At 49.5% G+C, this 144,179-nt stretch overlaps 2 protein-coding genes across 6 annotated transcripts; one reads left to right on the forward strand and one right to left on the reverse strand.

Moving 5' to 3' along the window:
* Positions 1–6,221: 6,221 nt before the first annotated feature.
* Positions 6,222–60,168, forward strand: pfkfb3 (6-phosphofructo-2-kinase/fructose-2,6-biphosphatase 3). 5 transcript variants are annotated; one of them, XM_078419480.1, is made up of 16 exons: positions 23,090–23,298; positions 33,730–33,855; positions 35,636–35,732; positions 37,236–37,302; positions 38,651–38,725; positions 40,881–40,937; positions 42,012–42,136; positions 43,674–43,881; positions 45,522–45,668; positions 46,701–46,805; positions 49,326–49,455; positions 50,035–50,097; positions 50,388–50,452; positions 53,413–53,595; positions 54,502–54,524; positions 57,854–60,168. In XM_078419480.1, the coding sequence occupies exons 1-16, from the start codon at positions 23,217–23,219 to the stop codon at positions 57,858–57,860; spliced, it is 1,560 nt and encodes a 519-aa protein (XP_078275606.1). In that variant the 5' UTR covers positions 23,090–23,216; the 3' UTR covers positions 57,861–60,168. The 5 variants fall into 5 exon arrangements, with proteins under 5 accessions (XP_078275607.1, XP_078275606.1, XP_078275605.1 ...); XM_078419481.1 differs by lacking the exons at positions 23,090–23,298; positions 54,502–54,524 and adding an exon at positions 6,222–6,341; XM_078419479.1 differs by lacking the exon at positions 54,502–54,524.
* A 36,179-nt stretch (positions 60,169–96,347) lies between these two features.
* On the reverse strand, positions 96,348–134,758 carry prkcq (protein kinase C, theta). The gene is made up of 18 exons (XM_078420103.1): positions 134,705–134,758; positions 126,580–126,717; positions 124,216–124,415; positions 121,445–121,505; positions 118,762–118,927; positions 116,658–116,689; positions 116,469–116,554; positions 114,435–114,564; positions 113,564–113,673; positions 112,334–112,433; positions 108,952–109,109; positions 107,156–107,329; positions 103,821–103,912; positions 101,862–101,924; positions 100,346–100,484; positions 98,507–98,695; positions 97,655–97,783; positions 96,348–96,891 (listed from the first exon to the last, which is right to left on the reverse strand). The coding sequence occupies exons 2-18, from the start codon at positions 126,692–126,694 to the stop codon at positions 96,739–96,741; spliced, it is 2,097 nt and encodes a 698-aa protein (XP_078276229.1). The 5' UTR covers positions 126,695–126,717; positions 134,705–134,758; the 3' UTR covers positions 96,348–96,738.
* Positions 134,759–144,179: the final 9,421 nt, after the last annotated feature.

Consider the following 144,179-nt stretch of genomic DNA (forward strand, 5'->3'; position numbering starts at 1 on the left):
AGAAAAATGCTGGAGTAACTCAGCGGGACAGGCCGCATCTCTGGAGAGAAGGAATGGGTGACGTTTCGGGTCGAGACCCTTCTTCCTAATTTTGAGTGCAGGATGGAAGACCTGAAGAAAGGTCTCGACCCGAAGCGTCACCCATCCCTCCTCTCCAGAGATGCTGCCTGTCCCGCTGAGCTACTCCAGCGTGTCGTGTCTGTCTGCGGTGGAATGTCGGCTGTGTGTGTCCGCAGGCCCAGGGGTTGTTCATTACAGCATTCCAGCCCTCAGCTGCAGTTTTCTGAGTCGTGGCTGATTGAGATAAGATCGATGATCCGATCCTCAACCCCCCTGCCCAATCTGACACGACCTCTTGGCCATTACACTTATTTGTGGCATCTTATAGACAATAGGTGCAGGAGGAGGCCATTCGGCCCTTCGAGCCAGCACCGCCATTCAATGTGAACATGGCTGATCATTCTCAATCAGTACCCCGTTCCTGTCTTCTCCCCATACCCCCTGACTTCGCTATCCTTAAGAGCTCTATCCAGCTCTCTCGTGAATGCATTCAGAGAATTGGCCTCCACTGCCTTCTGAGGCAGAGAATTCCACAGATTCACAACTCTGACTGAAAATGTTTTTCCTCATCTCAGTTCTAAATGGCCTACCCCTTATTCTTAAACTGTGGCCCCTTGTTCTGGAATCCCCCAACATTGGGAACATGTTTCCTGCCTCTAACGTGTCCAACCCCTTAATAATCTTATACGTTTCGATAAGATCTCCTCTCATCCTTCTAAATTCCAGTGTGTACAAGCCTAGTCGCTCCAGTCTTTCAACATACGACAGTCCCGCCATTCCGGGAATTAACCTAGTAAACCTTTGCTGCACGCCCTCAATAGCAAGAATATCCTTCCTCAAATCTTCTGTCTCAAGCTCTGAGTTCCAGTGAACTCAATGACATGCAGTAGCTGGAACCGTGAGCAAATGACTGAACAGTGCAAGTCCTGGATACAGTGAACGTGGAAAGGTTGTTGAATTGAATACGTTTATTGGCCAAGAATGTACACATACATACAAGGCATGTAGGAAAATAACTGCAGATGCTGGTACAAATCGAAGGTATCACAAAATGCTGGAGTAACTCAGCGGGTCAGGCAACATCTCTGGAGAGAAGGAATGGGTGACGTTTCGGGTCGAGACCCTTCTTCAGGGTCTGAAGGAGGGTCTTGACCCAAAATGTCACCCATTCCTTCCCTCCAGAGATGCTGCCTGACCCGCTGAGTTACTCCAGCATTTTGTGATACCTACGCATACAAGGAATGTGCCTTGGTGCTCCGCACGCACGTAACAACACGAACATACAGTCAACAATTAAGAATAAAGCATAAAACATTAAAACATTAAGAGCAAAATATTATAGTTTAAACATGTGAATGAAATAAACCAGAGCAAAGGAGGCTACAGACTTTTGGTTATTGAGTAGAGCTACTACACACAGAAAAAAAGCTGCTTTTATTTCTGGCTGTTGTTTCCACTAATGGGAGAGTTATTAACTAAACATTGACTTAAACTAAACGTTATTCCCTTATCATGAATCCGCACTGAAAATGGCTCGATTGAAATCATGTAATGTCCTTCCGCTGACTGGTTAGCGCGCAACAAAAGCTTTTCACTGTACCTCGGTACACGTGACAATAAAGTGACCTGGAACTGAGTCTAGCACTAGAATCCTGGATCAAGGATATGTCTTAAAATTCCACAGCTGGCTGTAATAATGAATCCCACTGATTCTCCACCCTCTGATTATGGAGATTCCTCCTCATTTCCTTTCTAAAGGAACGTTCTTTAATTCTGAGGCTGTGGCCTCTGGTCCTAGACTCTCCCACTAGTGGAAACAGCCTCTATCCAGGCCACTCACTATTATACCGAACCAATTAACCTACAAACCCGTACGTCTTTGGAGTGTGAGAGGAAACCGAAGATCTCGGAGAAAACCCACACAGGTCACGGGGACAACGTACAAACACCTTACAGACAAGCTCTCGTAGTCAGCATCAAACCTGCGGTCTCTGGCGCTGTGAGGCAGCAACTCTACCGCTGCGCCACCGCGCCGCACCCTAACGGATCTTGGCTATGCGGCACCGTCTGGGGTAAATGACCCAGAGGTCAGGCAGCATCTGTAAAGAAACACAGTTGATAATTCATGTCAATGACTGAACCCTGGGTGTCAGGAGCTGTGTGGTTCCTGAGGGCACTTGCCATTTTGGTGTTGCATGTGAGATTAATAATGCATGTTTACATAATTTTTTCCTTTGATGTAGAATTCTAGCCTCGGGGGAAGGGAAACAATTGTGAAAAAGTCTATTGATGTGTGTTTGTATGTTCTCCCCGTGACCTGCGTGGGTTTTCTCCGAGATCTTTGGTTTCCTCCCACCCAAGACATACAAGTTTGTAGGTTAATTGGCTCGGTATAAGAATAGTGAAAGGCCTGGATAGCGTGGATGTGGAGAGGATGTTTCCACTAGTGGGAGAGTCTAGGACCAGAGGGCACAGCCTCAGAATTAAAGGACGTTCCTTTAGAAAGGAGATGAGGAGGAACTTCCATAAACAGAGATTCTACCTTGCCTTTGGCCAGTGTAAGCCACTATGAGCGACAAAGCTGGAGTTAACTCCATTTTAAGGTTGCCTTTCCTCCAGTGCATTGAGTCAAAGAGCCGTAGAGCTGATCAGCATGGCCTTGCGGCCCACCAAGTCCCTGCTAACCTAGTTTGGTTAGACATACAGCATGGAAACAGGCCCTTCGGCCCACCTCACCCGTGCTAACCAAGTTTAGTTTAATTTAGTTTAGAGATACCGAACGGAAACAGGCCTCTCGGCCTACCTAGACCACACTAACCAATTTTAGTTTAGTTTAGAGATACAGCATGGAAACAGGCCCTTCAACCCACAGAGTCCACGCTAACCATTTATAACCCGTTCACACTAGTTCTGTGTTCTTCCTCTCCCTCATCCACTCCCACTAGTTCTGTGTTCTTCCTCTCCCTCATCCACTCCCTGCACACTGGGGGGGCAATTTACAGAGGGGCCGATTAACCCACAAACCCGCATGTCTTTGGGATGTGGGAGGAAACCCATGTGGTCACGGGGAGAACGTGCAAACTCCACAAGGGCAGCACCTTTAGTCGGGATGGAACCCGGCTCTCTGGCGCCGTGAGGCGGCAGCTCGACCACCGCGCCACCGTGTTTTTTTGTAAACCAGCATCTACAGTTTCTTTGGAAAAAAGGAATGGCTGACGTTTCGAGGAAGGGTCTCAAACCCGAATCATCATCTATTCCTTCTCTCCACAGATGCTGCCCGTCCCGCTGAGTTACTCCAGCACTTTGTGTCTACTACCTTCGGTTTACAGCAGAACGTATCTGCAGTTCCTTCCTACACACATTGGCTACAGTTTGTGTAAGAAAATAACTGCAGATGCTGGTACAAATCGAAGGTATTTATTCACAAAATGCTGGAGTAACTCAGCAGGTCAGGCAGTTTCGTGCTTTATTGGGACTGCCTGCCTGTTGCTGTGTTTATAGTTTACAATAATTCAGCTCGGAGGGTTCTAAGGTAGTTGTGATATCCGAACTGTTTGTAAATGAAGGGATTGGTCCCACGATCGCCTCTCAGGTATAATAACATAGACCAGACCGCTACAATATCCAAGTACCAACGCAGCGGGTAGAGCTGCTGCCTCACGGCGCCAGAGATCCGGGTTCCATCCCGACTGCGGGCGCTGTCTGTACGGAGTTTGTACGCTCTCCCCGTGACCTGCGTGGATTTTCTCCGGGTGTCCTACGCTCCAAAGATGTACAAGTTAATTAGGTGAATTAGCTTCAGTAAAATTGTTAAATTGTCCCCTATTGTGTAGGATAGCGCTGGTCAGCGCGGACTCGGTGGGACGAAGGGCCTGTTTCTATAGACAATAGACAATAGGTGCAGGAGTACGCCATTCGGCCCTTCGAGCCAGCACCACCATTCAATGGGATCATGACTGATCATTCTCAATCAGTACCCCGTTCCTGCCTTCTCCCCATACCCCCTGACTCCGCTATCCTTAAGAGCTCTATTTAGCTCCATCTTGAATGCATTCAGAGACTTGGCCTCCACTGCCTTCTGAGGCAGAGAATTCCACAGATTTACAAAAAGTTTTTTCCTCATCTCCGTTCTAAATGGCCTACCCCTTATTCTTAAACTGTGGCCCCTTGTTCTGGACTCCCCCAACATTGGGAACATGTTTCCTGCCTCTAACGTGTCCAACCCCTTTATAATCGTATACGTTTCGATAAGATCTCATCCTTCTAAATTCCAGTGTAAACAAGCCTAGTTGCTCCAGTCTTTCAACATATGACAGTTCCGCCTTTCCAGGAATTAACTTCGTTAACATACTCTGCACGCCCTCAATAGCAAGAATATCCTTCCTCAAATTTGGAGACCAAAACTGCACACAGTACTCCAGGTGCGGTCTCACCAGGGCCCTGTACAACTGCTCCTATACTCAACTCCTCTTGTTATGAAGGCCAACATTCCATTCTGCGCTGTATCTCCAAGCCCTGGGGCTGAGGTGGGTGATTTAGCGGTGAACGCACATACACGCCTTTCACACGGGTGTCACGTCATGTTTCCATGGTGGAATAACTGGAAACAACAAATATCGTTTTGACGTGTAGGAAAAAAAAACCCTTGCAGATGCTGGTTAAAATCGAAGGTAGACACAAAATGTTGGAGTAACTCAGCGGGTCAGGCAGCATCTCTGGAGAGAAGGAATGGGTGTCTGAAGAAGGGTCTTGACCAGAAACGTCACCCATTCCTTCTCTCCTGAGATGCTGCCTGACCCGCGGAGTTACACCAGCATTTTGTGTCCCTTCGAAATGAACGTATCGTGTACTTTTTCACACCTCTAGTTTCCCTCTCCCCTGATTCTCAGTCTGAAGAAGGGTCTCGACCCAAAACGTCACCCATTCCTTCTTCACAGATGCTGCCTGACCCGCTGAGTTACTCCAGCACTATGTGAAACGTCACCTATCCATGTTCTCCACAGATGCTGCCTGACCCGCTGAGTTACTCCAGCACTCTGTGAAACGTCACCTATCCATGTTCTCCACAGATGCTGCCTGACCCACTGAGTTACTCCAGCACCCTGTGTCTGTACACTCTGGATACACACACTGAACTTTCCTTTTCTCTCTCGTTTATCATATTGTTTACAGTGTTCTATGTTTGCACATTGTGTTGTGCTGCTGCAAGTAAGAATCTCATTGTTCTGTCTGGGACACACGACAATAAAACACTCGTGACTCTCTTAAGAGTTTTTGTGTTAGTTCTTCTTTTAATGACCAAAACAAAATCCCTCCCAAAGATGTGTAAGAAAGAAAACTGCAGGTGCTGGTTTAAATCGAAGGGTAGACACAAAGTGCTGGAGTAACTCAGCGGGTCAGGCAGCATCTGTGGAGAACATGGATAGGTGACGTTTCACAGAGTGCTGGAGTAACTCAGCGGGTCAGGCAGCATCTGTGGAGAACATGGATGGGTGACGTTTCGGGTCGAGACCCTTCTTCAGAGATAGATAGATTCAGATGGGTTTCGACCCGAAACGTCACCCATTCCTTCTCCAGAGACGCTGCCTGACCCGCTGAGTTACTCCAGCACTCTGTGTCTATGATAGGTCAGCCGTGATTGAATGGCGGAGAGGACCTGATGGGCCGAATGGCCTGCTTCTGCTCTAGAACTTATGAATTTACAGCTAATTCCCTCTAATCCAGGGAGCATCCTTTTCAACGTTACCAGGATTTATCCTGCCCCCATATCCCTTCCAGCTTTCCCTCTATGCTTCCGACCCAAAACGTCACCTATCCATGTTCTCCACAGATGCTGCCTGACCCGCTGAGTTACTCCAGCACTCTGTGAAACGTCACCTATCCATGTTCTCCACAGATGCTGCCTGACCCGCTGAGTTACTCCAGCACTCTGTGAAACGTCACCTATCCATGTTCTCCACAGATGCTGCCTGACCCGCTGAGTTACTCCAGCACTCTTGTGTTTTCGCTCCAGATTTCCAGCACCTGCAGTTCGTTCCTTGTGTCTCCCATCACCCTGTGCTGCTCTGCTGTGAGTGTGCCGGGCTGGTAGGGGTTAAACCTCAGCAGGCTGCGACTTCCTCAGTGGCAGAGCGAGTGATATCGACAGAGCCAGGCTTACAACCCCCGCAAGAGAAACCGATCCAAGTGTGTCCGACCCCCCTCTCTGTTGCAGGAAGGAGCTTTGAATAAGGGACCCTTGTGCCGAGCGAGCGTGGACTGGAGGATGCCCCTGGGACACGGTCAGTTTGTAAATGGTTTATTTATGCTTTTGGTGACAATTCCATTCCGGGGCGAGGTTTTGTTTGAGAGATCAGGAGAAAGAAATGTTGTGAAGTTGTAGAGAAGCGTTTGCTGGTGGGGTTGTGGTGGCCGCCGGGGGTGGGGAGTTACAGGCCGGTTAGTGTCAGTGGGGAGAGGCAACCCAATGCCTTTGCTGTAACAAAATCAAGTCAAGTCAAGTTTATTTGTCACATACACATACAAGATGTGGAGTGAAATGAAAGTGGCAATGCCTGCGGATTGTGCTAAAACTACAAAACAGAATAGATTTTCTTTAACACAAAAAAATCAATGAATACAGTAAATACAGTAAATTAAATTAAATGAGTCCCTGGTGATATGAGAGTTAACAGTCCTGATGGCCTGTGGGAAGAAACTCGGTCTCATCCTCTCTGTTTTCACAGCGTGACAGCGGAGGCGTTTGCCTGACCGTAGCAGCTGGAACAGTCCGTTGCTGGGGTGGTAGGGGTCCCCCATAATGTTGCTGGCTCTGGATCTGCACCTCCTGATGTATAGGTCCTGCAGGGGGGCGAGTGTAGTTCCCATGGTGCGTTCAGCCGAACGCACTACTCTCCGCAGGGCCTTCCTGTCCTGGGCAGAGCTGTTCCCAAACCAGATTGTGATGTTGCCGGACAGGATGCTCTCTACAGCCCCAGAGTAGAAGCACTGAAGGATCCGCAGAGAGACTCTGAATTTCCTCAGCTGTCTGAGGTGGTAAAGGCGCTGCTTTGCCTTACTCACCAGTGCGGCAATGTGTGTTGTCCATGTCAGGTCCTCTGTGATGTGGACTCCCAGGTATTTAAAGCTGCTCACCCTATCCACAGTAGACCCATTTATCTCCAGTGGCGTGTACGTCCTTGGATGTTGAGCCCTTCTAAAAAAATGCAGCAAATATTGGGAAGAGACTTGCATTTGGTGTTAAATTAAACCCGGAGTGCATCTCAGTAGCGCCCGGGACTACTAAAGTACATGTGTGCAGGGACATGTGGGTTTCAGAGGTCCCGTTCCATCCATCGACCTGTCCAAATCTTTCTTAAACGATTCAAATGGAAACACATTTGACCAGAATCGTACATTAAGTAGTCACACAGCGTGAAAACGGGCCCCTTCAGCCCAACTCGCCCACACCGGCCAACATGTCCCAGCTACACTAGTCCCACCTGTCTGTGTTTGGCCCATATCCCTCCAAACCTGTCCTATCCATGGACCTGTCCAAATCTTTCTTAAACAAATCAAATGGAAACACATTTGAACAGAATTGTACATTAATTCTAATTCTCATATAAGATTATTAAGGGGTTGGACACGTTAGAGGCAGGAAACATGTTCCCAATGTTGGGGGAGTTCAGCCACAGAACGAACAGTTACTGAGTCCTGGGGCCACAGTTTAAGGATAAGGGATAGGCCATTTAGAAAGGCGATGAGGAAAAACCTTTTCAGTCAGAGAGTTGTAAATCTGTGGAATTCACTGCCTCAGAAGGCAGTGGAGGCCAATTCTCTGAATGCATTCAAGAGAGAACTAGATAGAGTTCTTAAAGATAGCGAAGTCAAGGGGTATGGGGAGAAGGCAGGAACGGGGTACTGATTGAGAATGATCAGCCATGATCACATTGAATAGTGGTGCTGGCTCGAAGGGCCGAATGGCCTACTCCTGCACCTATTGTCTATTGTCTATTAAGTAGTCATAGAATCATACTGCGTAGAAACAGGCCCTTCGGCCCAATATGTCCCACCTACACTGGTCCCACCTGCCCACGTTTGGCCCATATCCTCCAAACCTGTCCTATCCATCGACCTGTCTAAATGTTTCTTAAACATTGCGATTGTCCCTGCCCCAACTACCTCCTCCGGCAGCTCGTTCCATACACCCACCACCCTCTGTGTGAAATCTTTTCTATTCTATCTTTTCTATCTATTAAATCTTTTCCCCCTCACCTTAAACCTGTGTCCTCTGGTCCTCGATTCGCCTACTCTGGGCAAGAGATTCTGTGCGTCTACCCGATCTATTCATCTCATGATTTAGTACACCTCTCTAAGATCGCCCAGGTGTTTATTAAAAGCTGGTATGGATGTGTAGAGTATGGATCAGTGATAGAGGGTGAGGCCTTGTCACAGGGGGCAGATTCATCACCAGGGCTGGAATCAGCTGCCAGAGGTGTTGGTGGAGGCAGCAATAATAGTATTTAGAGTCATACAGTGTGGAAACAGGCCCTTCGGCCCACCTTGCCCACACCATGTCCCATCTACACTCGTCCCACCTGCCTGCGTTTTGGCCCGTATCCCCCTCAGTCACAGGAGCAGAATGAGGCCATTCGGCCCATGGACGGCATGGTGGCGCAGCGGTAGAGTTGCTGCCTTACAACACCAGAGGCAGGGGTTCGATCCTCACTAGGGGTGCTGTCTGTACGGAGTTTGCACGTTCTCCAGTTTCCCCCCACACTCCAAAGACGTACAGGTTTGTAAGTTAGATCGGTAAAATTGTAAATTGTCCCTAGTGTGTGTAGGATCACGTTAGTGTACGGGGCGATCACTGGTCAGCATGGACTCTGTGGGCCAAAGGGCCTTTTTTCAACGCTGTGTCTTTAAAGTCTAAAAAGGCTATATCTCCACTTTCAGTAACTGTTCATTCTATCAGCCTTATCTGCTTTTGATCCCATTCATTGCCACAACGTGGAAGTGGGGCTACACAGAGTGATTTTTGTGTATTGCACAACAGAATTGATTTATGGCATCTGCAAACTGAATATGTTCGTTACCCAGGCAACAGCCTGTAAAGAGCTCCCTCAGTACAAATATGTACACTATTAAATGTTTGGAATCTGTCTCACTAAGAATATTAAACAATGTGCTGCAGTTGATTGCAGATGTCAAAGATATAAGGAAATACATAAACATCCTTTCCACCAATGGCGGCCGCCCGGGCCGGGAGGCGGGTTGCTACGCAACCTCCGTTAGGCGAATGCACTCGGCTCCGCTCCCCGAACACACCCCGTTAGCCTACACCTTCCGGGCCTACAGCGGCCCCCGGGCCTACACTGTCTGGGCCTACACTGTCTGGGCCTACAGCGGCCCCCGGGCCTACACTGTCTGGGCCTACAGCGGCCCCCGGGCCTACACTGTCCGGGCCTACACTGTCCGGGCCTACAGCGGCCCCCGGGCCTGCAGTGTCCGGGCCTACAGCGCCCCCTGGGCCTAACACGGGGCAAGGGCGGTCCCGTACGGGACAAACAAATTTAGCCCAAATATGGGATGTCCCGGCTAATACGGGACAGTTGGCAACCCTAGTAGTGTGTGTTAATTTGCGGGGATCGCTGGCCGGTGCGGTCTTGGTGGGCCGATGGGGCCTGTTTCCTGGCTGTATCTCTAAAGTCCACACAATATGTTTGTGTCTTATTTTCTAAACCAGCATCTGCAGTTCCTTGTTTCTGCACCAAACCTGGGAGCTCTGGTTCTTGGTTTACACTTCCCCATCTAAAAATATAAAGTTGCCCCTCAGGTTCCTGTTAACTCTTCCCCCTCTCATCTTAAACCCATGTCCTCCAGTTCTTGATGCCCCTACTCTGGGTAAAGGACATTGTACATCCACCCTGTCTTTTCCCCTCGTGATTTTATACTCACACCTCCACATGGTTTTCCCGGGACCCTGTTACAAATTAGCATTTAAAGATCTGTGGATTAAGTCATTAAAAGATAAGAAAGAAGTAAATAAGAGCCAGCTTCTCATATTTCACTCGGGCAGCTGACAGCCCAGTGGTGTGAATATTGATTTTTCTCACCAGGTAGCCCCTGCATTCCCTCTCTCTCTATCCCTCCCCCACCCAACTCACACTAGCTCCTCGTTTTCACCCTATAAACAGCTAACAATGGCCTGTTTCCTTCACAAAATGCTGGAGTAACTCAGCAGGTCAGGCAGCATCTCGGGAGAGAAGGAATGGGTGACGTTTTGGGTCGAGACCCTTCTTCAGACTGATGTCAGGGGGGCCGGGACAAAGGAAGGATATAGGTGGAGACAGGAAGATAGAGGGAGAACTGGGAAATTATGGCCTGTTTCCTTTTTCATTGTTACTTTTTTGCAAATCTTTCATTCCTTGTTCTTTATCTCTCCACATCACTGTCTATATCTCTCGTTTCCCTTATCCCTAACCAGCCTGAAGAAGGGTCTCGGCCCGAAACGTCACCCATTCCTTCTCTCCAGAGATGCTGCCTGTCCCGCTGAGTTACTCCAGCTTTTTGTGTCTACCTATCCATGTTAGTTTAGTTTATTGTCACATGTACCGAATTACAGTGAAAAGCTTTCTGTTCTCCACAGATGCTGCCTGACCCGCTGAGTTACTCCAGCACTCTGTGAAACGTCACCTATCCATGTTCTCCACAGATGCTGCCTGACCCGCTGAGTTACTCCAGCACTCTGTGAAACGTCACCTATCCATGTCCTCCTGAGATGCTGCCTGACCCGCTGAGTTACTCCAGCACTCTGTGTCCATTTGCGTGTTAACCAGCATCTGCAGTTCCTCGTTTCTGTGGTAGAGTCGCTGCCTCACAGCGCCAGAGACCCAGGTTTAATCCCAACCAGGAGCGCTGTCCGTACAGTCTTTCTACGTTCTCCCTGTGACCTGCGTGGGTTTTCTCCGGGTGCTCCGGTTTCCTCCCACATTCCAAAGACGTGCCGGTTTGCGGGTTAATTGGTTTTGGTAAAATTATAAATTGTCCCTAGTGTGTGTAGGATAGTGTTAGTGTGCGGGGATCGCTGGTCGGCGTGGACTCGGTGGGCCGAAGGGCCTGTTTCCGCGCTGTATCTCTAAACTAAACTAAACTAAAATCACTTCCCAACCAGAACATAGAAACATAGAAAACATGTGCAGGAGTAGGCCATTCGGCCCTTCGAGCCAGCACCGCCATTCAATATGATCATGGCTGATCATCTAAAATCAGTACCCCGTTCCTGCTTTCTCCCCATATCCCTTGATTCCATTAGCCCGAAGAGCTAAATCTAACTCTCTCTTGAAAACATGCAGTGAATCGGCCTCCACTGCCCTCTGTGGCAGAGAATTCCACAGATTCACAACTCTGGGTGAAAAGGTTTTTCCTCATCTCAGTCCTATAATAATATAATATAATCCTATAGTCATGTAACAGTATAATTATCTGGCATCCATTCAAGGAATGCGATGGCCTAAGTCACTGTATATGTAGGATTGTGGATCAGATGCCAATTGGCTTTATTCCTGGGTAACTTTCACTGATGATTAACCTACTGCTGAGCTATAAAGGGCTCAGGAGAGAGTAATCTTCTTTAGTACTATTCTTAGACAGTTGATTATTTGCAATGCCCACAGGTAACGACTGCACGAAAATAGCACGGTAAACCGATGCAGTGTATTAGCCAGCTCATTAAAAATAGTGCGCGGGATAAAATCCGGACTAATCACCCTTGAGGCACCTTCTAACTTCTCAGCAACCAAAGCCTGCTCCTTGGAATATATATATATTTAGAACTGAGATGAGGAAAAACTTTTTCAGTCAGAGAGTTGTGAATCTGTGGAATTCTCTGCCTCAGAAGGGAGTGGAGGCCAATTCTCTGAATGCATTCAAGAGAGAACTAGATAGAGCTCTTAATGATAGCGGAGTCAGGGGGTATGGGGAGAAGGCAGGAACGGGGTACTGATTGAGAATGATCAGCCATGATCACATTGAATGGTGGTGCTGGCTCGAAGGGCCGAATGGCCTCCTCCTGCACCTATTGTCTATTGTCTAACAGTGCAGCACAGGAACGGCCCTTCGGCCCACAATGTCCATGCCAGTTGCTGCCTCACAGCACCAGAGACCCGGGTTCGATCCCGACTACGGGTGCTGTCCGTACGGAGTTTGTACGTTCCCCTCGTGGGTTTTCTCCGGGTGCTCCGGTTTCCTCCCACACTCCAACAACGTGCCAGTTTGTAGGTTAATTGGCTTTGGTTAAATTGTCCCTAGTGCGTGTGCGGGATAGTATTAGTGTGTGTGCGGGGATCGCTGGTCGGCGCAGAGCTCGGTGGGTCGAAGAGCCTGTTTCCGTGCTGTATCTCTAAACTACACTAAACCAAACTAAACTGTATCACGGTAGAACATGCTATGATGGCCGTCAGGTCATTGAGGATCAGCACTAGCAGATGTGGACACTGACACACAGTCGGTGTGGAATGAATCCCCCTCATTCTGTAATGCCACAGCTCACACTGATGATCTGAATCACCACTTTAACCTTCCTCCTGAGACTAGATTTGATGCCATTCATAATCTGCAACATCATTAGCTCGCTGCGTAGGGGAAAAATAACCAGTAGGGAAAAAAGCTGCAGATGTTGGTAAAATCGAAGGTAGACACAAAAAGCTGGAGTAACTCAGCGGGTCAGGCAGCATCTCGGGAGAGAAGGAATGGGTGACGTTTCGGGTCGAGACCCTTCTTCAGACTCTGAGGTTTCGGGTCAAGACCTTTCTTCAGACTTAGACTCATTCTGAAGAAGGGTCTCGACCCGAAACATCAGCCATTCCTTCTCTCCCGAAATGCTGCCTGACCCGCTGAGTTACTCCAGCATTTTATGTCTATCGTTAGCTCGCTGCCTGTTTCTGTGCCAGAGGTGTTCGCCATTTGTGGGTTTATTTTAGTTTAGTTTAAATCTACAGTGTGGAGACAGGCCCTTCGGCCCACCGGCTCCATGCCGACCAGCGACCGTACACTAACACTGTCCTACACACACACACACTAGGGACAATTTTACATTTATACCAAGCCAATTAACCTACAAACCTGTACGTCTTTGGAGTGTGGGAGGAAACCGAAGATCTCGGGAAAAACCCACACAGGTCACGGGGAGAACGTACAAACTCCGTACAGACGGCGCCTGTAATCAGGATCGAACCTGGGCCTCCGGCGCTGTGAGGCAGCAGCTCTACCCGCTGCGCCACTGTCTGCCCAGATGTTGTTGATCCACAAGGTTGAATGAGAAAGCACTAACGCCTGAGGTGTAGATGGAGTCAGTGGAGGGGAGGCTGGTTTGTGAAGTACTGCATGTCTAGGTGCTGTGGTCTGATGCTGCAGTTAAGGCCTCTCCCCATCAGAGGGCAGCTTTGTCCCACTCTCACGCACGCACCTGGTGTGCCTCAGTGTCTCAAGCGAAACAGTGCTGGAGTAACTCAGCGGGTCAGGCAGCATCTGTGGAGAACATGGATAGTTGACCTTTGTCCCGCCCGCTCCCCTGACATTAGTCTGAAGAAGGGTCTCGACCCGAAACGTCACCCATTCGTTCTCTCCCGAGATGCTGCCTGACCCGCTGAGTTACTCCAGCACTCTGTGAAACGTCACCTATCCATGTTCTCCACAGATGCTGCCTGACCCGCTGAGTTACTCCAGCACTCTGTGTCTACCTCTGTCGTGTCGTGTCGTGTCGTGTCGTACTGTGCCGTGGGAAGGGAGATGGGTGTTTTGTTGACTTGGGCGTGTGTGTGTTTTTCACTGTGGTTTAGTTGTTGTTGGTTTACTTCAGTGATAAACACTCTCCTGGGGCCACTCTGGCAGGACCCAGGGGCCGAGTGGGGCAGGTGTGGGCGAGCTTGGTTTAGTTTTAGTTTAGTTTAGAGACACAGCACGGAAACAGGCCCTTCAGCCCACCGAGTCCGTGCCGACCAGCGATCCCTGCTCACACTAGTTCCATGTTATCCCACTTTCTCATCCACTCCCTGCACACTAGGAGGAAATTTACAGAGAGGCCGATTAACCCACAAACCCGCACGTCTTTGGGATGTGGGAGGAAACCCACGCGGTCACAGGGAGGACGTGCAGACTCCACACAGACAGCACCCGTGATCAGGATTGAACCCGGGTCTCTGGTGCTGCTACTGTGCTGCTTGTGCTTCTTACGTTATAACAGGGCGGCACGGTGGCGCAGCGGGTAGAGCTGCCGCCTCACAGCGCCGGAGACCCGGGTTCGATCCCGCCTACGGGTGCTGCCTGTGCGGAGTTTGCACGTTCTCCCCGTGACCTGCGTGGGTTTTCTCCGGGTGCTCCGGTTTCCTCCCACACTCCAAAGACGTGCAGGTTTGTAGGTAAATTGGCTTGATGTGATATAACAGTTGTCCCTGGTGTGTGTACAGGATAGTGTTAGTGTGCGGGGGTTGGCCGGGACTCGGTGGGCCGGAGGGCCTGTTTCTGCGCTGAATCTCTAAACTCAACAAACAGTCTGCATTGTTCTCTGTCACCAAGCAACAGCCTGAATCATCTCCTTGCAATGTGGTTGCATCAGTGTGTGTGTGAGTGTGTGTCTCTCTATTTTAAACTCTTTTGACACACAGGGAGTTCTGACTTGCATGTGTGTCGTGGTGCTCTCCAGTCCCAGTGACTCATGTGAGGTGTGGAGCGGTGACCTCACCACACATTCTGCGGAAGATCCTGCACATTGATCATAAACTGCGCCTCCTTTAACACCACATTCTTCCCCTGCCAAATTTTATCTTCCACATAATAAGACCAGAGCACTAAGCCAGCCTGGCAGTGTTTCAGTTCAGTTTGAGAAAGGTTTAGTTTGAGTTTTTGAGTTTAAAATGTAGGAACAACAAACTGCAGATGCTGGTTTATTCCAAAGGTAGTTGTAAAGTGCTGGAGTAACTCAGCGGGTCAGGCAGCATCTGTGGAGAACATGGATAGGTGACGTTTCACAGAGTGCTGGGGTTACTCAGCGGGTCAGGCAGCATCTGTGGAGAACATGGATAGGTGACGTTTCACAGAGTGCTGGAGTAACTCAACGGGTCAGGCAGCATCTCTGGAGAACATGGATAGGTGACGTTTCACAGAGTGCTGGGGTTACTCAGCGGGTCAGGCAGCATCTGTGGAGAGAAGGGATGGGTGAGTTTTTGGGGCGGGTATGAAGAAGGACCCCGACCAGAAACGTCACCTATCCATGTTCTCCACAGATGATGCCTGACCCGCTGAGTTACTCCAGCACTCTGTGAAACGTAACCTATCCATGTTCTCCACAGATGCTGCCTGACCCGCTGAGTTACTCCAGCACTCTGCATCGATCTTGAGTTTATTTTAGTTTACTTAGAAAGATATAGCATGGAAATAGGCCCTTCGGCCCGCCGAGTCCATGCCGACCAGCGATCGCCCATTCATACTAGTTCTGTGTTATCCCACTTTCTCATCCACTCCCTGCACACTAGGGGGCAATTTACAGGGGGACAATTAACCCACAAACCCGCACGTCTTTGGGATGTGGGAGGAAACCGGAGCACCCGGAGGAAACCCACGCGGTCAAGGGCAGAAACATAGAAAACATAGTAAATAGGTGCGGGAGGAGGCCATTCGGCCCTTTGAGCCAGCACCGCCATTCAATACGATCATGGCTGATCATCCAGAATCAGTACCCCGTTCCTGTTTTCTCCCCATATCCCTTGATTCCAGTAGCCCTAAGAGCTAAATCTAACTTTTTGAAAACATCCAGTGAATCGGCCTCCACTGCGTTCTGTGGCAGAACTCCACAGATTCACAACTCTGGGTGAAGAAGTTTTTCCTAGTGCAAACTCCGTACAGACAGCACCCGAGGTCAGGATCTAACCCGGGTCCCTGGCGCTGTGAGGCAGCAGCTCTACCCGCTGCACCACCGTGCCGAGGGTAGTTTCAGTTGCGGAATAATTCCTTTAATTATCTTCCCCAGTTTTAGTTGGATGTGTTCCTGAGTCGGTGGTCCAGGCTACATCAGTTATTTAGCCACTCGCGTCAAACCTTTGCCAGTGTTTCCCCTCTTGCTTTTAAGTCTGGTTCCCTGACTCCCAGCCAACGAGAGTGGAGCTAATGCAATCCAGATGCTGCCCTGTAGTTTAATGCCTGGATCAATATACCCTTTCAGGCAAGCAAAACGTGCAGGTACACACGCGCACACACGCACACACACACGCACACACACACGCACACACACACACGCACACACGCACACACACACGCACACACACACGCACACACACACGCACACACACACGCACATACCTTGACACACAAATACACATACCTTCACACACGCACACACACACGCACACACACACGCACACACACACGCACACACACACGCACACACACACGCACACACACACGCACACACACACGCACACACACATGCACACACACGCACACACACACGCACACACACACGCACACACACACACACACGCACATACCTTGACACACAAATACACATACCTTCACACACACACACACACACACACACACACACACACACACACACACACACACACACACACACACACACACACACACCTTAACACACATGCACACGCACACACACACGCACATACCTTGACACACAAATACACATACCTTCACACACACACACACACACACACACACACACCTTAACACACATGCACACGCACATACCTTGACACACACATACACATACCTTCACACACACACACATCTTAACACACACATACACATACTCACCTTAACACACACGCACACACACACACACACACACACACACACACACACACACACACACCCTTGTAGCTTCAGGATATTAAGAAAGTCAGTCGGGTAACTGCATTCTCATCTCCACCTCTGTACGTACGAACTGTATTATATCTGTGTAGGAAAGAACTCAGATGCTGGTTTACACCAAAGATAGACACAAAATTCTGGAGTAACTCAGCGGTTCAGACCTACAAACCTGGACGTCTTTGGAGTGTGGGAGGAAACGGAAGATCCCGGAGAAAACCCACGCAGGTCACGGGGAGAAGGTAGTGTAGATGGTGTGTAGACTAGTGGGACTAGTGCAGGTGGGACGTTGGTCGGTGTGGGCAAGTTGGGCCGAAGGGTCTCTATCACTCTATGACTTTAAGGAGGGAAGTTTGTTGGGATAATTAATGAGCAGGTGGAAATATCTTTTTAATCATCAGCACAGATTGAAGGAAGATTTTGGATGAATGTCTTTTGAAAAGAAATTACTTTAAAAAGGTAGACTGTTTTTGGCACCTTATAATGTTTAAACATTGCAGATATAGTGTGGCAACAGACCCTTCGGCCCACCGAGTCCGTGCTGACCAGCGACTAGCCCGTACACGAGCTCTGTCCTACACACACTAGGGACAATTTACATTTTTTACTGAAGCCAAACCTGTACGTCTTTGGAGTGCGGGAGGAAACCAGAGCACCCGGAGACAACCCACGTGGTCACGGGGAGAACGTGCAAACTCCGTACAGACAGCACCTGTAGTCAGGATGGAACCCGGGTCTCTGGCGCTGTGAGGCAGCAACTCTACCGCTGCGCCACCGTGCCACTTTATGGATAGTCTTGTTCGGCACAGATGCTGTGGGCCGAAGGGCCTGTTCCTGTGCTGTACTGTTCTATGTTCTGGATAGGGGAGGGGAGGAGAGGGTAGGGGAGAGGGTAGGGGAGGGGGGAGGGAGAAGGGAGGGAAGAGGAAGGAACCAGAGGGGTAATTGGCCATTCTCTGCTGATGGAGCTGGGTTAACGATGTGTGGTTCCAGGTCCCTGTAAAATGTGGAATGCAGTAAATCAGCAACCTCCACACAAATGCAGTTCCTGTGAAAATGCAGCTCAATAAAATCAACTGAAGGTTTGGTTTAGCCACAAACCTGCAGCCAGCGATCTTTTAGATTTATGGCAGGAAGGAACTGCAGATGCTGGTTTAAACCGAAGATAGACACAAAATGCTGGAGTATCTCTGGAGAGGCAGAATCTCTGGGGAGAAGGAATGGGTGACGTTTCATGTCGAGACCCTTCTTCAATCCCAGTCTGAGCTGTACTGATCCGTGTTTCATGTTCTATGTCAGAGCAGCTCAGATCAGATAGAGTCATAGAGTGATACAGTGTGGATTAGCACAGGTATCAGAGGTTACGGGGAGAAGGCAGGACAATTGGGGTTAGGAGGGAGAGATAGATCAGCCATGATTGAATGGCAGAGTAGACCACCTGATGGACTGAATGGCCTAATTCGACTATCACTTATCACCTTGTGAAACAACTTGCCCACATTAACCAACATGTCCCATCTACACTGGTCCACCTGCCTGTATTTGGGCCATATAATATCCATGTACCTATCTAAAGTTTCTTAAAATGTTGGGATATTCCCAGCCTCAACTACCTCCTCTGGCAGCTCGTTCCATACACCCACCACCCTTTGTGTGAAAAAGTTACCCCTCAGATTCCTATTAAATCTTTTCCCCTTCACCTTAAACCTATGTCCTCTGGTCCTCAATTCACCTGCTCAGGGCAAGAGACTCTGTGTGTCTCTATACACCTCTATAAGATCTCCCATCATCCTCCTGTGCTCCAAGGAATAGAGTCCCAGCCTGCTCAACCTCTCCCTGTAGCTCACACCCTCTAGTCCTGGCAACATCCTCGTGAATCCTCTCTATACCCTTTCCAATGACATCTCTCCTATATCATGGTGCCCAGAACTGAACACAATACTCTAAATGTGGCCTCACCAATGTCTTATACAACTGCAACATGACCTCCCAACTTCTACACCCAATGCCTATAGTCTATTGTCTATTGTCAAAACTCTGGCCGAGTATTCCTTCTCTCCAGAGATGCTGCTGGCCTTGCCGAGGCAGCGTGAGATGTATAGGAAGGAACTTCAGATGCTGGTTTACACCGATCAGGTCAGTTCAGTTTTAGTTTCTCGTCATGTGTACCGAGGTACAGTGAAAAAGCTTAAAACGCTGGTGTAACTCAGCGGGACAGGCAGCATCTCTGGAGAGAAGGAATGGGTGGCGTTTCGGGTCGAGAACCTTCCTCAGACCCAGATGGAATGACCCTAATTTCCTTCTGGCGACGGGGAAGAGCGAAGGGCAATATCTTTCGACAAACTACTGCTTGTGTACTGCAAGAGAGATCAGATAATTGCAATGGAGATTGGGAGCAAGGTGCCACCCTCTCTATCTCACTCCGGTTGTTTAATGAATTGCCACTCAGTATTTCCAATTGAGAGATGGGAATGTGTGATAGGGGAGACCTGCTGCTGGTGAGTGCAGTGCAGAGACCACAAAGGATTTGCAAGTGGACAATAAACAGCGGTTGGAGCCGGTAGCCAGAGTGGATTAAAATCCCCATCGCTCTCGCTAGCAGTGGTCACTGGACACAACGCGACAGATAAGAGACACGTGTAACACGAGGGGAGGGGAGGGACAATAAAAACGCAGCTAATATTTAACGGGTCAAAATCACGTCTGAGGCAGGTGTGACCGGGATGCTATCTGAAGTTGTGGGAAGATTAGCCCTGTAGACTTTGGAGCAGCGACATTTATTGCAAACCAAAAGAGTAGATACATACACTGATTAGAATGGTGACATTTCAGCATTTAATACTTTCAGGTGCTTTAAGACTGTAACATTTCACCATTTAATACTTCCAAGTGCTTTAAGACTGTAACATTTCAGCATTTAATACTTCCAAGCACTTTAAGACAGTAACATTTCACTATTTAATACTTCCAAATGCTTTAAGACAGTAATATTTCACTATTTAATACTTCCATGTGCTTTAAGGCAGTAACATTTCACTATTTAATACTTCCAAATGCTTTAAGACAGTAATATTTCACTATTTAATACTTCCATGTGCTTTAAGACAGTAACATTTCACCATTTAATACTTCCAAGTGCTTTAAGACTGTAACATTTCAGCATTTAATACTTCCAAGCGCTTTAAGACAGTAACATTTCACCATTTAATACTTCCAAGCGCTTTAATACAGTAATATTTCACTATTTAATACTTCCAAGCGCTTTAATACAGTAACATTTCACTATTTAATACTTCCAAGCGCATTAATACAGTAACATTTCACTATTTAATACTTCCAAGCGCATTAATACAGTAATATTTCACCATTTAATACTTCCAAGCACTTTAATTCCGCCTGAACTCAGCATTCTGTTGACCTGCCGCGGCTATCGAGGGAAATGTTAACTTGATTTAAGTCACAATTTAAGTGGTTTGAAGCGAGTCCCGGCGGGAGATTGCAGTTTTGGGAAGTATTTCTTTATTTTTGTTTGCTCTTGAGAGGATGCCACTGGTATGAATGAGTCAGGGGAGGAGGGAGAGGGGAAATTCGAGAGAAAGAGAGAGAGAGAGAGAGAGACTTCTCGGAAAGGCTTTGTATGATTCCCTGTACGTGCGAGACGTGATCAGAAGGCATACCCCTCCCCATTGCAATCGCGGGTCTCCCCCTCCCACATAATAGTCTAGACCTTTCAATTAGTATTTCATGCTAGAATAGAACACAAAGAAACAACGTGCTTTAACCAAAAATCACCCTGAATTCTGTGTTTTAAAAACGCACCATTTAATATTTAATATTAAAAATAAAAAGACAGACACAAAATGCTGGAGTAACTCAGTGAGACAGACAGCATCTCTGGAGAAAATGCATGTAAGTCGTTTAAAAAGAAGAGCCATCTATTAAATTTGATATAAATTGGATGAATATAATTGTGGTGCTTTTTCACATTTACCTGCAAGATCAATTAAAATACTAAGACGTTTTTAAAACGTAAAACGAAACCGTTCAACGTATTGGCATTACTTAGCATGGAGAAATCAAATTACACACAAAAAAAAATCACCCCAGAGCCCCAGTTACTAATTGAATTAAAGCTATATTTTACAAAAGCAAGGATTAATCTTCTGTAAATTCCCAAACAATATTATTTGGGGGGGGGGGGGGGGGGGTTGGTGGTTAAGAAGCAAATGGGATTTAAAAAAAAAAACTTTAACAACCTCAGTAATCAACTGTCAGTATAAATCCTGCTCATTTATTGCTTTAAGGATTTCTAAGATGTTCATTAAAATATAACTAAACCTGCCTCTCTGTCTATTTATGAATGCACTTTGCAAGATGCAGTAATTAATAAGGCACTTTAAAAATATCTACTTGCACTTCTAGTTCAGAATTCAAAATTAGGTTTCTTTTAAAGAATATTATTTTAATTTTTTAAAATGTAATACAAAGGAAATGCAGATGTTGGTTTATACTCTAAAAAATGGCTCTACATTGTGTGTTAGGGTGTGTGTGTATGTCAGTATGTGTGTGTTAGTGTGTGTGTATGTCAGTGTGTGTGTGTATGCCAATGTGTGTGTATGTCAGTGTCTGTGTGTGTGTGTGTGTGTCAGTGTGTGTGTCAGTGTGTATGTGTGTCAGTGTGTGTGTGTGTCAGTGTGTGTGTGTGTCAGTGTGTGTGTGTCAGTGTGTGTGTGTGTGTCAGTGTGTGTGTCAGTGTGTGTGTGTCAGTGTGTCTGTGTGTGTCAGTGTGTGTGTGTCAGTGTGTGTGTGTGTCAGTGTGTGTGTGTGTCAGTGTGTGTGTCAGTGTGTATGTGTGTCAGTGTGTGTGTGTGTCAGTGTGTGTGTGTCAGTGTGTATGTGTCAGTGTGTGTGTGTGTGTGTCAGTGTGTGTGTGTGTGTGTCAGTGTGTGTGTGTGTAGCCCCAGGGCGCGACCCCACAATGTGTCGGGGGGGGGGGGGGGGAAGAGGGTCGTCCCCTCATTTGCATGGCGGGGGGGGGGGGGGGTCGGTCCGTCCCCTAATTCGCATGGCGGGGGGGGGGGGGAGAGGGGGTCGTCCCCTCATTTGCATGGCGGGCCGCCATTGGCCGGGCGGAGGCGGTGACGCAGTCACGCAGTGACGCCATGACGCGGTGACGCGTTGAGTATATAAGGCGGCGCCGGCCGGCAATACGTCACTCTCGGCCCCGGCGACACCGGTAACAACAACAACAGCGGCACAGACACAGACCAGTATTGGGAACAGCACCAGCTGCACCAGCAGCACCAGCAGCAACCCGGACCAACAGCACCAGCTGCACCAGCAGCAACCCGGACCAGCAGCACCAGCAGCAACCCGGACCAGCAGCACCAGCAGCAACCCGGACCAGCAGCACCAGCAGCAACCCGGACCAACAGCACCAGCAGCAACCCGGACCAACAGCACTAACAGCACCAGCAGCCTGGACCAGTAGTGGGAACAGCAACCCGGACCAGCAGCACCAGCAGCACCAGCAGCACCAGCAGCGGCCCAGACCAGACCAGTGGTGGGAACAGCAACAGTAGCTGCGGCGGCACCGGTAACAACAGCAGCGGCCCGGACCAGTGGTGGTCGTAGCCCGGACAAGTGGTGGTCGTAGCCCGGATACAGTGGTGGTCGTAGCCCGGACCAGTGGTGGTCGTAGCCCGTACACAGTGGTGGTCGTAGCCCGGACCAGTGGTGGTCGTAGCCCGTACACAGCGGTGGTCGTAGCCCGGATACAGCGGTGGTCGTAGCCCGGATCAGTGGTGGTCGTAGCCCGGACCAGTGGTGGTCGTAGCCCGGATACAGCGGTGGTCGTAGCCCGGACACAGTGGTGGTCGTAGCCCGGACACAGTGGTGGTCGTAGCCCGGACACAGTGGTGGTCGTAGCCCGGACACAGTGGTGGTCGTAGCCTGGACCAGTGGTGGTCGTAGCCCGGACACAGTGGTGGTCGTAGCCTGGACCAGTGGTGGTCGTAGCCCGGATCAGTGGTGGTCGTAGCCCGGACACAGTGGTGGTCGTAGCCCGGACACAGTGGTGGTCACTGCAACCAAGCAGCAGCTCAACAACTAACTACACTACACCAATCCTGCGGCATTGCGGACACGCCCGCCCCCCCCCTGTGGGCACCCACCACCGTCTGGCCACCACTACCACCCCCCTCCTGCATCAAACCCACCTCCAGCTGGGAGAACACACCGGCCCGCAGTGTAACCCGCAAACCCGGCAACTAAAGGCAGCCGCAGATACAGCAATGCCCCGGGAGTTAACGAGGAACCCATTGCACAAAACATGGATCCCCTACAAAGAGGAGCGGCCCGTTGCTGCGCCCCAATGTGAGTGTGTGAGAGTGTGTGTGAGAGAGTGTGTGTGAGAGAGTGTGGGTGAGAGTGTGTGTGTGAGAGTGTGTGTGAGAGTGTGTTTGAGAGGGAGAGTGTGAGAGAGAGTGAGAGAGAGTGTGTGTGTGTGTGAGTGTGTGTGTGTGAGTGTGTGTGTGAGAGAGAGTGTGTGTGAGAGAGTGTGTGAGAGAGTGTGTGTGTGTGTGTGTGTGTGAGAGAGAGTGTGTGTGAGTGTGTGTGTGTGAGAGAGAGAGTGTGTGTGTGTGAGCCTGTCTGCCTTCGGGCGGGCAGCACATTGTATTCAGGCTGCAGTTTCGTTTCGGAGCCACGTTTTCCGCTGTGAGATTTACAGATGCAACTCTTGTTCCCATCCCCCGACCGCACAGTTTAACGTTAGCGCCAGTTCTTCATGTTTCTGTTTTGGGGGTGGAGGGGGAAATACAACGTGTGGCGACTGAGGAGCCATTCAGGCCGGTCCCTGCCCGTCACCCATTCCTTCTCTCCACAGACGCTGCCTGGCCCGCTGAATTTTGTGTGTATCTTGGGTTTTAAACCAGCATCTGCAGTTCCTCTGGACACTGCTGTGACCTTGTTGGTCTCTCCTCTGGTTAAAACCGGGGAGGGGGGGGGGGGGGGGGACTGTCTCTCTCTTTCTCTCTTTTTTCTTTCTCTCTTTTCTCTCTCTTTCTCCTCTTTTTTTCTCTATCTCTCTCTCTCTCTCTCTTTTTCCTCTTTCTTTTCTCTCTCATTTTCCCTCTTTCTCTCTCTCTCTCTCTTTCTTCTTTCTCTCTCTCTCTCTCTCTCTCTCTCTCTCTCTCTCTCTCTCTCTCTCTCTCTCTCTCTCTCTCTCTCTCTCTCTCTCTCTCTCTCTCTCTCTCTCTCTCTCTCTCTCTCTCTCTCTCTTTCTTCTTTCTCTCTCTCTCCCTCTCTCGCTCTCTTTCTTCTCTCTCTCTCGCTCTCTCTTTCTTTTTCTCTCTCCCTCTCCATTGGCAGCCTTACTCGTCTGATGGGTCGTCTGAATCATTCGAGCCTGCGATCACCCTCCCTCCCTCCCACACGTTGATGAATTGGCAGAGAGGGCTGCATGGAAATGCATGTGATAACCGGCAGGGTTATGTAAGGACACAGCGTGCTATGAATGAATGAATGGGCGTGTGTGTCTGTCCTTCCTCCCCCCTGAAGCTTTGCTCTAAAACTGCCTGTTTTTGCTGTAAAACCCCCCTCCAGTCCACGATTCCTGACTCGCATCGTCATTACATGGAAAGGGGGAATTCCTTGCCCCCCCCCCCCAATCACGACATTTTGTAACCCTTTGTACTCTGATCAATAAGATATCTTGCTGTATTATATTTTAAACGAGTACATGTTAAGTTTGCATGACTATATTTTAAATGGGTGCATGTTAGGCTTGTGTTAGACTATTTTAAATGTAAGAAAATAACTGCAGATGCTGGTACAAATGGAAGGTATTTATTCACAAAATGCTGGAGTAACTCAGCAGGTCAGGCAGCATCTCAGGAGAGAAGGAATGGGTGACGTTTCTTCAGTCTGAAGAAGGGTCTCGACCCGAAACGTCACCCATTCCTTCTCTCCTGAGATGCTGCCTGACCTGCTGAGTTACTCCAGCATTTTGCGAGACTATTTTAAATGGTGCATTTTCAGTTTGCATTTTGTGACTATTTTAAATTTGCGATTGACTGTTTTAAAGGCGTGCGTGATAAATTTGCGTTTGCAAATCGCGTTTCCATTATAACATTTTAATGGGTGCAAGTTTGCAATCGTGTGTTTTAAATGAGTCCATGTCAAGTTAGCATTGGAATATTTTAAAGGGGCCGATTGTTAGGTTTGTATGAGATAATTTTGAAATGAAAGGAAGCATGCAGGTACAGCAGGCAGTGAAGAAAGCCAATGGAATGTTGGCCTTCGTAACAAGAGGAGTTGAGTATAGGAGCAAAGAGGTCCTTCTACAGTTGTACCGGGCCCTGGTGAGACCGCACCTGGAGTACTGTGTGCAGTTTTGGTCTCCAAATTTGAGGAAGGATATTCTTGCTATGGAGGGCGTGCAGCGTAGGTTCACTAGGTTAATTCCCGGAATGGCGGGACTGTCGTATGTTGAAAGGCTGGAGCGATTGGGCTTGTATACACTGGAATTTAGAAGGATGAGGGGGGATCTTATTGAAACATATAAGATAATTAGGGGATTGGACACATTAGAGGCAGATAACATGTTCCCAATGTTGGGGGAGTCCAGAACAAGGGGCCACAGTTTGAGAATAAGGGGTAGGCCATTTAGAACGGAGATGAGGAAGAACTTTTTCAGTCAGAGGGTGGTGAAGGTGTGGAATTCTCTGCCTCAGAAGGCAGTGGAGGCCAGTTCGTTGGATGCTTTCAAGAGAGAGCTGGATAGAGCTCTTGAGGATAGCGGAGTGAGGGGGTATGGGGAGAAGGCAGGAACGGGGTACTGATTGAGTGATCAGCCATGATCGCATTGAATGGCGGTGCTGGCTCGAAGGGCTGAATGGCCTACTCCTGCACCTATTGTCTATTGTCTATTGTCTATTTTCTGGTGCAAAGCAGGGCTGGAAGAACTCAGCGGGTCGGGCAGCATCTGTGGAAGGAGGGGGGGAGGGGAGTCCTGCCTGACCCTGACAGATGCTGCCTGACCCTCTAAGTTCCTCCAGCACTCTGTGCCTTGCTCAAGATTCCAGCAGCCTTGTGTGTCTAAATATTCAGAGGTAGTCTTGCCGCTCCTCCATTGCTTTTGCTATCTCTCTCCTCACCCCAACATTGGCTCCTCTAACTGTCAGGAGCTGCGAGTTGTGGGTTTTGGTTCCGATGCCAGGAATGAGTGGGTTAACATATGGTGGACGTTTGACAGCACTGGCGCCTGTGCTCGCTGGAGTTCAGAAGAATGAGGAGGGGGACCTCATTGAAACGTACAGAATAATGAAAGGCCTGGATCGAATGGATGTGGAGAGGATGTTTCCACTGGTGGGAGAGTCTATGACTAGAGGGCACACATAGCCTCAGAATTAAAGGCCTCTCTTTTAGAAAAGTGGTGAGGAGGAACTTACTAGATAGATAGAGCTCTAAAGGACAGCGGAGTCAGGGGGTATGGGGAGAAGGCAGGAATGGGGTACTGATTGAGAATGATCAGCCATGATCACTTTGAATGGCGGTGCTGGCTCGAAGGGCCGAATGGCCTCCTCCTGCACCTATTGTCTATTGAGCTTCTTTAAGTCAGAGGGTAGTTAATCTGTGAAACTCATTGCCACAGAGGGCTGTGGAGGCCAAGTCATTGGATATTTTCAAGGCAGGGGTAGACAAATTCTTGATTAGAAGGGGTGTCATGTGTTGTGGGGGGTGGTGGCACAGTGCACTCGATGGGCCGAATGGACTATTTCTACCCCTTGGACTTGTGAACTGCGAGGAGATGCGTGTTGTGGTTTTAGGTTCTGGCGTCTGCAGTCCTACACGATGCAAGGAGTTTCCCCCAAGTGCTCCCTAGCCCAGTGATTCCAGCATGCAATGCTATTGCATCAGAGTCCATGAGCTCGGACAGTCTCCATGGTTACCCCCCACGCCTTGCATTGCAAGTGTACACTTGCGCTGAAAGTGAAATGAATCCTTTGCCTCCAGCCTCCTACATTCATCTATCTGAAGTATGCTCACTTTCCTATTCATGTTCCGGAACATTCCGGTTCTCGGTTTACTCGGGTTACTTCAGGACAGTAAGGATTAAAAGACACTTCAGTCTGGAGAAGGGTCCCGGACAGAAATACAGTCCCTCCCAACACATTCTTTCTGCTTTAATTTAGAGATACAGTGTGGAAACAGGCCCTTCGGCCCACTGAGTCCATGCCGACCACCTGTCCACACGAGTTCTACGTTATCCCACTTTCTCATCCACTCCCAACACACCAGGGGGCAATTTACAGTTAACCTACAAACCCGCACGTTTTTGGAGTGTGGGAGGAAACCGGAGCACCCGGCGGAAACCCACGTGGTCACAGGGAGAACATGCAAACTCCACACAATCGAGCACCCGGAGAAAACCCACGGGGAGAACGTACAATCTCCGTACAGACAGCACCCATAGTCAGGATCGAACCCCGGGACCTCTGGCGCTGTGAGGCAGCAGCTCTACCCGCTGCGCCACCGTGTCGATATCCGAGGGAAACCCTTTGTGAAAGGTGAGCCTGTTGTCACGTCCCTTTCAAATTCAAATGCAGGCGTTGGATTGAATTGCAAATTGGTTCTTTTTCCAAAGGCGATCTCCAGCTCGTGGGTGTGACAGCTCTCTGGCCAAAACATTCGTGAGGCGGAACAATACAGGCGTGCCCCACCTACGATGCTTCGACTTGCGATATCACGACTTGGCCATGGTGCGAAGGGCGGCGCGCCAGTGCTCGCTCCCGGCCACGTGATCACGTGTATTCAATGCGTTTCAACGTACGATATTTTCGTTTTCCGATGGGTTTCTCGGATCGTCACCCTGTCGTAAGCTGGGGAACACCTGTAGCAGAAAACGCAGCATTCTGGTGAAGCTCTTTCTTGACTCAAAGTTAACTCTGTTGCCCTTCCCACAGACGCTGCCCGACCTGCTGAGTACTTGCCACACTTTCCAATTTTATTTTTGTTGGATTTCCAGCGCCTGCAGTTTTTATTTTCAGACTAGCATCCAGAGTTAGTTGGTTGACTTCATTGTCACATGTACTGGGGTACAGTGGAAAGCTTTTGCTGCGTGCTAACCAGTCAGTGGTAAGATTGCTGTTGTCGCCTCTCAATCAGGGTGTGGGTTTTGGCCGATGGCGATGGACGAACCTCTTCATACCTCCTCCCACCTGGATTACCAGCCTCCCCCCTGGAGTCTAAAGAGACACTACCGTAACATCACCTATCCATGTTCTCCAGAGATGCTGCCTGACTACGGGTGCTGTCTGTACGGAGTTTGTACGTTCTCCCCGTGACCTGCGTGGGTTTTTCCACGGATGCTACGGGTTTCCCCCTACGTTCCAAAGACGTTCAGGTTTGCAGGTTAATTTGGCTTTGGTAAAAATGATAAATTGTCCCTAGTGTGTGTAGGATAGTGTTAATGTGCGGGGATCGCTGGTTGGTGTGGACTCGGTGGGCTGATGGGCCAGTTTCCACGCTGTATCTCTAAACTAAGGGTGATTGTTGGTCGGCACGGACTGGGTGGGCCGAAGGGCCTGTTTCCACGCTGTGTCTCTAAACAAAACACAGCAGATTTGACTTCCTCTTATGATGCCCGCAAGGGCCTGATTACCAATGAGGTGCTTTTAATTTGTCACCATTGAGTGATGTTTTGCAATCATTATTATCTGCAGTCAGTGAAATGATGCTGGTCTTGTGATTGATCCCTGAGGGCACAGGTCTCGTGTGAGAGAGAGAGAGGGAGCGCTGGGCTACCTGTTTGGTCACGGGGCCTTGTCCCATAACACTGGCCTCCCACTCCCACTTCACCAGACGTCATCTTCACACGGTTGCAAGTGATAGGAGCAGAATTAGGCCATTCGGCCCATCAAGTCTACTCCGCCATTCAATCACGGCTGATCCATCTCTCCCTCCTAACCCCATTCTCCTGCCTTCTCCCCATAACCCCCGACACCGTACTAATCAAGAATCTATCTGGTTTAAAAATATCCATTGATTTGGCTTAAACTGCCTTCTGTGGCAATGAATTCCACAGATGCACCACTTCTACTCAAGAAATCCCTCCTCATCTCCTTCCTTAAAGTACATCCTTTTTCTCTGAGGCTGTGCCCTCTGATTCTCTCTATTAAAGGTGCACCTACACACTAAAGATTGAGCAACATCTGTCAACATCTGTGCAAGTTTGTAGGAACTGAACATGCTGGGAGCACATTCACATCCTAACTGTGCTGACTGTTCTTGTGTGGATGGTGACGCTTTAACATTATGGGTGGCGCAGCGGGTAGAGTCCCGGGTTCCATCCTGACCACGGGCGCTGTCTGTACGGAGTTTGTATGTTCTCCCCGTGACCTGCGTGGGTTTTCTCCGGGTGCTCCGGTTTCCTCCCATACCCCAAAGACGTGCGGGTTTGCAGGGTAATCGGCCCCTCTGTAAATTGTCCCTTACGTAGGATAGAACCAGTTATTGGTGATCGCTGGTGGATGCCGACTTGATGGGCCGAATGGCCTGTTTCCGGACGATCTCTACGCTAAACTTGAGGATTTGGAGGTTGACTGGCCTCTTGGGACACAGCATGGAAAGGGGCCCTTCGGCCCATCGAGTCCATGCTGACCATCAATCACCCGTTCACACTGGTTCTAACATATATCGTACACACTAGGAACAATTTACAGTCGCCAAATTAACATACAAACCTGCTTGTCTGTCCTTCTAAACCTTTCCTATCCATGTACCTGTCCAAATGTCTTTTAAATGTTGAAATGATACCACCTCTGGCAGCTTGTTCCATACATGTGCCACCCTCTGAGAGAAAAAGTTGTCCCCTTGGGACCCTATTAAATCTTTCCCCTCTCACCTTCAACCCAAGACCCTCTTGTTCTTGATTCCCCTACTCTAGGTAAAAGACTCTGTACATTCATCGTATCTATGATTCTATACACCTCTATAAGATCACCCCTCATCCTCCTGAGCTCCAAGGAACAGAGTCCTGGCCTGCCCAACCTCTACCTGCAGCTCACTCCCTCGAGGATCTTATAGAAACTTACAAAATTCTTAAGGGGTTGGACAGGCTAGATGCAGGAAGATTGTTCCCGATGTTGGGGAAGTCCAGAACAAGGGGTCACAGTTTAAGGATAAGGGGGAAGTCTTTTAGGACCGAGATGAGAAAACATTTCTTCACACAGAGAGTGGTGAGTCTGTGGAATTCTCTGCCACAGAAGGTAGTTGAGGCCAGGTCATTGGCTATATTTAAGAGGGAGTTAGATGTGGCCCTTGTGGCTAAAGGGATCAGGGGGTATGGAGAGAAGGCAGGTACGGGATACTGAGTTGGATGATCAGCCATGATCATATTGAATGGCCAAATGGCCTACTCCTGCACCTATTTTCTATGTTTCTATGAGTCCTGGCAACGTCCTCTGTCAAATGTCCCTTGCAGGGGATAGAACCAGTTTGTTAACTGGTGGTTCTAGTTAATAAACCAGTTTATTAACCAGGGCCAACTAACGTCCCTGTTACTTTGCGCGCTAAGGCGGTTATTGATACGTAAGCAGCCAGTGTTGGCTGATATCTTGTGACCACATCCTGATGGTATTCATAGTCCTTTCGAATATCGTTGACCATCACCTGACTTCCAGGCAGTCACGGGCTGGTATGGTGTGTCAGTGGAATCGTGCTGTTAAATGAAACACTTCCTCTGCTTGCATTCCACACAGTAAATGTTCAACGCAAAAAGGCTTTGATCAATGATTTGTTAGTTGCAGTGGGGCTTGTGGGAGTCAATCACTTGGCCTTGTGCAGTCCCGTGCCCTTGAATAAGATCAGGGTTGATTTAGAGGGCCGAGAGAGTTTAACTGCTGTTAGACTACAGAGATCACAGCGTGGAAACAGGCCCTTCGGCCCACTGAGTCCGTGCTGACAAGTGATCGCCCTGTGCACGAACACTACCCTGCACACAACGGGGGACAATATACAATTTTGCCAAAGCCAATCAACCTACTAACCTGCACATTATTGGGGTGTGGGAGGAATCCGGAGAAAACCCACGTGGTCAGAGGGCACAGCCTCTGAATTAAAGGACGTTCCTTTAGGAAGGAGATGAGGAGGAATTTCTTTAGTCAGTAGGTAGTGAATCTGTGGAGGCCAAGTCAATGTGGCTGTGGAGGCCAAGTCAATGGATATTTTTAAGGCAGAGATTCTTGATCAGTACGGGTGTCGGGGGTTATGGGGAGAGGGCGGGAGAATGGGGTTAGGAAGGAGAGATAGACCAGCCATGATTGAATGGAGGAATAGACTTGATGGGCCGAATGGCCTGATTCTGCTCCTCTGACTTACGACCTTATGGTTCACCTTGCCAACTTTTCTCCATTGATTAATTTTTCTTGGTGCTAAAGTCTTATCAGTCACACTGTGTCCTTGCAGTGCAGTGAGTGTTGAATGCCAAAGATCACAATCTGAGTCCCAGATAACGTCTTAGCCCAACCTCTCTATAGCTCACACTTTGACTGAACAAATTCTTTCTCACTTCCTTCCTAAAAGTACGTCCTCTTATTCTGAGGCTGTGACCTCTGGTCCTAGTCTCTCCCACTAGTGGAAACATCCTCTCCACCTTCAGTCTACCCAGGCCTTTCGCTATTCGGTGAGTTTCAATGAAGTCCCCCCCCCCCCATCATCCTTCTAAACTCCAGCGAGTACAGGCTCAGTGCTCATCGTGTGTTAACCCACTCATTGCTGGGATAGTTCTCGTAAACCTCCTCTGGACCCTCTCCAGTGCCAGCACATCCACCTGAAGCTGCTCACAATATTGCAAATGGCGGTAAGCGGTGTGGGTGGGTGGGTTAAAGCGTTGCACGGTGGCGCAGCGGTAGAGTTGCTGCCTCACAGCGCTAGAGACCCGGGTTCCATCTCGACTACGGGCGCCGTCTGTACGGAGTTTGCACGTTCTCCCCGTGACCTGCGTGGGTTTTCTCCGAGATCTTCAGTTTCGTCCCACACTCCAAAGAAGTACAGGTTTGTAGGTTAACTGGCTTGGTGTATGTGTAAATTGTCCCTAGTGGGCGTAGGATAGTGTTAATGTGCGGTCAACGCTGGTCGGAGCGGACGTGGTGGGCCGAAGGGCCTGTTTCTGCGCTGTATCTCTAAACTAAACAACATTTAAGACATTTGGACAGGAACGTGGACAGGACAGGTTTAGAGGGACATGGGACAAACGTGGGCAGGTGGGATTAGTGTAGATGGGGCGTCTTGTTCGGCATGGGCAAGTTGGGCTGTGTGGTCTGTATGGGTTTCCGTGCTGTACAACTCTAAAAGGACAGAGTGCTGGAGTAACTCAGTGGGTCAGCCACCATCTCCAGACAACATCTCAACTCGAAAGGGTTTGTAGATTAGTTGGCTTGGTATAAAATGTCAAATGCAATTTTACATTTTTACCAAGCCAAGAAGAAGGGTCTCGACCCGAAACGTCACCCATTCCTTCTCTCCTGAGATGCTGCCTGACCTGCTGAGTTACTCCAGCATTTTGTGAATATCAGCCAATTAATCTAATGTGTGTGGGATAGTGTTAATGTGAGGGGGTCGGTGAGCTGAAGGGCCTGTTTCTGTGCGTGTGTACGTATCAATTGTGGTTCGTAAGAAGTAGGAATGGTTTAAGGAGAGGGGGTACGTTTACAGATGTGTGGGGGAGGTTTTTTTAGAGGATGGGCATGGTGGGGAGCAGGTGTGATCGTGGCTTTTAAGAGGCTTTTGGATAGTTCAGTTTAGTTTATTGTCACGTGCACTGAGGTACAGTGAAAAGCTTTAGTTGGACCCGTGTGGGTTTTCTCCAAGATCTTCGGTTTCCTCCCACACTCCAAAGACGTGCGGGTTTGTGGGTTAATTGGCTTGGTGTAAATGTAAAAATTGTCCCTAGTGTGTGTACGATAGTGTTAATGTGCGAGGATCGCTGGGCGGTGTGGATTCGATGGGCCGAAGGGCCTGTTTACGCGCTGTATCTCTAAACTAAACAATCGAAGGTAGACACAAAATGCTGGAGTAACTCAGCGGGTCAGGCAGCATCTCAGGAGAGAAGGAATGGGTGACGTTTCGGGTCTTTCCCTGACATCAGTCTGAAGAAGGGTCTTGACCTGAAATGTCACCCATTCCTTCTCTCCAGAGATGCTGCCTGTCCTGCTGAGTTACTCCAGCATTTTGTGTCTACCTTCGATTTAAACCAGCATCTGCTGTTGTTTTTCCAACACATGATCTATACCAATCTATACCATCTGTAGTGTGTAGATGCATGATAAGGGACAGGTGTGTGGGTCTGGAGGGGTTGGATCAGGTGCAGGCCAGAGGCATTAGTTTAATACAATGTGAAAACTAGGCTGAAGGGCTCGTTCTGTTCCTGTGTGGTTCTGTTGTTTTTTGCTGCCCGGGGACTGCTTTTAATTTCCTGATTACATCAGGCTATTGCATCAGATTCCACCAGGCCTGCAGCGTCTTAAGTAGGAAGTCAAAAGTCCTGTGTTGTGCAAATTTTCTTTGTCATCTGATTTTGTAATTTGCAAGGTTTGTTTGGTTCGAAGATCTGAAGAAGGGTCTCGACACGAAACATCACCCATTCCTTCTCTCCCGAGATGCTGCCTGACCCGCTGAGTTACTCCAGCATTTTGTGTACCTTCATGCTCCACGTGTTGTATCTGGGCATGTTTTGGGCAAAGTCTTGGTTTTGGGCACAGTGAGAGTGAGTTAACGGGCTGTTTTATGTTTTGTGTTGACCAGCGTGCATCCCGCCTCTCACCAACTCCCCCACCGTCATTGTGATGGTCGGCCTTCCGGCCCGGGGCAAGACCTACATCGCCAAGAAGCTGACCCGCTACCTCAACTGGATTGGAGCCCCAACCAAAGGCAAGTGTGCCGACTGAGTGGACACCACTAGTTCAGTTTGGAGACACAGTGCGGAAACAGGCCCTTTAGCCCATCGAGTCCGCACCGACCAGCGATCCCCGCACACTAATCTAACACACACACACACACACACACACACACACACACACACACACACACACACACACACACACACACACACCAATTTACATTTGCACCAAGCCAATTAACCTACAAACTTGTATGTCTTTGCAGTGTGGGGGGAAACCGAAGATGTGGGCAGCACGGTGGCGCAGTGGTAGATTTGCTGCCTTACCGCGAATGCAGCGACGGAGACCCGGGTTCCATCCCGACCACGGGTGCCGTCTGTACGGAGTTTGTACGTTCTCCCCGTGACCTGCGTGGGTTTTCTCCGAGATCTTTGATTTCCTCCCACACTCCAAAGACATACAGGCATGTAGGTTAATTGGCTTGGTAAATGTCACTGGTGTGTGTAGGATAGTGTTAATGTGCGGGGATTGCTAGTGGGCGCAGACCCGGTGGGCCCTGTTTCTGTGCTGTAGCTCTAAACTAAACTGAACTGAAATCGCGAAGAAAACCCATGTGGGTCACGGGGAGAGCGTGCAAACTCCGTACAGACAGCACCCGTAGTCGGGATTGAACCCGGGTCTCTGGCGCTCTGAGGCAGCAACTCTACCGCTGCGCCACCGTGCCACTAGGTTCAGGTTTATTATTGTTGCGTGTAGCGGGGTGCAGTGAAAGGTTTAGTTTTGCATTCTATCCAAACAGATCGGATAATGTATATTAAAAGATATCTGGCTGTGTGTACACAGATAAGAAAGGCTTGGAGGAAATCTAAGCAGAGGACAGGGGCTTAAGGGGGCAATTTAAAAGGAAACTGAGGGGCGACTTGTACACAAAGGGTGGTAGGCGTATGGAACGAGTTGCCACAGGATGAGTGAGGCAGGTGCTATCACAATATTTAGAAAAACACTTGGACAGGTACATGGATAGGAAATGTTTCAAGGGATATGGGCTAAACGCAGGCAGGTGGGACTAGTATAGATCGGGCATGTTACTCAGTGTGGGCAAGATGGGCAGAAGGGCCTGTTTCTGTGCTCTATGACTCTAATTACAATCCAGCCAAACTTGTGTACAACAGGTAGAGCAAAGGGGAAGATACAGAACATAGTTCTCAGCATTGTAGCGCATCGGTTCCAGAGACAAAGTCCAATGTCTGCAATGCGGTAGAGGTGAATCGGACAGTACCCCAGCTTATGGAATCCTGATAACAGGGGAAGATGCGATATAACCGTTATGTTGATGGAGAAAGCATCTTTTAAATGCTCATGTTTTAGAAACATAAAAAATAGGTGCAGGAGTAGGCCATTCAGCCCTTCGAGCCAGCACCTCCATTCAATATGATCATGGCAGATCATCCAAAATCAGTTCCCTGTTCCTGCTTTCTCCCCATATCCCCTGATACCTGATTCCTAAATCTAATTCTCTTTTGAAAACATCCAGCGAATTGGCCTCCACTGCCTTCTGTGGCAGTGAATCCCACAGATTGACAACCCTCTGGGTGAAGAGGTTTTTCCTCACCTCAGACCCCTGGTTCTGGATTCTCCCCAACATGGGGAACATTTTTTCCTGCATCGAGCCTGTTCAATCCTTTGAAGAATTTTATCTGTTTCTGTAAGATCCAACCTCTCTCTCTCCCTTCTAATTTCCAGTGACTACAAGACCAGTCTACCATTCTTTCATCGTGTGTTTTGTACTAATCGCTCTCCCCTTCCTCCAGTTTTCAACGTTGGCGAGTACCGTCGGGAGGCCGTCAAATGGTATCGATCGTATGACTTCTTTCGCCACGACAATGAAGACGCTATGAAGATTCGGAAGTAAGTGGGTTTCAGTTTCTGTTGAGTTTGGTTTCGGGGGATCTGTCACCGGAGATGCTGCCTGACCCGCCAAGTTACACAAGTTCACAAGTTATAGTAGAATTGGGCTATTCGGCCCATCGAGTCCACTCCGCCATTCAATCATGGCTGATCTCTGCCTCCTTACCCCATTTTCTGCCTCTTCCCCATAAACTCTTCAGTCTGAAGAAGGGTCTCGACCCGAAACGTCACCCATTCCTTCTCTCCCAAGATGCTGCCTGACCCGCTGAGTTACTCCAGCATTTTGTGAATAAAACTCTTGACACCGTTCTAATCAAGAATTTGTCTATCTCTGCCTTAAAGATATCCACTGACTTGGCCTCCACAGCCCTCTGTGGCAAAGAGTTCCACAGATTCACCACCCTCTGACTTAAAGTTGCTCCTCCCCTCCTTTCTAATAGAGCAGCCTTTAATTCTGAGGCTGTTCCCTCTGGTCCTAGACTCTCCCACCAGTGGAAACATCCTCTCCACATCCACTCTATCCAGGCCTTTCACTGTTCTGCAATTTTCAATAAGGTCCCCCCCTCGACCGTCTAAACTCCAGCGAGTACTAGCCCAGTACTAGCCCAGTACTAGCCCAAACGCTCATCCTAGGCTATCCCACTCATTCCTGGGATCGTTCTTGTAAATCTCCTCTGGACCCTCTCTAGAGTCTCCAGCTTTTTGTGTCTATCTTCGGTTTCACCCAGCGCCTGCAGTTCCTTCCTACACTGGGCATCCAGGTTCCTTCCTACACTCCAGAGAAGTGTGGGCTGATTCAGTGGACTCTCCTGTCCAGGGCCTGGTGTGGTGTCAAGGAAGGAATTTTTTTTTTTTAATCCTTTGGCAGGATTACGTTGTGTTAATTGTTTCCAAGCACAATAGCCCCAAGTGTATTTGCAGCCGCCTTCTACTGATGAGTCATGGTTTGTGTTCTGTGTAGGAAGGAACTGCAGATGCTGATTTAAACCGAAGATAGACACAGAAAGCTGGAGTAACTCAGCGGGACACGCAGCTTCTACGGAGAGAAGGAATGGAGCAGTGTCTCTGCCAGAAACGTCACCCATTCCTTCTCTCCAGATGCTGTCTGTCCCGCTGAGTTACTCCAGCTTTTTGTGTCTATATTCGGTTCGTGTTGTGTCTTGGGTTGCCAACTTCCTCACTCCCAAATACGGGACAGAGGGCGATGTCGCCGCCCCGCGCCCCACGTGACTTCACCCAGCCAGCGGCCACGCGCACCCGCTCCACCAATGGCGGCCGCCCGGGCCTGGAGCACGTGGCCGCTGGCTGGGTGAGGGCTCGTGGGGCGCGGGGCGGTGACGTCACCCTTTGTCCCTTATTTGGGAGTGAGGAAGTTGGCAACCCTACTAATACAGGACAAGGACGGTCCCGTACGGGACAAACTAACTTATCCCACATTACGGCTGATACGGGACAGTTGGCAATACTCGTTGTGTCTGACCTGTGGTCATCGTCTTCCCACAGACAGTGTGCCTTAGCTGCCTTGAGGGATGTCAAGACCTACCTCTCCGAGGAGGGCGGCCAAATAGCGGTAAGTCCCTCGCCACGCCTGGTCGCGTGTGTTGCTGCGTCGAACGTACAACAGTACAGCACAGGAACAGGCCCTTCGGCCCACAATGTCCGTGCTGCAACTCATTGCCACGGACGGCTGTGGGGCCAGGTCATTGGCTGTTTTTAAAGGGGACACAAGTTTTTCACACTAAGGGTGGTGGGTGTATGGAACGAGCTGCCAGAGGAGGTAGTTGAGGCAGGGACTATCCCAACGTTTAAGAAACAGTTAGACAGGTACATGGATAGGACAAGTTTGGAGGACCAAACGCAGGCAGGTGGGACTAGAGTAGATGGGACATGTTGGCCGGTGTGGGCAAGTTGGGCCGAAGGGCCTGTTTCCACACTGTATCACTCCATGACTAAGTTCACAAAGTTATAGGAGTAGAATAAGGCCCATCAAGTCTACTCCACCACTCAATCATGGCTGATCTCTGCCTCTTAATCCCATTTCCTGCCGACTCCTGATAACCCTTGACACCCGTTCTAATCAAGAATTGTCTAACTCTACATTAAAATATATCCACTGACTTGGCCTCCACAGCCTTCTGTGGCAATGAGTCCCCACAGATTCACCACCCTCCGACATTGATATGTTCTTGATTAGTACGGGTATCAAAGGCTTACGGGGAGAAGGCAAAGGAATGGGGTTGTGGGGGAGAGTAGATTTAGTTTAGAGATTCAGCGTGGCAATGGGCTCTTCGATGGCCCACCGAGTCACCCCTGCACTCGTTCTATCCTGTGTACTAGGGGTTATTTACAGAAGCCAATTATCATACGGCAGCTGTACGCCTTTGGAATGTGGGAGGAAACCCGCGCGGTCACTAGGGGAACGCGCAAACTCTGCAGAAACCAGCGCTCACTACGGCCCACCCAGTCCGTGCCGACCAGTGATCACACCGTACACCAGCACTATCCTACACACACTAGGGACAAGTTACAATTTACAGAGGGCCGATTAACCTACAAACCCGTGCGTCTCTGGAGTGTGGGAGGAAACCGGAGCACCCGGAGAAAACCCACGCAGGTCGCGGGGAGAACGTACAAACTCCGTGCAGACAGCGCCCGTAGTCGGGATCGAACCCGGGTCTCTGGCGCTGTGAGGCAGCAGCTCTATTGCTGTGCCACCGTGTGCCCTCTTTATCACAAGCCCAAGGAAAAGTGGCAGAGCAGAGGGGCCATCTTGGTCGGTGTGGGTATGGGGATCCGCTTCTGTGCTGTACGTCTCGGTGATTATAACTGGTCATTGATGGGCCTGTTAATCGTCAGTCTATTGAGAGAAATTAAAACTCGGAACACATGGTGACTGGACTCTCCTTCTCGATCGCCAGGTTTTTGATGCCACCAACACCACCAGGGATAGGAGAGAAATGATTGTGAACTTTGCTGAGGAGAATGGGTGGAAGGTGAGTGTGGAATTTAGATGCTGCCTTCATCTTTGAAGTTGACACTGAACTAAATCATGAGGGGAATAGATCGGGTAGACGCACAGAGTCTCTTGCCCAGAGCAGGGGAATCGGGAACCAGAGGACATAGGTTTAAGGTGAAGGGGGAAAGGATTTAATAGGAACCTGAGGGGTAACTTCATCACACAAAGGGCGGTGGGAACGAGCTGCCGGAAGAGGTTGTTGAGGCCGGGACTATCGCAACGTTCAAGGATCATTTGGATAGGGAGATGGATAGGACAGGTTTGGAGGAATGTGGGCCAGATGCAGGCAGATGGAACTAGTGTAGATGGGGCATGCTGGTTGGTGTGGGCAAGTTGGGCTGAAGGGCCTGTTTCCATGTGGTATCACTATGAATCTTGGACTGGGCAAGGGTTATATCTTGTGACATCCAAAATTGGTGCCCTTGGTTTTGAAGTTAAGGGGTGTGAGCAGTTTTAAAGTTTTGTCTGTGCCATATGTGATGCCAAGACCAACTCTCACCTGCCTGCACATGATCCATATCCCAACATTCCCTGCCCATCCAAAAGTCTCTTAAACGCCACTGTCGTATCTGCCTCCACCCCCACCCCTGGCAGCGCGTTCCAGGCCCCCACCACCCTCTTTAAACAAACAAATTGCCCCATGCATCTCCTTTAAAGGTTACCGTCTTTACCGTCTAGTATTTGGTTTTTTCATCTTTGTGCCTACACTATCTGTGCCTCTCAGATCTCCCCCTCTGCCCCCTGTGCTTTGCTGGGAGAACAATTCAAGTCTGTGGTTTTAATGAACGTTGGTCACAGGGACGGCACTCGCTGCACCAGGGACCCGGGTTCCATCCCGACCGCGGGCGCCGTCTGTACGGAGTTTGCACCTTCTCCCCGTGACCTGCGTGGGTTTTCTCCGGGATCTTCCGTTTCCTCCCACACTCCAAAGACGTGCAGGTTTGTAGGTTAATTGGCTTGGTATAAATGTAAGTCGTCCCTAGTGTGTGTAGGATAGTGTTAGTGTGCGGGGATCGCTGGTCGGCACGGACCCGGTGGGCCGAAGGGCCTGTTTCCACGCTGTATCTCTAAACTGAAATGTTGACCTGCGAGCTTGACATCAGTGGTGGGTAAAGACACCCCAAATATCACCAGAGAATATTGCAACATCAGGGGGAAGTATAGTACGATAGTAATGTTGATACAAGGATTTATAGGTCACTAGACCTAGTGGACCCGTTGGGCCCAAACCTCTCCTGCATTGGTGCAGCACCCTCTCCTCCCCTCCCCTCACCCCCCTCCCCCTCTCCTCCCCTCCCCTCACCCCCCTCCCCCTCTTACCCCCCTCCCTCCCTAGGAGGTAGATTTAAACTTTAAAATGTGAATAACTTAAAAAACATAACACCGATTTCAATGAGACTTCTTCCATTAGCACCAAAGGGACGACGGTGAGTAAGGTGGGCCTAACATTGTCGCGCTATCGTGTACCGTTTTGGCTGTAGTTCAGGAACAAACAAACAAACAAACAAGAGTTTTAGCATATAGATATATATATATATATGGCTTCTACTAATCAAGATGTGTTCCTTAAGGGTCAGGAGTTACTTGACATGAAGCCACAACATGTAAAATATTTATAATACTTAAAACAAGGCCTCTAATAGTTCCTTTTAGTTTATCGCCACTTGTACCAAGGTATGGTGAAAAGAGTTTGTTGCGTGCTAACCAGTCAGCGGAAAGACAATACCTGATTACAATCAAGCCATTTACAGCGTACAGATACATGATAAGGGAACAACGTTTAGTGCAAGGTAAAGCCAGTAAAATCCGATCAAGGATAGTCCGAGGGTCACCAATGAGGTAGATAGTAGTTCAGCACTGCTCTCTGGTTGTGGTAGGATGGTTCAGTTGCCTGATAACAATAGAGTATATTATTGTGTGTCAATCAGGGTGTTGTGCTAAATAATTCACTGCTTCGAGAGGATAAAAAGTTAAACTTGATTACAGGGCCCTGGTGAGACCGCACCTGGAGTATTGTGTGCAGTTTTGGTCGTCTAATTTGAGGAAGGACATTCTTGCTATTGAGGGAGTGCAGCGTAGACTAAATGTGAATTAGCAAGGGATGAGGAAATGAACTTTTCTTTCTTTTGTAGGTGTTTTTTGTCGAGTCTGTCTGTGATGATCCGAGTATAGTCGCTGCTAATATAATGGTAAGTGGTGGTGAGTTTAACAATGACTTGTTTTAACTCTTCTCTTCCACTACGTTCCTTCTCTGGGTTCACGATTCGCACTTCTATTCTTGCACCTTTTTGTCTTTTCATTTTTCAAATTGATAAGTTCTAGGAGCAGAATTAGGCCATTCGGCCCATCGAGTCTACTCTGCCATTCAATCATGGCTGATCGATCTCTCCCTCTCAACCCCATTCTCCTGCCTTCTCCCCATAGAAGGCATTGGAGGCCAATTCACTGGAGTTAGATTTAGCTCTTAGGGCTAACAGAATCAAGGGATATGGGGAGAAGGCAGGAACGGGGTACTGATTTTGGATGATCAGCCATGATCGCATTGAATGGCGGTGCTGGCTCGAGGGGCTGAATGGCCTCCACCTGCACCTATTTTCCATGTTTCTATAAACCACTGACACCCATACTAATCGTGAATCTTTGTCCAATCATTTCACTATCAATTTCTAAAAAAATATTGTGTCTGATTATCAAATATAAAATTAATATCAAATATTAATATTTGATATTAAATCCAAATAGTGACAATGAAGAAGGGTTCCGACCCAGGACGTCACCTATCCACATTCTCCACAGATGCTGCCTGACCCGCTGAGTTACTCCAGCACTCTGTGTCTGACTCTTAACTGCCTGCACATACTCCATGTCCCTCCATTCCCTGTATATCCATTTGCCTATCTGAAAGCTTCTTAAATGCCTCAACTATCTCCGTCTTTATTGTGTAGGAAAAGAACTGCAGATGCTGGTTAACATCGAAGTTAGACACAAAATGCTGGAGTAACTCGGCGGTGACAGGCAGCATCTCGGGAGAGAAGGAATGGGTGACGTTTCGGGTCGAGACCCTTCTTCAGACCCGAATCGTCACCCATTCCTTCTCTCCCGAGATGCTGCAAGTCCCGCTGAGTTACTCCAGCATTTTGTGTCTGTCTTCGGTCTTTATCTTGTCTGTTGTTTGTAAGCCAGCATCTGCACTACCGTGTGTCCACATTGTGTGATGTATTGTGGTGGAGGCTGTGTTTGAATGGATGTTTTGATCTTGCCAGGATGTGAAGGTGTCTAGTCCAGATTACCTGGACTGCAACCGGGCCGATGCAATGGAAGATTTCCTCAAGAGAATCGAATGTTACAAAGCAACATATCAACCTTTAGACCCAGATTATTATGACAAGTGAGTACCATTGTGCAACCTGGTCCTTTTATAGTGATACAGCTTGGAAATAGGCCCTTCGGCCCAACTTGCCCACACCGGCCAACCTCTGCACTAGTCCCACCTGCCTGCGTTTGTCCCGTATCCCTCCACACCTGTCCTATCCACGTACCTGTCTAAATGTTACTTAAAGGTTGTGATAGTCCCCGCTCCAACTACCTCCTCCGGCAGCTCGTTCCAAACACCTGCCACCCTCTGTGTGAAGAAGTTACCCCTCAGATTCCTATTAAAACTTTCCTCCTTCACCTTAAACCTCTGCCCTCCGGCTCTCGATTCCCCTACACAGGACAAAAGTAGATTTGATGTCTGTTCTTAAACTCTTAAACCTTCCAAGTGCTGTACTTGTTCAGTTACAGTGAAGATGGCCTTTTGTTGAATGACGACAGAAACACGAGGAACTACAGATGCTGGAATCTTAGGGGCGGCACGGTGGCGCAGCGGTAGAGTTGCTGCCTCACAGCGCCAGAGACCTGGGTTCCATCCTGACTGCGGGTGCTGTCTGTACGGAGTTTGCATGCTCTCCCCGTGACTGCATGGGTGCTCCAATTACCTCCCACACTCCAAAGACGTGCGGTTTTGTTGGTTAATTGGTTTCAATAAAGATTGTAAATTGTCCCTAGTGTGGAGGATAGTGCTAGTGTACGAGGATCGCTGGTCGGTGCGGACTCGGTGGGCCTCAGTGCCTGTTTCCGTTCTGTATTTCTAAATTCCACAAAACAGTGTTGGAGTAACTCAGCGGGTCAGGCTGCATTTCTGGAAAACACGTGTAGGAAAACCCTCTCTTCTAGATGCAGCCTGACCCGCTGAGTTACTCCAGCATTTTGTGATTACTTTCTGCAGAACATGGGTAGGTGACGTTTCACAGAGTGCTGGAGTAACTCAGCGGGTCAGGCAGCATCTGTGGAGAACATGGATAGGTGACGTTTCACAGAGTGCTGGAGTAACTCAGCGGGTCAGGCAGCATCTGTGGAGAACATGGATAGGTGACGTTTCACAGAGTGCTGGAGTAACTCAGCGGGTCAGGCAGCATCTCTGGAGAACATGGATAGGTGACGTTTTGGGTCGTGTCACTTCTCCAGACTCAGTTTGGGATCAGTCTGAAGAAGGGTCCTGACCCAAAACGTCACCTATCCACGTCGCCCAGAAATGCCGCCTGACCCGCTGAGTTATAAGTCCCTAGTCATGTATCTACACACTGTAAATGAAACGATTGTAATCATGAATTGTCTTTCCGCTGACTGGTTAGCACGCCACAAAAGCTTATCACTGTACCTCGGTACACGTGAGAATAAACTAAACCAAACTGAGTTACTCCAGCATTTTGCATTAAGTGCAAGATTCCAGCATCTGCAATTCCGACAAATCTGATGCGCTACAATGCTGAGAACTATATCCTGCACTCTGTATCTTCCCCTTTGCTCTACCTGTTGTACTTGAGTTTGGTTTGATAGCTGTACTAACAGTTTATACGCTTCTCTCCCTCTCCGCGCCCCTTCAGGGACTTGTCGTTCATCAAGGTGATTAACGTGGGCCGCAGGTTCCTGGTGAACCGGGTGCTGGATCACATCCAGAGCAAGATTGTCTACTACCTGATGAACATCCATGTCCATCCTCGAACCATCTACTTGTGTCGACATGGGGAGAGTGACTATAACCTGAAGGGCAGGATCGGCGGCGACTCTGGCCTCTCGTACCGAGGGAAGAAGGTATGAGTGGGTTCACATATGATGGGCATTTGTCCGCTGGGCCTGTACTCATAGAAACATAGACCAGGAGGAGGCCATTCGGCCCTTCAAGCCAGCACTGCCATTCAATATGATCATGGCTGATCATCCACAACCAGTACTCCCTTCCTGCTTTCTCCCCATATCCCTTGATTCCATTAGCACTAAGAGCTAAATCTAACTCTCTCTTGAAAACATCCAGTGAATCGGCCTCCACTGCCTTCTGTGGCAGAGAATCCCACAGATTCACAACTCTCTGGGTGAAAAGGTTTTTCCTCATCTCAGTCCTAAATGGCCGACCCCTTATTCTTAAACTGTGACCCCTGGTTCTGGACTCCCCCAACATCGGGAACATTTTTCCTGCATCTAGCTTGTCCAGTCCTTTTATAATTTTATACGTTTCTATTAGATGGGGCAATTTAGCCGGCATGGGCAAGATGGGCCGAAGGGCCTGTCTCCGTGCTGTATGAAGCTGTGAATGGAACCGTGAACAGCTAGGATACCTTATCTGCTTGTTTACTTTTGCTGTACCATTGTTAAAAATAACTGGAACATTAAGTGAAAACACAATGTACAAATTCTTCACACCTGCAAATATTTTCAAGTTGGAGGTCTAAGCATTTTCTACTTGCAGTATTCATCGACAGTGCTGTTCTTTGATGAGATCTGTGTATTTAGACACTTTGCCCACGTTATCCTGACCATCTTTGGAGATGCATGCATTTTTATATTGTAAAACAAATGTTGGGGTTTATGAAGATAGACATAGGTGCCGGAGTAATTCAATGAGTCGGGCAAAAGGTCCAGTTTAGTTTATTGTCACGTGTACCTCCGAGGTACAGTGAAAAGGTTTTGTTGCTTGCTAACCAGTCAGAGGAAAGAACATACAGGATTACAATCGAGACGTTTACAGTGTACAGATGCATGATAATAATGAAAAAGGAAGACACAAAATGCTGTAATAACTCAGTGGGTCAGGCAGCATCTCTGGGGAACATGGATAGGTGACGTTTCACAGAGTGCTGGAGTAACTCAGCAGGTCAGGCAGCATCTGTGGGGAACATGGATAGGTGACGTTTCACAGAGTGCTGGAGTAACTCAGCGGGTCAGGCAGCATCGGTGGAGAACATGGATAGGTGACGTTTCACAGAGTGCTGGAGTAACTCAGCAGGTCAGGCAGCATCTGTGGGGAACATGGATAGGTGACGTTTCACAGAGTGCTGGAGTAACTCAGCGGGTCAGGCAGCATCGGTGGAGAACATGGATAGGTGACGTTTCACAGAGTGCTGGAGTAACTCAGCAGGTCAGGCAGCATCTCTGGAGAACATGGATAGGTGACGTTTCACAGGGTGCTGGAGTAACTCAGCGGGTCAGGCAGCATTTCTAGAGAGAAGGAATGGGTGACGTTTAGGGTCGAAACACCCTTATTCAGATAATAACGTTTAGTGCAAGGTAAAGCCAACAAAGTCTGATCAAGGGTCTCCAATGAGGTGGATAGTAGTTCAGCACTGCTCTCTGGTTGTGGTTGGTTGGTTCAGTTGCCGGATCACAGCTGGGAAGAAACTCCCTGAATCTGGAGGTGTGTGGTTTTTTTCACACTTGTGATTTTTTCCCCCCACCAGTTTTCCACGGCATTAAGAACCTTCCTGGAGGAGCAGAACATCAAGGATCTGAAGGTCTGGACCAGTCAGCTGAAGCGGACTATCCAGACTGCGGAGGTGTTGGACGGACAGTATGAGCAATGGAAGGCCCTCAACGAGATCGACGCGGTGAGTTGCGTCTTTTACGTTCCAGGAGCAGAATGAGGCCATTCGGCCCATCGAGTCTACTCCACCATTCAATCATGGCTGATCTATCTCTCCCTCCTAACCCCATTCTCCTGCCTTCTCCCCATTGATGCCCGTACTAATCAAGAATCTATCTCCACAATATCCATTGACGTTGTCTCCACAGCCTTCTATAGCAATGAATTCCACAGATTCACCGCCCTCTGACTAAAGAAATTCCTCCTCGTCTCCTTCCTAAAGGTGCATCCTTTTATTCTGAGGCTGTGACCTCTGGTCCTAGACTCCCCCACTAGTAGAAACATCTCAATGTCCACTCGATCCAGGCCACTCACTATTCGGTAAAGAGTCATATACAGCAGCTGTTCGGAACAGTCAGACTAGACTGATCATTCATTGAACAATGATTAATCTGATCTTTGGGCAACTTGCAACCCGGGGGCATGATCATTGATTTCTCTAATTTCAAGTAACCCTTGTATCCCCTCTCTCTCCACTTCCCCACCCCCCATCCTAGTCATCCTGCTAGTTTCACTGTTCATATCCATTTGTTATCATCTTTTCCACAGCCAACAATGGACCATTTTGGGCTCCACTGTTCCTGGGATAATCGGTTTACTTTGTTCCGAACCTTTTCATGCCTCTAGTTCCCTCTCTCCTGACTCTCTGTCTGGAGAAGGGTTTCTACCCGAAATGTCACCTATCCATGTTCTCCAGAGATGCTGCCTGACCCGCTGAGTTACTCCAGCACTCTGTGAAACGTCACCTATTCATGTTCTCCTGAGATGCTGCCTGACCCGCTGAGTTACTCCAGCGCTCTGTGTTGGCATTGGAGGGAAGACCCCCTGGTCCCTCTGGCTGGACCTTTGACCAGGTCCGTCGCTGTCTTCCTGTCTCCGTGGGCTCCTGGCTACGAGCCGGGCCTGCCGATGAGATATGACCATCTTCTGTGGCTCCTTGTTTCGAAGTGTCCTGGAGGTTGGGAGATGTGAGTTGATTTTGTTCCCTTGATTTCAGGGCGTGTGCGAGGACTTGACCTACGAAGAGATTAAGGAGCAACACCCAGAGGAGTACATCCTCCGTGAGCAAGACAAGTACTACTACAGATACCCGACGGGGGAGGTACGTTTCCACTCCTGCTCCCACTGACGGCGTGGGCGTTAGAGCTTGGTGCAGTTGTACAGGGCCCTGGTGAGACCACATCTGGAGTATTGTGTGCAGTTGTACAGGGCCCTGGTGAGACCACATCTGGAGTATTGTGTGCAGTTGTACAGGGCCCTGGTGAGACCACATCTGGAGTATTGTGTGCAGTTGTACAGGGCCCTGGTGAGACCACATCAGGAGTATTGTTTTCAGTTGTACAGGGCCCTGGTGAGACCACATCTGGAGTATTGTGTGCAGTTGTACAGGGCCCTGGTGAGACCACATCTGGAGTATTGTGTGCAGTTGTACAGGGCCCTGGTGAGACCACACCTGGAGTATTGTGTGCAGTTGTACAGGGCCCTGGTGAGACCACATCTGGAGTATTGTGTGCAGTTGTACAGGGCCCTGGTGAGACCACATCAGGAGTATTGTTTTCAGTTGTACAGGGCCCTGGTGAGACCACATCTGGAGTATTGTGTGCAGTTTTGGTCTCCTAATTTGAGGAAGCATATTCTTGCTATTGAGGCAGTGCAGCGTAGGTTAATAATATATTCATTTATTCGTCCCACACCGGGGATATTTACAGTGTTACAGCAACAAAGTGGATCGCAAGAGATCATTCGTTATAAATAAAAGATACATAAATTGTCATCAGTTTTCTGTGTGTTCTTAGCTGTTGTTGTTGACTGGTCTGCTGGGAGCAGTGCTGGTTGTGCAGTCTCGCAGCAGCGGGAAGGAAGGACCTCCTATATCTCTCCTTCACGCACTTGGGGTGAAGGAGTCTGTCACTGAAGGAGCTACTCCGTGCAGTGACAGTGTCCTGCATGGGGTGGGAGTCGTTGTCCAGCAACGATGTTAACTTTGCCATCATCCTCCTCTCTCACACCGCCTGCACTGAGTCGAGGGGGCAACCCAGGACAGAGCTGGCCTTCCTGACCAACTTGTCAAGTCTCTTCCCTTCCGCCGCTGAGATGCTGCTGCTCCAGCAGACCACTCCGTAGAAAATAGCCGATGCAACCACCGTGTTGTAGAAGGTTCACCAGGTTAATCCCCGGGATGGCGGGACTGTCCTGTGAGGAAAGACTGGGCTTGTATTCACTGGAATTTAGAAGTATGAGAGGGGTTCTTAGAGACGTGGAGGCCAATACACTGGACGAATTTAAATGAGAGTTAGATAGAGCTCTAGAGGCTAGTGGAATCAAGGGATATGGGGAGAAGGCAGGCACGGGTTACTGATTGTGGATGATCAGCCATGATCACAATGAATGGTGGTGCTGGCTCGAAGGGCAAAATGGCCTCCTCCTGCATCTATTTTCTATGTTTTCTCGGTATAAATACAGTCTCACAACATTCTATCGTTCCTTTGTTTTACATTTCTTAATCCAGTGGCAACTAAATCTGTGAGACCCTTTCTTGCAGAGCCTGAGAATTGTATTAAAATTTATTTGGTAAACCTTCATTTTAACGGAGCTCTTTATAATGGATCTCGATCGTGGCCAATCTATCTCTCTCTCTCTCTCTCAACCCCATTCTCCTGCCTTCTCCCCGTAACCCCGACATCTTTTACTTATTTCTAAAACTTCAATGGGTTTAGTGCTGTATAAAGTGGTTGGAACACCAAATCACGCATCACGGAGCCTCTGACGAATGTCAGCATCACTCAGAGAGAGGGAGGGAGAAATAGGGTTAGGAATCCACTTAATTTGCTGCGCACCGAGTCCGCGCCGACCAGCGATCCCCGCACATTAACACCATCCTACACCCACTAGGGACAATTTGTTTACGTGTATACCAAGCCAATTAACCTCCAAACCTGTCCGTCTTTGGAGTGTGGGAGGAAACCAGTTCAGAGATACAGTGGGGTAACAGGCCCTTCGGCCCACCGAATCCATGCTGACCCACGATCCCCGCACATTAACACTCTCCTACACACAGTAGGAACACTTTAGATTCAAGATTCAAGAGATTCAAGATAGCTTTATTTGTCATCCAAATTGGACGAAATTCAGTCACCCACAGTCCAACAATAAAAGCATTAAATAGGCATTAAAATTACACAACCCCCAAAACACACAAAAAAAGAAACATCCATCACAGTGAGTCTCCTCCAGTCCTCTCCTCATTGTGATGGAAGGCCACAATGTCTTTCCCTTCTCCTGCCGTCTTCTCCCGCAGTCAGGCTGTTGTGGTTGCAGGCCGCGCCGGACGGTCCGCTTTATACTTGCACCGTACGCAAACCCGAGCCAATTAACCTATAAAAACCTGCACGTCTTTGGAGTGTGGGAGGAAACCGAAGATCTCTTGTGATAACCCACGCAGGTCACGGGGAGAACGTACAATCTCCGCACAGACAGCACCCGTGGTCAGGGTGGAGCCCGGGTCCCTGGCGCTGCGAGGCAGCAACTCTACCGCTGCGCCACCGTGCCGCCCATTTGTGGATGTAAATTTGAAAGCGTGAGCTGTGGGTTTTTAACTGCGCCTTATTTTTTTTATTATTAGTCCTATCAAGACTTGGTTCAACGCCTGGAACCTGTTATAATGCAGCTGGAGAGACAGGGTGACGTCTTGGTCATTTGTCACCAGGCTGTCATGCGGTGTCTTCTTGCCTATTTCCTGGATAAAAGCGCAGGTAGGAGTTTAGTTTATAGTTTATTGTCGCGTGTACTACGTGGGGTAGAGTGAAAAGTTGTTGATGCGTGCTATCCAGTCAGTGGAAAGACAGTACGTGATTACAATCGAGCTGTCCACGGTGTGCAGATACATGATAAGGGAATAACGTTTAGTGCAAGGTAAAGCCACTAAATCCGATCAAGGATAGTCCGAGGGTCACCAATGAGGTGGATAGTAGTTCAGCACTGCTCTCTGGTTGTGGTAGGATGGTTCAGTTGCCTGATAACAGCCGGGAAGAAACTGTCCCTGAATCTGGAGGTGTGCGTTTTCACACTTCTGTACCTCTTGCCCGATGGGAGAGGGGAGAAGAGGGAGTGGCCTGGGGTGAGACTGGTCCTTGATGATGCTGCTGGCCTTGCCGAGGCAGCGTGAGGTGTAGATGGAGTCAGTGGTCGGTGAACAAGGCATTGGGTCCTATGGAGCTTAATTCTTCCGTAATGACCTGAGCCGCTGAGTTTCTCCAGCACTTGGTATCTTCGGGAATGTACAAGTCTGCTTTCCCAGTTTGCAGTTTACTGACGACGTATTTCTATTCCAGATGAGCTGCCCTATCTCAAGTGCCCCCTTCACACCGTACTCAAGTTAACTCCATTTGCTTTCGGTAAGTTGTGTGCTCTGTCCAACTCTTGAGATAGTCACAGCGTGGAAACAGGCCCTTCGGCCCATCTCGCCCACACCGACCAACATGTCCCATCTGCACTAGTTCCACCTGCTGGTGTTTGGTCCATATACCTCCAAACCTGTCCTATCCATGTACCTGTCCAAATGTTTCTTAAACGTTATGATAGTCCCAGCCACAACTACCTCCTCTGGCAGCTCGTTCCACAAACCCACCACCCTTTGTGTTTAAAAATTGGGCTGCTTGATGGTTTTAATGTTCTCTTTCCCCAGGGTGCAAGGTCGAGTCTATCTTCCTCAACGTGGAGGCTGTGAACACACACAGGGATCAGCCGGAGGTGAGTGTTCAGTTTGTTGCCCAGCAACCTGGTGTAGCGCCAATTCCAACGGTCCAGTGGTGTCTTTGTTGCCTCTGGTCCTAGACTCTCCCACTAGTGGAAACATCCTCACCACATCCACTCTATCCAGGCCGCTCACTATTCTGTACGTTTCAATGAGGTCCCCCCTCATCCTTCTAAACCCCAGCGAGTACAGGCCCAGTGCCGACAAACGCTCATCATATGTTAACCCACTCATTCTCGTAAGTCGTCTCTGTGGCGCAGCGGTAGAGCTACTGCCTCACAGCGCCAGGGACCCGGGTTTGATCCTGGCGCTGTCTGTACGGAGTTTGTACGTTCTCCCCATGACCTGCGTGGGTTTTCTCCGACATCTCGGGTTCCCTCCCACACTCAAGACGTGCAGGTTTGTAGGTTAATTGGCTTGGTACAAATGTAAAATTGTCCCTCGTGCGTGTACAGTAGTGGTTGGCGTGGGCCCAGTGGGCTGAAGGGCCTGTATCTGCGCTGTATCTCCAAAGACCCTCTCCAGTACCAACACATCCCTTCTACATTAATAAGCCACGTTTGGTCGGAGTCCATTTTGGATGAACCTATCCATGTTCTCCAGAGATGCTGCCTGACCCGCTGAGTTACTCCAGCACTCTGTGAAACGTCACCTATCCATGTTCTCCACAGATGCTGCCTGACCCGCTGAGTTACTCCAGCACTATTGTCTTTTAAAAAAAAATCACCATCTGCAGTTCTTGTGTCTTCGTTACAATTTAACTTTGATTTGAGATATTAAACACAGCCCGATCTCCTTATTTAAAACAATTTCTGTCATGGTGCACAGATGTGAAATGTAGGTGGAATGAATACTAACAATCTAACATTGGTTCACGTGATTCAAATATTCATATCGTTTGTGTATATTGAAGATGTTTATCCAAATGGTTCATCTGCTGAATTAGCAATGGAAGTGAATCTGATTGTTGAATTATCAGTCTTGTTTTTGGCGCTCTATTTTTAACTGGTTTACCGGGTGATTTCATCACTCTGCATTTCCGTGAAGTGATGGATTTGGACTCTGGAATGTTGTGGTTTTTCCCCGGATTGCTTTCTGTGGACACTTGGAAAGTGCCGAGACAGAATGAGGTTTATAGATTTAAGTTAATTGCCACCAATCAGATCACGTGGGTAGCGCTGAAAGATTTGTAGTCAATTTTAACCTGTTAGTTTAGGTTTCTTGTCACGTGTCCCGAGGTACAGTGAAAAGCTTTGTTTGCAAATGAACTGTCCTGCCAGCATCTAGAGAACAGTGTGTGTCAGGAAAAAAGTGCAGATGCTGGTTAAAATCGAAGGTAGGCACGAAATGCTGGAGTAACTCTGGGTCAGGCAGCATCTCGGGAGAGAAGGAATGGCTGTCGAAACATCTCCCATTCCTTCTCTCCAGAGATGCTGCCTGGCCCGCTGAGTTACTCCACCATTTTGTGTCTAACTAGAGAACAGTCCCGCGCTACGATCCAGGTCACTGGTGACTCTCAGACTGTCTTTGATCGGATTTACTGGCTTTATCTTGCACTAAACATTATTCCCTTTATCGTATACACTGGACGGCTCGATTGTAATTGTATATTGTCTTTCCGCTGACTGGTTAGCACGCAACAAAAGCTTTTCACTGTACCTCGGTACACGTGACAATAAACTAAACGGAACTATCGAAGCAAATAACACTATACTTAACTCCACACAAGCCAACCTCTAGTCTATAGGTAGAGCAGACAGTGCAGAAATGTGGGGCAGTTGATGGAGCTGCCAGATACCCATTCCTTCTCTCCTGAGATGCTGCCTGACCTGCTGAGTTACTCCAGCACTCTGTGAAATAGATACCCAGGTTCGATCCTGATCTTGGGTTCTGTCCATGTGGGGTTTGCACGTTCTCACTGTGACCGCGTGGGTTTCCTCCCACGTCCTGAAGATGTGCAGGAGGATTGGTTAATTGGGTGTCTGTAAATTGCTCCTGGTGTGTGGGAAGTGAAAGTGCGACAACATCGAGCTATTGTTTGGGCAACTGATCGTTGGCACGGACTGGATGGGCCGAAGGGCCTGTTTTCAAGCTGTATCTCTACATTGAAAAATAGTTCTCAGCATTGGGAGTAAGTGAACCAGGGTGACTTGTGTTTTTCACTGGTAATGTGTAGACTTTAATGTTGATGGTACTTTGTCAAAGTGAAGAATCTCTTCCGACACTCTTTATGAGGATGTTGCCAGGACTAGAGGGTGTGAGCTACAGGGAGAGGTTGAGCAGGCTGGGTCTCTATTCCATGGAGCGCTGGAGGATGAGGGGTGATATTATAGAGGTGTACAAAATCACGAGTGGAATAGATCGGGTAGATGCACAGTCTCTTGCCCAGAGTAGGGGAATCGAGGACCGGAGGACATGGGTTCAAGGTGAAGGGGAAAAGATTTAACTGGAATCTGAGGGGTAACCTTTTCCACACAGAGGGTGGTGGGTGTATGGAACAAGCTATCAGAGGAGTTAGTTAAGGCTGGGACTATCCCATCATTTAAGAAACAGTTGGACAGGTACATGGATAGGACAGGTTTGGAGGGATGTGGACCAAGTGCAGGCAAGTGGGACTAGTGTAGATGGAACATATTGGTCGGTGTGGGCAGGTGGGACTAGTGTAGATGGGGCATGTTGGTCGGTGCGGGCAGGTGGGACTAGTGTAGATGGGACATGTTGGTCAGTGCGGGCAGGTGGGACTAGTGTAGATGGGACATGTTGGTCGGTGTGGGCGAGTTGGGCCGAAGGGCCTGTTTCCACACTGTGTCACTCTGTGACTCTGGATTCAGAACACAGCGAGTATCGGCAGGGTCGTTCCACGGTCGGTTAGTGTTTTTATTTTGCAATGCTCCTGTGTTCATTTGGCTTTAAACTCTGCATTTCTCCATCCCCCTCCCCCCCCTCCGCTGCCCAGGATGTCGGCAAGAAGGGAGCGAACCCTCTCATGAGGCGCAATAGTGTCACTCCTCTAGCCAGCCCCGAGCCCAACAAAAAGCCGCGGATGGAAGGGCCAGAGGATCACCTGGCCTCCTCCTCCTCCTCCCTGGCCACTGCCCTCTGTCTGGCCTCCGACGGGTCCGCTCCCCTGCCTGGACAAGTTAGTCGACTGTTCTGTACCGTTTACAGCTTTGCTGCTGCTGCTGCTGCTGCTGCTTGTGTGGAGAGTTTAGAGTCAGCGGTCGCCTAGATCGAAGCCCTGCTCCATAATCGTACTAATGGTGCCTCTGTTGCTGTGCTTGGTGCTGTGGCGAGTGTGGGTGTTAATCGCAGGTCGCTGTGCTGTCTCGGACTGCTTGCTTGCTTCACGGCTTATTTCTGGGACATTCCTACGGAAGACCATTTTGTAATCAGTGCACCTTTTGAAAGTTCATTTTCAAGTCATTTGCTGTTGGGAATGTGCGCTTTTCCATTTGTAAGTGCCATTGTAACAGTGGGGAGTGTGGTGTGTGTGATGGGTTGGGCTCCATCTACAATGGTAGGGAGTGTGGTGTGTGCGATGGGCTGGGCTAGAGTGTCGAGTCGTCACTTTTCCTTGGACTGAGTAAGATTGTTGTTGGTTATTTGCCATAATTTGGGAGCATCCAACAGTTGCCATGGTCCGTTCCTTCACCTCTTCACCTGTGGAGTGAATGGGGAGGTGACTTTTTGGCTGGGGCCCTTTCTCAGACCCGTCTACCGCCACCTGACCCAGTGAGTTCCTCCAGCACTCTGTGTTTTGCTCGGGATTCCAGCGTCTGCAGTTCTTGCGTGGAGTCTTAATGGTTTCACTTGACTTAAAACAAATGTCACCATTTCTCATTGGCAATGTGCTGTGTGAAGCCTGGACAAGTGTGCTTTGCTATCAATGGCATGTTTAATGGCAAGTCTACAACCTGCACTTCGCTGTTGATCTGCAGAGTATTACACCTAATCATTTCGACTGTGCTGTCTGGTTTTTGCCTTTTTAATTATCTTTTTGTTGTGCTGTTTCTCTTTCACGCTTCCAATTTTCCTTTATCTCTAGCCTTTATTAAGAAAGGCCTGTCTGTAAGTATCTTGTTTTTCTGTGTGAATGCTATTAATTAATGTTTTTTCTTAACTTCCTGTAAATTCATGTCGAGGTGAAATTTGAACTGCACCTGGAGTACTGTGTGCAGTTTTGGTCTCCAAATTTGAGGAAGGATATTCTTGCTATTGAGGGCGTGCAGCGTAGGTTGATTCCCGGAATGGCGGGACTGTCATATGTTGAAAGACTGGAGCGGCTAGGCTTGTACACACTGGAATTTAGAAGGATGAGAGGGGATCTTATCGAAACGTATAAGATTATTTAGGGGTTGGACACGTTAGAGGAAGGAAACATGTTCCCAATGTTAGGGGAGTCCAGAACCAGGGGCCACAGTTTAAGAATAAGGGGTAGGCCATTTAGAACGGAGATGAGGAAAAACTTTTTCAGTCAGAGTTGTAAATCTGTAGAATTCGCTGCCTCAGAAGGCAGTGGAGGCCAGTTCTCTGAATGCATTCAAGAGAGAGCTAGATAGAGCTCTTAAAGATAGCGGAGTCAGGGGTTTTGGGGAGAAGGCAGGAACGGGGTATTGATTGAGAATGATCAGCCATGATCACATTGAATGGTGGTGCTGGCTCGAAGGGCCGAATGGCTGACTCCTGCACCTATTATCTATTGTCTATTGAACATTATAAGACAGCTCAGAAACAGGCCATTCGGCCCACTGAGTCTGCACTGACCAGCGATTCCCCCCACCCCCCCCCCCCCCGCTCACTAACACTATTCTACACCCACTAGGGACAGTATACAATTAACTTCCAAACCTGCACGTCTTTGGAACGTGGGAGGAAGCCGGAGCACCCGGAGAAACCCCACACAGGTCACGGGGAGAACTCCGTACAGACGGCGCCCGTGGTCAGGATGGAACCCGGGTGTCTGGCGCCAAGAGGCAGCAACTCTACCACTGCGCCACCGTGCCACCCTGGCCCATTGTGGACTCGGTGCAGCACCTCTTAAAAACTATCCTCTGAATTCAGATTTGGTGATGAATCCTAACCAAACCTTAGATTTGTTTTGTTAAGCGGAATCTAATTGAATTTCTGAGATGTGGAAGAAGAAAAAACTGCAGATGCTGGTATAAATTGAAGGTAGGCGCAAAACGCTGGAGTAACTCACTGGGTCAGGCAGCATCTCGGGAGAGAAGGAATGGGTGACGTTTCTGGTCGAGACCTGAAGAAGGGTCTCGACCCGAAACATCACCCATTCCTTCTCTCCACAGATGCGGCCTGACCCGCTGAGTTACTCCAGCACTCTGTGAAACGTCACCTGTCCATGTTCTCCACAGATGCTGCCTAACCCGCTGAGTTACTCCAGCCCTCCGTGAAATGTCACCTATCCATGTTCTCCACAGATGCTGCCTGACCCGCTGAGTTACTCCAGCATTTTGTGTCTACATTTGAATTTCTGGGATGTGAAGTTTGCTGCAACTAAACCCTGGTTTTAAAGGCTCTCTCCCTCTTCTTTTTACCTCTGCCTCGTCACCTCCACTGGCCTCAGACGAACTATATTTCAATTTTTTAAATTTAGATCTTTGCTAATCCTTCAAAGGTAACAAGCCAAATCCATGCTGATGTGCACACGCTGCAGTGATCTAGCTGGCTTGTCGGTTATTGAAAAATGAAATCTTTCACTGGAAGATGATTCATTTTGCATTAAATGAACTGTGTAGAGGCAGTGCTGTTAAGCCAAGCTGGTTATATTCTGCTCGTGATAGTGCGGTGTGTTGCTTGGGTGGGCTTGTGGCTGAGGGTACTCAGTTTGTTGTTTATTGGCACCTGTACCGAAGTCTAGTGAAAAGCTTTTGTTGCGTGCTAACTAGTCAGCGGGAAGACAATACGTAGAACCATAGAAAATAGGTGCAGGAGAAGGCCATTCGGCCCTTCGTGCCAGCCCTGCCATCATTATGATCCTGGCTGATCATCCAGAATCAGTACCCATGTTCCTACTTATTCCCCATATCCCTTGATTCCATTAGCCCTAAGAGCTATATTTGACTCTCTCTTGAAAACATCCAGTGAATCGGCCTCCACTGCCTTCTGTGGCAGAGAATTCCACAGATTCACAACTTTCTGGGTGAAAAAGTTTTTCCTCATCGCAGTTCTAAATGGCCTCCCACTCATTCTTAAACTGTGACCCCCCTGGTTCTGGACTCCCCCAATGTCAGGAACATTTTCCTGCATCTAACCTGTCCAATCCTTTAAGAACATTATGTTTCTATAAGATCCCCTCTCATCCTTCTAAATTCCAGTGAATTACAATGATCATTATCTGATAGCAAAAATATCCATTGACTTGGCCCTCTAAGATATGATCACCACACATCCTCCTATGCTCCAAGGAATAGAGTCCTAGCCTACCCAACCTCTCCCGATAGCTCAGGCCCCCAAATCCTTCTCTGCACCCTTTCCAGCTTGACAACATCTTTCCTATAACATGGTGCCCAAAACTGAACACAATATTCGAAGGTAGAGACAAAATGCTGGAGTAACTCATCGGGACAGGCAGCATCTCTGGAGAGAAGGAATGGGTGACATTTCAAGTCAAGACCCTTCTGTCTGAAGATGACCCTTCTCTCCAGAGATGCTGCCTGTCCTGCTGAGTTACTCCAGCATTTTGTCTCTACCTTCGATTTAAACCAGCGTCTGCAGTTCTTTCCTACGCAATAGTCTTAGTGTGGCCTCGTGACTCGAGTCCCCTCAGTACGAGGATGGTGTGAGTCCCATATGTGCTGCTCGTGTTGTGAATGAGTAAAAATGACAAGCGTTTAGGTTTATTTTCACATGTACCGAGGTACCGTGAAAAGCTTTGATTTGCTTGCAATCCTATCAGATCGGATAACGCTCTACATAAATACAATCAGGTGAAAGTCAAGTGCAATAGGTAGAGCAAAGGGGAAGATACAGAGTGCAGAATATAGTTCTCAGCATTGTAGCGCATCAGTTACACAGACAAAGTCCAATGTCCGCAATGGGGTAGAGGTGAATCGGACAGTGCCCTAGCTTATGGAAGGGCCGTTCAGAAGCCTGATAAGAGGGGAAGAAGGTGGGGAGTGTGGTGTGTGTGATGGGCTGGGCTACATCTACAATGGTGGGGACTGTGGTCTGGGTGAGGAAGCTCCAAGCTACTGGGACTGAGCCAGGTGTTCGATTGCTAACTAAGATCTCTCGGTGCCTCCTGTACATCAGCGCTCCAAGCGAGTTTCACTGCTCTAGCCGCCTAGCTGTGTGCATGCAGATGACCATGTCTCGTGTTTGCACTTTGAATGCAAATTTGATATCTCCGATTACAATCTTGATTTCTTCTCCCCCCACAGAATGTAATCGAGATGCTGAGACCGTCAGAAGCCGTGGTGACTCTCTCCGTCCAAGAATGAGTCCGTTATATTTTATTTTCTGTTGATATCGGGAGTGAAACATCATCAAAACATCTTTTTCTTTAACAAAACCTCCCCTCCCCTCCTGTCGGAAATACTGGATTGCTTGTTGTGACCTCAAGCAGCTGGGATGGACGTTATTGCCGGAGATGGATTGTTTCATCTCGCCCTGAACTTTGCCCACTGTCTTGCAAGTTTATCTGGTGAACAAAACCTGTTCTACCGGTTGTAAATAGCCTGTGTTGTTGGCAGGATGTAATGTATCGTGTACAAGATGTAAATAGTGACGCAGCTAGATTCTATTTTCTTGTTTCTGTAATCATTGCAATGTACAGTCTTTAAATGCATGAACACCACCTCTGTTTCTGAAAATGTGCACCACAATATCGTGTGTGTGTGTGTGCGCGCGCGCGTGTATGTATGAGAGAGAGAGATCGGTTGAACTTCAGAACATTGGACGATGAAGTTCGTGAAATGTCCTTGTGCGCAGATATTGACTGGAGAACTGAGATTTCCAAGTGACCAATTTTTTTATTTTTGCTTGTATTATTTCACTACCTAATTATGTTTGTGCTTGTGGATGTGGATGTTGCTACTGTGTGTTCTGAGCGGCTGCCTTTGTTGACTAGCTGGAACCATTGGCCAGTGTGCATTCACACACGTACGTGTGAAGTTCATGTTTTGCATGCCCCCCCCCCCCCCCTAAAGCCCTGGAACAAACTGCAGTGTGGAGTGACCAGAACAAGATGGATTCCTTTAGATGAGGGGTGCTTCCCTGCTGGAATGAAAGAGAAGGCTCTTCCCCCCCCCCCCCCCCCCACCCCATTTGCTGTAGTGATCAGGAGCCAAGACTTGGATGAGTCTCGCATGATGAACAGCGATCGTGCTGGCTTCTCTCAACTGTGCTCCATCTGTGACGCATTGATCGTGCATCAGCTTGCGTCTGGTGCCCGCGTTCGCTGGCGTGTAACGTCGGCGTTTGTGGCACTAGTTTGCAAGCCCCCTCGCCCTCGCCTCTGGACAAGACACCAGACTCCAGAGACGAGGCGGGTGGGTTGTGCAAAATGCCATTTAATTTTGATACGTGTGTGTGTGTGTGTGTACGCAGTTTGCCAATTAACTGCAATTTTCACAGCGCGCCAGAGTTGGCAGAGTTACCGAAGGACCGAGTTGGCACCCTCTTGACCCACATGTGCTGACGTGGTCGATCATTACCGCGAGCTGCCGGGGCCGCGGTGAAACCCTAGTGCCTACTGCGCCCCTCCCCCACAGTGGAGGCTCTGCAGTCTTGATGGGGGTGGGGGGGGGGGGGGCGAGGGGAGAGGAGAGGGGGAAGGGGGTCTTAAAAATGCACTTTGGAGCTGTGGACCACTGTAGCTTTCCCTGTTGGCAAATCAGCAGCATGATATTCATGTGTGGGAAGGAACTGCAGATGCTGCTTTACACTGAGGGTGAACACAAAAAGCTGGAGCAACTTGGCAGGTCAGGCAGCATCTCTGGAGAGAACAGGATCGATGACGTTCAGGTCCAGAGCCTTCTTCAGACCTGAGCACCTTGCACCTTTGTCCTCAATAGCCTAGCGATCCAATTTGCACATCGGTTTGATTTCAGTCCGCAATGGAACGTTGTGGAACTGATGAATCCCGGGAAATTGAGGGCCTTTTTGTTAATAATTGATATAACTGCCTCAAGTTGTGGCAAATTTGGGACAGAAAGCTGATCGTCCCTGCCGGCTTTGTGCCTGAACAGAAGGCTGTCAAAGACTTCATGCCGATTAAATCTTCTGCCAAGCCATCGAAAGCACCCAGAAGATGTAACGAACAATGAACTGAGGCGGAAAATTAAATACAACCAAAGGAAAATTTGAAGAAGGGTCCCGACCCAAAATGTCACCTATCCATGTTCTCCAAAGATGCTGCCTGACCCGCTGAGTTACTCCAGCACTCTGTGAAACGTCACCTATCCATGTTCTCCACAGATGCTGCCTGACCCGCTGAGTTACTCCAGCACTCCATGAAACGTCACCTATCCATGTTCTCCACAGATGCTGCCTGACCCGCTGAGTTACTCCAGCACTCTGTGAAACGTCACCTATCCATGTTCTCCACAGATGCTGCCTGACCCGCTGAGTTACTCCAGCTTTTTGTGTCTGTCCTCTGCATGATATTCATGTTTGATCCCTTCGCTAATACATGCATCGTTGCACAAATGTTATTTATCTGTCGGGTTTGGTGGGGGGTGGGGTGGGGGGGAGGGTAGAGGAACTTGGATGAGGGAGGTAGGATTGGGGGGAGGGAGGGGGGGGGGGGGTGGAGTAGGTTTCAGATAGGTTTTAGCGATGTTTTAGTTCAGTCCCCTTTGGCTAGACTTATTTACAGACGAGGTCGTGTTGCAAGGGCCAGAGTCCAATGGGAGATTGGACGGTCTAAGTCACACTCTCTGAGTGTGAAGCAACTTTTCTGGACATTCACCAAAGCGTTTCTATAGCAACGTTCTCATTCCAATCGAATGCGTTTATTTTTATTTCCTGGTGGGTAAACAAAATATGGACAAACCTGAGTTGTAGTTAATTGATCGAGTGTAAATTTTCATGTACATCTTTTTTTTGTCGTACGGATTTGTGTCCTAACTTGCTGACTTATTTATGGTTGTTCAGAGAAGGGCATGTTGCATCTACTGTGTACGTATGTGCGTGCCGTTACTAGTGAGGAAACATCGGCAGAAAATACAGGGTACACCATTTCCTGTAAATGCAGAATTTAACATTTGCTGGAACCTATAATAAAATAAGTTTAAAGAAGGCAGCTTTGTGAGTTTTTTGGGGGTCTGTGGGGATTTACTTTGCGGTTGGGGGCGGGGGGGCATGATTCACTCTGGTCTCCGATCTTCCGACCTACCTCATTGCAGCCGGTGCACTTTATAAAAAAATTAAAAAAACCTGCGCTTTGTAGCTGAAACATTATATTCAACACTAGATCTGTTTCCTGTGATGTACTATTCTACAGATAGACACAAAATGCCTTGAGTAACTCAGCAGGTCAGGCAGCATCTCTGGAGAGAAGGAATGGATGACGTTTTGGGTCGAGACCTTGTGCCTGTGGAGAACACAGTCCACCTAACCATCACTGACAGTTGCTGTCTCCCCACCAAATCCAAATCACCGGTGGAAATGAAGAACATTCCAGACTGTTGAGCTTTATTTTACAATGATCACTTTATGTCCAGTTTAGATCAGTTCAGTTTATTGTCACGTGTACTGAGGTACAGTGAAAAGCTGTTGTTGCGCGCTAACCAGTCAGCGGAAAGACAACACATGGTTACAATCGAGACATTTAAAGTGTACAGATACATGATAAGGGAATAACGTTTAGTGCAAGGTGAAGCCAGTAAAGATCGATCAAGGATAGTCCGAGGGTCACCAATGAGGTAGATAGCAGCTCAGCACTGCTCTCTGGTTGTGGTTGGATGGTTCAGTTGCCTGATAACAGCTTGGAAGAAACTGTCCCTGAATCTGGAGGTGTGTGTTTTCACACTTCTGTACTCATTCCACGTTCTATTCCTTTCTAGTCCAGTCTAGAGACGGGTCCTGACCAGTTTTCGGCACTGGGCCTGTACTCACTGGAGTTTAGAAAAATGAGGGAAGACCTCATTGAAACTTATCAGATAGTGAAAGTCTTGGAAAGAGTGGATGTGGAGAGGATGTTTCCACTAGTGGGAGAGTCTAGGACTAAAGGACACAGCCTCAGAATTAAAAGGACGTTCCTTTAGGAAGCAGATGAGGAGGAATTTCTTTAGTCAGAGAGTGGGGAATCTGTGGGTATATTTAAGGCAGAGATAAATAGATAGATTCTTGATAAGTACAGGTGTCAAAGGTTATTGGGAGAAGGCAGGAGAATGGGGTTAGGAGGGAGAGATAGATCAGCCATGATTGAATGGCAGAGTAGACTTGATGGGCCGAATGGCCTAATACTGTCCTTATCATTTACTACTCTCCTTCGACAAACACATCAAACACATCACAAAGACAGCCTTCTTCCACCTCAAAAACATTGCCCGTCTCCGTCCATCCCTCTCCTCCACAGCTGCAGAAACCCTCATCCACGCCTTCATCACCTCCCGTCTGGACTACTGCAACAGCCTCCTCTATGGCGCACCCTCAAAAATCATCAGTAAACTTCAATACATTCAAAACTCCGCTGCCTGTCTACTCACACACACATCTCGATCCGTGACCATATCACCCCCGTCCTTTATAAACTCCACTGGCTCCCCATCCCCCAGAGAATCCAGTACAAAATCCTCCTCATAACCTACAAAGCCCTCCATAACCTGGCCCCATCCTACCTGACCGACCTCCTCCACAGGCACACTCCCACCTGCACCCTCCGCTCTGCCGCTGCCAATCTCCTATCCCCCCACATCCGGACCAAACTCAGATCCTGGGGGGACAGGGCTTTCTCCATCGCTGCTCCCACCCTATGGAACTCACTACCCCAAACCGTTAGAGACTCCTCCACACTCACCACATTCAAAACATCGCTGAAGTCTCACCTGTTCAGTACTGCCTTCAACCACTGAAGGTCACCTCACCTTCTGTCTCCTTTCTCTGTTCATTTATTTATTTACTTATTTATCTATTTATTCATTTCCCTATGTTCTCAAAATCTCTGTAAAGCGTCTTTGAGTATCTGAAAAGCGCTATATAAATAAAATGCATTATTATCATTTATGATCTTATGAAACGTCACCTATTCATGTTCTCTGGAGATGCTGTCTGGCCCGCTGAGTTACTCCAGCATTTTGTGTCTATCTTTGGTATAAACCAGCATTGGCGTTTCTTTGTGTCTACATATCCATAAAGGCTTTCAGTTCTACAGTACGGTGGCGCAGCGGTAGAGTTGCTGCCTTACAGCGCCAGAGACACAGGTTCGATCCTGGCTACGGGCCCTGTCTGTACGGAGTTTGTACGTTCTCCCCGTGACCTGCGTGGGTTTTCTCCGAGATCTACGGTTTCCTCCCACACTCCAGAGACGTGCAGGTTGTAGGTTAATTGGCTGGGTATAAATGTAAATTGTCCCTAGCGTGTGTAGGACAGTGTTAATGTGCGGGGATCGCTGGTCGGCACGGACTCGGTGGGCCGAAGGGCCTGTTTCTGCGCTGTATCTCTAACCTAAACTGAAAGACTACTCTTTAAAATGATCTTTTCATGAGTCATTATCTCAGCATACTTAACCTGGGTCACATCAACAGTTGACAGCCCTTATCAACTTGACAAACATACAGGGAGCAATCTGTAGGCTCTCTGCCTTAATTGACTGATGTCAACAAACAGATCCAGGAGGCTTGTGAGTCAACTGGCAACGCAGCTTTGAGTAAGAGAGTTGGAAGGAACTGCAGATGCTGGTTTAAGCCAAAGATAGATACAAAATGCTGGAGTAACTCAGCGGGACAGGCAGATCCCTGGAGAGAAGGGACGGGGTGACGTTTTGGGGTCGAGCCCCTTCGGACTCGAGGAACGTACAATCCCTGTACGTCTTGTGGATGCCAATTCTCTGAATGCACCCAAGAGAGAGAGCTAGATAGAGCTCTTAAGGATAGCGGAGTCAGGGGGTATGGGGAGAAGGCAGGAACGGGGTACTGATTGAGAATGATCAGCCATGATCACATTGAATGGCGGTGCTGGCTCGAAGGGCCGAATGGCCTCCTCCTGCACCTATTGTCCATTGTCTTTCGAGTGTGGGAGGACCTGCAGAAAATCCAGGCGGGTCACGGGGAGAACGTACAAACTCCGCACTGACAGCACCTGTAGTCAGGATGGAACCCGGGTCTCTGGCGCTGTGAGGCAGCAACTCTACCGCCGAGCCTCCTCTCTGAACATAAATCTCCTCACGCATTCAGGAGAGTTTGCGTGCTAAAATGTTTCAGTTTAGACGGACAGCATAGAAACGGGGCCTTCGTCCCAAGAGGGGAGATTTTACACATTAGAGTGCACAGGTGTAAGGTTAGAGGGGGGAACGTTTAAGATTTGTTTTCTAGTTGCATTTTCTACCAATATATTGCTTATTTCACAGTCATCTTAGAATAATTGATTGTATAAATACAGCATGGGAACAGGCCCTTCGGCCCACAGAGTCCATGCTGACCTTCGATCGCCTGTTCACATACTAGTTCTATGTTATCCTACTTTCTCATCCACTCCCTGCACACTAGGGGGCAATTTACAGAGGGGCCGATTAACCTACAAACCCGCACGTCTTTGAAATGTGGGAGGAGACCGGAGAAAACCCACGCAGTCACAGGGAGGGCGTGCAAACTCCACACAGACAGCACCAGAAGTCTTGGTGGGCCAAAGGACCTGGTTCCACACTATATCTTTAAAGTCTAAAGTCTATTTTCTAATCTGATTGGATAGCATGCAGAACAAATCTTTTCACTGTACCTTGTTACAGGTGACAATATTAAAACCTAAAGCTAAAATTCCGCGCAGGGTCGCAGTGTGTGTAGAATAGTGTTAGTGTGCAGGGATTGCTGGTCGGCACGGCCTCAGTGGGCCGAAGGGCCTGTTTCTGCACTATATCTCTAAACTAAACTAAGGATAGACACAAGAGTGCTGGAGTAACTCAGCGGGTCAGGCAGCATCTGTGGAGAACATGGAGAGGTTATATTTCAGGTTGAGACCCTTCTTTGGTCCCAACTCAAAATGTCACCTATCCATGTTCTCCACAGATGCTGCCCAACCCGCTTCCCGGCCCGGGCGGCTGCCATTGGTGGAGCGGCCCACCGAGTCCGCGCCGACCAGCGATCCCCGCTCACAAGCACTTTCCTAAACACGAGGTGCAATTTAATATTCACAGAAGCCAAATTAACCGACACACCTGCACGTCTTTGGAGTGTGGGAGGAAACCGGAGCACCCGGAGAAAACCCACGCAGGTCACGGGGAGAATGTACAAACTCTGTACAGACAGCACCCGTGGTCGGGATGGAACCCGGGTCTCTGGCGCTGTGAGGCAGCAACTCTACTGTTGAAGCTAATTGTAATTCAGCACCAAGGAAGCGGCTTCTTTTAATCAATCCCAGTGAGCTGCTCTTTGTTTAAGGGATCATTCAGGTCGTGGGCAGGTCAGCCCCACTCTCACACACTCCCTGATACCACTATTATATTAACGGCCACAAGTCACGGCCCATTGTCCAGTGACAACGTTCTAACTAACGCAAAATCCTGATGTGCGGTCAAGATGTCGGCACGGTGGCGCAGGGGTAGAGTTGCCACCTCACAGCGCCAGGGACCCGGGTTCCATCCTGACCACGGGTGCCGTCTGTACAGAGTTTGCATGCTCTCCCCGTGACCTGCGTGGGTTTTCTCCGGGTGCTCCGGTTTCCTCCCACTCTCCAAAGACGTGCAGGTTTGCAGGTAAATTGGCTTGGTGTGATTGTAAAATTGTCCCTAGTGTGTGTAGGATAGTGTTAGTGTGCAGGGATCGCTGCATCATGTTCGGCACGGACATTGTGGGCCGAATGGCCTGTTCCTGTACTGTTCTGTGTTTGAAGGGTAGAGGTAAGATCGTGGAGAGTTTTGAAAAAAAAGACGACTTGTATGTGAATGAACGTGCACATTCTTAAACGCTGAGCAATGGGACCTATAATTACCAGCAGCTCCAGGCAATAAAATTGTGGTCTTGCTTCATGTCAGACTTTATAAGTAGGGTTGCCAACTGTCCCTTATTAGCCGGGACATCCCGTATTCTGGGCTAATTTAGTTTGTCCCGTACGGGACCACCCTTGTCCCGTATTAGTAGGGTTGCCAACTTCCTCGCTCCCAAATAAGGGACAAAGGGTGACGTCACCGCCCCGCGCCCCACGTGACCTCACCCAGCCAGCGGCCATGTGCAACCGCTCCACCAATGGCGGCCGCCCGGGCCGGGAGCGCGTGGTCGCTGGGCTGTATGGAACAAAGTAATTTAGCCCAAAATACGGGATGTCCCGGCTAATACGGGACAGTTGGCAACTCTACCTCTAAGTGATTCTATTAAACTACAGAAGACAGAGTCTGAAGAAGGGTCTCGACCCAAAACGTCACCCATTCCTTCTCTCCAGAGATGCTGCCTGTCCCGCTGAGTTACTCCAGCGTTTTGTGTCTCTCTTCGGTTTAAACCAACATCAGCTGTTGCTTCTTATACGATGTTTACATATTGTGCCGAGCTGCAGCAAGTAAGGATTTTATTGTTCTGTCTGGGACATTGCACAATAGAACACTCTGGACTCTGCAGTTCCTTCCTACAGGCTGTGAAACTACTATCTGTCTCAGCGTTTAATTGATGGTCTCAGCTGTGTACACAGCTTGCTGTAAAAGTTGCTTTGAAGTGAGGAGTCAGGTTAAGCTCGCTCTGCCCTCCGCACCAACTCTCTCCCAGGGACTTGTCTTCGCGGGGATTTTTTTCCAAGCGCCTATGTGACTTGTGTCAGGTTGCCCGGGCTGCCTATGTGCCTCGAGTCTTGTCCACACATACACACACACACACACACACATCTGCTTCCTGTTACTGAGAATCCGATGCTGCCCACAGAAGGCATGAGCTAACCTGGTACCACACCCATCCCTAGAGTCACAGACTGACACAGCAGGGAAACAGGCCCTTCGGCCCCGCTCCTCCATGCCGGCTCACGTGAGAAACGAGGTGGTCACATTAGCTTGCGTCAAATAACACTTTCGGTTTCCCTGCGATCAATTAATTGCTTCTGACTTTAGAGATACAGCGTGGAAACGGCCCACTGAGTCCACGCCGACCATCGATCGCCCGTTCACACTTCAGTTCCGTGTTGTCCCACTTTCTCATCCACTCCCTGCACACTGGGGGGCAATTTGCAGAGACCAGTTAACCCACAAACCCGCACGTCTTTGGGATGTGGGGGGAAACTGGAGCGCCCGGAGAAAACCCACGCAGGTCAGGGGGAGAACGTGCAAACTCCACACAGACAGCACCCGTGGTCAGGATCGAACCTGGGTCTCTGGCGCTGAGGCAGCAGCTCTACCCGCTGTGGCACTACTTATACATTTCCATTACTATATTCCTTTACAAAAATTTTAATATAGTATACTCTATTACAGTATTTCAAGCTGTAGAGTCATAAAGTGTGGAAACAGGCCCTTCTGTAGGAAAGAACTACAGATGCTGGTTTAAATCGGAGATAGACACAAAACACTGGAGTAACTCAGCGGGTCAGGCAGCATCTCAGGAGAGAAGCAAAGGGTGACGTTTCCGGTCGAGACCCTTCTACAGACTCAGTGGAGTGGGTGGGACAGAGATAGGATGTAGTCGGAGACAGTAAGACTGGTGGGAGAACTGGGAAGGGGGTGGGGATGGAGAGAGAGGGAAAGCAAGGGTCACTTGCAGTTAGAGAAGTCAATGTTGATACCGCTGGGGTGTAAGCTGCCCAAGCGAAATATGAGGTGCCGTTCATATTCACTAGGTTGATTCCCGGAATGGCGGGACTGTCGTATGTTGAAAGGCTGGAGCAATTAGGCTTGTATACACTGGAATTTAGAAGGATGAGGGGGGATCTTATTGAAACATATAAGATAATTAGGAAGGTCAGTGTGGGAGTGGGAGGGGGAGTTGAAGTGCTGAGCCACCGGGAGATCAGGTAGGTTTAGGCGGACTGAGCGGAGGTGTCGAGCGAAACGATGGCCGAGCCAGCGTTTGGTCTCGCCGATGTACAGGAGTCCACACCTGGAACAGCGGATACAGTAGATGAGGTTGGAGGAGGTGCAGGTTAACCTCTGCCTCACCTGGAAAGACTTTGTGTCCTTGGATGGAGTCGAGGAAGGGAGGTAAAGGGACAGGTGTTGCATCTCCTGTGGTTGCAGGGGAAAGTGCCCGGGGAGGGGGTGGTTTGGGTGGGAAGGGACGAGTGGACGTACACACTCGACCCGAAACGTCACCTATTCCTTCTCTCCAGAGGTGCTGCCTGTCCCGCTGAGTTACTCCAGCATTTTGTGTCTATCTTCGACTTAAACCAGCATCTGCAGTTCCTTCCTACTCAAACAGGGTGTTAGAGCAAAAAAAATGAAGTGTTTGTGGCGTGCATCCGTCTGCTGAGCTGGTGTGTCCCGATCTGACCTCTACTCTGGGCAGGTCTGGGTGGGAACAGGAGGCCCTGAAGTGGTGGATGGATGGAAGGAGCTGGGGAGAGAAACCTGTTCGAAGTCACATAGGCACATAGCAAGGCTGCCTGTCCAAACCGCACAGCAGCATCTCAGCTAAATAAACACAGGGCACTCGAGCACAGAACAAACCTTCCCTCTCCTCCCCAGGCAGATGAGGTCAGTTACAGGCGTCTGGATCACAAGCCGGGTGGGTTTGTTCCACGCACGCACTGGGAAGTAACGGGAAACAGCTCTGCATTTCTCTGAATCCATTCAAGAGAGAGCTAGATAGAGCTCTTAAGGATAGCAGAGTCAGGGGATATGGGGAGAAGGCAGGAACGGGGTACTGATTGGGAATGATCAGCCATGATCACATTGAATGGCGGTGCTGGCTCGATGGGCCGAATGGCCTCCTCCTGCACCTATTGTCTATTATCACCTTCTTTAAATCAAAAATATTTATTCAAATATTAAAATAATACATACAGTACAATAAAACCGAAACAGAACTCACCACCATCATACGAGACCAACAACAAACTATTATGCAACTATGAAGGTAGACACTGAGTGCTGGAGTAACTCAGCGGGTCATGCAGCATCTTTGGAGAGAAGGAATGGGTGACGTTTCGGGTCGAGACCCTTCTTCAGACTGATGTCAGGGGAGGGGGCAGGACCCGGGATGGCGAGACTGACATGTGATGGGTCGACTGGGCTTGTATTCACTGGAATTTAGAAGGATGAGAGGGGATCTTATAGAAACATATAAAATTCTTAAAGGATTGGACAGGCTAGATGTAGGAAAAATGTTCCCGATGTTGGGGGAGTCCAGAACCAGGGGTCCCACAGTTTAAGAACATAGCAAAGAAGAGTGGGAAGACAGAGGATTGGGAGCAACAAAAGTTAACTAAAAAGGCAATACGGGGAGAAAAGATGAGGTACGAGGGTAAACTAGCCAATAATATAAAGGAGGATAGCAAAAGTTTTTTTAGGTACGTGAAGAGGAAAAAAATAGTCAAGGCAAATGTGGGTCCCTTGAAGACAGAAGCAGGGGAATTTATTATGGGGAGCAAAGAAATGGCAGACGAGTTAAACCGTTACTTTGGATCTGTGTTTACTGAGGAGGATACACACAATCTCCCAAATGTTCTAGGGGCCGGAGAACCTAGGGTGATGGAGGAACTGAAGGAAATCCACATTAGGCAGGAAATGGTTTTGGGTAGACTGATGGGACTGAAGGCTGATAAATCCCCAGGGCCTGATGGTCTGCATCCCAGGGTACTTAAGGAGGTGGCTCTAGAAATAGTGGAAGCATTGGAGATCATTTTTCAATGTTCTATAGATTCAGGATCAGTTCCTGTGGATTGGAGGATAGCAAATGATATCCCACTTTTTAAGAAAGGAGGGAGAGAGAAAACGGGTAATTATAGACCAGTTAGTCTGACATCAGTGGTGGGGAAGATGCTGGAGTCAATTATAAAAGACGAAATTGCTGAGCATTTGGATAGCAGTAACAGGATCATTCCGAGTCAGCATGGATTTACGAAGGGGAAATCATGCTTGACAAATCTACTGGAATTTTTTGAGGATGTAACTAGGAAAATTGACAGGGGAGAGTCAGTGGATGTGGTGTACCTCGACTTTCAGAAAGCCTTCGACAAGGTCCCACATAGGAGATTAGTGGGCAAAATTAGAGCACATGGTATTGGGGGTAGGGTACTGACATGGATAGAAAATTGGTTGACAGACAGAAAGCAAAGAGTGGGGATAAATGGGTCCCTTTCGGAATGGCAGGCAGTGACCAGTGGGGTACCGCAAGGTTCGGTGCTGGGACCCCAGCTATTTACGATATACATTAATGACTTAGATGAAGGGATTAAAAGTACCATTAGCAAATTTGCAGATGATACTAAGCTGGGGGGTAGTGTGAATTGTGAGGAAGATGCAATAAGGCTGCAGGGTGACTTGGACGGGTTGTGTGAGTGGGCGGATACATGGCAGTTGCAGTTTAATGTAGATAAGTGTGAGGTTATTCACTTTGGAAGTAAGAATAGAAAGGCAGATTATTATCTGAATGGTGTCAAGTTAGGAAGAGGGGATGTTCAACGAGATCTGGGTGTCCTAGTGCATCAGTCACTGAAAGGAAGCATGCAGGTACAGCAGGCAGTGAAGAAAGCCAATGGAATGTTGGCCTTCGTAACAAGAGGAGTTGAGTATAGGAGCAAAGAGGTCCTTCTACAGTTGTACCGGGCCCTGGTGAGACCGCACCTGGAGTACTGTGTGCAGTTTTGGTCTCCAAATTTGAGGAAGGATATTCTTGCTATTGAGGGCGTGCAGCGTAGGTTCACTAGGTTGATTCCCGGAATGGCGGGACTGTCGTATGTTGAAAGGCTGGAGCAATTAGGCTTGTATACACTGGAATTTAGAAGGATGAGGGGGGGATCTTATTGAAACATATAAAATAATTAGGGGATTGGACACATTAGAGGCAGGAAACATGTTCCCAATGTTGGGGGAGTCCAGAACAAGGGGCCACAGTTTAAGAATAAGGGGTAGGCCATTTAAAACGGAGATGAGGAAGAACTTTTTCAGTCAGAGAGTGGTGAAGGTGTGGAATTCTCTGCCTCAGAAGGCAGTGGAGGCCAGTTCGTTGGATGCTTTCAAGAGAGAGCTGGATAGAGCTCTTAAGGATAGCGGAGTGAGGGGGTATGGGGAGAAGGCAGGAACGGGGTACTGATTGAGAGTGATCAGCCATGATCGCATTGAATGGCGGTGCTGGCTCGAAGGGCTGAATGGCCTACTCCTGCACCTATTGTCTATTGTCTATTGTCTAAGGGGTCGGCCATTTAGGACTGAGATGAGGAAAAACCTTTTCACCCAGAGAGTTGTGAATCTGTGGAATTCTCTGCCAGATGGTTTCGAGGGATTTCAGCCAAACGCAGGTTCATGGTTCAAAGATACAACGTTTTCTTAATTATCCTGAGTAACAAGGTACAGTGTGATTTTTTTTTGCGTGCAGATCAGATTATTGCCATACATAAGTACAAATAGGACTAACCTAGGTTGTAGGGGTTGCCAACTTCCTCACTCCCAAATACAGGACAGGGTGACGTCACCGCCCTGCGCCCCACGTGTCCTCACCCAGCCAGCGGCCATGTGCTCCCGGCCCGGGCGGCCGCCATTGGTGGAGCGGGACCATGTGGCCGCTGGCTGGGTGAGGTCACGTGGGGCGCGGGGCGGTGACGTCACCCTTTGTCCCTTATTTGGGAGTGAGGAAGTTGGCAACCTTACTAATACGGGACAAGGGAGGTCCCGTACGGGACAAACTAATTTAGCCCCAAATACGGGATGTCTCGGCTAACACGGGACGGTTGGCAACCATACTCGGTTGGTACTTGGTTGGCACGGAAACGTTTGGGCCGAAGGGCCTGTTTCCGTGCCGTGTCGGGCTGTGAAGCATTGAATCTCTTAATAGGTTGAGAGTCAGGGCAGAGAGGGAGACTAGAGATATGGAAGGGTAAGGTGTGAAAATGACAGATCAAAGCAGTCCACCTCAGCCACCAATGGACCATTCTACATTTTCTTGATCAACGTCTCCTTGGACCTGTCGTTTTCACATCTCGCCCTTTCATATCTCCCTCTCCCCTGACTCTCCGTCTGAAGAAGGGTCTCAACCCAATATGACACAAATTCCTTCGCTCCAGAGATGCTGCCTGTCCCGCTGAGTATTTTGTGTCTTTCTCTGGTTCAGTTGTTCCTGTTTTCATGACCTGTGTTTGACGTGTTGGGAAACAGATTCCTCGTGTTATCAAGGCTTGTTTAGTCCATTGTTAGCTTGTTTCACTGGGAAAGTCCCCACACGGAACCTCTTGGCATTCGTCCGCAGTTAAACCCTGTGGAAATGCAGGAAAAGACACAGAGTGCTGGAGTAACTCAGCGGGTCAGGCAGCATCTCTGCGGAACATGGATAGGTGACGTTTCACAGAGTGCTGGAGTAACTCAGCGGGTCAGGCAGCATCTGTGGAGAACCTGAATAGGCGACGTTTCACAGAGTGCTGGAGTAACTCAGCGGGTCAGTCAGCATCTGTGGAGAACATGGATAGGTGACGTTTCACAGAGTGCTGGAGTAACTCAGCGGGTCAGGCAGCATCGGTGGAGAACATGGATAGGTGACGTTTCACAGAGTGCTGGAGTAACTCATTGAGTCACTCCAGCGTTTTGTGTCTTATCTTTGACGTATGGTTTACGAGTGTGACTTTATTACCCACACACACAAGACGATTATTAATAGAAGGCGTGATACAGATAACCTTCCATCCCAATCATATTAGTACGTCAGCGCTTGACAGAACTCGTAAATCTCTTTGCTCCTGCCCCATCAAACTGATTTAGTGTCAGTATTTAATTTAGCTTCAGGGTCTGAAGAAAGGTCTTGATGTCGTTAAGCTGGAAAGGGGGCAGAGAAGATTTACCAGGATGTTGCCAGGTTCGATGGCCTGAGCCATAGGGAGAGGTTGAGCAGGCTGGGTCTCTATTCCTTGGAGCGCAGGAGGATGAGGGGTGATTTTATAGAGGTGTATAAAATCGTGAGAGGAATAGATCGGGTAGATGCACAGAGTCTCTTGCCCAGAGTTGGGGAATCGAGGACCAGAGGACATGGGTTTAAGGTGAGGGGGGGAAGGTTTAATAAGAACCTGAGGGGCAACATTTTTACACAGAGTGTGGTGGATGTACGGAACAAGCTGCCGGAGGAGGTAGTTGAGGCAAGGATTATCGGAGCGATGAAAAAACATTTGGACAAGTACATGGATAGGAAAGGTTTAGAGGGAGTGGGCCAAACAGAGGCAGGTGGGGCAGGTGCAGATGGGGCATGTTGGTCAGCCTGGGAAAGTTGGGTCGAAGGGCCTGTTTCCACACAGTATAACTCTCTTAGCATCCTGAACCAAAACGTCACCTATCCATGTTCTCCACAGATGCTGCCTGACCCGCTGAGTTACTCCAGCACTCTGTGAAATGTCACCCATCCATGTTCTCCACAGATGCTGCCTGACCCGCTGAGTTACTCCAGCACTCTGTGTCTCTCCCCCAACTACTCTGACCCTCGAGCCCTGGCAACATCTTCCCTGCCCCCTTTCTTATGTCTCTTTCATTCACAGCATTGTTTGTAGAAGTTTAGTTTAGTTTAGAGATACAGCGTGGCAACTGGCCCTTCGGCCCACCATGTCCGCACTGACCCGTGATTGCCCCGTACACTAGCATTGTCCTACACACACTAGGGACAATTTTACAATGTTACCAAAGCCAATTAACCTACAAACCTGCACGTCTTTGGAGTGTGGGAGGAAACCGGAGCACCCGGAGAAAACCCACGCAGGTCTACCACTGCGCTACCGTGCCACCACTAATTAATGGAGAGAGACCACAAACGGGTGAAGTTCAGAGGACAGCATGGTGGTGCAGCGGGTAGAGCTGCTGCCTCACAGCGCCAGAGACCCGGGTTCCATCCTGACTACGGGTGCTGTCTGTACGGAGTTTGTACGTTCTCCTCCTGACCTGCGTGGGTTTTCTCCAAGATCTTTGGTTTCCTCCCACACTCCAAAGACGTGCAGGTTTGAGATTAATTGGCTTGGTATAAATGTAGACGTTAGAAATATAGTGTAGAAACAGGCCCTTCGGCCCACCGAGTCCGTGCCGACCAGCGATCAGCCCATAAACTAGCACTATCCTACACTGGAATTTAGAAGGATGAGAGGAGATCTTATCGAAACTTATAAGATTATTAAGGGGTTGGACACGTTAGAGGCAGAAAACATGTTCCCAATGTTGGGGGAGTCCAGAACCAGGGGCCACAGTTTAAGAATAAGGGGTAGGCCATTTAGAACTGAGATGAGGAAAAACTTTCTTAGTCAGAGAGTTGTGAATCTGTGGAATTCTCTGCCTCAGAAGGCAGTGGAGGCCAATTCTCTGAATACATTCAAGAGAGAGCTAGATAGAGCTCTTAAGGATAGCGGAGTCAGGGGGTATGGGGAGAAGGCAGGAACGGGGTACTGATTGAGAATGATCAGCCATGATCACATTGAATGGCAGTGCTGGCTCGAAGGGCCGAATGGCCTCCTCCTGCACCTATTGTCTATTGTCTATTCTCTATTGTCACACACTAGGGTCAATTTACAGAAGACAATTAACCTACAAACTTGTACGTCTTTGGAGTGTGGGAGGAAACCGGAGCGCCCGGAGAAAACCCACACAGGTCACGGGGAGAACGTGCAAACTCTGTACAGACAGCGCCCGAGGTTAAGATTGAACCCGGGTCTCCGGCGCTGTGAGGCAGCAACTCTACCGCTGCGCCACCGTGCCGCCCACAAATCCTGGAGATCATTTTAAAATTGCTCTGAACTTTTGTTGGGGGGAAAGGGTTAACTTGGAGTGGACTTTCAAATCATTCACGTGCAATAATTAGATGAAAGGTTAATCTGATTTAATGCAAGACAACTTTCCGCTTGGATTCGTAACAGCGGCAGCAAAATCCATCCGTTTGGAATTAATTGGATTAAGATTCACTCTCCATGGTTCAATGAATCCATTTTTACGGTGGTGCAGCGGGTAGAGTGCTGCCTCACGGCTCCAGAGACCTGGGTTCCATCCCGACTACGGGTGCTGTCTGTACGGAGTTTGTACGTTCTCCCCGTGACCTGCGTGGGTTTTCTCCGGGTGCTCCGGTTTCCTCCCACACTCCAAAGACGTACAGGTTTGTAGGTTAATTAGCTTGGTATTAGTGTAAATTGTCCCTAGTGTGTGTAGGATAGTGTTAGTGTGCGGGGATCGCTGGTCGGTACGGACTCGGTGGGTCGAAGGGCCTGTTTCCGTGCTGTATCTCTAAACTAAACTAAAGTTTATAAAGTACGCTGTATTTGGAGATGAGTTTGGTTGGGACAGCACCCTAGCTTATGGAAGGACCATTCAGAAGCCTGATTAACAGAGGGGCAGAAGCTGTCCCTGAGTCTGGTAGTGTGCAATTTCACGCTTCTGTACCTTAAGAATTAAAGGACGTTCCTCTAGGAAGGAGATGAGGAGGAATTTCTTTAGTCAGAGGGTGGTGAATCTGTGGAACTCATTGCCACAGACGGCTGTGGAGGCCAAATCAGTGGATATCTTTAAGGCAGAGATAGATAGATTCTTGATTAGTGCGGGTGTCAGAGGTTATAGGGAGAAGGCAGGAGAATGGGGTTAGGAGGGAGAGATAGATCAGCCATGATTGAATGGCGTAGACTTGATGGGCCGAATGGCCTAATTCTACTCCTATTCCTTATGACCTTCTGCAGGACGGGAGCGGGGAGAAGAAGGAATGACCGGGGTGGGACAAGTCTTTGATCATGTTGGCTGCTTTCCCGAGGCAGCGTGAAGTGTAGATGGAGTCAATGGTGGGGAGTGTGGTGTGTGTGATGGGCTGGGCTACATCTACAATGGTGGGGAGTGTGGTGTGTGTGATGGGCTGGGCTACATCTGCAATGGTGGGGAGTGTGGTGTGGGTGATGAGCTGGGCTACATCTACCGTCTTGCGCTCTTGGGCAGAGCTGTTCCCAAACTAGTGCAACACGACAGTGTTCTTTCTCTGGTGCATCTGTGTTTTTTGTATTTTCATTAACCTTTGATGCTGAATTAATTATCTTGGTAAAGTTCTGTTGCAGATTGTGTTTGTAAATATTGAGTGGTAAATACAAGTTGGTGTGTGTTAGGTGTGCTGTGTCTACCAAACATCCCACTCTATTCACTTTTGTTATGGCTGATAAATGTTGTGCCTTTTCTATATCCTTGGACTGATTGTGAATGTCTGAAGTATTTTCAAACTAAACTGGTATAAATCACATAAATATGCTTGGTTTAGTTCAGTTTACAGATACAGCTGGGAAACAGGCCCTTCGGCCCACTGAGTCCGCACCGACCAGCGATCCCCGCACACTAACACTATCCTACACACACTAAGTTCATAAGTGATACGAGCAGAATTAGGCCATTCGGCCCATCAGGTTCACTCCGTCATTCAGTCACGGCTGATCTATCTCTCCCTCTCAACACCATTCTCCTGCCTTCTCCCCATAACTTCTGACACCCGTACTAATCAAGAATCTGTCAATCTCCACTGACTTGGCCTCCACAGCACTTCTACTCCCCCTCCCACTCCCAGTCTGACCTTTCTGTCATGGGCCTCCTCCAGTGCCATAGTGAGGCCCACCGCAAATTGGAGGAACAGCACCTCATATTTCGCCTGGGCAGCTTGCAGCCCAGCGGTATGAACATCGACTTCTCCAACTTTAGATAGTTCCTCTGTCCCTCTCTTCCCCTCCTCCTTCCCAGATCTCCCTCTATCTTCCTGTCTCCACCTATATCCTTCCTTTGTCCCGCCCCCCTGACATCAGTCTGAAGAAGGGTCTCGACCCGAAACGTCACCCATTGCTTCTCTTCAGAGATGCTGCCTGACCTGCTGAGTTACTCCAACATTTTGTGATACCTTCGATTTGTACCAGCATCTGCAGTTTCACAGTCAGTTCGTGAAGTTGTTGTGTTGGATGCAGGAGAAATGGGCAGGAGTAAAGACCTGAGTGACTTTGACAAGGGCCAAATTGTTATGGCCAGACGACTGGGTCAGAGCATCTCTGAAACGGCAAGGCTTGTGGGGTGCTCCCGGTCAGCAGTGGTGAGTACCGACCGACAGTGGTCCGAGGAGGGACAAACCACAAACCGGCGACGGACAGGGTGTTGGGCGCACAAGGCTCATCGATGCGCGAGGGCAACGAAGGCTATCCCGTCTGGTCCGAACCGACAGAAGGTCGACTGTGGCACAAGTCACAGAAAATGTTAATGGTGGTCACGGGAGGAATGTGTCACAATACACAGTGCATCGCACCCTGCTGCGTATGGGGCTGCACACGGAGGGCCAACAGCATATTAGGCAGGTGGGCATAATGTTTTGGCTCATCAGGTCATAATGTTTTGGCTGATCGGTGTGTGTGGAACACAAAGGGCTCTTTCAATGACGCCTTTCAAACGACTAAACAGTTCCACATATCAGCGCTCTGAATGGCAACGACTTTGTTTTAGTTATAAATCATCCCAATTATGTCCCATTAGCACCACCGCAAACATACCGAGGCCTGTCTAGGATCTTACCCATTGCCATATGGTTTTATATAGAAGCTGCATTATTTTTAACAGTCTCTCTGTTTCTTTGTTACATTCCTTAAGTAATTTTTAATGACAGGTTTTAAACGTGGTTGGCCGAAGACTTCGCAAATTAAAGTCGGCACGTGGGCGCAGCGGTAGAGTTGCTGCCTCAGAGCGCCAGAGACCCGGGTTCCATCCCGACTACGGGCGCTGCCTGTACGGAGTTTGTACGTTCTCCCCGTGACCCATGTGGGGTTTTTCCGGGCGCTCCGGTTTCCTCCCACACTCCAAAGGCGTACAGGTTTGTAGTTTTTTTTAGTTTTAGACAATAGACAATAGGTGCAGGAGGAGGCTATTCGGCCCTTCGAGCCAGCACCCCCATTCAATGTGATCATGGCTGATCATTCTCAATCAGTACCAAGTTCCTGCCCTCTCCCCATACCCCCTGACTCCGCTATCCTTAAGAGCTCTATCTAACTCAAGAGTTACAACGGGGAAACAGGACCTTTGGCCCACTGAGTCCACACCGGGTCAGGCAGCATCTCTGGAGAACATGGATAGGTGACGTTTCACAGAGTGCTGGAGTAGCGGGTCGGGCAGCATCCTTGGAGAGCAGGAATGGGTGACGTTTCAGAGTCGACCTACAAACCTGCACGTCTTTGGAGTGTGGGAGGAAACCGGAGCACCCGGAGAAAACCCACGCAGGTCAAAGGGAGAACATACAAACTCCGTACAGACAGCACCCATAGTCGGGATGGAACCCGGGTCTCTGGCGCCGTGAGGCGGCAACTCTACCGCTGCGCCACCGTGCAGACTTTAATTTGCAAAGCAAACTGAAGTCAGGATAGAACCTGGGTGTGTGGCGCCGAAGATTATCCATACATTCAGCTGTGCATAAAACACTCAGGGTAGAAACTTGCACCGAGTGAAAAAAAACTGTTTGAATTAAGCCATCAGGAACAATTTTACACTTTGCTGAATGAAAATTGCAACGAGGGCGAATTAAAGACAGGATTGTTGCTTCCAAATGTTCACCATCTCGTCTCGTCTCATCCCCAGCATTGTGTCCAGCCACAGGTCCCATTGAAGGCTATGTCTGTCTGCCCTGACTGGTAAATCCCCGGCCCCGGCTCGTCACCTCAGTGGAGAGGCTGACATCTCTCATTCAGCTCTGAGGTGTACGTGTGTCTGGTCACATCTCAGCGAGCCCCACTCAGTCTGCCACACTCAGTCACACCACATTACATGCCTCTGCACACCAGAAACCTCCCCTTCTGACTTAACCTCTTGTGCTCTGCTCATCCACGCAGTGTGTGTGTGTGTGTGTGAGTGAGTGTGTGTGAGTGCGTGTGTGAATGTGTGTGAGTGTGTGTGTGCGTGAGTGTGTGTGCGTGTGTGCGTGTGTGGGCATGAGTGTGTGTGTGCGTGTGGGCGTGTGAGTGTGTGTGAGTGTGAGTGTGCGTGGGTGTGTGTGTGCGTGTGTGTGTGCGTGAGTGTGTGTGTGCGTGTGTGTGAGTGTGTGTGCGTGTGTGCGTGAGTGCGTGTGTGCGTGTGTGTGCGTGTGTGGGCGTGTGAGTGTGTGTGTGTGAGTGTGTGTGTGAGTGTGTGTGTGTGTGAATGTGTGTACGTATGAGTGTGTGTGTGTGTGAGTGTGTGTATGTGTGTGAGTGTGAGTGTAAGTGTGTGAGTGTGACCCGTAGTCAGGATGGAACCCGGTTCTCTGGCGCTGTGAGGCAGCAACTCTACCGCTGCGCCACCGTGACGCCCCAGTTTTACAGGTACTTTGCAAAACAAAGCACTTTACTGTACCTCAGTACACCTGACAATAAAGTATCATTGAATCATTGAATCAGATTATTCAAATCAAAATCAAAGCACAATCAAGGACCAGTCCCACCCCGGCCACTCCCTCTTCTCCCCTCTCCCATCGGGCAAGAGGTACAGAAGTGTGAAAACGCACACCTCCAGATTCAGGGACAGTTTCTTCCCGGCTGTTATCAGGCAACTGAACCGTCCTCTCACCAACCAGAGAGCGGTCCTGACCTCCCATCTACCTCATTGGTGACCCTCGGACTATCTTTAATCGGACTTTACTGGGCTTTATCTTGCCATTGAGTCATCAGCAAAGCCTTTACTTCAAGTAATGCTCGCATCCCCTCCCTCTCCGATCCTCCCCCTCCCAAGTCGTTGAACTAGTTTCACCAGTACACGCGGAATGCTGGAGTAACTCAGCAGGTCAGGCAGCATCTCGGCAGAGATGGAATGGGTGACGTTTCGGGTCGAGACCCTTCTTCAGGTTTCACTGTCGTCTTGTAGAGTCTCATTGTCTGTAATTTGTTTTCACCCAGCCCACGGCCGCCAATGGCCTGCTTCCTTGATCACAGTTACGTTTTTGCATATCGTTTATCCATTTGTTCTGTATCTCTCTACATCACCGTCTATGTCTCTCGTTTCCCCCTCCTCTAACTCTCAGCCTGAAGAAGGGTCTCGACCCAAAACGTCACCCATTCCTTCTCTCCAGAGATGCTGCCTGTCCCGCTGAGTTACTCCAGCACTTTGTGTCTACCTACGGTTCCTTCCTACACCTTCTAAGGTCTACACCTACACCATTTCTAAGTCTTCTTTTGGCCAGGTGAATGCCCTCTCACATTGTCCTTGAACGATCTCTGTAGATGATTGCAAATCTGTCTGCAATCTACAGATCTACAATCTTCAACTGCTAATCTTCCAACAGATAAAACGTCCTTGCATGCACTGTGATCCCACCAAATCAAGGACCAGTCTCACCCTGGCCACTCCCTCTTCTCCCCTCTCCCATCGGGCAAGAGGTACAGAAGTGTGAAAACGCACACCTCCAGATTCAGCGACAGTTTCTTCCCGGCTGTTATCAGGCAACTGAACCGTCCTATCGCCAACTAGAGAGCGGTCCTGACCTCCCATCCACCTCATTGGAGACCCTTGGACTATCTTTAATCGCACTTTACTGGACTTTACCTTGCACTAAACGTTATTCCTGTATCTGTACAGTGGATTGCTCGATTGTAATCATGTACTGTCTGAATGGAGATCATGGAAAATGTAGAATAGCTCATTGTTAGGGTGGTGCGTACATAAGGAAGTGTGGAGATAAGGAAGTGTGGAAACAGCCAAAGGGAAGTCTTCCCTGATCTCCATTTCCTGATTTCACTCCTTACACGGCGGCACGGTGGCGCAGCGGTAGAGTTGCTGCCTTACAGCGAATGCAGCGCCAGAGACTCAGGTTCGATCCTGACTACGGGCGCCGTCTGTACGGAGTTTGTACGTTCTCCCCGTGACCTGCGTGGGTTTTCTCCGAGATCTTCGGTTTCCTCCCACACTCCAAAGACGTGCAGGTTTGTAGGTTAATTGACTGGGTAAATGTAAAAATTGCCCCTAGTGGGTGTAGGATAGTGTTAGTGTGCGGGGAGCGCTGGGCGGCGCGGACCCGGTGGGCCGAAGGGCCTGTTTCCGCGCTGTATCTCTAAATCTAAAAAAAATCAAAAATCTTATCCATGTCCCGCTCCCTCCCCTGACATCAGCCTCAAGAAGGGTCTCGACCCGAAACGTCACCCATTCCTTCTCTCCAGAGATACTGCCTGCCCCGCTGAGTTACTCCAGCATTTTGTGCCTTGTCTTCGGTGTAAACCAGCGTCTGCAGTTCCTTTCCAACTGAACCATCCGATCCCCAACTAGAGAGCGGTCCTGACCTCCCATCTACCTCACTGGAGACCTTAATCGGACTTTACTGGACTTTACCTTGCACTAAATGTTGTTCCCCTTATCCTGTATCTGTATACTGTGGACGGCTCGATTGTAGTCATGTATTGTCTTTCCACTGACAGGATGGCACGCAGCAAAAGCTTTGCATTGTACCTCGGTACACGTGACAAATATCAGCATCAATATCAATACCAATATCAATACATTAAACGCTGCCAGCTCAACCAATAAATCACAGATGAAATTGGGAAAGTGTGAGTCCCTGGGAAAGTCCCTGGGATGGCGGGACTTTCATATGAGGAAAGACTGGATAGACTGGGCTTGTACTCGCTGGAATTTAGAAGACTGAGGGGGGATCTTATAGAAACATATAAAATTCTTAAGGGGTTGGAGAGGCTAGATGCGGGAAGATTGTTCCCGATGTTGGGGGAGTCCAGAACAAGGGGTCACAGCTTAAGGATAAGGGGGAAGTCTTTTAGGACCGAGATGAGAAAAAAATTCTTCACACAGAGAGTGGTGAGTCTGTGGAATTCTCTGCCACAGAAGGTAGTTGAGGCCAGTTCATTGGATATATTTAAGAGGGAGTTAGATGTGGCCCTTGTGGCTAAAGGGATCAGGGGGTATGGAGAGAAGGCAGGTACAGGCTACTGAGCTGGATGATCAGCCATGATCATATTGAATGGCGGTGCAGGCTCGAAGGGCCGAATGGCCTACACCTACACCTATTTTCTATGTTTTCTATGTTTCTATGTGAGTGAGTTCAGAGGTTGCAGCTCGCCCTCCAATACAGCAGCTCACCATGACCACAGTGGACAACCTTCCCATCCCATCCCCCGCTCCGCACACTCAGGCACACTGGCTGTGTGTGTGTGTGTGTGTGTGTATGTGTGCGTGTGTGTGTGTGTGTGTGTGTGTGTGTGTCTGTGTGTGTATGTGTGTGTGTGCGTGTGTGTGTGTGCGTGCGTGCGTGTGTGTGTATGTGCGTGTGTGTGCATGTATGTGTGTGTGTGCGTGTGTGTGTGCGTGTATGTGTGTGTGCGTGTGTGTGTGTGTGTGTGGTGTGTGTGTGTGCATGTGTGCATGTGTGAGTGTGTGCTTGCGTGTGCGATGCATGTGCATGTGTGTGTGTGTTTATGCGTGTATGTGTGTGTGTTTAGGTGTGATGTGTGTGTATGTTTATGTATGTGTGAGTGTGTTCATGTACATGTATGCGTGTGTGTACATGCGCGCACACACCTGTTTGAGTGCATGTATATGTGTGTGTGTGTGAGCGCTCATGTATGTGCTAGTAAGTGCGAGTGCATGTGTTTGCGCACGTGTGTGTCTGTTTGTGTGTTTGTGTGTATGTATGCGAGACCCTTCTTCAGACTAGTTTAGTTTAGTTTAGAGATACAGCGCGGAAACAGGCCCTTCGGCCCACCGAGTCCGCGCCGACCAGCGATCCCCGCACACTAACACTATCCTACACACACTAGGGCCGATTTACATTTACACCAAGCCAATTAACCTACAAACCTGCACGTCTTTGGAGTGTGGGAGGAAACCGGAGCACCCGGAGAAAACCCACGCAGGTCACGGGGAGAACGTACAAACTCCGTACAGACAGCGCCCGTAGTCGGGATGGAACCCGGGTCTCTGGCGCTGTGAGGCAGCAGCTCAGCCCGCTGCGCCACCGTGCCACCACATAGCGCGTGGTAGTTTACAAACTCCTGTGGAATGCCCAGTCATGTGGCAGCTCACTAAACCTTCTGTTGAACACGTCGCCTAGTGATATCAGTGACAGGACCTTGAGATCGTAAATCCTGCAGATGAGGATTGAACAGCTATTAAAGCAAGCCCTCGGGCTAAAGGGCTTAAAAGGCAGCTGACAGCTCTAATATATGGACGCCTTTGACATTTACAGGCATTCAATAACAAAGTTAAGCAAACTATTAATATGTATTTTTTTAAGTGACTAAAAATGATAAACACTTCAGATATTTAAAGGCCCCTGACACGGCAATCAATAAAATGCTAATTGCCTGAACAATTCTTGATCAGTGCGGGTGTCAGGGGTTACGGGGAGAAGGCAGGAGAATGGGGTTGGGAGGGAGAGATCGATCAGCCGTGATCGAATGGCGGAGTAGAATCGATGGGCCGAATGGCCTAATTCTGCTCCTAGAACTGATGAACTTATGAACTATTCCTCTCATGATTGTGTACACCTCTGCAAGGTCACCCCATCTACCTGCTTTGACAAAGTTGTCCTCTCTTCCACGAGAATTTAGCAACATCCTCTCTCACTGCTATCAACATTGACTTCTCTAACTTCAGATAGTCCCCGCTTCCCCTCTCTATCCCCTCCCCATTCCCAGTTCCCCCACCAGTCTTCCTGTCTCCGACTACATCCTATCTTTGTCCCCTCCCCTGACATCAGTCCGAAGAAGGGTCTCGACCCGAAACGTCACCCATTCCTTCTTTCCAGAGATGCTGCCTGACCCACTGAGTTACTCCAGCACTCTGTGAAACGTCACCTATCCATGTTCTCCACAGATGCTGCCTGACCCGCTGAGTTACTCCAGCACTCTGTGTCTACCTTCGATTGAACCCAGCATCTGCAGTTTTTTGCCCCTACCTCCTCCAGCAGCTCAGTCTGTACACCCACCACCTTCTCAGTGAGAAAGTTGCCCCTCGGGCTCCAACTAAATCTTTCCCCTCTCACCTTCAACCTCTGCCCTCTGGACCCTCACTCTGCCAAACAGACAGAGTTCACAAGGTCATAAGGTCATAAGTGAAAGGAGCAGAATTAGGCCATTCGGCCCATCGAGTCTACGCCATTCAATCGCGGTTGATCCATCTCTCCCTCTCAACCCCATTCTCCTGCCTTCTCCCCGTTACCCCTGACACCCGCACTAATCAAACGTGAAACGTTGTGATAGTCCCTGCCTCATCGACCTCCTCTGGCAACTCATTCAATATACCCACCACCCTCTGTGTGAAAAGGTTGCCCTTCAGGTTCTTATTAAATCTTTCCCCCTTTCTCCTTGAACCTGTGTCCTCTGGTCCTCGATTCCCCTACGCTGGGCAAGAAACTGTGTGCATCTACCCGATCTATTCCTCTCATGATAGACACAAAATGCTGGAGTAACTCAGCGGGTCAGGCAGCATCTCGGGAGAGAAGGAATGGGTGACATTTCGGGTCGAGACCCTACTTCAGGCCGTTCCTTCACCCATCCCTTCTCTCCCGAGATGCTGCCTGACCCGCTGAGTTACTCCAACATTTTGTGTCTACCTTCGATTTAAACCAGCATCTGCAGTTTTTTTATTTCCTATTCCTCATGACTTTATACACCTCTGTACGATCGCCCCTCATCCTCCTGCGCTCCAAGGAATAGAGACCCAGCCCGCTCAACCTCTCCCAAGAGCTCAGTCCCTCGAGTCCTGGCAGCATCCTCGTAAATACTACTAGTAGTATAAGAAAATAACTGCAGATGTTGGTACAAAGAAGGGTCTCGACCCGAAACGTCACCCATTCCTTCTCTCCCGAGATGCTGCCTGACCTGCTGAGTTACTCCAGCATTTTGTGCGTAAATACTACTACATACTTCATAGGTCAGGGGACCAAATCTGTGCGCAGTTCTCCAGGTGTGGCCTCACCAACACCCTGTACAGCCTTAAAAAAACTACCAACCCCTTCACAATATTGGCCTACATCACGATTGGTTCGACCTGTTTGCCGACATTTTTGTGACTAATTCACTAGAACACCTGGTTTAGCTCAGTTTAGAGACACAGCGCGGAAACAGGCCCTTCGGCCCACCGTGTCCGCGCCGACCAGCGATCCCTGCACACTAACACTATCCTACACACACTGGGGACAATTTACACTTATACCGTCAATTAACCTACAAACCTGCACGTCTTTGGAGTGTGGGAGGAAACCGAAGATCTCGGAGAAATCCCACGCAGGTCACGGGGAGAGCGTACAAACTCCGTACAGACGGCGCCCGTAGTCGGGATGGAACCCGGGTCCCTGGCGCTGTGAGGCAGCAGCTCTACCCGCTGCACCACCGTGCAGCCCTCTGAACTTCACCCATTTGTGGTCTCTCTCCATTAATTAGTGATGGCACGGTGGCGCAGCGGGTAGAGCTGCTGCCTCACAGCGCCAGGGACCCGGGTTCCATCCCGACTACGGGCGCTGTCTGTGCGGAGTTTGTACGTTCTCCCCGTGGCCCGCGTGGGTTTTCTCCGGACGCTCCGGTTTCCTCCCACACTCCAAAGGCGTGCAGGTTTGTAGGTTAATTGTCTTCTGTAAATTGACCCCAGTGTGCAGGATAGTGCTAGTTTACAGGCTGATCGCTGGTCGGCACGGACCCGGTGGGCCGAAGGGCCCGTTGCCACCCTACACCTCTAAAGTCTAAACTCTAATTCAGACACAAGTGACTGCAGATGCTGGAATCCTGAGTGAAACACAAAGTGCTGGAGGAACTCAGAGGGTCAGGCAGAACCTGTGGAGAGAAGGAATGCGTGACATTTCGGGTCGGGACCGATCGAGTCTGAAGAAGGGACTCGACCTGAAACGTCACCCATCGCCTCTCTCCACAGATGCTGCCTGTCCCGCTGAGTTACTCCAGCTTTTTGTGACTGTCCCCATTTCTTTTTGGTCTATTGCCTCGTTTGTTCCAAGGCATAGAAGCACAAGGAACTGCAGATGCTGGAGCCACGAACAAAGTGCCAAAGTGCCGGAGGAACTCAGCTGGTCAGGCAGCATCTGTGGAGGGAAATTAACAGGCGACGTTTTGGGTGGGGACCCAACATCCAGACTGAATGGGGGGGGGGAGTAGCCAGGTTAACGGGGTGGTGGGTAGTAAGGGGAGGGGGGGGGGGAGAGGCAGGAGGATTGGGGGGCAAGAGTGATAGGTGGATACAGATGAGGAGGCAGATAAGAGGCAGGTGGAGGAGGGAAGGGTGAAACGAGCTGCCAGAGGAGGTAGTTGAGGCAGGGACTATCGCAACGATTAGGACAGGTACATAGACAGGACAGGTTTAGAGGGATATGGGCCAAATGAGATTAGTGTAGCTGGGGCATGTAGGCCGGCGTTGGGCCGAAGGGCCTGCTTCCACTCTGTATCAGGGGAAAAACCGCAGATGCTGGTTAAAATCGAAGGAGGACACAAAATGCTGGAGTAACTCAACGGGTCAGGCAGCATCTCGGGAGAGAAGGGATGGGTGACGTTTCGGGTCGAGACCCTGCTTCAGTCGGAAGAAGGGTCTCGACCGGAAACGTCACACATCCCTTCTCTCCACAGATGCTGCCTGACCCGCTGAGTTACTCCAGCATTTTGTGTCTACCTTGCACTCTGTATCACTCTGACTGTATGGATGAACTAGTGGTAGAGATCGCCCTCTAGTGTCCTTTGCATCAAAGGTGCAGAGTGAAATAAAGAGTCACAGAATGATACATCGTGGCCCAACTTGCCCACACCGGCCAACATGTCCCATCTACACTAGTCCCACCTGCCTGCGTTTGGCCCATATCCCTCCAAACCTGTCCTATCCATGTACCTGTCCAAATATTTCTTAAACATTACGATAGTCTCTGCCTCAACTACCTCCTCCGGCAGCTCGTTCCACACACCCACCACCCTCTGTGTGAAAAAGTTACCCCTCAGGTTCCTATTAAATCTTTACCCTTTTAACTTAACATTATGTTCTCTGGTTCTCGATTCCCCAACTCTGGGCAAGGGACACTGTGCGTCTACCCGATCTATTCCTCTCATGATTTTATACACCTTTTCAGATCACCCCTCATCGTCCCGCGCTCCAAGGAATAGAGTCCCAGCCTGCTCAACCCCTCCCTATAAGTTATCCATACGAATCTTCTCTGCACCCTTTCCAACTTAACAACATCTTTCCGATAACATGGTAATATGTTTGGGATTATGGGTGGCACGGTGGCGCAGCGGTAGAGTTGCCGCCTCACAGCGCCAGAGACCCGGGTTCGATCCTGACCACGGGTGCTGTCTGTACGGAGTTTGTACGTTCTCCCCGTGACCTGCGTGGGTTTTCTCCGAGATCTTCGGTTTCCTCCCACACTCCAAAGACGTACAGGTTTGTAGGTTAATTGGCTTGGTGTAAATGTAAAATCGTCCCCAATGTGTGTGTGTGTGTGTGTGTGTGTGTGTGTGTGTGTGTGTGTGTGTGTGTGTGTGTGTGTGTGTGTGTGTGTGTGTGTGTGTAGGATAGTGTTAGTGTGTGGGGATCGCTGGTCGGCACGGACTCGAAGGGCCGAAGGGCCTTTTTCGGTGCTGCATTTCTAAACTAAACTGTTGCAGGTTGATTCAGTATTATTGCCACGATTGACTAACTCACCATTCAATAATTGACCATTCACAACATAAAAGGTCCCATCAACTCATATACACTGATCAGCCAAAACATCATGACCACTGACAGGTGAAGTGAATAACATTGATTATCTTGTTACAATGGCACCTGTCAAGGGGTGGGATATATTAGGCAGCAAGTGAACAGTCAGTTCTTGAAGTTGACGTGTTGGATGCAGGAGAAATGGGCAGGAGTAAAGACCTGAGCGACTTTGACAAGGGCCAAATTGTTCTGGCCAGACGACTGGGTCAGAGCATCTGTGAAACGGCAAGGCTTGTGGGGTGCTCCCGGTCAGCAGTGGTGAGTACCGACCGACAGTGGTCCGAGGAGGGACAAACCACAAACCGGCGACAGACAGGGTGTTGGGCGCCCAAGGCTCATCGATGCGCGAGGGCAACGAAGGCTATCCCATCTGGTCCGAACCGACAGAAGGTCGACTGTGGCACAAGTCACAGAAAATGTTAATGGTGGTCACGGGAGGAACGTGTCACAATACACAGTGCATCGCACCCTGCTGTGTATGGGGCTGCACACGGAGGACCAACAGCATATTAGGCAGGTGGGCATAATGTTTTGGCTGATTGGTGTATAATCCCACTAGCTATACACTGAGTCTACACATTAGGTTCCAGGAGTACTTATGTCTAGTAAATATTATTTATGGACATGGAGACACAAGGAACTGCAAGTGCTGAAATCTGGAACAAAACACAGAGTGCTGGAGTAATTCATGAGAGGAGTAGACGCACAGACTCAGCGGTAGATTTGCTGCCTAACAGCGCCAGAGACCCGACTACGGGCGCAGTCTGTACGGAGTTTGCACGTTCTCCCCGTGACCTGCGTGGGTTTTCTCCAAGATCTTCGCTTTCCTCCCACATTCCAAAGACGTGCAGGTTTGTAGGTTAATTGGCTTGGCGTAAGTGTAGGTTGTCCCTAGTGGGTGTAGGACAGTGTTAGTGTGCGGGGATCGCTGGTCGGCGCGGACCCGGTGGGCCGAAGGGCCTGTTTCCGTGCTGTATCGCCAAACTAAACAAAGTCCAATGTCCGCAATGGAGTAGAGGTGAATTGGACAGTACCCTAGCTTATGGAAGGGCCGTTCAGAAGCCTGATAACAGAGGGGAAGAAACTGTCCCTGAGTCTGGTGGTGCGCGCTTTCAAGCTTCTGCACCTTCTGCCGGACGGGAGCGGGGAGAAGGAGGAATGACCGGGGTGGGACAAGTCTTTGATCGTGTCGGCTGCTTTCCCGAGGCAGCGTGAAGTGGAGATGGAGTCAGTGGTGGGGAGTGTGGTGTGTGTGATGGGCTGGGCTACATCTACAATGGTGGGGAGTGTGGTGTGTGTGATGGGCTGGGCCACATCTACAATGGTGGGGAGTGTGGTGTGTGTGATGGGCTGGGCCACATCTACAATGGTGGGGAGTGTGGTGTGTGTGATGGGCTGGGCTACATCTACAATGGTGGGGAGTGTGGTGTGTGTGATGGGCTGGGCCACATCTACAATGGTGGGGAGTGTGGTGTGTGTGATGGGCTGGGCCACATCTACAATGGTGGGGAGTGTGGTCTGGGTGAAGCCTGACGACTGCCCGCTGGTGGGTGTTCTGCCAAAGAATTATTGAACGAGACATCAATGTCAGCTGCCAACACACTGGGATCATGTGGATTATTCTTGTAATCCGCCTTTTGGCGAGAGGACTCACACGCACATTCCAGGGATGGGATTCCGCTGATGCGGAGGTTAGTGGAGATACTTGGCGATGAGGCGGTGGGATTTTGGGAGGGTGACACTCCCCACTCTCTGTGGCCCTCCCTGACCAACAGCAATCACTGAACAATGACTTGGCAAGTTCTCAACCAGCTCTGTTCCATCACTGGAGATACACACGGAATGCTGGAGTAACCTAGCGGGTCAGGCAGTATCTTTTTGATGCCAAAAAAAAGCCAAACATTTTAACTCCCACACTGACCTTTCTGTCCTGGGTCTCCTCCACTGTCAGAGTGAGGCCCAGCGCAAATTGGAGGAACAGCACCTCATATTTCGCTTGGGCAGCTTACACCCCAGTGGTATTGACTTCTCTAACTTCAAGTAACGCCTTCATTCTGCCAATGGATCAAGGACTTCCTGACCAACCGCCCCCAGACCGTCAAAATAGGCCCTCACCTCTCCTCCACCATTACACTGAGCACCGGCTCACCACAGGGCTGTGTGTTGAGCCCCATCCTTTACTCCCTCTACACTCACGACTGCGCCCCCACCCACCCCACCAACACCATCATCAAGTTCGCGGATGACACGACTGTGGTTGGACTCATCTCAGAAGGAGATGAGACAGCCTATAGGGATGAAATCCAAAGGCTGGCAGCATGGTGTTCAGTGAACAATCTGGTCCTGAACTCCTCCAAAACAAAGGAACTTATAATTGACTTTAGAAAAACCGGTGGAGATTACGACCCACTCTACATCAATGGGGTCTGTGTGGAAAGGGTACCAGCTTTCAGGTTCCTGGGTACGCACATCGCAGAGGATCTTACCTGGTCTACCAACACCATCACCACAGTAAAGAAGGCACAGCAGAGACTCCACTTCCTGAGGATCCTCAGGAAAACCAACCTGCAGGAGAAGCTCATGTTGTCCTTCTATCGCTGCTCCATCGAGAGTGTGCTGGCATACTGTATAACCACATGGTATGCCAGCTGCTCAGAAAAGGACAGGAAGGCCCTTCAGAGGGTCATCACGACGGCCCAGAAGATCATCGGCTGCTCACTGCCCTCCCTGGAGCACCTGTTCAGCCTACGCTGCCTCAGTAGAGCAGGCAAAATAATAAAAGATCCATCCCACCCCGGCCACCGTCTGTTTGTTCATCTGCCCTCTGGTCGACGTTTCAGGTCGATCAAATCCCGAACAAACAGACTTAAGAACAGTTTTTACCCCAGGGCCATACGAGAACTGAACACTACCTTTGCAATAGGCAACACCGTTAAAAAATCTTGTACTTAATATAATTGTATTTTATTGTATTTATGTATTTATTTGTTTTTGCATTTATTGCATATATGTTTGTACGCACCGTCAGGATTGGCTATTTTTTAAATTTCGTTGTACTCGTTGCAATGACAATAAATGAATATTATTATTATTATTATTCCCTCCCCTACCCTAGTCATCCTACTGTTCGCATCCTTGTATCCCTTGGTTATCACCTCCTCCCCAGCCAACAATGGACCATTGTGGGCTCCACCCTTCCATGGTCACCGGTTGCCGGCCCTGCTTTGTTCTGGCCTTTTCTGACCTCCAGTTCCCTCCCCTCTACTTTCAGTCTGAAGAAGGGTCCCGACCCGAAACGTCACCTATCCATGTTCTCCAGAGACGCTGCCTGACCCGCTGAGTTACTCCAGCACTCTGAAACGTCACCTATCCATGTTCTCCACAGATGCTGCCTGACCCGCTGACTTTCTCCAGCACTTTGTGTGTATCAATCACTTTGACAGAAACATAGAAAATAGGTGCAGGAGTAGGCCATTCGGCCCTTCGAGCCTGCACCGCCATTCAATATGATCATGGCTGATCATTCAGCTCAGTATCCTGTACCTGCCTTCTCTCCATACCCCCTGATCCCTTTAGCAAAAAGGGCCACATCTAACTCCCTCTCAAATATAGCCAATGAACTGGCCTCAACTACCTTCTGTGGCAGAGAATTCCACAGACTCACCACTCTCTGTGTGAAGAAATGTTTTCTCATCTCGGTCCTAAAAGACTTCCCCCTTATCCTTAAGCTGTGACCCCTGGTTCTGGACTCCCCCAACATCGGGAACAATCTTCCCACATCTAGCCTCTCCAACCCCTTAAGAATTTTATATGTTTCTATAAGAAGGTAGACACAAGATGCTGGAGTAACTCAGCAGGTCAGGCAGCATCTCTGGAGAGAAGGAATGGGTGAAGTTTCGGGTCGAGACCCTTTCTCAGACTTTGACAGATTCGGTTTGTCTAATTATTGGCTTAAACATCAGAACACTGGCTACTAGGTGACTTTTGCAAGTGCATGGATTCCAGCAAACAAGGTTTAAGGCTGAAATAATTCATTTAAATAATGTTCACATTAATTTTTCACAATACAATGAGCAACTGACATGCAAACGATTTACATTTATACCAAAGCCAATTAACCTACAAACCTGCACGCCTTTGGAGTGTGGGAGGAAACCGGAGCACCCGGAGAAAACCCACGCGGGTCACGGGGAGAACGTACAAACTCCGTACAGACAGCGCTTGTAGTCAGGATGGAACCTGGGTCTCTGGTGCTGTGAGGCAGCAACTCTACCACTGCACCACCTCTATGAGAAAGCACTCTGACACTAATGTTGTAGATTATTTGAAGAAATGATACACTAGTGATGGGGTTATTAATTTATTGTTATTTTAGTTGATAACATGTTATCTAGGAGTATTGTGTTTACGGACTTGTTACACTGCTCATTGTTACGTTGTCGGTACATGACACTTAAACACTTGACTGCAAATCTTTGGACAGGTACATGGATAGGAAAGGTTTAGATGGATGTGGGGCAAAGGTGGGACTAGTGTAGATGGGGCATACACCGATCAGCCAAAACATTATGACCTGATGAGCCAAAACATTATGCCCACCTGCCTAATATGCTGTTGGCCCTCCGTGTGCAGCCCCATACGCAGCAGGGTGCGATGCACTGTGTATTGTGACACATTCCTCCCGTGACCACCATTAACATTTTCTGTGACTTGTGCCACAGTCGACCTTCTGTCTGTTCAGACCAGATGGGATAGCCTTCGTTGCCCTCGCGCATCGATGAGCCTTGGGAGCCCAACACCCTGTCTGTCGCCGGTTTGTGGTTTGTCCCTCCTCGGACCACTGTCGGTCGGTCGGTACTCACCACTGCTGACCGGGAGCACCCCACAAGCCTTGCCGTTTCAGAGATGCTCTGACCCAGTCGACTGGCCATAACAATTTGGCCCTTGTCAAAGTCGCTCAGGTCTTTACTCCTGCCCATTTCTCCTGCATCCAACACGTCAACTTCAAGAACTGACTGTTCACTTGCTGCCGAATATATCCCACCCCTTGACAGGTGCCATTGTAACAAGATAATCAATGTTATTCACTTCGCCTGTCAGTGGTCAGAATGTTTTGGCTGATCGGTGTATTGGATAGCCCGGGCAAGTTGGGCCAAAGGGCCTGTTTCCGAATGGTGTAATTTTATGAATTTTAATAAAATGGAAGTATTTTTAATAATCATTAGTTAGGACATCTCCGTTTCCTTCTCAACCTTACGTGCTTTCCAATCTTGACTCTGAGTTTCATAAAATACTCAAGTTCTTAATTTAAAAAAAGGTGTTTTTCCTCTTCTTGGGTTGCAAGAATTCTTAATCGTCTCGGCTTCTGGGCTGGAAAGAAATCATCTTCAATTTGGGCGGCGCAGCGATAGATTTGCACGTTCTCCCCGTGACTGCGTGGGTTTTCTCCGGGCGCTCTGGTTTCCTCCCACACTCCAAAGACGTGCAGGTTTGTAGGTTAATTGGCTCTCTGTAAATTGTCCCTAGTGTGTGTGGGAAGGAACTAGCGTGAACCGGGTGGTCGGTGGTTGGCGTGGACTCGGTGGGCCGAAGGGCCTGTTTCCAGGTTGTATCGCTAAACTATATGTATGTTGGATGTCAAGGGTCCCATTGAACTAATATCTACACTAGACGTTCGAGGTACAGCGTGGAAACAGGCCTTTCACCGTGCCGGCCAGCAATCACCCTGTACATTAGCAATATCCTACACACTCGGAACAATTTACAGAAGCCAAATTAACCTACAAACCTGCACATCATTGGAATGTGGGAGGAAACCGGAGCACCCGGAGAAAACCCACGCAGGTCACGGGGAGATCGTTCAAACTCTGCGCAGACACCAATCAATTTCATAGCAGATAGTTTGATGTGAAGATATAGACTCAAAATGCTGGAGTAACTCAGCGGGTCAGGCAGCATCTCTGGAGAACATGGATAGGTGACGTTTCACAGAGTGCTGGAGTAACTCAGCGGGTCAGGCAGCATCTCTGGAGAACATGCATAGGTGACGTTTTGGGTCGAGACCCTTCTTCAGACAGAGTCAGGGGAAGGAGAGATAGAGATGTTACATCGGACAAATGAATGAAAGATACGCAACAAGCTACAATGATCAAGGAAAGGTGGAGCCCACAATGATCCTTGATCATCATTGCCGTTTGCTTCTCTGTCATTCATGGTGAGAGGGTTAGTCAGGGTAGGCCTTTTGGCCAGAGTAGGGGAACCAAGAACCAGAGGACATAGGTTTAAGGTGAGGGGGGAAAGATCTAATGAGAATCTGAGGGGGTAACTTTTTTTTCACACAGAGGGTGGTGGGTGTATGGAACGAGCTGCCGGAGGAGGTAGTTGTGGCAGGGACTATCGCAACGTTTAAGAGACAGTTGGACAGGTACATGGATAGGACAGGTTTGGAGGGATATGGGCTAAGTTATGGCAGGTGGGACTGGAGTAGATGGGGCATGTTGGTCGGCGTGGGCAAGTTGGGCTGAAAGGCCTGTTTCCACGCTGTATCACTCTATGTGTTCTGTCGATCTACTCTGAGGCTGGGTTTTGGAGTTCTTGTTCCTTGGTTTCAACTGCCTCCGTAGAGTTGACCCCATCTCACCACCTCGATCTCTACGATCCCCTGCAGTCTCCTGTTCTGAGATCTCCGCGCCCCCTAGTTCTCATCAGGTCACAAGTGATAGGAGTAGAATTAGGCCATTCGGCCCGCCAAGTCTACTCCGCCATTCAATCATGGCTGATCTATCTCCATTCTCCTGCCTTCTCCCCATAACCCCTGACACCCGAACTAATCAAGAATCTATCTATCTCTGCCTTAAAAAAGAACGTCCTTTAATTCTGAGGCTGTGCCCTCTGGTCCTAGACTCTCCCACTAGTGGAAACATCCTCTCCACATCCACTCTATCCAAGTCCTTCACTATTTTGTATGTTTCAATGAGGCACCCCCCAACTCAACTCAAGATATTCCTACTCTTAGTATTACGCGCACTCAGTATTAAGTCCCACGCTCCAAAACCTGAAACTGCGAAGCCTGGTTCTAGACAGCCTCACAGGGGCAACATTTTAATAGACAATAGACAATAGGTGCAGGAGGAGGCCATTCGAGCCAGCACCGCCATTCAATGTGATCATGGCTGATCATTCTCAATCAGTACCCCGTTCCTGCCTTCTCCCCATACCCCCTGACTCCGCTATCCTTAAGAGCTCTATCTAGCTCTCTCTTGAATGCATTCAGAGAATTGGCCTCCACTGCCTTCTGAGGCAGAGAATTCCACAGATTCACAACTCTCTGACTGAAAAGGTTTTTCCTCATCTCCGTTCTAAATGACCTGCCCCTTATTCCTAAACTGTGGCCCCTGGTTCTGGACTCCCCCAACATTGGGAACATGTTTCCTGCCTCTAACGTGTCCAACCCCTTAATAATCTTATACGTTTCGATAAGATCTCCTCTCATCCTTCTAAATTTCACATCCTATCTGCCTAATTCGTAGGGTGCCTTTCTGCACCAGTGATATGGGTTCTGCCCTCTAGATCGTCCTCGAAGCTGGACGCTCTATGATTACCCTGATGTCTTTAGCGTTGTGTGTGTGAGGGGTGGAGGAGGAATGGTATGTGTGTGTGTGTGTGTGTGTGTGCGTGCATGCATAAGTGCATTGTGTCTACCTTCCATTTTAACCAGCATCTGCAGTTTTTTTCTCCTACCCACAACCAGTCCTCGGTCGCTCCAAGCCCCTTGATTCCGTTAGCCCTCAGAGCTCAATCTTAACGGCTTGTCCCAGTTACGCGATTTTTGAGTTGTAGCAGGTCGCCGAAATTTTCTTTTACCCGACGACAATGACCACGACAATGACCACGACAATGACCACGACAATGACCACGACAATGACCACGACAATGACCACGACAATGACCACGACAATGACCACGACAATGACCACGACAATGACCACGACAATGACCACGACAATGACCACGACAATGACCACGACAATGACCACGACAATGACCACGACAATGACCACGACAATGACCACGACAATAACCACGACAATGACCACGACAATGACCACGACAATGACCACGACAATGACCACGACAATGACGAGTCAGGTCGATACGAGTTGCTTTTTTTTGTGAAGCTAGCACCTGGCTAAGAGATTACACCGTCTTTGTGAAACATCGCGACATTCCCACGCTTACCTGACCGTCAAACTGTCACCTCCAATCTACCCGTCAAATGTCCTGATGGTAAATAAATTGGTTGAACAAAACTATCTTCTGGTATCTTCAAATGGCTTTTCTTAATTTAATATTACGTGCTTCTAAATGCATCTGCGACAACCTGGCAAACCTGGGGACAGCGTGCGACAGACAGCGCCCGCAATATGCTACGATACCTGGCCACAAGCCAGCTGTTGACGTGACAATTTCTAGCGGGTAAATCCGCTACGATTCGTTGAAGACTCCTCGCGATCGTGCCCGCGACACCCCGGCAAACGTTCGGCAACAGCCTAGTATACAACAATAACTGCAGATGCTGGTACAAATCGAAGGTATTTATTCACTACAAGCTGGAGTAACTCAGCAGGTCAGGCAGCATCTCAGGAGAGAAGGAATGGGTGACGTTTCGGGTCGAGACCCATTTCAGACTCTCCACCTATATCCTTCCTTTGTCCCGCCCCCCTGACATCAGTCTGAAGAAGGGTCTCGGCCCGAAACGTCGCCCATTCCTTCTCTCCCGAGATGCTGCCTGACCCGCTGAGTTACTCCAGCACTTTGTGAATAAATACCTTCGTCGCCAGCCTAGTCGCCGGCAGTCGCCTTAAAATCGCCTACGTAGGAGAGGCCCTTAACTCTCTCTTGAGATGAACGGAAGACACCTTCCCGGGAAACAGCGGATTCCCCCCACCCCACCCCCTCTCCCCACCCCCCCTCCACGGAAATCAAAGCTTTTAAACACAAGGATTGAAAATGTAAACATTTCTACATGCAATGTTGGCCCCTGTTCTGCAGCGACAAGGCCTGGAAATTTACAAACACCACGCGTGTAGGCCCGGACGAAACGCATCTTGTGTGTTGTCCAACGAAACAAATGGGGTGTGTTGACAGATCGCGGTCTCACACCACGGCTTGCCAAAGCGCGTGCCAGGCTACGCTGGGGGGCATATTTAACACTGGGGACCCACACTTTCATGCCACGCCATTAACACGGAGCACAGCGACAGACTGGTCCAAGGAGCTTGCAGCCATCGTGGGCAAAGCACAGACGGTCCAATTCCTCTGTGCCACACACGGGGAAGATGTTCCAGGACTCTGCTCTCCCGCCCCCCCTCGTCAAAGTGTCCGGTCCATCTTGGGGTTGGTGAAGGAGAAGTCGTTGAACATGTTCTGGTCCATGCTGTTGATCAGGGCTCTGTCCGCACACGACAGCCTCGGCTTCTCGTTCAGGAACTCCTTGTCAAAGTTGCTGCAGTCACTTGCCGACTTCTGCCGAGAAAACAAGTTAGAGATTGATCGGGTCATCCATTATCGAGTTGTAGAATCACAGAGTCACAGGGTGGGAGAGACAGGGACACAGAGTGGGAGACACAGGGACACAGGGTGGGAGAGACAGGGACACAGAGTGGGAGACACAGGGACACAGAGTGGGAGAGATAGGGACACAGAGTGGGAGAGACAGGGAGGGAGAGATAGGGACACAGAGTGGGAGAGACAGGGTGGGAGAGATAGGGACACAGAGTCACAGGGAGGGAGAGAGTCACAGGCGGCAGAGTTGCTGCCTCACAGCGACAGAGACCCAGGTTCCATCCTGACCACGGGTGCTGTCTGTATGGAGTTTGTACGTTCTCCCCGTGACCTGCGTGGGTTTTCTCCGGGTGCTCCAGTCTCCTCCCACATTCCAAACACGTACAGGTTTGTAGGTTAATTTGCTTCTGTAAAGATTGTAAATTGTCCCTAGTGTGTTGGATAGTGCTAGTGTGTGGGGATCGCTGGTTGGTGCGGACCCGGTGGGCCTATGGTTTCTGCGATGTATCTCTAAACTAAACTAAACAATGCACCCTTTCTGAGAACAGTTTTAACGTGTTCTCCACAGATGCTGCCTGACCCGCTGAGTTACTCCAGCACTCTGTGAAACGTCACCTATCCATGTTCTCCACAGATGCTGCCTGGCCCGCTGAGTTACTCCAGCACTCTGTCTGTCTTTGGTGTAAACCGGCAGCTGCAGTTCCTTCTCATTACACGTTCTTACCACGGTGGGCTTGAATGGAGCGTCAACTTCCCGGTTTTCCAGTGCTTGCCAGTTCATATCCCGGAAGAAGGCATGTTGACGAATGTTCCCTTTTATCCCCAGCCTTCTCTCGGGCTCCCTGACAAAGAGCTGAAAGAGACAAACAGGTCACCGATCACAAGGACGTTGCCTTTCAACACGGGTATCGTTCAGTCAAGCCTGTTCCTCACAGAACTTACTGAAACATAGATGCAGGAACAATGTTGGGCGAGTCCAGAACCAGGGGCCACACACAGTCTTAGAATAAAGGGGAGGCCATTTAAAACTGAGGTGAGAAGTAACATTTTCACCCAGAGAGTTGTGAATCTGTGGAATTCTCTGCCACAGAGGGCAGTGGAAGCCAAATCACTGGATGCTGCACTGACTCAATAGCAAGGATGTCCTTCCTCAAATTAGGAGACCAAACCTGCACACAATACCCCAGGTGCGGTCTCATCAATACTCCAGGTGCGGTCTATGCAACTGCAGAAGGACTTCGTTACTCCTATACTCAAATCCTCTCGTTATGATGGCCAACATGCCATTGGCTTTCTTCACTGCCTGCTGTACCTGCATGTTTACTTTCAGTGACTGGTGTACAAGGAGTCGTTGCACTTCCCCTTTACCTAATCTGACATCATTGAGATAATAATCTGCCTCCTTGTTTTTGCCGCCAAAGTGGATAACCTCACATTTATCTACATTATACTTCATCTGCCGCGCACCTGCCCACTCACTCAACCAGTCCAAGTCACCCTGCATTCTTGATGGGCCGAATGGCCTAATTCTGCTCCTGTGGCATTGGTGAGAGGAGATGTTGGAGATTGTGCTCACTTTGACCAGGATGTCTTTGCCCTCTTTGCCCAGCCAGCGTGGGTAGATGGGGTCGTCGGTGCGTATGGATTGGAAGAGCTCATCCTCGTCCCCACCACGGAATGGAGACTGTCCGATCAACATCTCGTAGAGGAGGACCCCAAAAGACCACCAGTCCACTGACACGCTGTACTTCTGCCCAAGCAGGATCTGTGCAGTGGAAGAAGTGGACACAGTCAGACCTGACACCCCACACCAGCTCACCTCAGTCAACGTGTGGGAAGGAACTGCTGATGCAGCTTGAACCCCCAAAATGGACATAAAATGCTGGAGTAACTCAGCGGGTCAGGCAGCATCTCTGGAGATACGGAATGGGTGACGTTTCGGGTCGAGACCCTTCTTCAGACTGATAAGGAACTGCAGATGCTGGTTTAAACTGAAGATAGTTGCAAAGTGCTGGTGTAACTCAGCGGGTCAGGCAGCGTCTGTGGAGAACATGGATAGGTGACGTTTCACAGAGTGCTGGAGTAACTCAGCGGGTTAGGTGGGTGACATTTCGTGTCGAGACCCTTCCTTTCATGTGTATCGAGGTACAGTGAAAAGCTTTTGTTGCGTGCTAACCAGTCAGCGGAAAGACAATACATGATTACAATCGAGCCGTCCACAGTGTGCAGATACAGGATAAAGGGAATAACGTTTAGTGCAAGGTAAAGCCAGTAAAGTCTGATCAAGGATAGTCCGAGGGTCACCAATGAGGTATATAGTAGTTCAGCACTGCTCTCTGGTTGTGGTAGGATGGTTCAGTTGCCTGATAACAGCCGGGAAGAAACTGTCCCTGAATCTGGAGGTGTGCGTTTTCACACTTCTGTACCTCTTGCCCGATGGGAGAGGGGAGAAGAGGGAGTGACCAGGGTGAGACTGGTCCTTGATGATGCTGCTGGCCTTGCCGAGGCAGCGTGAGGTGTAAATGGAGTCAGTGGAGGGGAGGTCGGTTTGTGTGATGGTCTGGGCTGCGTCCACAATTCACTGCGATTTCGTACGATCTTGGACCGAGCCAGGCCCTGACTCCGTGAGATTAGTACAGTTTAGTGATACAGCCTGCAAACAGGCCCTGTGGCCCACCGAGTCCACGCCAACCAGCGATCCCTGCACATTAACACTATCCTACACACACCACAGGGACAATTTACACATACACCAAGCCAATTAACGTGCATATTGCACGTCTTTGGAGTGGGGGAAGAAACTGAAGATCTCGGAGAAAACATACGTGGTCACGGGGAGAACGTACAAACTCCATACAGACAGCACCTGTAGTTGGAATCGAACCCGGTTCTCTGGCGCTGTGAGGCAGCAACTCTACCGCTGCCCCATCCATCTTGTCATGGGCAGCACAGTGTATGTGCTGTATGACTTTGTGACTCTATATAGAGTCTATGGTAGAGTTGCTGCCTCTTAACGCCGGAGACCCAGGTTCGATCCTGACTACGGGCGCCGTCTGTATGGAGTTTGTACATTCTCCCCGTGACCTGCGTGGGTTTTCTCCGAGATCTTCGGTTTCCTCCCACACTCCAAAGACGTGCAGGTTTGTAGGTTAATTGGCTTGGTGTATAAATAAACACATAAACAAACAAATAAACACATAAACAAACAAAAACAGTTAAATAAAGAAGAAAAAAGTTGTCTCCAGTGGGTGTAGGTTAGTGTTAATGTGCGGGGATCGCTGGTCGGCCCGGACCCGGTGGGCTGAAAGGGCCTGTTTGCACGCTGTATCTCTACACTATATCACACCCGTTCACAGCGCTATCGTGTGGCTGCGGTGTTTGGGCGCAGTAACGCGGCGCCCGTGGGTACACTGACCTCAGGAGCGATGTAGTCGGGGGTCCCACAGAACGTGCTGGTCCTTGCATCGTTGAGAATGTTCTCCTTGCACATGCCAAAGTCGGCAATCTTAATGTGACCATCTCCGTCCAGGAGGACATTGTCCAGCTTCAGGTCCCTGGAAGTACATTCGGAGGGTTTGTGAAAACAAAAACCACAGACATCTACCACCGTCTGTACATCGCAGCGAATCGTGGACTCAGCCCAGACCGTCACGCAAACCAACCTCCCCATTCCATCGACTCCATCTACACATCACGCTGCCTCGGCAAGGCCAGCACCCCAGACCATCACACAAACCAACCTCCCCCTTCCATCGACTCCATCTACACCTCATGCTGCCTCGGCAAGGCCAGCAGCCCAGACCGTCGCACAAACCAACCTCCCCTTCCATCAACTCCAACAACGCAGAGCGGCACGGTGGCGCAGCGGTAGAGTTGCTGCCTTACAGCGAATGCAGCGCCGGAGACCCGGGTTCGATCCCGACTACGGGCGCCGTCTGTACGGAGTTTGTACGTTCTCCCCGTGACCTGCATGGGTTTTCTCCAAGATCTTCGGTTTCCTCCCACACTCCAAAGACGTGCAGGTTTGTAGGTTCATTGGCTGGGCAAATGTAAAAATTGTCCCTAGTGGGTGTAGGATAGTGTTATTGTGTGCGGGGATCGCTGGGCGGCGTGGACCCGGTGGGCCGAAGGGCCTGTTTCTGCGCTGCATCTCTAAATCTAAAAAATCTACACCTCACGCTGCCTCGGCAAGGCCAGCAGCATCATCAAGGACCAGTCTCACCCCCGGCCACTCCCTCTTCTCCCCTCTCCCATCGGGCAAGAGGTACAGAAGTGTGAAAACGCACACCTCCAGATTCAGGGACACCTCCAGATTCTACCTCATAAGGGGGGGAGCCTGAAAACCATGACCTCCTGGTTCAGGAACAGCTTCTTCCCGGCTCTTGACGCATCCTGTGCGCACTTACCTCACCACCAAACCTCTACGGACATCGCAATACTATGGTTGCCCTTCCTACGGTTTATTTTAGCCCCATCATGCTCCAGTTTACTGAGAATATCTGATCATTTATACAGAGTCATACAGTGTGGAAACAGGCCCTTCAGCCCAACTTGCCCACACCGACCAACATGTCCCATCTACACCAGTTCCCACCTGCCTGCGTTTGGCCCATTTCTCCCTCTAAACCTGCCCTATCCATGTACCTGTCTAAATAGTTTGTAAACATTGCGATAGTCCCTGCCTCAACTATCTCCTCAGGCAGCTCGTTCCACACACCCACCGCCCTCTAGCACCTGTGAAAATGTTGCCCCTCTGATTACTGTTGTCTTTCCCCCCCCCTCAACTTAAACCTCTGTTATCTTTTTCCTGATTCTCCTTCTCTGAACCCAATGGTTCAATGGGTACATTGGGCATTGTATTTACGTGGTTGAATCCACAAATAAAATCCAAGCATGATACAACAACACGCGTGTTCTAGGGCTCCAGTTACCTGTAAATGATGCCCCTGGAGTGGAGAAACTGGAGACCACAGATGATTTCAGCTGCGTAGAACCTGCAAAGAGATTTATCTTGGTGAATGTAATAACAATTAAACCTTTAGTCAGAGGGTGGTGAATCTGTGGGATTATTTGCCACAGACGGGCTGTGGAGGCCACAAGTCAGTGGATATTCTTAAGGCGGAGATTGACAGATTCTTGATTAGTGCGGGTGTCAGGGGTTATGGGGAGAAGGCAGGAGAATGGGGTTGAGAGGGAGAGAAGGAGGAAGGCCAGGCCTGGGACCTTCCATCGCCCGGCAGGGGTTTCAAAAGTCGGGAGCCTCGATCGCCTCGAAGCAGCAGTTTGACTGCCTGACTGCGGAGAAGAACAGAGGAGGAGATAAGACTTTTCTTTGCCCTCCATCACAGTGAGGGTGTGCCTGGAGGAATCACTGTGATGGTTGTCTGTGTTAAACTTATGTAATTGTGTGTCTTGTGCCCTTTATTGTTTATGACTGCATGGTAACGACAATTTCATTCAAATCTAATTTTGAATGGCAATAAAAGCTATTTGAATTTGAATTTAGATCAGCCATGATTGAATGGCAGAGTAGACCTGATGGGCCGAATGGTTTAAAATTCTACTCCTCGAACTTATGAAAAGCAGAGGGCGGAACAGAGGGGCAGCTGAAAGCTCCAGGGACCCGGGTTCCATCCTGACTACGGGCGCTGTCTGTACCCAGTTTGTACGTTCTCCCCGTGACCTGCGTGGGTTTCCTTCCACATCCCAAAGACGTGTACGTACGAATGTGTAGGTTAATTGTCCCTCTGTAAATTGCCCCGAGTGTATAAGGAGTGGATGAGAAAGTGGGATAACATGGAACTGGTGTGAGCGGGTGATTTTACTTTAGACTTTCGAGATGCAGCTCAGAATGAGGCTTTTGGCCTACTGAGTCCGTGCCGACCAGCGAACACTAGTCTTCTTCAGACTGACCCTTCTTCAGACTGACCAGCAACACTTTAGGGACAATTTCCAGAAGCCAATAGCTTGACTGATAATCGCTGGTCGGCATGCATTCAGTGGGCCAAAGGGCCTGTTTCCACACAGCATCTCTAAACATCTCTAAACTAAACCAGTTTAACTGGCAAGGCCAGCAGCATAATCAGAGTCACAGAGTGATACAGTGTGGAAACAGGCCCAACTTGCCCACACCAGCCAACAATGTCCCAGCTACACTAGTCCCACCAGCCTGCGCTTGGTCCATATCCCTCCAAACCTGTCCTATCCATGTACCTGTCCAACTGTTTCTTAAACCTTCTTCAGTCTGAAGAAGGGTCTCGACCCGAAACGTCACCCATTCCTTCTCTCCTGAGATGCTGCCTGACCCGCTGAGTTACTCCAGCATTTTGTGAATAAATACCTTCGATTTGTAGCAGCATCTGCAGTTATTTTCTTACACTACCTGCTGCTCCACTGCGATTTCTCCTCAAAGTATGTCCACTTTGAAGAAGTTCTCCTCCTCTCTTCGACGAGAGTTTAGCAACATGCTCTCTCGTTGCCCCCCCCTCTGTGATTTCTCCTGCCCTCCTGCTCTACGACCACATTTTGACCCATCAGTCTGAAGAAGGGTCTCGACGCGAAACGTCGCCCATTCCTTCTCTCCTGAGATGCTCCCTGACCCGCTGAGTTACTCCAGCATTTTGTGAATAAGTACCTTCAATTTGTACCAGCATCTGCAGTTATTTAGTTATTTTCTTACACTTAAACCTTGTGATTGTCCCTGCCTCAACTACCTCCTCTGGCAGCTCGTTCCATACACCCACCACCCTCTGTGTGGATAGGTTACCCCTCAGATTCCTATTAATTTTTTTCCCCTTCACCTTGAACCCATGTCCTCTGGTCCTCGATTCCCCGACTCTGGGCAAGAGTCCAGGATGACGATAAGAGACCGGGATGACGATGCAACTCACGTGGCTCTTGGTACTTCAAACTTCTGGCAGCTTTGGATGTGAAACATCAGGTCACCTCCGTTCAGGTACTCCATCACAAAGAACAGGTTCTCCTGGGCAAAGTAGGAATCAGAGCATCAGTACCTTCAGATAGACACAAAATGCTGGAGTATCTCAGCGGGTCAGGGGGCATCTCAGGAGAGAAGGAATGGGTGACGTTTCGGGTCGAGACCCTTCTTTAGACTGGTCAGTATTCGGTGCTGGGCCCGTTACTGTTTGTCATCTCGTTCCATGATTTGGATGAGAACATATATGGCCAGATTAGCAAGTTTGCAGATGACACTGTCGTGGGTGGTTTAGCAGATTGTGAAGATGGTTGTGAAAGATTGCAGCTGGATCTTGATCGATTGGCCAGGTGGGCTGAGGAATGGTTGATGGAATTTAATACAGAGAAATGTGAGGTGTTGCACTTTGGGAAGACTAACAAGAGCAGGACCTTCACAGTGAATGGTAGGGCTCTGGGGAATGTTATAGAGCAGAGGGATCTAGGAGTACAGGTGCATGGTTCCTTGAAGGTGGAATTGCAGGTAGATAGGGTGGTCAAAAAGGCTATTGGCTGATTGGCCTTCATCAGTCAGAGTATTGAGTATAGAAGTTGGGAGGTCACGTTGCAGTTGTATAAGACGTTGGTGAGACCGCATTTAGAGTATTGTGTTCAATTCTGGGCACCATGTTATAGAAAAGATGTCGTCAAGCTGGAAAAGGTTCAGAAAAGATTTACGAGGATGTTGCCAGGATTAGAGGGTGTGAGCTACAGGGAGAGGTTGAGCAGGCTGGGTCTCTATTCCTTGGAGCGCAGGAGGATGAGGGGCGATCTTATAGAGGTGTACAAAACCATGAGAGGAATAGATCGGGTAGATGTACAGAGTCTCTTGCCCAGAGTAGGTGAATCGAGGACCAGAGGACATGGGTTTAAGGTGAAGGGGAAAAGATTTAATAGGAATCTGAGGAGTAACTTTTTCCACACAGAGGGTGGTGGGTGTGTGGAACGAGCTGCCAGAGGAGGTAGTTGAGGTAGTTAGCATTGCAACATTTAAGAAACATTCAGACAGGTACATGGATAGGACAGGTTTGGAGGGATCAGGGCCAAACGCAGGCAGGTGGGACTAGTATAGATGGGGCATGTTGGTCGGTGTGGGCAAGTTGGGCCGAAGGGCCTGTTCCGGTGCAGTACTGTTCTGTAAAGTGCAGGAGTCATCGAGCAGTTCAGGCAGCATCTGTGGAGTACATGGCGTTTGGTCTCGATACTCGAAGGGCCTGTTTCCATGCTGTATGGCTGGGTGGTGCAGTGGGTGATGAGGTGAGGGGAGAGTAATGCCGCTGGTTGGAAGGGCCGATCAGACCGGGGGGTCCTGTGGTCAGTGACTCATCCTCTGCTCAGTTTCCACGCACGTGTGTGCTCTAAACCCAGAGGGACTGTCGGCGCTCTAAATCAGCCACGCTCGTGAGTAATTCACACCCACGGCAGACTTTGCTGGCATTTAACGAGGAAACCAAAAGGTCAAAGCCATGGGCCAAACTTCCCCTCGTCTCTGTGGCAGAGCGGAATCATTTTGTAAATTAAATAAAACTTACTTTACGTACAGCAACACTTTCAAATGACAAACAACGCAAGGCACTAAGTGTCCATGCTGTAAACAACACCACATTCATCATGCCCAGACCATCATACAACCAACCTCCCTTCCACCGACTCCATCTACACCTCACGCTGCCTCGGCAAGGCCAGCAGCTCAGACCATCATACAACCAACCTCCCTTCCACCGACTCCATCTACACCTCACGCTGCCTCGGCAAGGCCAGCAGCCCAGACCATCATACAACCAACCTCCCTTCCACCGACTCCATCTACACCTCACGCTGCCTCGGCAAGGTCAGCAGCCCAGACCATCATACAACCAACCTCCCTTCCACCGACTCCATCTACACCTCACGCTGCCTCGGCAAGGCCAGCAGCCCAGACCATCATACAACCAACCTCCCTTCCACCGACTCCATCTACACCTCACGCTGCCTCGGCAAGGCCAGCAGCCCAGACCATCATACAACCAACCTCCCTTCCACCGACTCCATCTACACCTCACGCTGCCTCGGCAAGGCCAGCAGCCCAGACCATCACACAAACCAACCTCCCCTTCCACCGACTCCATCTACACCTCACGCTGCCTCGGCAAGGCCAGCAGCATCATCAAGGACCAGTCTCACCCCGGCCACTCCCTCTTCTCCCCTCTCCCATCGGGCAAGAGGTACAGAAGTGTGAAAACGCCCACCTCCAGATTCAGGAACAGTTTCTTCCCGGCTGTTATCAGGCAACTGAACCATCCTACCACAACCAGAGAGCAGTGCTGAACTACTATCTACCTCATTGGTGATCCTCGGACTATCCTTGATCGATCTTTACTGGCTTTACCTTGCACTAAACGTTATTCCCTTATCCTGTATCTGTATACTGTGGACGGCTCGATTGTAATCATGTAATGTCTCTCCGCTGACTGGTTAGCGCGCAACAAAAGCTTTTCACTGTACCCCGGTACACGTGACAATAAACTAATCTGATCTAAACTGAACAGATCCAAGCAAGGTTTGGCTGCTATCTATTGATTACACAGGAGATAGAGCTGCTGCCTCACAGCGCCAGACAACCGGGTTCGATCCTGACTGCGGGCGCTGTCTGTACGGAGTTTGCACGTTCTCCCTGTGACCGCCTGGGTTTTCTCCGGGTGCTCCGGTTTCCTCCCACATCCCAAAGACGTGCAGGTTAACACACGAGGAGTGTTTGTCGGCACTGGGCCTGTACTCGCTGGAGTTTAGAAGGATGAGGGGGGACCTCATTGAAACTTGCCGAATAGTGAAAGGCCTGGATAGAGTGGGTGTGGAGAGGAAGTTTCCACTAGTGGGAGAGTCCAGGACCAGAGGGCACGGCCTCAGAATTCAAGGACGTTCCTTTAGGAAGGAGATGAGGAGGAACTTCTTCAGCCAGAGGGTGGTGGATCTATGGAATTCTTTGCCACAGACGGCTGTGGTGGCCAAGTCAGCGGATATTTTTAAGACAGAAATAGATAGATTCTTGGGCCCCCTAGTGTGTACTGGGTGTGGATTAGTACGGGTGGCAGGGGATATGGGGAGAAGGCAGGAGAATGGGGTTGGGAGGGAGAGATAGATCAGCCATGATTGAATGGCGGAGTAGACTTGATGGGCCGAATGGCCTAATTCTGCTCCTAGCACGTGAACTTGGAATAGATGAGATGCAGTTGGGTGATTTTTCATGGGACGTGGTTTGTTGAAGGCTTCCTACCTTGGTTTGGAATGTGCAGTAGAGATGTGTGAGAAATGGGTGCTCCCAGGCCAGGGAGAGGACTCGCTTCTCCACCATGGTGCATTCCACGTCATCGTCCATCAGAACCACGTCCTTCTTCAAAGCCTTGATGGCAAAGAACTCATTCCTGCCCTTCAACTCCGCTAGGAAGACCTGGACACACGACCACAGGAGACACGAGCAACATCATCAGCTTGGGTTAAACAAACTTGATTGATTGATTGATTGATTGATTGATTGATTGATTGATTGATTGATTGATTGAGTGAGTGAGTGAGTGAGTGAATGAATGAGTGAGTGAATGAATGAGTGAATTAATGAATGAATGAGACTTGACTCCAGAACCAGGGGCCACACGGTCTAAGAATAAAGGGGAGGCCATTTAAAACTGAGGTGAGGAAAAACCTTTCCACCCAGAGAGTTGTGAATTTGTGGAATTCTTTGCCACAGAGGGCAGTGGAGGCCAATTCACTGGATGGATTTAAAAGAGAGTTAGATAGAGCTCTAGGGGCTAGTGGAATCAAGGGATATGGGGAGAAGGCAGGCACGGGTTACTGATTGTGGATGATCAGCCATGATCACAGTGAATGATGGTGCTGGCTCGAAGGGCCCAATGGCCTCCTCCTGCACCTGTTTTCTTTGTTGATTGTCACAGGTGGCAAGTCACGGTGATATTCTTTGTTTGCACACACAAGGTATGCAAAGAGTCTCCACATAAAGGGCGCCGACAAAGAATCCCGTGGCAGGTGTTGCTTTGTTCTCTCCCCCCCCCCCTGAAGTTAAGACCAAGAATAGTATTGAATAGAAGAGCAAAGAATGTTTAATTGCCAATTGTACTGACAATGGAACAGTTAAACACTTACTTGCAGCAGCATTTCTCTGGAGGCCCAGCGGTAGGATTGCTGCCTCACAGCACCAGAGACCCGGGTTCCATCCTGACTACGGGTGCTGTCTGTCTGTGTGGAGTTTGCACTTTCTCCCTGAGACCGCATACGGTGCTCCGGTTTCCTTCCACATCCCAAAGACGTGTGTGTAGGATAGTGTTAGTGGGCGGGGGGGTGGGGGGTAATCGCTGGTCGGCGTGGGATCGGTGGGCCGAGTGGCCTGTTTACTCGCTGTATGTCTAAACTAAACTAAAGCTTTTCACTGTACCTCGGTACACCTGACGATAAACTGTACTAAACTAAACTAAACAGACACTGGATGAAGGGAATAACGTTTAGTACAAGATAGGGTCGCCAACTTCCTCACTCCCAAATAAGGGACAAGGTGACATCACCGCCCCGCGCCCCACGTGACCTCACCCAGCCAGCGGCCATGTGCTCCCGCTCCACCAATGGCGGCCGCACGGGCCGGGAGACGGGTTACTACGCAGCCTCCGTTAGGCGACACCTGGGCCTCCGAGCCTCCAAAGCCCGGGCCTACAGCGCCCGGGCCTACAGCGCCCGGGCCTACAGCGCCCGGGCCTACAGCGCCCGGGCCTACAGCGTCCGGGCCTACAGCGTCCGGGCCTACAGCGTCCGGGCCTACAGCGTCCGGGCCTACAGCGTCCGGGCCTACAGCGCCCCCCGGGGCCTAATATGGGACAAGGGCGGTCCCGTACTGGACAAACCAATTTAGCCCAAAATAGGGGTGTCCTGGATAATACGGGACCGTCGACAACCCTAGTCCAAGGCAAAGTCCAGTAAAGTCCGATTAAAGGCAGTCTGCGGATCTCCAGTGAGGTCGAGGCTTTGGCCGGGACTGCTCAGGGTGAGCTGGGGTAATCTCCTTACCTTTCCAAAGCTGCCTTTCCCCAACAACTTGTGCAGGGTGAAGTCATCGACGGCGAACTTGTGCTGATCAATGCTGGGGGGATCCTCGTAGATGGGCGAGTCCGGAGGGCTGCTCTGCCCCTCTTCCGAAGGAGTTTCCCAGCTGATTCCTTGCACCTCTGGGGAAAATGATTTTAGTTTAAGGTAGACACAAAATGCTGGAGTAACTCAACAGGTCAGGCAGCATTGGGGAAGTCCAGAACAAGGGGTCACAGTTTAAGGATAAGGGTCTTTTAGGACCGAGATGAGAAAGTTTTTTTTCACACAGAGAGTGGTGAATCTGTGGAATTCTCTGCCACAGAAGGTAGTTGAGGCCAGTTCATTGGCTATATTTAAGAGGGAGTTAGATGTGGCCCTTGTGGCTAAAGGGATCAGGGGGTATGGAGAGAAGGCAGGTACGGGATACTGAGTTGGATGATCAGCCATGATCATATTGAATGGCGTTTCTATGTTTCTATGCAACTTGGGAGAGAAGGAATGGGTGACGCTTTAACCCGAAACGTCCCCATTCCTTCTCTCCAGAGATGCTGCCTGACCCGCTGAGTTACTCCAGCATTTTGTGTCTACGTTCAATTTAAACCAGCATCTGCAGATTTATTTCCTATCATTTTAATCTAGTTCAGTTTAGAGATACAGCGCGGAAATAGGCCCTTCGGCCCACCGTGTCCACACCGACCAGCGATCCCCGCACGCTAACACTATCCTACACACACAGGGGACAATTTACATTTACACCAAGCCAATTAACCTACAGACCTGTACGTTTTTCGAGTGTGGGTGGAAACCGGAGCGCCCGGAGAAAACCCACGCAGGTCACGGGGAGAACGTACAAACTCCGTACAGACAGCGCCCTTAGTCAGGATGGAACCCGGGTCTCTGGCGCTGTGAGGCAGCAACTCTATCACTCGCCAGGCTTTGTCTCGCCTCCAGCTTTCTCGCCCCCCCTACTACAATCAGTCTGAAGAAGGGTCCCCACCCTTCCATGCCCTGCTGCCCGATCTGCTGAGGTCCTCCAGCACTTTGTGATCTACGCATGATTCCAACATCTGCAGTTCCTTGTGTCTACTTTTGTAAAACTCTTTGCTCTTCTGGAACTGGCCACTTGGGGGAGGTAGAGGACACGAACACAACCTGCGAATGCGTTTCCCCTCGAAGGTAGACACAGAGTGCTGGAGTAACTCAGCGGGTCAGGCAGCATCTGTGGAGAGAAGGAATGGGCGACGTTTTGGGTCAAGATCCTTCTTCAGACTCTGATCCAAAACGTCACCCATTCCTTCTCTCCAGAGATGCCGCCTGTCCCACTGAGTTACTCCAGCGTTTTTGTGTCCACCTCCGGTGTAAACCACCATCTACAGTTCCTTCCCACACAATATATTCCTTCCCTCCATCCAGAGACCAGCAGACAAGTGGCACTTGGGGTCGCCAACTATCTCACTCCCAAATACGGGACAAGGTGACGTCACCACCTCGCGCCCCACGTGACCTCACCCAGCCAGCGGCCACGTGCTCCCGCACCACCAACGGCGGCCGCCCGGGCCGGGAGGCGGGTTGCTACGCAACCTCTGCTCGGCGAACACACTCCGTTATCCTATACTGTTGTCTGGACCCACAGCGTCTGGGCCTGCAGCGCCCCCCGGCCTAAAGGGCCTCCCGGGCCTACAGAACCCCCACCCCCCGGGACCACAGCGCCCCCCCGGGCCCACAGCGCCCCCCCGGGCCCACAGCGCCCCCCCCGGGCCCACAGCGCCCCCCCGGTCCCACAGCGCCTCCCCGGGCCCACAGCACCCCCCCCCCTGGCCCACAGCACCCCCCCACCGGGCCCAATACGGGACAAGGGCGGTCCCATACGAGGCAAACCAATTTAGCCCAATATATAGGATGCTCTGGCTAATACGGGACAGTTGGCAACCATAGACAGAACCATTGGCAATGTTGCCAACCTTACAACACAGACCTGTCAGGAAGTGACTGATATTAAGCCAAGCGATCGTGAGTTTGCCCAATAACTGACACTTCAGACTTCAGACTTTAGGATTTAGCGTGGAAACAGGCCCTTCGGCCCACCGGGTCCGTGCCGACCAACGATCTACCACACTAGCACTATCCTGCACTCACTAGGGACAATTTAAAATGATACAGAAGCCAATTAACCTACAATCCTGTACGTCTTTTGAGTGTGGGAGGAAACTGGAGCACTCCCAGAGAAAACCCACGCGGTCATAGAGCCACAGAGTGGAAACAGGCCCTTCGGCCCAACTTGCCCACACCGGCCAACGTGCCCCAGCTACACTAGTCCCGCTTGCCTGCATTTGGTCCATATCCCTCCAAACTTGTCCTATCCTTGTAACGTAGAGAACGTACAAACTCCGTACGGACAGCACCCGTAGTCAGGATCGAACCCGGGTCCCTGGCGCTGGGAGGCGGCAGCTCTACCACTGCGCCACCGTGCTGATCCTACAAGATGGGACTCTATGGAACATCAGACCTTCGGCCTGCAATGTCTGGGATATCCCACCACCTGCTACAGGGGTGGAGAATTCCAAAGATTGACTATCCTTTGAGAGAAGAAATTCTGTATCTCCATTTTAAATAACAGTCCCCTTATCTGGCATTTATGGTCACTTGTTCATAACTCTCCCACTGGTGGAAAAGTCCCAATTTATCCATTTGTACGAAGTCACCTCTTTGGGTGGCACGGTGGCGCAGCGGTAGAGTTGCTGCCTCACAGCGCCAGGGACCCGGGTTCGATCCTGACCACGGGCGCCGTCTGTACGGAGTTTGTACGTTCTCCATGTGACCTGCGTGTGTTTTCTCCGAGATCTCCGGTTTCCCCTGATTGAGAATGATCAGCCATGATCACATTGAATGGCGGTGCTGGCTCGAAGGGCCGAATGGCCTCCTCCTGCACCTATTGTCTATTATACTCCAAAGACGTACAGGTTTGTCGGTTAAGGGTAGACGCAAAATGCTGGAGTAACTCAGCGGGTCTGGCAGCATCTCAGGAGAGAAGAAATGGGTGACGTTTCGGGTCGAGGTTTTGGGTCGGAGTCTGAAGAAGGGTCTCGACCCGAAACGTCACCCATTCCTTCTCTCCAGAGATGCTGCCTGTCCCGCTGAGTTACTCCAGCATTTTGTGTCTACCGTCGATTTAAACCAGCATCTGCAGTTGTTTTCCCTAGGTTTGTAGGTTAATTGGCTTGGTATAAATGTTAAAAAAAATAATTGTGCCTAGTGTGTGTAAGATAGTGTTAATGTGCGGGGATCGCTGGTCGGCGCGGCCTCGGTGGGCCGAAGGGCCTGTTTCCGCGCTGTATCTCTCAACTAAACGAGACGCTACAGGTACCTTTCACCGATGCTGTGGGTTTCAGATCCTCTGTTGGTTTCTCGTAAATGGCAACTGGTCCTTCTCGACTGATGCCCTCGTTGTCACGTTGATTACGTGCCTGAATCGAAGAGACACAGAAACTGGCCGTCAAAGACTCAGTGTCCACCGGCAACAAGACTTGGGACTGGGATAGAAAAATACTTCACGAATAGTGAGTGGCCATGGATAGAGTGGATGTGGAGAGGATGTTTCCACTAGTGGGAGAGTCTAGAACCAGAGGGCACAGCCTCAGAATTAAAGGATGTTCCTTTAGGAAGGAGATGAGGAGGAATTTCTTTAGTCAGAGTTCGTTGCCACAGACCGCTGTGGAGGCCAAGTCAATGGATATTTTTAAAGTTTCTTGATTAGTGCGAGTGTCAGGGGTTATGGGGGGAAGGCAGGAGAATGGGATTGAGAGGGAAAGATAGATTGAATGGTGGAGAAGACATGATGGGCTGAATGGCCTAATTCTGCTCCTGTCACTTATCAAAAAAAAGTGTAAGGGGCACAATGAGGTAGATTGGAAGATCGGGGATAATTCCTTCATGTGCGAGAGGCATTGGATGCAGTGTCAGTTTAGTTTATTGTCATGTGTACCGAGGTACAGTGAAAAGCCTTTGATACATGATAAGGGAATAACAAGGTAAAGCCAGCAAAGTCCGATCAAGGATAGTCCGAGGGCCACCAATAAGCTAAATAGTAGAAACATGGAAAATAGGTGCAGGAGGAGGCCATTTGGCTCGTCGAGCCAGCACCGCACTGCTCAGCAGTTCCACTCCGCCTTCTGGTTGTGGTAGGATGGTTCAGTTGCCTGATAACAGCCGGGAAGAAACTGTCCCTGAATCTGGAGGTGTGCGTTTTCACACTTCTGTACCTCTTGCCCGATGGGAGAGGGGAGAAGAGGGAGTGGCCGGGGTGAGATTGGTTCGTGATTATGCTGCTGGCCTTGCCGAGGCAGCGTGAGGTGTAGATGGAGTCGGTTGAAGAGGAGGTTGGTTTGTGCGATGGTCTGGGCTGCTGGCCTTGCCGAGGCAGCGTGAGGTGTAGATGGAGTCGGTGGAAGGGAGGTTGGTTTGTGTGATGGTCTGGGCTGCGTCCACAATTCCCTGCGGTTTCTCGCGGTCTTGGATTGGGGCAAGTTCGCGACTGGAGAGGTTGCACGGGTGATGGTCGGGGAAGGCAGGAAGCTATCAGCGAGTCTGTCCGTACCTGCTGATCGCTCTCTATCTGGGCCAGGGCTTCTGCCATCATCTTCTGGTTCACCCCACACAGGTTGGCCACTTTGTTCTGACACTTGTGGTGGACGTTCATCCCACATTCTGTCCGAGAGAGAAACAGACAGAGTGTTTTCACCAATGGAGCTCGTTCCCCCAACCTCACCACTGCCTCGGATGCTACTCGATTGGCCAAGTCAATAGGTGTAGGAGTAGGCCATTCAGCCCCCTCGAGCCAGCACCGCCATTCACCACGATCATGGCAGATCATCCAAAATCAGTACCCCGTTCCTGCTTTCTCCCCATATCCCTTGATTCCATTAGCCCTAAGAGCTAAATCCAACTCGCTCTTGAATGCATTCAGTGAATTGGCCTCCACTGCCTTCTGTGGCAGAGAATTCCACAGGTTCACAACTCTCTGGTTGAAAAAGTTGGTTGAAAAAGTTTTTCCTCATCTCAGTCCAAAATGGCCTCCCCCTTATTCTTCAACTGTGACCCCTGATTCTGGACTCCCCCAACATGGTGAACATTTTTCCAGCATCTCGCCTGTCCAATCCCTTCATAATTTTATATGTTTCTATAAGATCCCCTCTCATCGTTCTAAATTCCATTCGACCGGGGTAACTCAGCGGGTCAGGCAGCATCTGTGGAGAACATGGATAGGTGACGTTTGACAGAGTGCTGGAGTAACTCAGCGGGTCAGGCAGCATCTGTGGAGAACATGGATAGGTGACGTTTCACAGAGTGCTGGAGTAACTCAGCGGGTCAGGCAGCATCTGTGGAGAACATGGATAGGTGACGTTTCACAGAGTGCTGGAGTAACTCAGCGGGTCAGGCAGCATCCACAGAACAACCTGCATATTTACCTTCACACTTTAACCCCTGCCTTGCCAGGCCCCAGAGTAGAGTCCCACAGTGTTCGCAGAAGGTCGGACTCATGTAGTTGTAGACTTTAAATCTGTGCGGCATGTCAATCTTAAACCTCTCCTTGTGAAACTGGAAGGCAAAGGAGTGAGATGATGGTTAGTGAAAACATGAGAAAGAGAGATTGTTTAGTTGAGTTTAGATAAACAGCATGGAAACAGGCCATTCGGCACATCGAGTCCATAGGTTATAGGAGCAGATAAAACCTAAACCTAGATCTGTCACGCTACAATGCTGAGAACTACATTGATCAGCCAAAACATTATGCCCACCTGCCTAATATGCTGTTGGTCCTCCGTGTGCAGCCCCATACGCAACAGGGTGCGATGCACTGTGTATTGGGACACATTCCTCCTGTGACCACCATTAATGTCGGTTCGGACCAGACGGGATAGCCTTCGTTGCCCTCGCGCATCGATGAGCCTTGGGCGCCCAACACCCTGTCTGTTGCCGGTTTGTGGTTTGTCCCTCCTTGGACCACTGTCGGTCGGTACTCACCACTGCTGACCGGGAGCACCCCACAAGCCTTGCTGTTTCAGAGATGCTCTGACCCAGTCGTCTGGCCAGAACAATTTGGCCCTTGTCAAAGTCGCTCAGGTCTTTACTCCTGCCCATTTCTCCTGCATCCAACGCGTCAACTTCACGAACTGACTGTTCACTTGCTGCCTAATATATCCCGCCCCTTGACAGGTGCCATTGTAACAAGATAATCAATGTTATTCAGGCTGTGTAGGAAAATAACTGCAGATGCTGGTACAAATTGAAGGTATCACAAAATGCTGGAGTAACTCAGCAGGTCAGGCAGCATCTAGGAGAGAGGGAACGGGTGACGTTTCGAGTCGAGACCCTTCTTCGGACTGGCCAATCAAGACAAGTCAATGTTGAGGACCTTGGGCAGCTTCCAGCCCAGCGGTGAATTCTCTAACTTCAAGTAACCCTTGCATCCCCTCTCTCTCCATCCCTCCCCCACCCAAGTCCTTGTACTAGTTTCAAAGTCGTCTTGTTGAGTCTCGTTGTCTGTAACCCGTTTTCACCTAGCCCACAGCTAACAGTGAGTGGCCTGTTCCCTTTATCATTGTTACTTTTTTACGTATATTTCATTCATTTGTTCTACATCTCTCCACATCACCATCTATATCTCTCATTTCCCTCTCCTCTGACTCCCAGTCTGATGAAGGGTCTCGACCCAAAACGTCTCCTATCCCTTCTCTCCAGAGATGCTGCCTGACCCGCTGAGTTACTCCAGCATTTTGTGTCTATTTTCGGTTTAAACCAACATCTGCAGTTCCTCCCTACATAATATTCCGCCGGTATAATTGTAAATTATCCATAGTGAGTGTCCCTAGTGTCCCTAGTGCTAGTGCTATTGAGCGGGGATCGCTGGTCGGCGCGGACTCGGTGGGTTGAAGGGCCTGTTGCCGCTCTGTATCTGTAAACTAAACCAAACCAAACGGAGATTATGGGCCGACGGTCAGCACATGGGACTGGTGTACATGGGGCAGCCGTCCGGCGGGGCCTGGATTAGGCCGCGGGATTTTATCTGCACGGCAGGGGCTTCAATGTCGGGAGCCCCGACCGCCCCGACGTGGCAACTCCGACAGCCTGACCGCGGGAGAAGACGGCAGGGGAAGAGAAAAGACATTGTGGCCTTCCATCACAGTGAGGAGGTGACTGGAGGAGACTCACTGTGATGGATGTTTCTTTTGTTTGGTGTTGGTTTATGATTGTGTGTGTTATTGCATTTTTATTGATTATTCTTATTGGTCTTATTGTGACAAATAAATTGACTATTGACTATTGATAAACGCCTCTTAAACACCACCATGGTATCTGCCTCCACCACCACCCCCAGCAGGCAGCGTGTTCCAGGCACCCATCACCCTCCCTCTGTGTAAAACCCTTGCCCCACACCTCTCCTTTAAACTTTGCCCCTCTAAACCGGTTGCTTTGTGACTGGGGTCGCGTGCAGTACGTACAACGGTCTCCCGGCTGTTCACGGCAGATCCAGTGCACTTGGCGATGATCTTGTCGATACACTTCTTGTGAATGGCAGCATTGCACTCTGGAGGAGGAGAGAGAGCGGAGATATTAATCGCACTGCCCACACTCAAAGCATCATTCAAAAGCTTTCCCCGGAAACACTTACAAACTGGGAAACTACTTACGTCTGCACTGATACCCTTGTTTGTTCAAGCCCCTGAAATCACAAAAGAAAATTCAGAAGTTATAGGAGCAAGATTAGGCCATTCGGCCCATCAAGTCTACTCCGCCATTCAATCACGGCTGATCTATCTCTCCCTCCTAACCCCATTCTCCTGCCTTCTCCCTGTAACTCCTGAACCCCGTACTAAACAAGAATTTGTCTACGTTTCTCTGTCTTAAAAATATCCATTGCCTTGCCCTCCACAGCCTTCTGTGGCAATGAATTCTAGGTACATTTATCAACAATCTTTTTTCCATCCAACTTATAATATAATAACTGAAATCTAAGTCTAAACATGAAAGACATTCCTCCCCATCTCCTTCCTAAAGGTATGTCCTTTAATTCTGAGCCTTTGGTCCTCGACTCTCCCACTAGTGGAAACATCCTCTCCACATCCACTCTATCCCGGCCGCTCGCTGTGGAAACATCTCACGTGTTTGGGGAGCAAGGCAAGTTGGGGGCAACAATAGACAATAGGTGCAGGAGGAGGCCACTCGGCCCTTCAAGCCAGCACCGCCATTCAATGTGATCATGGCTGATCATCCACAATCAGTACCCCGTTCCTGCCTTCTCCCCATACCCCCTGACTCCGCTATCTTTAAGAGTTCTATCTAACTCTCTCTTGAAAGCATCCAGTGAATTGGCCTCCACTGTGGCAGAGAATTCCACAGATTCACAACGCTCTAGGCGAACACTTTTTCCTCATCTCCGTTCTAAATGGCCTACCCCTTATTCTTAAACTGTGGCCCCTGGTTCTGGACTCCCCCCAACATCGGGAACATGTTTCCTGCCTCTAACGTGTCCAACCCCTTAATAATCATATGTTTCAATAAGATTCCCTCTCTTCCTTCTAAATTCCAGTGTATACAAGCCTATTCACTCCAGTCTTTCAACATATGACAGTCCCGCCATTCCGGGAATTAACCTAGTAAACCTACGCTGCACGCCCTCAATAGCACGAATATCCTTCCTCAAATTTGGAGACCAAAACTGCACACAGTACTCCAGGTGCGGTCTCACTAGGGCCCTGGACTCCCCCAACATCGAGAACGTGTTTCCTGTCTCTCGCTGGTCCAATCCCTTAATAATCTTAGATATTTCAATAAGATCCCCTCTCATCCATGGATTTGGAATGTCCAGTTTCTTAGCTGGACGTGGAATAGTAATTGGAACATAGAAACATAGAAACATAGAAAATAGGTGCAGGAGTAGGCCATTCGGCCCTTCGAGCCTGCACCGCCATTCAATATGATCATGGCTGATCATCCAACTCAGTATCCCATACCTGCCTTCTCTCCATACCCCCTGATCCCTTTAGCCACAAGGGCCACATCTAACTCCCTCTTAAATATAGCCAATGAACTGGCCTCAACTACCTTCTGTGACAGAGAATTCCACAGATTCACCACTCTCTGTGTGAAAAAAAACGTTCTCATCTCGGTCCTAAAAGACTTCCCCCTTATCCTTAAACTGTGACCCCTTGTTCTGGACTTCCCCAACATCGGGAACAATCTTCCTGCATCTAGCCTCTCCAACCCCTTAAGAATTTTGTAAGTTTCTATAAGATCCCCCCTCAGTCTTCTAAATTCCAGCGAGTACAAGCCTAGTCTATCCAGTCTTTCTTCATATGAAAGTCCTGCCATCCCAGGGATCAATCTGGTGAACCTTCTCTGTACTCCCTCTAAGGCTGGAATGTCTTTCCTCAGATTAGGAGACCAAAACTGTACACTGAACTAGATGCGTAACTCTGTATCCTATCTATGAATGGTTATCTGGACTTGAAGATTGATTCTCTCGATGTAGGGGTGATGCTGTAGGAGAATCTTTGCCAGCGATCATTGCAAAATGTGATCTGTCTCTCCCTCCAGAAACCAGAAACAAATCTGGTTCTTGTTTAGTGGGTAAACTGGCACAAGGAGCTGACGGTGGAATCTTGTATTCAGCGTCGTTGCCAATAACGTGTCCCCCTGGCCCGTTTGACACTTAGAGTTTTACTGCAAGTTTGCTTCGCGCCCTGCGAGCCCATTCGCTGCGTCCTTTCGGCGTTCGACAGCCCGGCGACCTACCAGACAAACTCGTGGCAGACGGAGCAGAAGGTGGGCTGTGGGAAGAAGGTTGCGATGAACTCGTGACACTTGACGATGTGAACTTTGGCCTGCTTGATGGCGCCCCTCCGCTGGTGCCGAGCGAACACTCCCTCTGCCTCAGCTTCCGCACTCTCCTTCTCCTCTGCTGGGATGGCAGAACAGGAGGTTACGCATCGATTACAACCGCGCGCAATCTCCCCCCCTCCCATCTAGGAGAGATGTCCCACCCTCCCATCTAGGAGAGATGTCCCACCCTCCCATCTAGGAGAGACCACCCCCCCTCCCATCTAGGTGACACCCCCCCCTCCCATCTAGGAGAGACCACCCCCCCCTCCCATCTAGGTGACAACCCCCCTCCCATCTAGGTGAGACCCCCCCCTCCCATCTAGGAGAGACCACCCCCTCCCGCTACACAGTCCAACAGTGTCACCCCCTATAAAACGGCACAGTGGTGCAGCGCGTACAGAAACATAGACAATAGGTGCAGGAGGAGGCCATTCGGCCCTTCGAGCCAACACCGCCATTCGCCATGGCTGATCATCCACAATCAGTACCCCGTGCCTGCCTTCTCCCCACATCCCTTGATTCCGTTAGCCCTAAAAGCTAAATCTAACTCCCTCTTGAAAACATCCAGGGAATTGGCCTCCACTGCCCTCTGTGGCAGAGAATTCCACAGATTCACAACTCTCTGGGTGGACATTCTCTTTCTCATGGGACTACAGAGACAAGACCGTTGTCTATCATGAAGACAGATGGAACGAACAGGACCGACCTTCCTTTCCCAGGAGAGCAACCTGACCCTACCCCAAAGATAGACACAGAGTGCTGGAGTAACTCAGCGGGTCAGGCAGCATCTGTGGAGAGAAGGAATGGGTGACGTTTCAGGTCGAGACCCTTCTTCAGACTGAGAGTCGGGGGGAGAGGGAGAGGAGAGATGTCGATGGTGATGTGGAGAGAGATAGAACAAATTAACACACTAAGTTTATCCCATTTAGGCAAAGCTTCCTCTTGACCAAAATATTTAGTTTAGTTTAGTTTACAGGTACAGCACGGAAACAGGCCCTTCGGCCCACCGAGTCCGTGCCGACCAGCGATCTAGCACTATCCTACTACACACACACTTGGGACAGTTTACAATTTTACCACAGCCACTTAACCAACAAACATGTACGTCTTTGGAGTGTGGGAGGAAACCGGAGCACCCGGAGAAAACCCACGCAGGTCAGGATGGAACCCGGGTCTCTGGTGCTGTAAGGCAGCAACTCTGCCGCTGTGCCACTTTGTAACTGTAAGGCTGTAACTCTATATCCTGCACTCTGGGATTGTTCTCTTTGTACGACCTGCTGTACTTGTGCAAGGCTCGATTGTACCCGTGTGTGGCATGATGCGATGGGAAAGCAAATATCATCATTGTTCCTCACTAGAAGGATGAGAGGAGATCTTATCGAAACGTATAATATTATTAAGGGGTTGGACACGTTAGAGGCAGGAAACATGTTCCCAATGTTGGGGGAGTCCAGAACAAGGGGCCACAGTTTAAGAATAAGGGGTAGGTCATTTAGAACTGAGATGAGGAAAAACTTTTTCAGTCAGAGAGTTATGAATCTGTGGCATTCTCTGCCTCAGAAGGCAGTGGAGGCCAATTCTCTGAATGCATTCAAGAGAGAGCTGGATAGAGCTCTTAAGGATAGCGGAGTCAGGGGGTATGGGGAGAAGGCAGGAACGGGATACTGATTGAGGATGATCAGCCGTGATCACATCGAATGGCGGTGCTGGCTCGAAGGGCCAAATGACCTCCTCCTGCACCTATTGTCTATTGTCTGTACGTGACAATAATAAAACAATACTAAGCCAATAATAAACTTAATCCAATACCAAGCCAATAATCAATCAATATTAAACAAATACCAAGCCAATAATCAATCAATATTAAGCCAATACCAGCCAATAATCAATCAATACCACATCCCCTTGGATCTCTCTTCAAATGGTCAGCCTGGCCATTGTGATTTTATCAAGATATCTGTTAAATTCATTTACATCTCATTTCTCTTTCTTTTGGAGTTTAATAGTTTCCCTTTCGTTCGGCCTGGGACGGGACAGGACAGGGGTTTCGGAAACGCCACCTGCAGTCAGTGGAGGTGTGCGTGGATTGGACTGTGTTCCCATAGCAACCGGTGGTTCAAATTGCTTAAAGTGTTGAGAACCTGAGGAATGTTCTGGCACGGGTTGTCTCAAGAGTTACCGAGACGAGAATGTCACGGTGGTAGAGTTGCTGCCTCGCAGCGCCAGAGACCCGGGTTCCATCCCGACTACGGGCGCCGTCTGTACGGAGTTTGACCGTTCACCCCCCCCCCCCGTGCGTTTTCTCCCCGATCTCCGGTTTCCTCCCACACTCCAAAGACGTGTCGACCTCCACTGCCGTCTGTGGCAAAGAATTCCAAAGACTCACCACCCTCTGACTAAAGAGATTCCTCCTCGTCTAGTTTGCTAAAGGAACGTCCTTTAATCCTGAGGCCGTGCACTCTGGTCCAGGTAACACGAGCCTTTCGCTGTACCTCGGCACAGGTGACAATAAACTGAACTGGACTGGACTGGCGTGATGCTCAGACTATCCGCGGGCTTTGGGCAGAGTCGAGGAACGACAGGTACAAACACTTACCATTTTGTTCTCGATAGTAATTCACACTCATCAGCATTCGGCCCCGCGGTTTTAGTTCCAACTTTTTTTTCATAAAAGAAGAAACGAAAGAATCATCGCAAGAAGAAAAAGACGATTAAAACATCATGAGTTTTTCACAGTTACCAGAATGCTGCCTGGATCAGAGGGAATTAGTCACAAGGAGAGCTTGGAAAAACCTGGGTTGTTTTAGAAACATAGAAAATAGGTGCAGGTGGAGGCCATTTGGCCCTTCGAGCCAGCACCGCCATTCATTATGATCATGGCTGATCATCCATAATCAGTAACCCGTGCCTGCCTTCTCCCCATATCCCTTGATTCCACTAGCCCCTAGAGCTCTATCTAACTCTTTTTAAAATTCATCCAGTGAATTGGCCTCCACTGCCCTCTGTGGCAGAGAATTCCACAAATTCACAACTCTCTGGGTGAAAAAGTTTTTTCTCACCTCATCTTTAATCTCAGACTGTGGCCCCTGGTTCTGGACTCGCCCAACATTGGGAACATTTTTCCTGCCTCTAGCTTGTCCAGTCCTTTTATAATTTTATACGTCTCTATAAGATCCCCTCTCATCCTTCTAAACTCCAGTGAATACAAGCCCAGTCTTTCCAATCTTTCCTCATGTGACAGTCCCGCCATCCCGGGGAATAACATCGTGAACCTACGCTGCACTGCCTCAATAGCAAGGATGTCCTTCCTCAAATTCACACAGTACTCCAGGTGTGGTCTCACCAGGGCCCTGTACAACTGCAGAAGGACCTCTTTACTCCTGCACTCAAATCCTCTGGTTTTCTCTGGAACGTTAGGAGATTGAACCTCCTGGCGTAACGCTTTAGAGTTGATTTCACTGCAAGGTTTGTGACTTTGCAGGACAATGCTTGAAACACAGGTTATTGTTAGTGGATGTGTTGAATAACAGGGCGAGACTACACTCTAGGGCATGGTAGTGTAGCATGGTCATTTCAGGTCGTTGTACACATGGCTTCGTCTTTATCTCAAAGGGTTTGTCTGACCACCTTTACTCTCTGTGACACTGAGGTAGTGATCGCGACACTTCAAGCTGGAAAGGGCACAGAGAAGGTTTACAAGGATGTCGCCAGGCCTCGAGGGCCCTGAGCTACAGGGAGAGGTTCAGCAGACTGGGACCTTATTCCTTGGAGCACAGGAGGAGGAGGGGTGATCTTATAGAGGTGTATAAAACCATTAGAGGAATAGATCGGGTAGATGCACACAGTCTCTTGCCCAGAGTAGGGGAATCGAGAACCAGAGGACATAGGTTTAAGGTGAGGGAGGAAAGGTTTAATAGGAACCTGATGGGCAACGTTTATGGATAGGTGAAGTTTCACAGAGTGCTGGAGTAACTCAGCGGGTCAGGCAGCATCTCTGGAGAACATGGATAGGTGATATTTCGGGTCGGGACCCTTCTTCAGACAGAGCCTCTGTAACTTGCTCCTTAGTGTGTATGGAGTGGATGAGAAAATGTGATAATGTAGAACTAATGGAGCGGCACGGTGGCGCACCGGTAGAGTTACTTGCTCACAGCACCAGAGACCCAGGTTCGATCCTGACTACGGCTCCTGTCCGCACGGAGTTTGTACGTTCTCTCCGTGACCACAAGGGTTTTCTCCGGGTGCTCCGGTCTCCTCCAAAGACATACAGGTTTGTAGATTAATTGGCTTTGGTAAAAATTGTAAATTGTCCCTAGTGTGTGTAGGACAGTGTTAATGTGCGGGGATCGCTGGTCAGCTCGGACTCGATGGGCCGAAGGGCCTTTTTCCGCGCTGTATCTCTAAACTAAACCAAACTAGTGTGAACGGGTGATGGATGGTCATGGCCACAGGGCATGTTTCTGCCCTGTTTCTCAAAACTAAACAAAAGAAACTACATTAGTGTGAACAGGTGATCAATGGTTGGCGTGGACTCGGTGGGCTGAAGGACATGTTTCCACACTGTATCTCTAAATTAAACAAAACTAAACTAAACTAAGCTAATGTGAACGGGTGATTGTGGTCAGTGTGGACTCGGTGGGCCGAAGGGCCTGTTTCTGTGCTGTATTTCTAAACAAAACTAAACTTAGTGTGGAAGGGTGAACAATGGTCGGTGGGGACTAGGTGGGCCGAAGGACATGTTTCCACAGTGTAACTTTTAGTTTTGTTTATTTTAGAGATACAGCGCGGAAACAGGCCCTTCGGCCCACCAGGTCCGCGCCGACCAGCGATCCCCGCACACTAACACTATCCTACACACACTAGGGACAATTTTTACATTTACCAATCCAATTAACCTACAAAACCTGCGCGTCTTTGAAGCGTGGGAGGAAACCGAAGATCTCGGAGAAAACCCACGCAGGTCACGGGGAGAACGTACAAACTCTGTACAGAGAGCGCCCGCAGTCGGGATGGAACCCGGGTCTCCGGCGCTGCATTCGCTGAAAGGCAGCAACTCTACCGCTGCATCACCGTGACTTGAAACGAAACAAAACGAAATTAAACGAAACTGAACTAAACTAATGTGGACGGGCGTTGGCTGGTCGGCGTGGGCTCGGCGGGCCGAAGGGCCTGTTTCCAACTGTCTCTCTAAATCAATCAGTCAATAGACAATAGGTGCAGGAGGAGGCCATTCGGCCCTTCGAGCCAGCACCGCCATTCAATGTGATTATGGCTGATCATTCTCAATCAGTACCCTGGTTGGTGTAGGGTCAGTTAACCCAGTCAGTCCCTGGCTGGTGTGGGTCAGTAAACCCTGCAGTAACTTACCCAGATGTCGGCTTTGCCTTGGTTGCGTTTACACTTCTCGGCCAGGGAGTTGAGCTCGACGGTGATCTCGGAAATCAGCTCCACAGTCTTGTCCTTGATCACGATGTGCATGAGGCGGCCCTTGTTGATGTGGGCATCGAAGGTGCTGTTCCAGGGCGGGTACATGGTGGGCCTCTTCTGCATCAACATCTGCCCTTTCTCTGTGGAGACATTCACACACACGCACGCACGCACAACATGGATAAGGATCAGGGTGGGGAGGGGGCAGAGGGGAGGTGGGAGGCAGAGGGGGGGACAGTTCAGTTTTTTGGCTCCCAGTAAAAATTGTGGGACAGCGCTAGTGTGCGGGGATCGCTGGACGGCACGGACTAGACGGGCCGAAGGACCTGTTTCCACGCTGTATCTCTAAACTAAACACAGCAGATTTCACCCATTCCTTCTCTCCTGAGATGCTGCCTGACCTGCTGAGTTACTCCAGCATTTTGTGAAATAAATCACTCCCTCTTATGGTGCCCGCAAGGGCCTGATTACCAATGAGGTGCTTTTAATTTGTCACCATTGAGTGATGTTTTGCGATCATTATTATCTGCCGTCAGTGAAATGATGCTGGTCTTGTGATTGATCCCTGAGGGCACAGGTCTCGTGTGAGAGAGAGGGAGAGCGCTGGGCTACCTGTTTGGTCACGGGGCCTTGTCCCATAACACTGGCCTCCCACTCCCACTGCACCAGACGTCATCTTCACAAGGTTGCAAGTGATAGGAGCAGAATTAGGCCATTCGGCCCATCAAGTCTACTCCGCCATTCAATCACGGCTGAACTATCTCTCCCTCCTAACCCCATTCTTCTCCCAGCAGCCCCCAACACCCGTACTGATCGAGAGTCTGTCAATCTCCGCCATTGACTCGGCCTCCACTGCCATCTGTGTGGTCGTACAGTCATATTCCACTGAAGAAGGGTCTCGAGTCGAAATGTCACCCGCCCCTTCTCTCCAGAGATGCTGCCTGACCCGCTGAGTTACTCCAGCACTCTGTGAAACGTCACCTATCCATGTTCTCCAGAGATGCTGCCTGACCCGCTGAGTTACTCCAGCATTTTGTGTCTATCTTCTGTACTGTTCTATGTTCCACATTGACCCTGTAGGAAACCCACGCAGTCACGGGGAGAACAGACAGACACAGACACACACACACAGACACACACAGACACACACACACACACACACACAGGCACGCACGCACAGACACACACACACACAGACACACACAGACACACAGACAGACACACAGACACACACACACACAGACACACACAGACACACACACACACACACACACACACAGGCACGCACGCACAGACACACAGACACACACAGACACAGACACACACACACACACACACACACACACAGACACAGACACACACACACACACACACACACACACTCACACACAGACACAGACACACACAGACACAGACACACACAGACACAGACACACACACACACACACACACAGACACACACACACACACACAGCAGCTCTACCCGCTGTGCCACTGTGCCACCCAAATTGATTTGCCCGACTTCTACTACCTGCTGATGCAAGATATTTTTAGACTCTACATCCATGTCTTTGAAGCAATGTTAAACATTAAGTTTCTGACAGGCTCTTTGCAGTAATTGCTCGTGCCATCTCACTTCACTTGCAAGTAGAATCTTTGTGCAAGTACAGTAATACGTCTTGTGATGGGAACCTACACCAGCATGGCTTTAGCTTACACTGGGCGGCTGGCTACCTCACAGCACCAGAGACACCGGCTCAATCCTGTCCGAGGGTGCTGTCTGTGTGTGCGTGTGTGTGTGTGTGCCTGTGCGTGTGTGTGTATGCGTGTGCGTTCGTGTGTACATTCTCCCCGTGACCTGCGTGGGTTTCCTCCGGGTGCTCCGGTTTCCTCCCGCATCCCAAAGACGTATCATACGTTTTCACTGCACCTCGGTACATGTGACAATGAACTAAACTGAACTCATTTTTTTCAGTTTTATGATCCAACTCCATCCAGTCCCTATCCCCCAACCCACCACATAGCGGGTCTTGCACTTTTTCCTTTAGTTTGGTTTAGAGACATAGCGTGGAGAGAGGGGGTGGTGGTGGGGGGGGGGTGGTGGGGGTGGTTGGGGGGGTGGTGGTGGGGGGGGTGGTGGGGGTGGTTGGGGGGGAGGGGGTTGGGGGGGTGGTTGGGGGGGGTGGGGGTGGTTGGGGGGGGTGGGGGTGGTTGGGGGGGGGGAGGGGGTTGGGGGGGTGGTTGGGGGGGAGGGGTGGGGGTGGTTGGGGGTGGTTGGGGGCGGAGTGGGGGGGCGATTGTTACCTGTGTCCACCATCTCTTTCACAATCACGGCACAGTAAGGGTTCTGGATGTCCTCCACTTGCAACGACGGGCCGCTGTCGAAGTTGGAGAAGCCAATACGGAGGAAGGGATTCATATCGTCGATCTTCACAGTCAGACCTTGGGGAATGGACGAGGAGAGGGGACTTCAATCAGTGAGCTAGACACGTGCGCACACGCACCAACACGCACACGCGCGCATGCACACACGCGCACACGCACACACCAACTGGGGCTTGAAATTGGTGCCAAATCTGGCGACTCTGTACTACACATAGAAACATAGACAATAGGTGCAGCAGGAGGCCATTCGGCCCTTCGAGCCAGCACCGCCATTCAATGTGATCATGGCTGATCATCCACAATCCACAATCAGTACCCCGTTCCTGCTTTCTCCCCATATCCCTTGATTCCGTTAGCCCTAACAGCTAAATCTCTTGAAAACATCCAGTGAATCGGCCTCCACTGCCTTCTGCGGCAGAGAATTCCACACATTCACAACTCTCCAGGTGAAAACTGTCCCAGTGCACCACTGTGGCTGACGTGTGTATGAAAGAACTGCAGGTGCTGGTTTAAATCGAAGGTAGACACAAAATGCTGGAGTAACTCAGCGGGACAGGCAGCATCTCTGGAGAGAAGGAATGGGTGACTTTTCGGGTCGAGACCCTTCTTCAGTCTGTGGCTGAGATGCTGATCTACCATGTAACCAAGTGCACCAGCATCACTATACATGTACTGAACTGGATAGAGTGGATGTGGAGAGGATGTTCCCACTGGTGGGAGAGTCTGATTGAATGGCAGAGTAGGCTTGATGGGCCGAATGGCCTAATTCGGTTCGGGGTATGGGGAGAAGGCAGGAACGGGGTACTGATTGAGAATGATCAGCCATGATCACATTGAATGGTGGTGCTGGCTCGAAGGGCCGAATGGCCTCCTCCTGCACCTATTGTCTATAATTCTACTCCTATTCCTTATGACCTTATGACCCGTCACCACAGATGCTGCCTGACCCGCTGAGTTACTCCAGCACTCTGTGAAACGCCACCTATCCATGTTCTCCACAGATGCTGCCTGACCCGCTGAGTTACTCCAGCACTCTGTGAAACGTCACCTATCCATGTTCTCCACAGATGCTGCCTGACCCATTGAGTTGCTCCAGCACTCTGTGAAACGTCACCTATCCATGTTCTCCAGGAGATGCTGCCTGACCCGCTGAGTTACTCCAGATTTTTGTGTCTATCTTAGGAGGCAACGTGAGCTCCACTGGTTATAAATACACACTGGCACCTGCCAAGCTGACTGGACGTAGGAATGCTACACAACAAATTCTATAGGAGTCATCCAGGACCCTTAGTCTTGCTCATGGTTATAAATGCGTTGCAAGGCTCAATCCTTCAATTCAAGTGGAAGCTCACCATGATATAGGAAAATTGATGCCATGCTTGAAAGGGTTCAGAGAAGATTTACGAAGATGTTGCCAGGACTAGAGGGTGTGAGCTACGGGGAGAGGTTGAGCAGGCTGGGTCTCTATTCCATGGAGCGCAGGAGGATGAGGGGAGATCTTATAGAGGTGTACAAAATCATGAGGGGAATAGATCGGGTAGATGCACAGAGTCTCTTGCCCAGAGTGGGGGAATCGACGACCAGAGGACATAGGTTTAAGGTGAAGGGGGAAAGATTCAATAGTAATTCGAGGGGTAACTTTTTCACACAAAGGGTGGTGGGTGTATGGAACGAGCTGCCGGAGGAGGTAGTTGAGGCTGGGACTATCGCAATGTTTAAGAAGCAATTAGACAGGTACATAGATAGGACAGGTTTGGAAGGATTTGGGCCAAACGCAGGCAGGTGGGACTAGTGTAGATGGGACATTGTTGGCCGGTGTGGGCAAGTTGGGCCGAAGGGCCTGTTTCCACGCTGTATCACTCTATGACTTGCTTCCAATCACGTTATTAATAAAGTGCTGTTGAAGATCAACGATGACGTGGGAAGACAGGAGGGGCTTTGTTGCTGTGATGATGCTCCGAGGGTTTCTCTAACGTCATTCACAGACGGTGACATTTCGGCAGCATGGTGTTTTTTTACAAGGAGTGTTGCTTGTGCCACTTTTAGTTCCCGCATAACGTCACTCTGCTACTGAGACACAAGTGCCCATCTGTGTTTCATCCCACCCGCGCCTGCACCTCCTCCAACCTCATCTACTGTTAGAGATGACTCTATGACCTAGAGTGATACAGTGATACAGTGTGGAAACAGGCCCTTCGGCCCAACTTGCCCACACCGGCCAACATGTCCCATCTGCACCAGTCCCACCTGACTGCACTTGGGCCAAATCCCTCCAAATCTCTCCTGTCCATGTACCTGTCTAAATACTCCTTCAACGTTGCGATAGTCCCAGCCTCAACTACCTCCTCCTGCAGCTCGTTCCATACACCCACCACTCTTTGTGCATAAAAATTGCTCTTCGGGTTCTGAATAAATCTTTCTCCCCCCCCCCCCACACACCTTCACCCTATGTCTTTTGGTTCTTGATTCCCCTACTCTGATTGAAAGACTGTGCATTCACCCTATCCATTGTAGCGGTAGAGTTGCTGCCTCACGGCTCCAGAGACCCGGGTTTGGTCCCGACTACGGGTGCTGTCTGTACGGAGTTTGCACGGGTGTGACTGCGTGGGTTTTCTCCGGGTGCTCCGGTTTCCTCCCACACTCCAAAGACGTGCAGGTTTGTAGGTTAATTGGCTCTCTGTAAATTGTCCCTAGTGTGTGTGGGATGGAACTAGCGTGAACCGGGTGGTCGGTGGTTGGCGTGGACTCGGTGGGCCGAAGGGCCTGTTTCCAGGTTGTATCGCTAAACTATATGTATGTTGGATGTCAAGGGTCCCATTGAACTAATATCTACACTAGACGTTCGAGGTACAGCGTGGAAACAGGCCTTTCACCGTGCCGGCCAGCAATCACCCTGTACATTAGCAATATCCTACACACTCGGAACAATTTACAGAAGCCAAATTAACCTACAAACCTGCACATCATTGGAATGTGGGAGGAAACCGGAGCACCCGGAGAAAACCCATGCAGGTCACGGGGAGAACGTACAAACTCTGCGCAGACACCAATCAATTTCATAGCAGATAGTTTGATGTGAAGATATAGACTCAAAATGCTGGAGTAAGTTGCCCCTAGTGTGTGCAGGATAGAACAAGCACACGGGGAGATTGTTGGTCAGTGCGGACAATGTGGGACGAAGGGCCTGTTTCCAAGCTGCATCTCCAAAGAAAACGAAACTCCTAATGTACAGAACGCCGACATTTCAGGTACACTTGTAAACATTGAGTGACAGGAAGCTGCCAGTGAAGGTTTTAGTTGGAGTTGCTTTTGGTGTTCAAAGTAGACAAACCTTCTCTGAAGAACAAAGATATCTTTTCTCTTTGAAAATTGAGTGTTTGTGTTCGATTCGACAAAAGTAGTTGGGGATCTTTTTAAAAATACAATATAATTATGGCTCATTTCATAGAAACAAATGCCGACCAACATGCCCCATCTACACTAGTCCCACCTCCCTGCGTTTGGCCCATATCCCTCTAAACCTGTCCTATCCATGTACCTATCCATGTCTAAATGTTTCTTAAATCTACCTGCCTCAACTACCTCCTCCGGCAGCACGTTCCATACACCCACAATTCTTTAAGTAAAAAAGTTACCCCTCAGGTTCCTATTAAATCTTTCCCCCCCTCACCTTAAACCTATGTCCTCTGGTTCACGATTCCCCTACTCTGGGCAAGAGACTCTGTGCATTCACCCTATCTATTCCTCTCACGATTTTGTACACCTCTTTTAGATCACCCCTCAACCTCCTGCGCTCCATGGAATAAAATCCTAGCCTGCTCAACCTCTCCCTGTAGCTCAGACCCACGATTCCTGGCAACATTCTCGTAGATCTTCTCTGTATCCCTTTTCATCGTAACAACAATTTTCCTGACCAAAACTGAACATAATACTCCGAATGTGGCCTCACCAATGTCTGCTACAGCTGTAACATAACATTCCAACTTCTACACTCAGTGCTAGGACTGATGAAGGCCAATGTACCGAAAGCCTTCTTGACCACCCTATTCTCTATCTGCGACGCCATTTTCAAGGAAACATGTACCTGTAAAGGTTCTGACTGTCTACCCTATCTACGCCCCTCATAACTTTATTTACTTCTGTCGAGTCTCCCCCCAACCTCCGACACTCCAGAGAAAGCAATACAAGTCTGTCCAACCTCTCCCTGGAGTTGAAGCCCTCTAATCCAGGCCCCATCCACCCTCTTCAAAGCCTCCACACCCTTCCAGCAATGGGGTGACCAGAACCGCATTCAATACTCCAAGTGCTGTCTCCAAACGATGTCTTCCAGAGAGAGCCTTCCATAGACAACTTGGGCCGAAGTTTAATATTTAAAATTTTTGAAATTTAGGTGTGAAATTTAGGGTGGCACGGTGGCACAGCGGTAGAGTTGCTGCCTTACAGCGAATGCAGCGCCGGAGACTCAGGTTCGATCCTGACTACGGGCGCCGTCTGTACGGAGTTTGTACGTTCTCCCCGTGACCTGCGTGGGTTTTCTCCGAGATCTTCGGTTTCCTCCCACACTCCAAAGACGTGCAGGTTTGTAGGTTAATTGACTGGGCAAATGTAAAAAAATAAATTGTCCCTAGTGGGCGTAGGATCGTGTTAATGTGCGGGGATCGCTGGGCGGCGCGGACCCGGTGGGCCGAAGGGCCTGTTTCTGCACTGTATCTCTAAATCTCTAAAAAATAAGTGTGTCCCGACACACACCAGGGACAATTTGCAACCGAAGCCAACATTTGAAGGTTCGATAGAGCTCTAGGGGCTAGTGGAATCAAGGGGTATGGGGAGAAGGCAGGCACGGGTTACTGATTGTGGATGATCAGCCATGATCACAATGAATGGCGGTGCTGGCTCGAAGGGCAAAATGGCCTCCTCCTGCACCTATTATCTATGTTTCTATGAACATTTTAATTTGCGGGGTATTAATTTTGCTGATCCACTGTTTTAATAGAACATTACTTTTATTAAATGTAATTATTTACACAGATACTGGAGTATCAGATAGACACTTGCACTTTGAAGTGTTGTCACACTAGCACATTGTTGTTGTTTATTAATCACACAGGAACTTTGCGAGGAAGTGCTGAGTTTAGTTTAGAGATAACCGCGCAGAAACAGGCCCTTCGGCCCACCGAGTCCGTGCCGACCAGCGATCCCCACACACTAGTACTATCCTACACACACTAGGGACAATTTGTAAACGAAGCCAATTAACCTACAAACCCGTACGTCTTTGGAGTGTGGGAGGAAACCGGAGCACCCGGAGAAAACCCACGCGGGTCACAGGGAGGGAGGCACTAAATACTGGAGTAACTCAGCGGGTCAGGCAGCATCATGGGAGAGAAGGAATGGGTGACGTTTCGGGTCGAGACCCTTCTTTACTCCAGCATTTTGTGTCTACCTTCGATGTAAACCAGCATCTGCAGTTTTTGTTTCCTACACAGGTCATGGGGAGAACGTACAAACTCCGTACAGACAGTAGATTTTTTAGATTTAGAGATACAGCGCAGAAACCGGCCTTACGGCCCACCGGGTCCGCGCCGCCCAGCAATCCCCGCACATTAACACCATCCTACACCCACTAGGGACAATTTTTACATTTGCCAATTAACCTACATACCTGTACGTCTTTGGAGAGTGGAAGGAAACTGAAGATCTCGGAGAAAACCCACGCAGGTCACGGGGAGAACGTACAAACTCCGTACAGTACAGCACCCAGAGAAATGTCAGGATCGAACCCGAGTCTCTGGCGCTGTATTCGCTGTAAGGCAGCAACTCTACCGCTGCGCCACCGTGCCGCCCAAGTTCTGGACCAACAATAACCATTTGCATTAACAAAGCGCCTTTCTAACACGCAACAAGACTATTCCAGAATAGGCACATGGACATGCAGGAAGTGGAGGGAAATGGTTTAGGTATAAGCAGATAGGTTTGGCTTAGCTTAGAGATACAGCATGGAAACAGGCCCTTCGGCCCACACACCAGCAGTCACCCCGCACACTGGTTCTATCGTAAACAGCAGAGACAATTTACCGAAGCCGATTAACCTAAAATCTTGCATACAAACCTATTTGCAAAAAAAGCAAAGATTTCACTGTACATGCCACAACAAAGTCTCATTGCACGTTTTCTGGAGTGTGGGAGGAAGCCAAAGCACCCGGAGAAAACATGTTTCCTGCCTCTAACGTGTCCAACCCCTTAATAATCTTATACGTTTCGATAAGATCCCCTCTCATCCTTCTAAATTCCAGTGTAGGATAGTGCTAGTTTATGAGCTGATCGCTGGTCGGCACGGACTCGGTGGGCCGAAGGGCCTGTTTCTACACTGTACTTCTAACGTCTACATTTATACCCAGCCAATTAATCTACAAACCTGCACGTCTTTGGAGTGTGGGAGGAAACCAAAGATCTTGGAGAAAACCCACGCAGGTCACGGGGAGAACGTACAAACTCCGTACAGACAGCGCCCGTGGTCAGGATGGAACCCGTGTCTCTGGCGCCATGGTGGCAGCAACTCTCCCGCTGCGCCAACGTGTCCCTCAAATAAGATTAGTTTAACTGGGCATTAAATAGACACAAGGAACTGCAGATGCTGGTTAATACATAAAAGGACAAGGAGTGCTGGAGTACCTCAGCGGGTCAGGCAGCATCTCTGGAGAACATGGATAGGTGACGTTTTTTGTCAGGACCATTCTTCAGATTTTGGTCTTCTTTGGTCTGAGGTCGGGTCCATTCTTTTTCTCCAGAGATACTGCCCTATCATTTTCTGCACAGACGTTGTGTGTCTGTTACTGTGCTGCACTTTGCTAGATCCTGTATCTGTTCACTGTGGACGGCTCGATTGTAATCAAGTATTGTCCTTCCGCTGACTGGTTAGCACGCAACAAAAGCTTTTCACTGTACCTCGGTACACGTGACAATAGACTGAACTGATCTACGTTCTATGTTTGAAATGGTGAGGTTGGCGAGTTGCAAATTGGGTTTAGTTTCGTTTAGAGATACAGCGTGGAAACAGGCCCTTCGGCCCACTGGGTCCGCGCCGACCAGCGATCCCCCCAAATTAACACTATCCTACACCCACTAGGGACAATTTTTACATTTACCAAGCCAATTAACCTCCAAACCTGCACGTCTTTGGAGTGTGGGAGGAAACCGAGGATCTCGGAGAAAACCCACGCAGGTCACGGGGAGAAGGTACAAACTCCGTACAGACGGCGCCCGTAGTCGGGATCGAACCCCGGTCTCCGGCGCTGCATTCGCTGTAAGGCGGCAACTCTACCGCCGCGCCACCGTGACCGTTCTGAAAACCCAAATCCAAATCATCGATTGATATGAAGACGAGTTCTTGTAGCAACCATGGGGAAGTTTATTGTGGACTTCCCTCCAGACTGAGAGACACTGCCTTTCAATATCACGCTACTCTCGTTAATGCCCACAGTTTCCATCGTTTTGCTGCAGTCTTTCTTAATCCCTGACCTTCAGCTTTGATGACAGGACAACATAGAAAATTCGAAACATAGAACACAGGTGCAGGAGGAGGCCATTCAGCCCTTCGAGCCAGCACTGCCATTCAATATGATCATGGCTGATCATCCAAAATCAGTACCCCATTCCTGATTTTTCCCCATATCCCTTGATTCCGTTAGCCCTAAGAGCTATATGTCTAACTCTCTCTTGAAAACATCCAGTGAATCGGCCTCCGCTGCCTTCTGTGGCAGAGAATTCACAACTCTGATTCACCACTTTGATTGTGGATGATCAGCCATGATCACATTGAATGGCGGTGCTGGCTCGAAGGGCCGAATGGCCTCCTCCTGCACCTATTGTCTATTGTCTATTAACTCTCTGGGTGAAGAAGTTTTTCCTCGTCTCAGTCCTAAATGGCCTCCCCGTTATTCTTAGACTGTGACCCCTGGTTCTGGACTCCCCCAGACTTGGTCTTTCAGAAGTTCATGTAATCCACAACAACCCCATTTCCCCGTCAAACCACCCTCTCACTCACCCACATCAACAATTTGGGAGCGAGATGATTTTCACAATTCCACGCTTGTTGCCTTTAAACTTCTGCAAATTACTCAAAGATTTGGTTCTGGTAAAGACTGCTGCCGGAGAGATCGAAAGAGTGGATGCAGAAAACAAGGAACTACAGATGCTGGTTTACAACAAAAAAAAACACGGAGTGCTGGAGTAACTCAGCGGGTCAGGCAGCATCTGTGGAGAACATGGACAGGTGACGTTTCACATAGTGCTGGAGTAACTCAGCGGGTCAGGCAGCATCTGTGGAGAACATGGATAGGTGACGTTTTGGGTCGGGACCCTTCTTCAGTCTCATACACCTACTCCCCTTCGTCCAAAAAAAAAAAAACCACTCCTCTGGTTCCTATTAAATCTTTCCCCCCTCACCTTCTCTGATACTCGATTTCCCTACCCTGCGTTAAATACACTCCGTGTATTCACCATGTCTATTCCTCTCATGATTTTACGCAACCTCTATCAGGTCCCCCCTCACCCTCCTGAGTCCCAGCCTGCTCAACCTCTCTCTATAGATCAGGCCCTCCAGTCTATTATCATCCACATAAATGCAGTGAATTGTGGACGCAGCCCAGACCATGACACAAAACCGACCTCCCTCCCACTGACCCCATCTACACCTCACGCTGCCTCGGCAAGGCCAGCAGCATCATCAAGGACCAGTCTCACCCCCGGCCACTCCCTCTTCTCCCCTCTCCCATCGGGCAAGAGGTACAGAAGTGTGGAAACGCACACCTCCAGATTCAGGGACAGTTTCATCCCGGCTGTTATCAGGCAACTGAACCATCCAACCACAACCAGAGAGCAGTGCTGAACTACTATCTACCTCATTGGTGACCCTCGGACTATCCTTGATTAGACTTCGCTGGCTTTACCTTGCACTAAACGTTATTCCCTTATCATGTATCTGCACACTGTGGACGGCTCGATTGTCATCATGTATTGTCTTTCCGCTGACTGGTTAGCGCGCAACAAAAGCTTTTCACTGTACCTCGCTCGGTACACGTGACAATAAACTAAACTGAAACTGAACTGATAATTCTCTGCGTTCTTTCCAGCTAAATTACATCCTAATCCTCTTCTAATGTAATCAAGGAATATGGGGAGAAAGCAGGAACGGGGTACTGATTTTGGATGATCAGCCATGATCATATTGAATGGCGGTGCTGGCTCGAAGGGCCGAATGGCCTCCTCCTGCACCGATTGTCTATGTTTCTATGTTTCTACTGTCTTCTTTTTACTGTCTTCTTTCTACTTTTTTTTTCTATTGGAACCTAATCAAATGTACAGCACTTTGGTCAACGTGGGTTGTTTTTAAATGTGCTATACAAATAAAATTGACTTGACTTGACTTCCCGTTCGGACCCAAAGACAAGTGTGAAAGGGTTCAGGCTGCAGACTAGAACGCTGTGGAACTCTGGAGATTGGCGGAGATGGTGTGAATCTTATTTTTAGCGCTGTGTGGGTGTGTTAACGCGTTCTGACAGAATAACCAACCACTTCTAATGTCGAAACCGGAGAAATGAAATGAGGAATCCAGACATTTATCGCAACATCTTCAGTTCCTCTGCAATTTGGGTTTTTGACACAAGTGCTATGTGGATGTAGCAGGATTGTAGAGCATCCTTCCTCATTACAGCCACTCAGTGTGGAAACAGGCACCATCGGCACAACTTGCCCACTCCGACCAACATGCCCCCATCTACTCCAGTCCCATCTGCCTGCGTTTGGCCCATATATCCCTCTAAACCCGTCCTAGATTCAGGGACAGCTTCTTCCCAGCAGTATTTATTCACAAAATGCTGGAGTAACTCAGCAGGTCAGGCAGCATCTCGGGAGAGAAGGAATGGGTGACGTATCGGGTCGAGACCCTTCTTCAGACCGGCATCTGCAGTTATATTCTTATTCTTCCCAGCTGTTATCAGGCAACTGAACCGTCCTACCTCCAACTAGAGAGTGGTCCTGACCTCCCATCCACCTCATTGGAGACCCTCAGACTATCTTTAACCCGATTTTACAGGATTTCATCTTGCACTAAACGTTATTCCCTTTATCCTGTGTCTGCACACTGTGGACGGCTCGATTGTGATCATGTATTGTCTTTCCGCTGACTGGTTAGCGCGCAACAAAAGCTTTCCCCTGTACCTCGGTACACGTCAAGTCAAGTCAAGTCAATTTTATTTGTATAGCACATTTAAAAACAACCCAAACAAAAATAAATATTACGAACTTGTATAAGTCAAAGAATAAGCGGGCAAGACGATGGCACAGCGGTAGAGTTGCCGCCTTACCCGGGATCTATCCTGACCACGGATGCTGTCCGTACGGAGTTTGTGACCGTGTGGGTTTTATCCGGGCGCTCCGATTTCCTTCCACACTCCAATGACGTACAGGTTACCAAAGCCAATTAACCTACAAAACTTCATAACTTACGAAGGTTCGTAGGTTAAAATTGTCTTTGGTGTAAATTGTGTGTAAGGTAGTGCTCGTGTGCGGGGATCGCTGGTCGGCGTGGACTCGATGGGCCGAAGGGCCCGTTTCCGCGCTGAATCACTAAACTAAACGAAACTAAACTAATTCTACAACCGCTGGGTTCACACCGCTGACTAAAGCCGTGCTTGTTTTTTTTCAAATGTCACCCACCGATGAAAGGCAAGGTGCCAAAGGGGGCCTCAGTGACAACATGCCAGCCGCCTCAGTGACCACTCCTTCATCCAACGTGAACAAAGCCCTGTGGTTGCACCTCAGTCACCACATGAATGCTGCCAGCTCCCAACGAGACCTCTGACAGCAGGTTCCACTCGATCATCTCCGAGCTCGGAGGCTGTGGGTTCTAATGCCACACAAGGCTTTTGAACACAACGCATTGGGCCAAGTCATTAGGAGTATTAGTTTTAGAGATACAGCGTGGAAACAGGCCCTTCGGCCCACCGAGTCCATGCCGACCAGCGATCCCCGCACACTAACACTATCCTACACACACTCCGAACAATTTACACATTTACACCAAGCCAATTAACCTACAAACCTGCAGTCTAACCTACTTCCTCAGTCTGAAGAAGGGTCTCGACCCGAAACATCACCCATTCCTTCTCTCCTGAGATGCTGCCTGACCTGCTGAGTTACTCCAGCATTTTGTGAATAAATACCTTCGATTTGTACCAGCATCTACAGTTATTTTCTTATACAAACCTGCACGTCTTTGGAGTGTGGGAGGAAACCGAAGATTTCGGAGAAAACGAGGGAGAGGGAGAGAGAGGGAGAGAGAGGGGGAGAGAGAGAGGGAGAGAGAGAGGGAGAGAGAGAGGAGAGAGAGAGAGAGAGAGAGAGAGAGAGAGAGAGAGAGAGAGAGAGAGAGAGAGAGAGAGAGAGAGAGAGAGAGAGAGAGAGAGAGAGAGAGAGAGAGAGAGAGAGAGAGAGAGAGAGAGAGAGAGAGGTGTTGTGGTTGGATGAGTAGCTGTAGTCTCAGTGAAATAAAAGAGGCCCTTCAATGAAAAAGACTTCGCTGGCCTTTATTTATCATCGAGTTTAGTTTAGTTACACAGCACAGAAACAGGCCCTTCGGCCCACTGCGTCCGTGCCGACCAGCGATCCCCGCACATTAACTCTAATCTACACACACTAGGGACAATTTACAGCGACACCAAGCCAATTAACCTACAAACCTGCACGTCTTTGGAGTGTGGGAGGAAGGCGGAACACCCAGAGAAAACCCACGCAGAAATAAACATTTGGACAGGTAGATGGATAGGACAGGTTTAGAGGGTTATGGGCCAAACGCAGGCAGGTGGGACTAGCGTAGATGGGTTTAAACCAGCATCTGCAGTACCTCCCTGCACATGTTGGTCGATGTGGGCAAGTTGGGCCGAAGGGCCTGTTTCCACGCTGTGTGACTCTTTGACTCGATGCTTCATTGAGCGGCATATTAACACGCTGCAAAAGGAAGTCATTTAATGACTGAGTTTCCCTGTCTAGCACAGAGAGAGGCCAGTAGGGGTTGCCAACTTCCTCACTCCCACATGACCTTACCCAAGTGCTCCCGGCCCGGGCGGCCGCCGTTGTTGGAGCGGGAGCATGTGGCCGCTGGCTGGGTGAGGTCACGTGGGGCGCGGGGCGGTGACGTCACCCTTTGCCCCTTATTTGGGAGTGAGGAAGTTGGCAACCCCTACTAATACGGGACAAGGGCCGTCCCGTACGGGACAAACTAATTTAGCCCAAAATACTATAGACAATAGGTGCAGGAGTAGGCCATTCGGCCCCTCGAGCCAGCACCGCCATTCAATGTGATCATGGCTGATCATTCTCAATCAGTACCCCGTTCCTGCCTTCTCCCCATACCCCCTGACTCCGCTATCCTTAAGAGCTCTATCCAGCTCTCTCTTGAATGCATTCAGAGAATTGGCCTCCACTGCCTTCTGAGGCAGAGAATTCCACAGATGTCCTGGCTAATACGGGACGGTTGGCAACCGTAATGGTCGGTGACTCAAACGGAGAGACGCTGAAAAGTCACCAACGGGGCACTACTGAGGCCAAGCTCGTCGCCATGGAGACAGGCTTGTCAGTCGTTCAAAGAAAACGCCTTTAAATTAGCACTAAATGCATCCTACCAATATATTAATAGAATTCGGAACTATTCAATGCAATCGGGCGCACTTAGCACAAATCTGTGGAAACAGCCCAACACTGTCGGCCTTTACCGTCAGAGCCGTGATCAGGCAGCACTTTATTATTAATGTTCTTGCTAATTGAAAGGAAGTGCAATTCAAACTCTCGAGGTGCCATTAACTGTGGATTCGTTGCTGAGAATCAACACTGGGGCGCAGCGGTAGAGTTGCTGCCTCACAGCGCCAGAGACCCGGGTTCCATCCCGACTACGGGCGCTGTCCTGTACGGAGTTTGTACGTTCTCCCCGTGGGTTTTCTCCGGGCGCTCTGGTTTCCCCCCCACACCCCAAAGACGTGCAGGTTTGTAGGTTAATTGGCTTGGTAAAAATTTGCAAATTGTCCCCAGTGTGTGTGGGATGGTGTTAGTATTGCAGGGATCGCTGGTCGGCGCGGACTCGGTGGGCCGAAGGGCCTGTTTCCGCACTGTATCTCTAAACTAAACTAAACCTCAAGAGGAAAGTTGTGATGTGGGAGAAGATGAGAGGGTCGATGCAGGGCTGAGGAGATTCAATTTAGAGACACAACGTGGAAAGAGGCCCTTCGGCCCACCAAGTCCACGCTGACCAGCGATCGCCCGTTCACACTAGTTCTAAGTTATCCCACTTTCTCATCCACTCCCTGCACACTAGGGGGCAATTTACAGAGGGGCCGATTAACCCACAAACCCGCACGTCTTTGGGATGTGGGAGGAAACCGGAGCACCCAGAGGAAACCCACGCGGGTCACAGGGAGAGCGTGCAAAGTTGTCCAGGATCGAACCTGGACAACTCCCGCTGGGAGGCAGCAGCTCTACCCTCTGCACCACTGCGCTGCCCGGGTGATGTTTGGTATCTGTTCCTCTCATGATTTTGTACACCTCCATAAGATCACCCCTCATCCTCCTGCGCTCCAATCAATAGAGTCCAGCCTACTCAACCTCTCCCCATATCTCAGGCCCTCCAGTCCTGGCTACCTCCTTGTAAAACTTCTCTGCGCTCTCTAAAGCTTGATGATATCCTTCCTATAGCGCAGTGACCAAAACTGTATACAATGGAACTGCCTCGGAGAGCGTAGGAAGGAACTGCAGACGCTGGTTTACTCCAAAGGTAGACACTAGAAGCTGGAGTAACTCAGCGGGACAGGCAGCATCTCCGGAGAGAAGGAATGGGTGACGTTTCGAAGAAGGGTCTCGACCCGAAACGTCACCCATTCCTTCTCTCCAGAGATGCTGCCTGTCCCGCTGAGTTACTCCAGCATTTTGTGTCCAATTGCCTCCCCAACAGTACAACACAAGACAGCTCATCGAAAGCACTCCCAACGGTTCAAGAAAGCAACTCCTCTCTCGAAAACCGTGAATGGGATCAAAAGATTGAATGGATCTAGCTGGGGTGAATGCACAAAGTCTTTTACCCAGGGCAGAGGAAATCAAAAACCAGAGGGCACAGGTTTAAGGTGAGAGGGGCAAGAATTAATAGGAACCTGAGGGGCAACTGTTCCACCCAAAGGTAGTGTGTATTTGGAACGAGCTGCCAGAGGAGAGCTAGTTGAGGCAGGTACTGCAACATCACTTGGGCAGGTACATGGAAAGGAAAGATTCCGAGGGACATGGGCCAATGGGACTGATTTGGATGGGGCATCGTGGTTAGCATGATTGGGCCGAAGGGCCTGTTTCAAAGGTCTTTTATTGTACAGTGGGGAATGCCCAGCTTTGTGCTCGGCACGTTGCCAGCTTTTTATTTTTGAACACTAATTTTGCGGATTGAAAGCTGAGTGTGTTGTGCTTGAGTTAATTCCTGAGCAGGCGGTGATAATGGAAAGTGGTTGGGTGCTTCATCCCACGCGGGGCTTTGTAGGAGAGAGATCATTGCACTAATGCTTGTTCCGCTGATGATCCAGTTATACCCACCGACACCACAACACGGCATCCGGCTCCCGGGCCTAATAGCACCGCCAATGCCGGCAGCGTGCCAAGCGGGCTCGCACCAAACACTGGGAAGTGAGATGATAAACGAAGCGTGGGACTGAGGGTCGTTGTCAGAGCGATTAGAGACGTCTCACCTGCAGAGTATCATCGTAATCCACTCTCGGAATCAATTTCAGTCCTTAGACTCGAGGCCCTTCGACCCACCAAGTCCGTGCCGACCTGCGATCGCCCAGTACACTAGCACTATCCCACACACACACACACTACCGACAGTTTACAACTTTACCCAAGCCAATTAACCCGGCATATACGTGTCGGAAGGAACTGCAGATGCAGGTTTACACACAATGCTGGAGTAACTCAGCGGGACAGGCAGCATCTGTGTTTGTTATAGACAATAGACAATAGGTGCAGGAGGAGGCCATTCAATGTGATCATGGCTGATCATTCTCAATCAGTACCCCGATCCTGCCTTCTCCCCATACCCCCTGACTCCGCTATCCTTAAGAGCTCTATCTAGCTCTCTCTTGAATGCATTCAGTGAATTGGCCTCCACTGCCTTCTGAGGCAGAGAATCCCACAGATTTACAACACTCTGACTGAAAAAGTTTTTCCTCATCTCAGTTCTAAATGGCCTACCCCTTATTCTTAAACTGTGGCCCCTTGTGTGGCTGTGTGTGTAGGCTGTGTGTGTGTAGTGTGTGTGGCTGTGCATCTGTTTGTCTGTGTGTGTTTGTTTCTGTCTGTGTGCGTGTGCATCTGTGTGTGTGTGTGTGTGTGCGTGTGCATCTGTGTGTGTGTGTGTGTGTGCGTGTGCATCTGTGTGTGTGTGCGTGTGTGTGCGTGTCTGTGTCTGTCTATTTGTGCGTATACCAGTTTTCTGTGTGAGTGAATGTGTGTTTGCATCTCTCTCTGTTTGTACGTATGTGGCTTGTCACTGGTAGACACAATAAGCTGGAGTAACTCAGCGGGTCAGGCAGCATCTCTGGGGAACATGGATAGGTGACGTTTCACAGAGTGCTGGAGTAACTCAGCGGGTCAGGCAGCATCTGTGGAGAGAAGGAATGGGTGACGTTTCAGGTCAGGGTGACGGTGATGTAAGAGACTCGTGTCCTGTCAGTCCCCTTCACTGGACAAGTGAAAACAGGAGCGTTTTAATCGTCAGCTTGCCTTGTTAATCACCGGGTGGCCAGCGACTGAGTTGATGGGTTTGGCTGACACTGGCCTCAGATCCACTCGCCAACAAGCCAGGGAAGTGGAACACGTTCAAGAAATGCAAGATCCTCTTTTCTTACTGAGACAGTCAACTTTCACTCTGACCAACTCACCACTGACGACTGTAAGGTCAATTATAGAAGAGACCAGCCCAGCGATTCTGACGTGTAGGAAAAAAACTGCAGATGCTGGCTTAAATCCAAGGTAGGCACAAAATGCTGGAGTAACTCAGCGGGTCAGGCAGCACCTCTGGAGTGAAGGAATGGGTGACGCTTCGGGTCGAGACCCTTCTTCAGACTGAAGAAGGGTCTCGACCCGAAACGTCACCCAGTCCATCTCTCCCGAGATGCTGCCTGACCCGCTGAGTTACTCCAGCATGTTGTGTCTACCAACTAGTCTGATCTGCTATTGAGGGCGTGCAGCGTAGGTTTACTAGGTTAATTCCCGGAATGGCGGGACTGTCATATGTTGAAAGACTGGAGCGACTAGGCTTGTATACACTGGAATTTAGAAGGATGAGAGGAGATCTTATCGAAACGTATAAGATTATTAAGGGGTTGGACACGTTAGAGGCAGGAAACATGTTCCCAATGTTGGGGGAGTCCAGAACCAGGGGCCACAGTTTAAGAATAAGGGGTAGGCCATTTAAAACGGAGATGAGGAAAAACTTTTTCAGTCAGAGAGTTGTGACTCTGTGGAATTCTCTGCCTCAGAAGGCAGTGGAGGCCAATTCCCTGAATGCATTCAAGAGAGAGCTAGATAGAGCTCTTAAGGATAGCGGAGTCAGGGGGTATGGGGAGAGGGCAGGAACGGGGTACTGATTGAGAATGATCAGCCATGATCACATTGAATGGCGGTGCGTACAGGCTCGAAGGGCCGAATGGCCTCCTCCTGCACCTATTGTCTATTTTGCGTTTCTGAAGAGCAGTGCCTTTACTTTTGCCAACTATTGATTTCTCCAACTTCAAGTAACGCTTGCATCCCCCCTCTCTCTCTCTCTCCGTCCCTCCCCCACCCTAGTCGTACTAGCTTCAGTCGTCTTGTTGAGTCTCGTTGTCTGCAACTCGTTTCCACCCAGCCCACAGCCAACAATATCATCCTTACACTTTTGCACATCTTACATTCATTGTTTCTATATCTCTCTATATCATCGGCTGTATCTCATGTCTCCCTCTCTCCTGACTCTCAGTCGGAAGATAGGGTCTCGACCCGAAACGTCACCCATTCCTTCTCTCCAGAGATGCTGCCTGTCCCGCTGAGTTACTCCAGCATTTGTATGTCTATCTTCGGTGTAAACCTGCATCTGCAGTTCCTTCCAACACGTATATGTCGGTTAATTGGCTTGGGTAAAGTTGTAAACTGTCGGTAGTGTGTGTGTGTGGGATAGTGCTAGTGTACTGGGCGATCGCAGGTCGGCACGGACTTGGTGGGTCGAAGGGGCCTCGAGTCTAAGGACTGAAATTGATTCCTGGAGTGGATTACGATGAAACTCTGCAGGTGAGACGTCTCTAATCGCTCTGACAACGGCCCTCAGTCCCACGCTTCATTTATCATCTCACTTCCCAGTGTTTGGTGCGAGCCCGCTTGGCACGCTGCCGGCATTGGCGGTGCTATTAGGCCCAGGAGCCGGATGCCGTGTTGTGGTGCCGGTGGGTATAACTGGA

This window comes from Rhinoraja longicauda, chromosome 23 (assembly GCF_053455715.1).
Source record: "Rhinoraja longicauda isolate Sanriku21f chromosome 23, sRhiLon1.1, whole genome shotgun sequence".
NCBI classification, from domain to species: Eukaryota; Metazoa; Chordata; class Chondrichthyes; order Rajiformes; family Arhynchobatidae; genus Rhinoraja; species Rhinoraja longicauda.

Bases quoted from the DNA above. Each gene is read 5' to 3' on its own strand.
- pfkfb3 (XM_078419479.1), top strand. From the start codon at position 23,217: ATGCCCCGGGAGTTAACGAGGAACCCATTGCACAAAACATGGATCCCC. The intron at 33,856-35,635 runs GCAAGTGTGCCG...CCCTTCCTCCAG, and splicing joins GATTGGAGCCCCAACCAAAG to TTTTCAACGTTGGCGAGTAC. The intron at 40,938-42,011 runs GTAAGTGGTGGT...TGATCTTGCCAG, and splicing joins TAGTCGCTGCTAATATAATG to GATGTGAAGGTGTCTAGTCC.
- prkcq (XM_078420103.1), bottom strand. From the start codon at position 126,694: ATGAATCCCTTCCTCCGTATTGGCTTCTCCAACTTCGACAGCGGCCCG. The intron at 116,555-116,657 runs GTAAGTAGTTTC...CTCCTCCTCCAG, and splicing joins ACAAGGGTATCAGTGCAGAC to AGTGCAATGCTGCCATTCAC. The intron at 100,485-101,861 runs GTAACTGGAGCC...ATGTACTTCCAG, and splicing joins TCCAGGGGCATCATTTACAG to GGACCTGAAGCTGGACAATG.